Source organism: Myiozetetes cayanensis, unplaced genomic scaffold, assembly GCF_022539395.1.
Source record: "Myiozetetes cayanensis isolate MyiCay16 unplaced genomic scaffold, myiCay2020 scf1, whole genome shotgun sequence".
Classification (NCBI taxonomy): Eukaryota; Metazoa; Chordata; class Aves; order Passeriformes; family Tyrannidae; genus Myiozetetes; species Myiozetetes cayanensis.
The window spans coordinates 24,226,123-24,370,301 of NW_026086604.1; the positions used below are offsets into that span (position 1 = coordinate 24,226,123).

The 144,179-nt window shown below is 39.1% G+C and overlaps 3 protein-coding genes across 9 annotated transcripts in view; all 3 read right to left on the minus strand.

The window, feature by feature from the left end:
- Positions 1-17,198, minus strand: part of OSGIN2 (oxidative stress induced growth inhibitor family member 2) — a 20,379-nt gene extending 3,181 nt beyond the window's left edge. The window contains exons 1-6 of one of the 2 annotated variants that reach the window (XM_050317500.1): positions 17,012-17,198; positions 14,121-14,275; positions 9,502-9,638; positions 7,357-7,548; positions 6,566-6,657; positions 1-4,661 (exon numbers count right to left, since the gene is read on the minus strand). The exon at positions 1-4,661 is cut by the window's left edge and continues 3,181 nt beyond it. In XM_050317500.1, the coding sequence (XP_050173457.1) occupies positions 3,614-4,661; positions 6,566-6,657; positions 7,357-7,548; positions 9,502-9,638; positions 14,121-14,275; positions 17,012-17,055 (1,668 nt within the window). In that variant the 5' untranslated portion in view covers positions 17,056-17,198 and the 3' untranslated portion in view covers positions 1-3,613. Of the gene's footprint in view, positions 4,662-6,565; positions 6,658-7,356; positions 7,549-9,501; positions 9,639-14,120; positions 14,276-15,624; positions 15,761-17,011 lie in introns of those variants that run through there. The other variant, XM_050317509.1, reaches the window with a different exon arrangement.
- A 34,774-nt stretch (positions 17,199-51,972) lies between these two features.
- Positions 51,973-74,014, minus strand: LOC126641147 (Y+L amino acid transporter 2-like). Of its 6 annotated transcripts, none has more exons than XM_050317555.1 (11): positions 73,747-74,014; positions 72,829-72,870; positions 66,620-67,137; positions 63,719-63,844; positions 60,458-60,602; positions 59,448-59,571; positions 58,605-58,708; positions 58,200-58,296; positions 56,728-56,877; positions 54,783-54,966; positions 51,973-54,071 (listed from the first exon to the last, which is right to left on the minus strand). In XM_050317555.1, the coding sequence occupies exons 3-11, from the start codon at positions 67,119-67,121 to the stop codon at positions 53,980-53,982; spliced, it is 1,524 nt and encodes a 507-aa protein (XP_050173512.1). In that variant the 5' UTR covers positions 67,122-67,137; positions 72,829-72,870; positions 73,747-74,014; the 3' UTR covers positions 51,973-53,979. The 6 variants fall into 6 exon arrangements, with proteins under 6 accessions (XP_050173512.1, XP_050173537.1, XP_050173520.1 ...); XM_050317580.1 differs by lacking the exon at positions 73,747-74,014 and adding an exon at positions 73,600-73,654; XM_050317563.1 differs by lacking the exon at positions 72,829-72,870.
- Positions 74,015-78,394: 4,380 nt separating this feature from the next.
- Positions 78,395-98,130, minus strand: RIPK2 (receptor interacting serine/threonine kinase 2). The gene is made up of 11 exons (XM_050317522.1): positions 97,919-98,130; positions 94,915-95,068; positions 93,601-93,756; positions 91,146-91,303; positions 87,791-87,840; positions 87,366-87,527; positions 84,060-84,145; positions 83,790-83,879; positions 83,265-83,370; positions 80,120-80,299; positions 78,395-79,185 (listed from the first exon to the last, which is right to left on the minus strand). The coding sequence occupies exons 1-11, from the start codon at positions 98,107-98,109 to the stop codon at positions 78,854-78,856; spliced, it is 1,665 nt and encodes a 554-aa protein (XP_050173479.1). The 5' UTR covers positions 98,110-98,130; the 3' UTR covers positions 78,395-78,853.
- Between the last annotated feature and the right edge of the window lie 46,049 nt (positions 98,131-144,179).

Sequence of the window (144,179 nt, forward strand, 5' to 3'; positions counted from 1 at the left end):
TCATTCTTTCTCAAGAGCAGCTGGCCTAAAAGTGGCCTTTTCTTTTAACTGGATACGCATCTCAGGCCTACCTCTTAAGTTTGGGTCTTAATTTGATTTCCTCCATCTCTGAGAGTAAGTACTCTGCATTTCTAGCTCTAACCTTCTTTTTCACAGTTCTTGAGCTGTGAGAGAAGGAAGTTACAGCCACCTCCTCCAACAAAGGAGCTGAGGACTAGGGACCTAGAGCTGTGGGATGCCCTTTGGTGTCCCTTACTCGGTGTATAGCCATACAAGTTCCATGCATTCACTGGCCAGCCCAGGCTGCTGCTAGTCCAAAGCAATGCATTTTCCTGAGAGAAAAATCTGGTGTTACTGTCACCCCTCTCTGCATTAGTTGCAGAAAGGATTTCTGTGTTTACTCATCCAAGTGAAACTTAGCCTTACTCCTTCCTGGAAAATGTTTTAAGCAGAAATCAATCTGAAGAGGCACCAGAAAAGAGTCAGATTGTTAAGGAAATTTACTATGACAAATCTTAGTCCCAGTTCAACAACTGGGTACTACTTAAAATAATCTTAGCAATAATTTAACTATCAAACACAGTCACAGCATTAAGAACCAAATCCAAATGTAAGAGATGTTTTTCCACTAGCCTATTAGCAAATACACAGTATGGGTTAAGACACCTTTACAAATTCTCTAAATTCAAATTAAATTGTATTCTTCCTATCTGTATTTTATTAATAAAGCTTAAGTAGGAAGCATCCTTTTAAAATCCATGATGTTTAAAAGCTTATCTTTCTCACTGAAAGAAGAGCTGAAAGAAGCAATCATCTCCCTTCTGGGAACTGCTATAACAGGGAAAGTTCAAATGTTGGTGGTGGATTTTTTTAAATTGGAGAAACAAGGTGTTTCCCCAAAGACAATTACTTAGTGCCAACATCTAATTCACAATAAATGCAGCGCTTTAGGCAAAACTGTCTTAAGGCAAAGCTTGAAATTTTGCATCTCTTAGTCCCTCAAAATACTAAAGAGGAGAAAGACACAAATTTCTCTCAAAATCAAAAACACAAAAGTGAGAAATCTGGCTACAACTTTAAATCTAGGAATTCCTAGAAGAAAGAGGATGATCTTTTAGTAAAGCTTTGGTTGAGAAAAGTAGCTTTATAATGGCTTAATAAACATGAACACTGAGAAAATGTCTCTGCCCACCTAAGCAATCTCACATGCAACTTTTTATCTCAAAAATACTAAGACCGATAAAAAGAAAAAGGCAGTTAAACCTCAAGATGCTGTAAGACTGCAGTGAAAGATAATAATCTGTAATAATAGGTCACAGATCTCTGCTACAAATTTGCCACTACAACACACACAGCTTGTTCGCAGCTGCAGCCAGAAATCAGGCTATTTGAAGCTTTCTTCCCCTTTTTGCAAAATAATTGTTTAAGTAAATTCTTCCTTTGTTTTGCTGGCATTCTACATGTCTCATGACAAAGGAAGAAGCAGTAACATCACAGTATATGTTGTATTTGGACATTTATATTGACACAAAACTGAAGGAATTTAATCACAGTGCAGATGTAGTCCCAATAACTGCAATAAAGTTCTGTAATCAAGTATTTTGCACTTGTAACCAATTCTCAGTTAAAATTATTAGATATCACAGGTTTAAAATAGGTTTCTATATACAGTTTCTGCCAAAGAAGGCAAATTACAGAATCTCAATTGAATTATGGAGAAAATAAGCCTAGAATTTAGCATAATTAAAACCAGCTAAAATATCAGTATAAAAAAGTATCACAACTAGTATTGACAATGCATGATTAAACCCAACCATGTGGGCAATGCAGAAATTGATAGAAATGTTCCTTTGTGTTTATTTTAATGCTATTAAGTGGCTTTAAATTAAAATTATTATTAGTAGCATCATGTCATAAATTACTTTGGACTTCACTGAAAATAAGTAATTTTAATCCTTGCATACTTTACCTTTTCAATTTCTATGTCCAAAGTCTGAGTAAGTTACTCAGATGCATAAGGGCCTGCAGTAGGCACAGAACCCTGTCATTCCGTAGGCACAGAAAGCAGGCATGTATTGAATACAGGTATATACAACTTACGAAAGTTAAGACAGCTGGGAAACCAGCAAGCACTAGCAGTTTCACAAAGCCTAAGCCTAATTTCCTTTCTTAAATCTGTCCAGGCTCTAATATGAAGATTTGTAATCATGCAAACACAACACCTTAAACTAACATGACATTCTTTAAGACAAAAAAGCCCCAAACAGAAAAAACCACATCTATTCCATCACACTGGACCTGAATTAAAATGTAATAAATCAGTTAAACTCAATCACTGTTGTCTGTTGAGAATTCTGGAAGTTCACTTTTCTAACTAGCTGTTGGCTTAACCTCTCTATGGTTGAGCGTGTTTAGATAAACTAAATACTCTAAAACTCAGCAAATGAAATCTAAGTTTTACATTATGGAGCATAAAGGTTAAACTTGGATTCAGAGGTAGGTACAAGTTGTCTCTGCCTTTATGACAAGCTCTAAGATTTAAAGAAACTATGGCACATTTGTTTTGAGTTTGGTTTATTTTTTAGCTGGTTGTGAGATAATAACCCTTTTTTAAGTTTTGAAAAACTGCAGGCTAAAATATTTTACAATTATATGCTGCTTTAGCAAAAAAAAAAAAGAAAGAGAAAAAACCCCAATCCTTGGTCAAACAAGAGATGAGAGTATCTATCACCCACCCCACCTTCATCAGCCAAGTGATCCCTTCAGTCTTCCTGAGCTAGGAAGCAAAAAAATCTTTAGTTTTCTCATGTACTTAACTTTTGATAGTACACTAGATATTCACTATATTGACACTGTAATAAGAGCACTTACATCAGTACTTTATTATTGTTTCTGTTAATGTGTATTCTCAGAAATGTACATATCACTGTAGGGGAACATGTCATGGCAGTCTTTGTGCACTCACCAACTCTAGGCATAGTGTGAAGAAACATTAATGGATTGTGTCAAATCAGTGTTAAATATTAAATGGGAATGCTTATTCTTTTATTCCAATTATCAGGATAATTTATAACTGTTGAGGAATACTTGCTTACAGTAGAAACCATTTCACTAAGTGCTCATTCCAAGTATTACTGTGGCAAATAACCAGAATCCTTGTTTCAAGCAGAAGGCTCCAAATTTGCTTTGGGACCAAGAATCACCTTGTACTAAGCAAGCTTTCTGCTTTTAGAAGTTACTTTAATTTCATGGTAAGAGTACTTTTGTCACACTGGACACTAAAATGTAAAGCCATTCTCATAGGCATTGCTTTTCCCAGAGGAAGTCTGCTCTTTTAGCTGAGCAAGAGATGACAGGCAGGTCAATATAAGTTAGTCTAGTCTCATTTTCTGTTTATCTGGAAGTAATTCCAGTTGAAGTAAGTTGAAAAGCAGACCAAGTTTTTCTATTTTGAAAGGGTGAAGTATTGTAGTATCAGCATCCTTTACCAAGCAATACAAGCACAGGTTACTTGTACACAACAGAAATGTGACTGCTATCAACTTTCGCTGCCAGTGAGTGTTCTGTTAGACTACATCTGTAATCCTGGATGTGAAAGTTTCTAATGTGTCATTTATGGTACCCCATCACCTCCTCCATCCCCACTTTCAATCAATTCATGTTTCTTCTTTTGCCTTATTGCCAAGCATCGTGCAATGCCCAGTGCACCTCCTTTTAAAAACCGTACAAAGTTGTCTCCCACCAGAGGACCTAGAGCAAAGAGGTTGGCTTCTTTAGTGCATTCGTAAGTGTATGGATCAATCTCTATAGGATTCCCCTTGCATGTGATGGGCTGGTTAGAGTGATGACCTATGCTACGTCCTTGGTCCTTTAGAAAGAAAAGATTAGGGTGAGAACCTATCAGAACTAAGGCTACAGAAAACTTCAAAATTTTCTTCAGTCCAGAGGCACTCTGAAGAACACATTTCATTTCAGGCTTGAAGGAAAGTACATTGTGTTCAGGGAAACTAGTGTAAGCAGAATGTTGGTTAGAGTCCACAGTATGGGACTGAGTACACATCATATGATAGACCTTGTGGTATTCAGGGTAAAGCTTTTTAGGTAACTGTTTGAAAATTAGGCTTGTATCGGTAACTCTTCTACGAAACACATGGATTACTGGGATGTTGTTGTTATAGGCACAGAGTACTGCATCAGCTGCTGTAAGTCCAGCACCCACAATTAACACAGGGTCCGCCTTTCCACGTAACTTTCCTTTGCTGATTGCAGCTCCGAAGTCAGACATGGAATGGAGGACAAAAGGGAAGTCTTCTCCTTCAACCTGTAATCGGCCAGGAGAATCAAAGGTTCCTGTGGCAAGAGCCACATTCTCAGCAAAGAGGCAGAAGGGCACATGAGAACCATCTGTTGCTCGCTGATAACCTCTGACTTCCCAGTTTCTCTTTATAAGTGATTTCTGTCCATCGTCCATTTCCAAATGCTGCGTTGAAATATCTTCATTTCGTTGACTTCTATCTTCGTCATCCTTTCCTCGGTAAAGTCTGGATACTGATGTTATGTAAACGTTGTCTCTGAAATTCTTTTGGAGGCCCATGACTTTAACATAGTGCTTATAATAACAAGCTATTTCCTCTGGCATTACTCGATCACTCTTTATATTTCTGAAACAAAATTGAATGGTTCCAGTTAATAGACTGACCTTACTGGTAATCTGAATATCATATATGACACGCCACAAGACAAGTCAAATTTATGAGGATTGAATCTGCTCAGTGTAACTGACACTGAGTTCAGTATCTTTAAATGCATTTATTTGTTCTCTTCATTCCTGTTATACAACACAAGGTAGTGTTTTTTTATATAGTTATAAGTCTTTATACAATATAAAGTGCTGTGGTGATTAACAAATCAGGTATAACAAAGCTCTGCAGTATCGTGGTTGCTCCATATGGAAATGTTTTACAAAGACATTTTAACATCACAGCTATCAACAATACAATATTGGCTGAACCTGCACTCAGTGAGAATACACTTACTTATGATGTAATTAATTAAATATCATAGTTAAGTGCTAATTTTGAAACTCTACATTCAGTATCTCACTGGAGCCAAGTATTTTTCATTATAGTTTGCAAAAGACCTCTCCTTTGCTAAGGTCACTAAGTATCAAATGAAGTAGTTCCATATCACATGAATGAATAAAGCAAGTATGGCTCAGAGTGTTACTGCAACAATACAAACAGGACTGTGATGTTGAAGTGTCCAGTAAAAAAAACGTTTTTGCACTGCAACCCTGGTATTTCATCTATGCTTTTCTCATGTTTGTTGCATTCTCATTTATAGAAAAATAAGCTGACAGTATAATTATTTGGAACAGGTGCATGAATTTTTGATGCTTCTTTAGAAGTAAGCTCTAGGAAGAAAAAGTAAACAACAGTGAACATCAGGATTGTCACACTTAATCTTATTTATAAGTACTCAATTCTCATAGTTTAACAAGATATAGCATATATACTTTCAAATGCTCAGGTTACTACTGTGAAAACTCTTGTGAGGTATTTATTGAAGAGGATAACGTGACAGTGTGACATCTCCTACAAAGAAACTTAGGATACTACATGACTAGAAATTCTCACCAGCATCAATTCTTTTAAATATGTTTAACTGTAGTATAACAGGTCAGCATTTCTGGTTTTAGCACTGTCAAAAACCATAAAATATAAACAAATTAGCTTCTGATAATAAGCATCTTATGGGATTTCAGTTAGTTAGGAGGCAAGATTACTTGGTTATCTAAGAAAACAATTAAAGAACAAAGGTACAGTTTCTTCACTGTAACTAGCTGTTCTGAAATGAGTAACAGTCTGCCCTTAAAGACATATGCCTAAGTAAATCTACTTCTTTTCCCATACATGCTACAAGAAAAATTTATTTTTACAGAACAAAGTCAGAAAAATTAAAACTTTAGAAAAAGCTTACGTAGTGTTCATTTGCTGACACAGACCTTTACAAACTGTATAACCAAAGTAATTTTTCTTTTAATTTTTTTCAAGAAACTTACTACCAGAAAATAACACTGTGAAATACTGAATTATGATCTTAAAATTAATACATAACATTCAGATGCTGCAGCTTTGCCTGTAAAAGCAAATACTGAAACTTACAACTTCCTGAATTACAAGAAAGCCAGTGTGCATAGCCACTTGTTGCATCTGTGTTGAAAGAGAAACTTCCAATACTTCTGCAGATATGAAATTCCTTCCTCCATCTTCCCTCAACTCTGATCAGAACTGCTTTCAGTAACAGTGCCTCTTTGTGAACTGCTGCTAGTATGTATGCTTTCAGTGCACTCACAAGCAATTACTCTGCCTGACCATTGTCCAGTTTTTTCCCATCAAAGTACACACCACCAGAAGAATTTCCAGTGCCATGAGGCAATTCAATAAACAAAACAAGAAGTCCTCCTGTGAACAGTGAAGTCTGAATGTTTTCCAGTTCTTCAAATAATGTTATCTGGATTTTTATAGCAGCGAGGATTCCCAAACAGATGAAGCAATATCCCTACCTGCGTTTGCTAGCTGCCCACTCCTTAAAGCTGAGGCCAGGCAATTCCATCCAGTCTCCAAAACTGATGGTTAGCATAGAGCCTTCCATGGACTGTGGTGAAAAAATGAGGATGCGTGACCAGACACATTTAAAATGCATATATTTATGTAAAAACCAAAAAAGTTCTTCTCACTGTACTCATTTAGAGCAATAAAATACCAGAACACAACAGAAAACCAGGACATTACATGAAGCATTGATGAACTACTTTTGTGTTACAGTTAGATACTGTTTTAATGAGCAACTACATGAGGTAATAGAGAAGAAAGAAATAGCATGTGAAAGGGAAACTAAAAGCAAGTTATTTAAAATACAAAAGAGGAAGAAAAACATGAAACCAGAAGCACATAAAGACATCAAGATTTTATATAAAATCATCTGGGAACAATGCAGACAAGAGAATAAAGGTTAGAGAAAATACTCTTTATTACAATTTTATAATTCAATAAATTTAAACTAGTAAAAAACACAATAATATAAGACTGCAGTTATATGCCCAAATAAAGGACAATTTTTTTCCTTCCTTTCTTATTTCCACAACGTATTTGAACTTTGGTATACAAGCAGCTGAATGGCATTACCATCAGCTGAATGGTATTACACAGCTGAATGGCATTACCATCTAGAACAGAAAGTAAAAGACAGTAAAAAAAAAATAGATAGTAAAAAAAAAAAAATAGATAGTAAAAAAAAATCCCAAACCACAAAGTTATCAAGTTACCCCAGAAGTGAAATGAAATTTTTACTCACATGCCAAGCCCCCCCAGGTGGTCCTTTACCAAGCACTATATGGGGAATATAATTATGTTGTTCCAGCTTCCAGTGCAGAACAGGCGGGTAGTCATACCCAAAGTCAGCATCGGGATGAAGCAACGTGTCAAAAAGCACAGCAACCGGGTTTGAAGAGCGTCCCTCGAGCCCTTCAGACAGGTACTCCAGATCCTGGAGTATGGAAAAACGTGACATGTTCATGCAACTTTTACTCTTCATCATGCTGTTCTAGCATACAGAAGTTGAATTGAAATAGAAAGCACAACTAATCCAAGCTGCATCTTAAGTAAAGTATTTAATGTAGAGATTCAATCAAAACACTTTTCAGGAATAACTGCTATTATTCAGCTCTTCTGTAACTGAATAAGACATTTCACTCATTTAAAAATTACATATTAATAAACCAGTAACACTGGGGCAAGTCAGTATTTGAAATTCTTTTTAGAACAAGAAGTAATGGACAAATCTTGAGATCAGAGCAACTTAGTAACATCTATATTTATATATACCAGACTGGTTTTAACAAAGAATTGCTAAAATTTTTAGGACCCCATTTTTGATAAAGCGAAATTGGAATCTAAAAACATAAAGTTTTAAACATCAAGTAGAAAAGGTGCCTTTGGCAGCTCTTAGGTAGTTCCAACATTAACTTTACTATATTTTAAAATAATCGAGGTATTATAAGTATTATTTTTAAACATTAAAACTAGGATTATTTTACAAAGCAGGCAATGTTGAAAAAAGTTTATAGAACTTTGTAAAATATTCACGTCAGTATCTATTAACAAGCCATGTTCTAAAACATTAATGATGCAATAGTAAATATCTGAAGAGGGAATAGAAGAGATTTGAAGAAAGAATTGGCTGTAAGGCCAATTTTTGTTGACAAAGATGGGACAGTTTAGCTTCCTAATTAGGCAAAATATCAGGGGGTCAGGGGAGGATGAAGTACATTAAAGGTCTGTAGCCAAAAGCTTAGGCAACTTATTCTCCTGCCAAACAAAAAGACATTGAGACTTAAGGTAAACATTAAATGCAACCACCACAGCACTGAAACAAAAACACTCTCCAAAATCCAAAGCTAAACAACCCCCTACTTATTCCCTACAAACACAAATCCATGTTTGTATTTCAAATAAATTAGTCACAAAGGAGGCAATACAATTAGTGACAGCATTGTCAGTATCCATCAGGAGTACAGTGACATGAGTAGAAAACAATGACAACATGACAAGTGGAGTGAAAAATACTGGAGAAGATTTAACTATTATCAAATCAGGCAAAAAACTGGATGTATACAAGGGTTACAAATACAGAAGAAAAGCAACTGTGAGTACAACACAAACCCTGAAGGACGTATACGATTCCTAAAGGAAAAATACATAGTGTTTACAGAGAATAATATGCCCCTAACATTACTAAAATTGAAATCTTAATAAGAATTGGAGTATTTGGGAAGATTTTAACTTGAACTTTGTGTATTTGAAGTATGTTATCAGCATGTGTTCTTTGGTGACAGTGCCCAAAAACATCCCAGGACATGAAAGGTGGAATTCCTGCATCAGCCACTCACTGACCAAGTGGTAACTTTAGACACTCCTTGTCAAGCAGTACAAACACAACAAAGGGCAGACTGCAAAACCAAAAAACACCACAAAAACACCCACATGTCACAGGTTTGTATCCAATAGTCATGAGTTGATTATATTTCAATTAACAGAGTAACAAAATACCTTATTAATGCATTACAAATGTGACTAGGTAAATAGGCTGGTTCTTTATAATGGAATCTGCAGAATTTTTTTGGATAAGCCGTTCTTTTTATCTGCAGTTCTCTACATATAAATTGTTACAAGCCAGCAAGGAAGGTATATACTGCTCTTTCTTTTACAAGTAGGAAAAAAAAGAGGTCAAGAGACTTAAGTTTTTTGAGGCCACACAGTTACTGAGCTTTACTGTGGTCTAATTCTTTGAGGAGTAAGAATATTAAGCCTTTTCTTGTCTATGGCACTGCTTAATAAAGTTGCAAAAGCATTTTAAACAGGGTCATTAAAGAAAGCCCACTGTTTCATAACCCTGCTTGCAGTAGGAAAAGAGCCAGACAAGATGGCAACCAAAGCTTACTTGATCAACAATGGAAAGATGTCGAGCTTCTTCTAATTTCGTATGTAGAATGGGGTTTGGGTGTATAGCTTCAGGAGACAAATATGGCCTGTATCCAGAGAGCAGGTAAGAAAGACAAATTCCCGAAGGTCCATTTCCTATTAAAGAAAGAAGTTATGCTTTAGTAAAAATTTCAGAAATATACAGTTTGTAAGTCACAAAATATACAGCAACAAAATAACACTGAAGTAGTATAAAGCCATACTGTCCTGAGCCAAAGCATCTTATAAACCTGGCAGTAAAATAAAGCCTTACACAGGACTGTCTTTCAAGTAAACAGACTAAAGTCTTTTCCAGATAACAAAGAACAACATATGTATGACTGTTTATATCAAAAACAAAATGCATATAAAGGAGTTCCATAATTTAATATGTCAAATGCATTATTCTTGTGTGACAATGGCCCAAAGGATAATGGTCTGCCTGTCAATCACAGTGATATCTGAACATTATGGCCATCTTACAATCTCTACTCCCACAGGCACTGTACAACACAGAGCAGAAAGACAATCCAGAGCATATGCTCTTCAGGCCACAAAATAAAGGGAAGAAAGAGACAAGCAGAAAGCTGAAGACTGGAAGTCAGATGAGAAGTTACAGACATGGCAAAACAGCAACACAAAAGCTAAGTGAAGACAGATACAGTTGATAAATAGTAAAGTACAAGATACTCATGTAAGACCACATTCACTGTTCAGCAATAATATCAATTCACACATTTTTATCCTCTTTGTAGCATTTTATAATCTGTACGTGTGCACTGATGCAACTTTATTAGACACCTATTTTTAAAATATTACTAAAGGTATAAAATGGATAGGACCAAAACATTATCATAAAGTAAACATCTCTATCTATTTATCTAGTATTAAACAAAGTAGGGGACCATATTTATCACATGCAAATACAGAAGTAACACTCAGGTTCCAAAGTCAGATATTGAAAGCTATACAAAAGGAAACCCAGAAAAGTATGTGCTATGATAGAGAATTTAAATATTTGACTATGTATTGTTAATTCCGTAGCTCCTCTTCCTCATTAACTGAATGAAAAGCACAGTGTTCTTCTAATGAGGCACTCATCAATACTTTGTTTGCCTTCTAGAGTGGCACTCAAGGTATTTAGCACACACTATGCAAATTCTGGGCTTAAGTTACTAATTTATTCATGCTTTTTATAGCACTCAATTGTCAGACATTAGCTCTTACTTCCAACCATTTCAGCTCTTGATGTGAAGAGTTCACATGCCATTTCCTGTTCCCCAGCACCTTCGCACACACTGTTTTCATCACCTGTTAAAAATCTCACTTCTTCAATGCCTGTCTCTTCTGTCTTTTCTGATTCCTCAGTTCCTAAATCCCCCATCAGTTTGCTGAGACCCTGTTCATTCTCTTCATACATTGGATCTCTTTCCTCCTCCACCAGCCTAAACTCAATCTGGTCCCAGTGGCAGAATATCCCATGGTTTATTACGATGCAGTGCACACAGACTGGTCACAGCCATGGCCTACAAGGAAATCAAGCGGGCTCACTACAGATGAGTTCTTCAAAGGCTGAGACTGTTAAGTTACAAGAAATCTTCAATAAGCACATTTTCTGCAAAGGCCTAGAACCCAAGTGAGCATGTGAGAGTGCACAGTGGCTCCTATCAAACAATTTAGTTTTTGTATCCAAACATGGAGCCAAAAATAAGAGCATTACAGTGCCTGTGTACTGCAAAGGCCATCACCATCATCATCATCATCATCATCATCATCATGGCTAGGCTTCGCAAACTAAGATTTGAGAGGGGTTCTACCCACGCTTGCTACAAGCGTGCTGATGGCTAAAAAGGCCAATAAAGCACTGGAAAAAGACTGTCCAGGGAAGCTGTCAATTTCCATCATTGGATACTATAAGATAATTCAATCAAAAGTTTGTAATAGAAGGTCTAAATATTGGTGATCTTCCCTACATTATTTCCCAAACTACTTCAATTTCTATTTTGCTATATACAAAAAAGTCAGTAAAGAATCCAATGACTGATATAGGTCTTCCTTACTCTCACAATGTTCTGCCCTCCCACAAAAAGATCAGCTGGATATCCTTTAGTTCAAGAATTTAAAGCTTACAGCAGATGCAAACCCCTTACTTGCCACACGAGATGGAAGTGAGAGAACCTTAGCAATACAGTGAAACTATCCATAACAAAATCATATGAAATTATGAAAACACTGTAATCACAAAAATAGTCCGTAAGCATTCCCATGACTAAATTCTTAACTGTTTTTAGAATTATAAACTTGTGCACAGTAAAGAATTTTCTACCTTTTTACAAGTGCATAGCTAGCTTTTTTTTTTTTTCCTACTGGGGTGTAAACTAAGTGAGTCCACAATGGAAAAATATGTTCCATATCCAAGCATGTCATGCTAAAGATTATTCCTACTGGAGAAGACGAAAAAGAACCAAACAGATAAAAAGGTTGCAAAAACAAAGGCTGGCAAAAGACAAGGAAATTATTGAGGGTGGGATTATGTTAAGGTGAATTACTGTCACTGAGCTCCCCAGCAACTTCCCTGGGACCATCCAGAGAGGTGATCCAAATTCAGTTCCTATTCTTTGAGCAGACTGAGTCCAAGGTAAAGAAATTTCCTTGAGGTTACACTGTCAAGAACGCAAAAAATGAAGGTTCAGCTGCAAGGTGTGCAATTACGCACATGCTATGGTTTTCCCAGAAAATCCTTTGTGAAAACAAAAAAAAATCGTTTTGAAATGAGAAATTTGCATCCAAGGAGTCTGTTCTTTATTTACACACAGTGTCTCCAATAACAACTCTGACTACAGCTGAGAGGTATTACTATTATAAAAATTTTAGATATACAATCAAGATACCTTAAAACTCCATGGCCCTGTTCATTTAAGAAGCTTCTCCTGATCAACAGCAAACAACAGTGCAATCATCTTTACATTCTGTGTCGAAATTTAAAGTAAATAATGAACTTCAAGTATCGTAACAGCTTGTTATTTGGATGACAAGTGACAACACTGTGTTTACACAGTAATGACCAAAACTACCATAGAAGATGAAAGTGTATAGCATAGAACATGCTCCAAACTTAGAGCTCCAGCATTAAATTCTTCAATCCCAACTCATTCAAAAGGAATGGACCTTTTCTTCCCGAGAGACAGGTACTGCACAGAAGTTATTAAACCACTACGCACTGTGTTTGTATATGGGGGGCATGACAAGTCTATTTTCATTCTCTTCTACTACACTATCAAATCATTTCTACATCCCTTTGAAAGCTCTTTGGTGAGACAATGAATTAGTGACAATAGGCTGCCAGTGGAGAAGATCAGCTTGCGAAGTGGTTCAAATATATCTGTGAAAAAGCACTGGGGCAATGTGTTTGTTTTTCAAGAAGAGATAGTCAAGGCAGCTGTGTTTGGTGTCAGCACCTTGCAAGGCACTCTAGACAAAATATGCATTAAGCATAGGTATTTGCATAAAGCAGATCTGCAAACCTAAACCGTGAAAACTGAGTCACTGACCATATGGCAAACCTATACTAAGGTTGACAAAATGCCAGGAAACCGCTGCTCTTCAACTATGATGCAGAACTTATCAAGTGATTCACGTCTGTCACATCCACTTAAGTCTATTACATGGCCACTATTTTAAGATACCATGAAGAGAGCTTCCAGAACAGGCATTGTACAAACATCAGGCTTTCAAAGTTGTGGAAGCTTACTGTGAACACGATTATGTTGAAAACATCAATCTCCATAATCTCTGCTTGTTTGCAGGTCCTTGCTCTAGTCCCAACAGCTCTGGACTAGATTACTGAAAACCTTCTTTACTCCAGATCTTTTCTTTATCCCCTCATGAAGTCATGGTGATAAGGAGCTAGTGACCAGCTGTTGCTGAAAAACCTTGGTCCAATACACATCACCCTGGCACCCTGAATTAAGCTGTGTGCCTATGGAGTCTGCTTCCTCTGCTATGCTGCCATTCGGCAGCATTTGACAAGTACTAGCCTTTAAGTGTTTAATCAAGACTACAATTTATTGTTTTAAACTGGCTGAGTTGACTTGGGTTCATTTTGGAAAAGATGGGGAAATATTTAGACATTAGTGATGGATAAAATAAAGAAAAAGGCAATGAATGAGAGGGTAGCACCTGACTTACACACAGCACACACTTCACACAAAGCTTTTCACTGTCCTGTGACCCCAAAGATTTCTACTGGTGTACCATCAACAACCTCCATGCATCCTGAAGCAGACATATCACATTAATCAAACCCTATGTGATCAACACTAGAATCGATACAGTTACTCCATTAAGACTCCCATATCTGCTGCCAAATACTGCAGCTCATCTTGTCAAAGCACAATTTGAATTTAAATATACTCCCGGAAGTCCCTTAATGTAATTTTATGCTATTGTTGTTAATCACAACAACTGTATTACTCTAACAAACATCCTCACTGTAAGGATGCTCAGTATTACTTATTTAATGATAAATTATTTCATGCAGCAGGTCTATAAAGGCAATGGCAGTGACAGAGAATCTTTAAAGAAGTGAAAAAAACTCACCAATTATTACTACAGGCAGAGTAAGGAGGGAGTCTCCAGGCAGAACAGTTTCTTCAATTAAAGGCATTCTTTTAATCTTCCTTCCAAGGCTGTCTCCAAAATACTGGACAAAGGAATTCAAAAGCTGTCCTTCAGTTTCAGTGCTGCTGTACGTTCTAATTAAGAAGGACAGATGGGAGAAAACTAAAATGAAACAGTGAACTGTTGTCAGAACAGTCTCTTCAAAAACAAAGTTGCTTTTGATGTTGTACTTTAAGAGCTATGAAACTGGCAAAATCGAGACCAAAACAGATACATTTCACCCAATCCACAAAATTTTACTCTTCAGCACAGCTTTTCTAACAGAAGTTTTTTAAAAAGTCCACTTTCTCCTACCAAGTCTGCAGAAGGATAACAAAAAGGCACAGATGGCTCTGCAGAAATGCGTAGTTCTAATCGCAGTTTATACAAAGCCAAAGTATAACCACAAGCATTATTTTGATCCCACACACAGTAGAACTCATTCCTCATTATCCTTATCAAAGCAGGAGATACACACCGCCTAGCCAATTAACAACATTAAGGCCAGCCAAATCCTGAAGGAGCTGCTGAGGTATTCGTGTCCCTTCCCGCTGGCTGAGCCGCACACAGAACTTCGCCTCAACAAATTTCTATTCGGGGAGAAGTAAGGCTGGTTAAAGCTGGCGGTGATGTGACGATGGATCCTTGTGAAGCGATCCCTTTAAGCCCTAGACACAACCCATCCTACCACTGTTAAAGGAAAAGCCTTTACAAAAGGGATTGCCATGCAGTCAGGTCAGCTCCTGTGCAGCAGACTGCTTTCATCCCTAGCCATTTTCCTAGATTTCTCAGTTCTTTCTCTGAGAAACATCTGCTTGGGTTTTTCTCATAGCTTTTCACCATCTAAATGTCCTTCTAGACTTTGAAGACTTGTTTTATACTGTTTTCTGTTTCATTATTTAGGAGTCTCTTCCGAATCCTTTCCAGGACACTGAAGAAGAACACACAATCAGTTTAGCTAGAATAAAAGGTAAATTAAAAATAGTTGTCTTCCAAATAAAGGCAACAAATTTTTAATTAAAAATACCCAAATCAACAGTTCTAAACATTTTTCTCTTTGCAGTTTTAATTAATAACTAAAAGTACTCATCTATTTCCTAAGAATTTGCATATCTTAAAGCTATTCTAGTGTTTCAGGCATTATTTTCTACACAGGACTGAAATCGTAACACACTGATCTAATTCCCATGGCCTTCAAGAAGCCACGTAGGCTCCCAAGTGCCTCCCACGGCACTGAAGGTTCTGTTTCCTCAACGGGGAAGTCTGAAGTAAACTAGAGACAGAGACAGACAGTAACAACAGCAACAGTACACTCTGTAATACATCTCTCTGATGGCTATGTGTTAAAAAGGGTAGGGAGCTATTCTAAGGTTGCATTTATTTTGGAAAGTACTTGGTATCTGTATTTCCTGCAGTACAACAAAAAAGTTTGCAAAGTGCTTACTGTTTGAGTACAGCTGCACGTTAGCTCTTCAAGACGCCTAACATACAAACAGCATGAGTTAGATGCGGAGGAGAAGTCGAAAGTGAGGGGATATCTAATTATCATACTGATTTTTTCACTTCCGCTTTTAGATAGGCATAGACAGAAGAGTTTGTTTTCCATCCTTTGTTCAGAGTTAACTCAGGCAATAGTACCTGAAAGACAGGTTTAAAGGGAGCATGCATGTTTTAGTGTGGTTTTATGATGCGTGCTGTGCCAGAGAGAACATGAAACCAAAAGAAACAAGTCAAAACCTCTTTTGTGGTTATATGCACAATGATGTAGGCTACAAAAGAATCTTTTAACAATAAGAATGTTGCTTCTGTGTAGCTCAGTGCATCACAAATCACCAAACGGGTAATTTTGCACAGAAATATCCTTATACAACCTGCGGTTTCTCAGCTATGGTGCAAAGGACTGTTGTCAAGAGCACGTTTTTCCTTTGCAAGAGCATCGTATCAGAACCCAGCAAGATCTTAAGTTAGGGGCCACTATCTTCCTAACCTCTGAACAACACTGAAAGCCACCAAGTACCAGAAGTTTTAGCCTTGATAAACTCAATGGTGGACAGCTTTGCAGTGGTGGGGATTGGGTATAATTATCTATAACTGTAGTCCTGCAGAGACGCAAGTGGGCACAAGATGAGTCACTTCCAACGCTAGCGCTCAGTTTATCTTATGCTGGTCACACCAAATAACCTCGAGAATTACATTCGGTCAATCGCCTAGATTCTGAACATGTGCAAACGTGAATCCTTTTTTATGTCAAAACACAGGATACATATAACAGTTTTTCTCCCGTTTGAAAAAGGTAATAATAATTATTTGATAATACCTACTAATTAGATGCAGGTTATTGAGTGGTGCCTTTTTCAGATAGCAGTTTTGAAAGATCCTAGAATGCCCTACGTACTTTTAGGGGAAAGAAAAAAAAAAGAAACGGACTGTGATGGGCGGTTAGCAGAAAAACTCGTTATATAAACGGAATTTGAACCCGGTCTCGAGCTGACACTTCGGGAAGCGCATTTCACGCCGTCGGATGGCTGGGTTTTTTCCAGGTGCCCGGGGGCGCGGTGCCATCAGGGCCGGCATCCCCGGCGGTGCCGCCGCGCACCGGGCGGCGCGGGCAGACCCCGGCCCAGCCGCCCCCGGAGCTGCCCAAGGTCACGGCGAGCCCGCCCGGGCCCCGCCGCCGCCGCCATCCCCTCCCGCAGCGGAGGGGCCGTGCGGGGCCGGGCAACGCAGCAGCCCCGCGGAGGCCGCGGCATCGCTCCCCGCCCGCCGCCGTGCCCGTCCCGCTCCCCTGCGACAGCCCCGACCCCACCGCCCGCTCCCCGCCGCCGCCTCACCTGAAGTGACCGGCCAGGGAGCAGCGGCAGCACCACACGGGCATGGGGAGCGCCGGCGGGGCCCAGCGATGAGGCTGCGGGGGGACAGCGCGCCCCGGCTCCCTCTACCCCACCTCCGGCCGCCGCCGCCGCCACAGTGGGGCCCGCGCGGCGCCGTCCGCCCGCCCCGCTCCCGGGCGGCAGCGGGTCACAGCGGGAGGAGGAGCCGCCAGCACCGGCACGGAGGGAGGGAGGGAGGGAGGGAGGAGGGACGAGCTGGGTGAGGAGAGCAGAGGATGGGAGAGCGCCGCTTCCTCCTCCCGGCGCCGCCGCGGCCCCGCGCGCCCGCTCCCCGCAGCAGGATGCGGGATGCGCCGCCTCCCCCCGGGAAGGCGGGGAGGGACGGGAGCCCCGGCCTGGCGCGGTGGAAGGAGGAACGGGAAGGCGGAGCAGCGGCGGGAGACACCTCCTTGGGCCGGGGAGGGACCTGCGGTTCCTGAGGCGGCTTACACCGACCTGCGGTGGCCAGTTAAAAATTTTTGGTGCACCTTTTGGCCTATTCGGGAACAAAGCTTCATATATGATCAGTTAGTTGTTTTAAATTGTGACTTCTTATAAATATTTTGCAGGTTTTCTTATTTGGGATAAAGCATTCCTTACCCAGTCTTTCCCTGGTCATAGTGACTGCAGTCGGCAGGACCTCGGGAGGTCATCCAGTCCAGCCCTCTGCCCAGGAGTGTGGCCACTTGGGTTTTGAGTATGTCCAAGGCTGGAGACTTCGTGATATCCCTGAGCAACCTGCTCAGGGGTTTGACCACCCTCGCAATGAAATCGTGTTTCCTTATGTTCATGTGGAATTTCCTCTATTTCAGTTTGCACTCTTATCCTGTCCTAGAGAACCACTGAGTTCCCTCCCATCTTCTGATGAACTCTTCTTCATTCTCTCCCACCAAATGTTTATGCACATGGATTAAGATCCCTCTAACCCTTCTCTTCCACTGTCTGAAGTCCCAGCTTTCTCAGACTCTGCACATAGTAGTCAGCCTGCTGTGTGAGAACCTCATGTCTGGTTTTCTCTCTAAAAGTCTACCAAGCAATAAGGGCGAATACCAATAAAATCTATTACTATTTCTTAAACAATTGCAGCCTTTCACTCAGAGTTAAACTTGACAATTAGAAATGTCTTCTCTATGAATCTACTCCATAAATCCACAATAGCGGGATCTTAAAAGGCTGTAGAGTTAGTGTCTGAAAGTCACTATTGCTAGCTGACAGTCCAGTTCACCTCAAGGTTGTTCATTGAACAGACTGTCATATCTGTAGTCAACAAATAATTACTGCTTAATAGCCCTGCTCTGGTTCCACGAGAAAGGATGGCATTATATTTATTAGATATGTGCTCTATAAAAGCTTAAGGTGAAAGAACACAGAAGCTGATTTGTACCACTGAGGAAATACAGAATATTGACATAAAATTTCTATTTTCAAAGAATGAAACAAATTCAGTTAAACACACTGTTCTTCAAGTATACCCAGCACCAGGTCTCGTATATCTTTAGACCAGAATTTACAACCTGAAGCTGCATTTAGCTTGCTCTGTCCCCCAAAATATTGCCTTCAATTCAGGAAACTACATGAAAAATTTGTATATTGATCAGATAACTCATGCTACTTGAATATTCATGCTGTTTTACTCAAATTGCGTTCTCCTTTACAATGAGTTATGGAAAACTACAAAAGAAATTGAAAGGAAATCTAATTTTTTTTTTTCCCCCACATAATATCTTGCTCATAGTCAGGACAGCCTCCTGCCAGGTACAAACCTCCAGGTCTGTGGACCTCACACTTCAAGGAAATAATCAAGCAAAAGTTTTCCAGGTTCCACTAGCTATTTGGTGGCAGTGTCAGGTGACACTGACTTAAAAATTAACATATTAAGGACATATTTGGCTCAAAGTAGCACCTTTATTTCCTCCCATAAACAAATCTGGTTATCTGGAATATAACACAGAACCTCAGCTATACTGATTCTATTGATTAGTTTGTGCCCTTATCTTTATGGACATAAACTTGAGAAGAAAAACAATCATACCTGTGTCCACACCTATGATCGGGACATGTCTTTCCCCAGCATGCTTTTACATTTAAAATTGAAAAGGTTATACTGGACCTTAAGTCTGTGATATAAAAAGGCAGTTTGGAAAAAATAACGTATGAGACTTATCTGGAAATGACATTCTGCGTAGATATCCTGATATTCTGCATAGATGTCCTGGTTTACAATTAATTATATGTTTCTGCCAGAAGCAAAATTTTCTTTTCCTTTTAATTCTAGCCTGGGTTTTTCAAATGTCTTAGTTTTTCGGTTGGGATTTATTTCAAATCCATGTCTCACAATAAAATACATTTTCTTTAGATAGACCTTTTTATTAGTTATTTAACACTAAGGAAGAAAAAAATGGGAAGAGACTAAAACACACCAAGTGATAGCAAACATTCCTCCCATATACAGACACTAATCACATTTTAAAGGAATTTATATTTCCTATTGGGTTCATTTCTGTTAACAGATTCAGGCAGTTTTTGGCTGCTAGGATATATTCCAAATCCTTACATTTTAAATCATGCTAGCCAAATAGCTAATTAAAATCTTTCTTTCATTAACACTCATTATACTAATTTAGGTAATAAAATTGTGCATTTGTTCAAGAATTATCTTTTTTTTTTAATTGAATTTAAAAATATTTCATCCCCAAATATTCAGCAAGTCATTATCTCAACCAGTGATATTGGAATATACATTAGACAGATAGCTTTTGGTTAATCACAAATGTATTTTTAACAGTATTTGTAGCTTCTCCTGGTCAACTGACTGATAAATAAATATGTTTAGTACCAGTATTTGATGCTGTATCATTCTTAAAAGTCCTGCATAAGGTGAGAGCATCAGAGCAGGGGACTGTTGTCTCAAGCCATGATACACAGCGTGGAAAAAAAGGGCTTCATCCTCTTGGATAGAAGCGACATGATCAGTGAGTAACTGAAGGACGACACCAGCTGTGTGCTGAATGCAACCTGCACCTCGTAATACAGCATGGGAAACAAGGAAAAGCACTGCAGCGCTCTGGTAAGATTCCCATGCCTCCATCCACTGCAAACTAAGTAGAAAATAGACCTACAGGGCTTCAAATGTCACCACAGGAATATGATAACTCTGTCTGGATGAATAATGCAGTATCCCAGTGCTGGGGCTTGCCCAGGACAGATGTCTCTTCAATAATAAACTTGTTCCCTGTAACAGTAAATGACTCTGAAAGATGTATGAACTGCAAGGCCCAGCAAGTGACAACATAGTGAAACATTTTCTGAGATGAGCAAACAAAGTTTGCCACAAGCCTATGGCACTCAGCCTGAAGCACGAGGCGCTGAAGAAAGGCCAGGAGAGATTAGGAAGGCTTGAGTTTATTTGCTCAATACTGTTAAGCAAGATGGCAACTAGGAAATCTAGCTGCAAAACAACTTTCTGCCTGGCCAGGTTAAAAAAAAATAAAATTGTAAAGATGGGGGATCTCAATCAAGAAGTTCTGTTGCAGCTCTAACAGAACCTGACAGAAAGTCAAGGTAATTGTGAAGAGGGACAAAGAAAAGACAATTATGAAACAAGCTTAAAGGAGCAGGCCTGTCAGGTTCCTGGGATCTTTTCATCACCTGTGAATAAAATTCTTTTCAGCAGCTCTTTTCAGATGTTACTAAGTGCTAATGAAATAATACTTGCTTGGAAAATAAAGATGCAACTATTTCTGTTTCCAAGAATGATCTGAATGGTGTAGAAGTATTGACAGGAGGGTCCTTATGGGCCTTTTTCACTTCAGAGAGCAATTTACCTGAATATCCCAAAAGATGTCTATGTAGTATTCTGTAATGGTGGTGAAGAATTCTGCTGATGATTTAACCCAGCAGGAAACTAAACATGACACAGCCTCTTGCTCACTGCCCTGCAGTGGGGTGGAGAAGAGAACTGGAAAAGAGGTAAAGCTCATGAGTTAAGATAAATACAGTTTCATAGGACAGAAAAGGAGGAAAAATAACAATAATAATAACAACATACAAAAGTGATGGACAATGCAATTGCTCACCACCTGCTGTCCAGTGCATAGCCAGTTCTGAATCAGTGGCATGCCATCCCCTGGCCAAGTCCCCCAGTTTATATGCTGAACATGACATCATAGGGTATGGGATATATCCATGTGGTCATTTGGGGTCAGCTGTCCCAGCTATGTCCCCCGCAGCTTCTTGGGTACTCCCAACCTCCTTGCTGGTAGGGCAGTATGAGAAGCTGAAAAATCTTTGGTGTAGTGTAACTCCAGAACAACTAAAACGTCAGTGTGTTGTCAACATTATTTTCATCCTAAATTCAGAACATAGCACTGTACCAGCTACTATGCAGTAGCATCCCAGCCAAAACCAAGACAATAGGATTTGAGAAGAATTATGCCGATGCCAGGTCAAAATTCACAGCCAGTGGTAAACTACACAGCTGTGATAGCATCATTAGCATGTGGAAGGAATCAGCATTCCCTAGCACCGAACTGCACTGCTTCAACAGATGGATAAAATCAAATTGGAGAAAACCTGAAATATCGTGGCATGATAGATAGGTAGAGGCATAAATGATCTTTGGAAAACACATGGAAGTGTTTGACCACCTGAAGTTTGCTGATGATGTCAGTCTTCTAGACATATAAGATAGAAGTTTGTAGATCTAACTTTCCATGGGAGCAGCTAGTGTGTACTTCTGATTCAATCATGATTGTCATTTGCAAGGTAGAGGAACAGAATTCTAAACAGACGTTAGATGACGGTGAGGTAATTGGGATTTTGTGTTACCTGGCTCTTGAAGAAATAGGAGTGATGCCAAAACTTCTTGGAGTTCCTTGGCGGTCGTGGAGTGTCAGGACATCAGTTTCCAGAAGCATTTGAATATAAGTACTGATCTGCTAGTAGAGACACTTGTAAAAATCTCTTCAATGATAAAAAAAATTCCAGTTACAAATACCTAGAGAGAAGGATGGACAAAAATGCAGCAAGAGCACTTCATTTTTAATATAATTCCAATTACAGATGGTACAGCTTAGTCGGTCTCCTTTTGTGCTTACCAGAATGGCAGCTATTACCTTCTTCTCAAGCTACTGCTGAAATGCATAGGAGAAGCTGCCTGCCCTTGTACTGAGTGAGGCTGCTCCAGCCTGTCTAATCACCCACATTCAGGCCCTGCACTGGTTATCACAGAAAGCTGGATATTCTTTGTCATTGCTGAGCCTTCAAAGGGTTTTGTTGTTTTGACACAATGGGAAATAAACACTTAAAGTGTATTTGAAAGATGATGCTGCTGGAGAGAGAATAGTTAACCGGGCTATAGTTACCATTAAGAGAGACTGGGAAGGGGCAACCTGCCAGGAAAGAGGCTGTGAAGGAGCAAGCAGCTTCCCATGCTTGAAAGACTTGTGAGAAGTGGTAGGGCCAGAAGTTACAGATTCGGGGAGCTGGTGAACTTGATGGTTCCAACAAACTGTGAAGTCAATATGTTGTAAGGTAGGAAAAAACCATTTTAATATATTTTATATATTTTAATATATTTAATATAGTTCTTATCTTGTTTATTTAAAATTTAAAATCCCACGTAAGATCACTGATAATATGGATTCTAGTAACCAATAATGCTACTTTATATCATGTATAATTATTCAGATGCACACTAATTTTGGGGGAAGCGATTATGCAATTTTTAATTAGGAAAAGCATCCTATTACCTCAGAGTTTTTCTTCTGTAAAGACTTTAGCACGTGCATTTTTATTTATAAAAAGTATTTTTTATTTATAAAAAGTATTTTTAAAAAAGAAATAGAACTTTAAAAAGAATAGAACTTTCCCCTAGTCAGTACTGCCAGATCTTTACTTTTACTGAAGTCCAGCTCCTAGAGATAAATTATTATATAGGCTGCATCTAATCCTCTATCTGCTCAAAATCTGGAAAATATGTTTCAATCATACTTCTGATTGTGCAAAAACTTTGTCAAAAGTAACTCCTTAAATATAAATTAATTTCAATTCCATATAAGCCTGATTCATAATTTCTTCAATAGCTCTTTCATGTTGCTTTACTTTCTTTTAGGAGTAATACTATTAAGAGCATTTTTATGTAAATGTGAGAATATGCAGCTTGTTCTGCACAGTATCCAGTGGATGGTTTGTGCTGCCTTCTGAGGGTCAGCGGGGGCACACTGTGTAGAGGCTGAGAATTGTCACAGGAGATGTGGGTAAAAGAGTAACATAATTCTGAAGATGTCAAAATTGCAATTGACTTCATGTGAATTTCATGTTTCTCAGTTCTTCGGTTTTGAAACACAGATTGTTCCCAGCCACTGCCGAACCTGCCTGTTCTGAAAGTCACATTGTATCTCTTAGGGATAGGGCCAGATCCATGGGGAAGCTTTGTGTACTGGCACGGATGTTTGAAAAGGGTGAGGAGAAGATTGTGTGCAAAGCAGACTGGTCAAGGCTGGCATATATGAAGGCACAAGGGATTTGAAGAATAATATAAAGAATGATAACAATAGTTTTCAAAACAAGGACAAAACCCCAGGGGTCGAAAGAGCTGAAATTGTTCAGTTACAATAGGTTGCAGCTTATTGCACTCCAACCTACTGGGTTTTTCTGTTGTGGCTTCTGCGATCCTCCCTCCTTTAATCTATTCAAAATCCAGCTGTTATAAGCATCCTATTGTGTTTGCTACTTCACACGTTTCTTTGACTCACACTTATGTTGCATTGCTCAAGCAGGGAGTGAAGGAGAGTGCAGGAGAGAAACATCAAAACAAGGGCATCAAGTGGTGAAGGAGAATTCAAAAATAGCTCTTAAAGGTATTTAATTGAAAAGGAAAATAGAAGCTTTCATTCACTGAACTAGGCAAAGTAGGCAAAGTAATTACTTGTTTGGTCATAGAATAACAGCTGTTTCTTCTTTACTGTATTTCCTATTATCTGCCACATCTATTTGTAGCCTTTTATTTCTTATCCAGCTCTTAGGAGGGTGTTTTGTGTTTGGTTGGGCACTGCTTTCTTGGAACCTTGTTTCTGATTAGACCTTTTGACTTGTGTTGCAAACCAAACTCAGTAAGTGAGAATGAAAATAAAAGAAAAAAACTAGATGATCAAAATATTTTGGTGATGAGTACAGTTATTGCTGATGTGGCCTTTCACTAAACCTTATAACCATTTGTGTCACAGTCAGTTTCACTTTTGGTGTAGTTGAGACCATCAGTACTTTTTTGATTCTGCTGCAAGATGATCAAAATGGTAGTCTCTGTTTTTATTCTGACAGTCTCATTTCCTAAAGTTGACTGATAATAATTGAAAGTGACAAATACCGGATTCTTTTCATTTCTTGTCAGTGACTTGCAACTTTGTCACAGAATGGGAGATGCAGTTGCTGATAATTAAGGGAAGTCACTTTTCATAGTACCCATCATTTATCATATGCTTATTTCAAACCTTCTGCCTTTCCTTCCATTAGCGCCAAAAGAAACAAAACAACTGTCCCACAACACATTTTATGTCTTTAAATGTTATATTCTGTATTTTAAGAGCCCAGTACCCACTGACAACTTGGTTATAGCTGCACCTCCGTAGCAGCAACACTTTAATCACACTTTACAGTTGATATGAACGGTGCCTCATTATTTTAAGTCCAACTATTTTAATTGTCATATCTATTGACTGCTTCAGGTCTGTAAAAGGCATAAGACTGCACAAACCTTGGAATTTAAAGAGTGAAATAAGGTGTGATGAGCTGGTAATGAAATAAGTGGGTGGAAAGCAGAGGCTGCAAGTTACAGGAGAAGGAACCAAAAGGGTGTTCACATGATCTGTGTGCCTGTGTGTGTGCTTTAACTACGCACAGGTGGCCTAAAAGAACAACAACAGCCAGTCCATAAAACAAAACAGCCAATTAACAAGTATTTCAGAAACCTTCAGAAACAACAACAAAATCTTCTCTTCTGTACCAAATATTTTATCAAGCCTCTTATAAGCCTGCCTAACCATAACTTTCCTCACTCTTTTGTAACCCAGTCTTTTGGTTTGCGTCTTGTCTTGTTTCTCAGACCACAGGAGCAGCGTGCAGCTTGCACTTGGTTTTACATGTGTTGCAGGATAGAATGGGATTTGACTTGGGTGGTGACTTGGCAAACTTTTTGAGGCATTTCCTGGTAATAACTGTACTCATGGCTTCTTTGTTTTTCTAAAGAAAATATGTAGTACACTAGATGGGCATTTTTAAGGACCAGTTTGAGAAAGGTGTACCTAAAGGCACATAAATAAATAAGTACTGACTATGTGTTTTTCTGTCTGAGAGTAAATGGATTATTCCAAAATCTTTTTTTCCTTTTATTTTTTCTTTTTTTTTTTTTTTATCAAGTCTCTCTGATTTCCCTGTATATGGGCTAAAGGATTATTTGCCTATATATGATTATTCCTCTTGTTGTAAATGTAGTAGCAGTTTGCATAAAATGTGCTGTATTTAGTGAACTGCAATGCACTTGTTCCTCTTTACCTCATGTTAGAGAAATGCAGAATGTACTACAACTTCAAGGACACATTTTAAAAGTAAAGACAGACCTCTTGGTGTGAAATGCTAAGGAACACAATTTCTTTCATGCAGTTTTCCTCCTTGGGAGATATCAGAATTTTGATGTAAATATTGCTAGGTTCCCTTCTTAGATTTATATAGTAAAATTTTCCATCAGAATTTCTAAAAGAGAAGTGTATGTATATATATATATATATATATGCACTGAAGTAATGAGTACATCTGATGTGTTTTGGCATAAATATGTTTTTGAATTATTTTTTATTTGGGTTTTTATAATTCAGTTTTAAAATTTTATTCTAAAGCTTTCACATTTCAAAACAGTGCAAATTACATGCCCCAATGTTGTTATAATTTTTTTTACCAAAGGGCATTTAATATCAAAGGTGAGGAGTGGCAAATGAATTTAAAGTAGAGAATCCATAAGACAAATGCAAAATTATAGAATATACCGAGTTGAAAGGGACCCATCAGGATCACTGAGTCCAACTCCTGGACTATAATAGAATAGTAGGAAATATTTGCTAAGCTCACATGTTTCTGAAACAGAAGACTGACCATGTCACAGACCACCTGTAATATCTGTGATTAATTACATAAAGAAAGCTTAGTAAAAACTACTCATTAGATACTTTAGGGTTAGTATTATATAAGGACATTCATTCCTCCAAGAGCACTTCAGTCTGTCAAAATTAGGAGCTTCATCACTAGAAATCTTAATTTTTTTTTCCCAGCAAGCTGTAGAGCAAAGTTAAACATTTGGCTACCTCCTACTCATGTTTTGAGGCTGAAACCTGTTATTTCAATGGTGTACTTTTTATGGCTTTAGGGACTCTTCAACTGTAGAAGTGCAAATTGCTTTTGAAGAAGTGCAAGAGATATAAGCAACCCCACCCTGAATAGGCTATCTGATTTTTGCATTAAATCTGCATGACTAACAGAGAGAAGATGAAATTAGATAAGAAAATCAAAACCATCAAACTGAACTATGACGCATTACCTGTACCCAGCAGTAAGATTTGCTTTACCTTAGCTATGTCTGAAGGAAAAAAATAGCAAGTAGTTTGATGGAAAAAGTAGGGAAATAATATCTAAGAGATATTTAATAATAATGCTTTAAAATACTTTTGTCAAATGTTTCTATTTTTCTAGTGCTTACAGGATGATCTTTTCTGTTCTTTGTTTTGTCACTCCAGTACTGAGTTCTACAGAATTTGAGGGAAAAGTCTTGTTTTCTTCTTTGTTTCTACAGCATGTATACTGTAGTCTAGATTGTAATCACTGGGAATACTACAATATAAAGGCATAATTATAATTATATTTTAAATGAATAACCAGCGTTGAGTACCAGATAAAAGCAGATGTCACATCCCCAATGTATTTATTCCAGTAGTCAAATATACTTTCCTGGTGACCATGTATACTGATTTATATCTTCAAGGAGTATTTTTGTATGGCTGCATGTTGGGAATAGTCATCTAGCTACTCAGTGGTATTGCATGAAAATCTGTGGGGACAAGTTGCTGTGAACAACTGACACAGAAGCAGACAAGACTCTTAATTTTGCATGTTCTTAAATGGCTTAATGTTTCTGGTACGACTTTGTTTTGGGCTCAGCCTCAGTAACATGCATAGGTCTATGTGTTTGCTTAAAAAGCCCCATCCTATATTACTGAAACAACAGATGAGAGTCTCAATGATAATAGCATTTTTCAACCTTGCTGAAAATGATAAGTCTAGTAACAATAAAGGCTTAACTGTTCTACATGCTGGCCAACTGGCCTTTGCATATTACGGCAAACAATTGCAAGCATTTAGCATTTCAGTGCACATAAAGCCGAACTTGCTTGGGAATGCGGGCTCTGAATACATACCCTGATGCACCCACACTTCCAAATGGCAGAAATACACATTGTTGTAATCAATATTGGTGACCTCATCTTTAGAAAACTGCATGATGTATACTTTTCAGTTTTGTTGTCACATATTCAGATGAAAATGAAGAGATTATTTTAAATTTTCTGGAAGTCCAAGGACCCTTACACGAAATTTAAACTTGCTCATTTTACACTGACTGGCAGAGTAAGGAAGGCATGAGATTCTGCAGCTCCTATAACCCACCTGGTGGAGCCCCTGGTGGTCTAGTGGTAAAGGCGCGGCGCTGTCACCGCGGAGACCCGGGTTCGATTCCCGGTCAGGGCCACTCCCGGGCAGGTGGGGCTCGTTAGCCCTTAAAGGCAACCCACCTACGTCCTAAGGACCTCGCTGCCACCGTCCAAGCTCGCTTGGCCCCGGCAGATGAACCTTAGGATTAAAGGGTGGGCTCAGTTCCGCGCACACTGTGTCTCACCTAAAAAATCCAATGCGCAGGCTGGAAGGTGGAAAGACCTTCCCCGGATCTTCGCTCGCGAAGAGTGGCCATTATTATTATTATAACCCACCTGGTACTGCAATCAGGAGCAATTTCTAGCTGCTGCATGCAGAATCCAGTTAGGTGCAGTCTTTATCAGTGGAGCTGGAGCCAGTCAAGTCTGCTTGCCACTCGATTTAGTGAAAAGCGTCGTCTTTCCTACTGAGTGTTGCCTTATGGAGTTCTTCTGGGGTGCAAAGGCATTGGTAAATGAGCAAAGAATTTTTAGCAAATTGTGATGTAAATAGTGTAGAGTCTGTTATTTGCACTTGTTGTCATTTTGGGTCCTTGACCTGCTCATGCTTGTAAATTCTACATTTAAAAGCTGGTGTAAAGTAAATTAGAGACAGATGAAGGAGAAAAACAGCCCTTTATTTGTTTTGAGTTTCATTTTTGTGATTCTCATTTGCAAGTCACTGCAAATAAAATTATTCCGCTTCTTGATTTTAGTATGAAAACCTGATTTTTGGTTGCATTTAGTTTCTTGAATCCATGGTTATTATACAATTATGATATGATTTTTATTTTCCTAAAGTTGCCTGTTCTAATATGGACTAGTTTATTTTCACTCTCAAGTTATGTTCTTTATATAAAAAAATTCCACTCAGCCTCAGCTGTTCATGACTTTGGTTTAAATACTTGAAGATGCTTATGACACTGTTTTCATTTTAGATGTCAGATATACTTTCCTCCTCTTGCTTTGGAACTATTTTAATTTTTCCAATCCCTTTCTCCTGCCCTTCTTCCCTCAGGCTACCAGCACGTGAACTTCTGTGTTTGGGTTGCTTCTACTGAACTGTTGCTTTTCCTACAGGACTCTTCTTTGTGCTAATATCTTTTCTTTATTTGCTTTTATTGATTGTGATTTATCTAACATATGGTTTAGAAATGCTTCAATTGAGAACAACAAAATTCCATCACTTTAAGAAATTGTCTATCTTAGCAGAATGTATATAACTACAAATAATTTCAACTACAATAAAAACCTACAGGACTCTTTTGTGTTTGGACTCTTCTTGGGAAATATAAAATCAATCCTTGGAGATCCACTAGACAAAATTTTACCTTTTCTAGTGCAATATTACTGATGGCAGCTGTGAGTTAATGCTCTCAGTATGAAACAACAGAAAGCTCTCATCTCAGGAGTTGACAGATCATGACAGAGCTTTTTGAATGAAAAATTACCATAGCCTTTAATACATTAAAAGAAGTGTATTTTCATCATCTTCTCTCAGAAATTGCCGAGCTATGGTCTATGTGTCTTGTTCTGGCATTCACTGAAAAAATCTACTGACTTACTAGTTATAGACTAAGGTCCTGTATCCTTGACCATCTATTCTTTCCACAGTGCCTGATACCAGCCCCCTGAAAGTCAGAGCACCATGCTCATAGTACTCCTGGTATGTTCAGACTAGCAGTTCTGAAGTTATTTTAACAAGCTTTCAGTTGTGATGCAAGGATAATGTTATGCCAGCAAGTAGCTTGCATGGTTGCCTTTAGAATAATTTTTAAACTTGCAGTAGCAATCTCCTTTTGGATCATGTGTCTCTTTATTTTTTCCAAGTTATAAATGTTCTCTGCTGCATATTTAGGATACTAGTTTAAGGTCACTGGAGTTTTTTATTTGGCTTGATTTCTTTGCTTTTGCTTTAAAAAAACCCCAAGAGGACTTCTGTTACTGGCCTGTGTCGCTTTTCTGATTAAAAGCTTTCCATTATGTGAGAGAAAAAAGTATTGCAGATGCCCGGGCTAGATTCATCTAATCTCCTAGGAAAAATCACTCCATAGCTGTATCCCGAAGAGAAAGAATGCTTTGCTGGGATCACATGCCCTGTACTGCCAGTGTCCTAATCCAAGGCAAACTGAAATGTTTCATAGCATCTATGAAAGACATTACAGTGCTTGGGGCAATGGGGCATCCAGCCAATGCCTCTAGATCACTTTTTCTACTGCAATCTCTTTGTGTTAGAATGAAATCATTTCCATTTTTTAGAGGGATATGGCAATATTTTCAGAGATGTCCTTGTTAACTTTACTTTTGAAAAATTAGCTTCAAGCAGAAGCAGTAAGCCCACCAACAGTATTCCCTTAAATACTGCCACATATTTGTTGTGTTCGGGACACATCCTGAACAGCTCAGCTGCCTTGTCACATCAAATGATTGGAAGGCATTTTGACATCATTTAGCCTCTGACCTTAAATTTCACTCTCAATAAGCAGAAACTAAAACATACCCCACAAAACACTGAGAAAATAGAAACTGTGACTGTGTCATTCCAAAATGAATCCCTATCACTACAGATGAGACATTTCCCTGCTTTCACACAATAGATGCTTTTATTTATTACTATCAAGACTGGAGCCAAATCGAACAATCTCTCTTTGTATACAGATACTTCTTTTAATTTGTTAGTGAGTTGATCCTTTTAAAATTGCTAATTAGCTGAGCTGTTACTAATGTGACTCAAATAACTGGAAAATCTCATAGTCTTATGATCACAGAGCTATTCAACTGACTGGTCCACAAGTACCACTCATTCACCTTGTAAGTAAAGCAGTGCTTAGACCAGAAAGAAAAAAAAACAAAGTAATGCATACTGTTCAAATTGGCAATAAGAGGAGTGTCCTCAATACAGCATTTTAACAGTTCCCATACTTGATTAAATGTTCAACTAATTTCTTTAGCAAAAAAACCCTCCCAAACTTGCAAAAATAATAGATAATTTTAAAGCAGAAAAGACTTTTTTAATTTCCAAGGTTCTTGGGACATATTAAACCATCTTTCTTGCAGTGGAGTTGCAACTGTAGAACATACATCCTCATCAATGTTTAGTGTACTTTTTATTGCATTTTTAAGCCCTTAATTTCCCTGGTGTCATCACCACATGTGTGTTTTCAGCATGTAGACATTGTTATTAAATCTAGGTTCACATTAGGTATCGTCTGTGGTAATTTACAAATAAAGCAGAGCATACTTTGCTCAAACCACTACTCCTCTGTATCTTAAATCTCAGACATTCTTTGGAAGGCTTATGAGAAAAAAAATTGTATCATTCCTTTTCCTTTCTTTTCCCTCCTCTGGAGAACCCGGACAAACTGTTGATCCTACTTTAGTTGCCAGCTGGGGAGCAGGGATTTACGGGAATTCTTTCTTGCCCGTAAGTCAATTTGTTGTTTCATCCAAGTCAGCTGAGTTCAGCTTAAATTACCAGACCCAGAGTTGGTAGTAACTGGCATTTAGCAAACACTTTTTATTTTTCCTTGAATCCAGACCTTCTTTTGGTAGCAACAGTTGGAATTTGGTTGTTTTCTAAATATGCCATCTGCTCAGAAGAGCTATCAAATTGGAACAAAGAGCAATGGGAAAAAAATTACATTCAAGCTCAGTTTAGTGGAAAATTATAGCTTCATACCTACTACCACTAATGTATAAATTAAATTGTTTATTCAATCAGATTATAAGTGTACATGATACAAAGTGTGTGCTGAAAGTGAAAAAAGTCACTCTTGGTTAGGTGAAAAACATTGCCCGAACTTCTTTTATTTGTGCAAACCTGAGGTATGTTGTAAAAACTGTGTCCATATCAGATTTGCTGTTCTAAGTGATAAATCTTCATAATGATTCTCAGTCTTCTCAGCCTTATTGGCCTCTTGAGTCTTACTTTTTATTGTGCTTGCAAAAGATGTTCTTATTAAAGTTACTACAATATTACTTTACTGATTCTCCATTTAAATACTTTACCAAATACCTGGGGAAAAACAAACAAACAACAACAAACATGCATTTTACATAAGGCATCTCATGTCTCTGTAGAACAGTAAAATGGTATATCCAGAAAGGCAGCTGGCAACCTGTAATCCGTGGTGGTCAGATTTTAATTCTGCTCTGGTCTGAAAGCAGGACAGCTTTATAAATGAAATGCTTTGTCTAAGCACTGCTCTCCAGAAGACATTGTTAGCAGAAACACAGCAGTCCTCAAGTAAAAAAGTTACACACAGCTAAGTAGGAGCGAGATAACAATGAACTGCCTGTATCCATCAACACAGTCTAATCATAAGTTATATTTCAAATAAGAAATATAATCTAATTGGTGGATGCATCGTAGCAGAGTTTGCTCATGTTAAGAAACAGGAATGAGATGGCAACTGTGCAAATGCTAATACTTAAATGTGCTGTTGGTGCCAATGTTTTCAGATTTTAGTCCACAAGTCTTATTTTTGTAAGACCCCATACCAACAGATTCATCCAAATGAGAGTAGGAAGAGCTGTAACTTAGAAGTCTGTTCTGCAAGTATTACTAATAATTTATTTTATAACAGAAAGTGATGAATTTTGAGGTCAGGGTCATATTCCACTGCAGGATATTTTTTTTTTTTTTTTTTTTTTTCTTTTTTTTTTTTTTTTTTTTGTATAGCAGTACATTTCCATTGCAAATCACAGAATTAGTTGAACAGTCTTTTCATCAGGTACCACATTATGACTGTTTCAACAGACACTAGTTGCAAAAATATCCAAAAACCTTCATCTGCTTTTTGGTAAAGACAGGGCATTCATTATTGTAGCTTGGTTACCTGAGCATAGTAATCTTACTACAAACATGCATTTCAATAATTGCTTAAATGTATGCCAGTCAAGAAAGAACTCAGACATAAACAGATTTTAGCTAATAAAGGAGTTTAAAGGAACATATGTCATAGTTTAGAGATATAAATGATCATAAAAATAAATGTTGCACAGTACAAAGTTTATTATATTGGCAGAACTATAAAGATATTACTTTTATTTCCATAAATATTAAATTACAAGATCATTCTACATGTCAATAGATGTTCAGCATTAACATAGAAACATTAGAAAGCAAAAATATTGATATTTTATTTGCCTTTTTTTTTTTTTTCAGAGAGAACCTACAATAAAATCTTTGTAAAAAATTGTCTGAATTGGAATACAAAATTTCCCAAAATAGTTTTGTTATAAATTGACATCATACATTTGCAGTCAGACTTCCCGTTTCTCTAATAAGCTGATACGATTGCTGAATTCCAGAAGTAATTTTAAATACAAGGTTTTGGAATTTTAATACAGCATTTTTTAAGCTTGGTTGCTAAGTGGACATACTTCAGATTACAAATGAACTCAGGTGACACCTCATTCTTGAGAAGGAAAGCTGTTGTGCAAGTAATTCATTAATATGATTACATGAACTGAAAATGAAAAGCATGACCAGAAAATCCAGCAGGAATTCCTGTAGGAATACTCACATAAGATATATCAGTAGATAAATAGGCCACAAAGCAAGAAATAGCAGCATTATTTTAGGAAATTAGACATCTTTCTGTAACATAGTATCTTTAGCAACTGTTAAGCCTCTTGAGAAAAAACCTGAGGGATTTGTATTAACCTACTGGTGTAGTTAGCTCAGTTCTCTGTGTGGATTTGTGACACTTACTAATAAGCACAGAAAAAATGAATGTACATGCAGTAGGGTTTCAGCAGGCCCTCTGCTGATGATTATTGATGCCCCAGGGTAATAAAACTCAGGATTAGTAGTCATAGAGACTTCTGAAGCTTCACAAGGCGAGACTGTGGTTTTGTAAAACTTTGTGGTTTAATATTAACAACAATACCTGAAACGTTTAAAGTGAGATGTAAGAAGGAACAAGTTCAAAGACAAAGGTACCTGAAACAAAGAAAAGAAACCCCAACAGGTCAGCTGAGGAGCATTACCTTGCAGAGGAAAACTAATGCAGAAAATTTTGCTACCATACTATGTTCCCACTGGTCAGTTTAGTGCCTTTTTAAAAACATGCCACCTCCCTGCTGCTCAGACAGGACTGTTGTTTCCAATATCCTGAGATAAAGCACAAACTGGTATTTCAAATACAAGAGATAATGCACATCTCAAAGCTTTTGTTTAGAGTTCCATGTCTTTTTGGAGTGGAGCACTGTAACAGGCATTCTTGACTAATTCCTTATGACTAATCCTCTTTTTGTAACACTGACCACTGAATAAAATTGCACCTGGGTAGAAGATGATGCCCAACAGGGATACATGTTTGTGCTGGAATTCAGATATCTGGTGGTTATGACTGTCCTTTAGAGAAGGCTGAAGAATGAATGTGCATCTAAAACTCTGATGGATCCAAGCTGGAAGTCTGAAAATATGTGTGATCACCCCACGCCTTTCTTTAAATAGGCATTTTATTCAAGGAAATAGACACTTGGGAAACAGTTTGCTGTTACTCACTGAAAGAAATACAGTAGTCAATGAAAGAAGTTTGATGTGACAGTGTTGGCTTTACCTTTAGCAGATCAGGCATTTAATAAAGTAAAATGATATGAATATGTGAAACACTTATCAGGTCTAGAAACAAATGAGGTTCGTAATATCTTCTGAAGTAAGTTTGAGATTAAATTTTAACATTTTTTTAAACAGAAATTATGTAAAAACAGTGGATAAAAACCAGTTTCTTAAATTTCTGTTTCTGATACATGGTGAGTAAAACTATTATTTCTGTTTCTTTTTGCTGTGTGGTCTTGTAAGTAGGTTATGATACTGCCACAGGAATCATCTTCCTCTCTTGCTGATCAAGATGTGTCGTTCCCCTCTGTCTCTTTCACTAGGTCCTTTTGATCTACATCATGTTTCTAAGAGTCAGATTTTTTTTGCCTTTTTTTTTTTCCTTTTTGGACATCTAGTAAAAATATTTGCATGCCTTTATTTCCTCCCTTTTCCTATTTCCCCAGTGTGTACTTATGCAAACACTCCTGACAAGCTGCCTCTCTTGGCAGCCTTATTTTGCTTATGTCCTTTTTCACTCTGTGCTTGTATTCTCTCCTGTATTTGTTTGGCAAATTATCTCCTTCTCTTGTTACAGCTTTGTTTTCTCTTCTGTTTCTCCTCAAAAAGACATTTCTGGTGGATGTTAGCCTTTAAAAGGAGGAAAAAGAAACCTGGAAGCAAAAGTATTCAACCTCAATGTTTGATGAAGAATAATGTTCAGTTTAATTCAACATTATAGGTTTCCCACAAATTACAGTAAATTAATTAATGAGTTTATTTGTCATTTAGATGTCATTCGTTGAACACATCTCTCTGTTCTCACCTTACTTTGGGTCTGCATCTAAGTTTTTAGTTCAGGGGTTTGTATATGTCTTCTTAAACCGCAAGTTCACCCATCCCTGCCCCTTCACTTCCCACACATGCTTTCTGCCTGAATTATGGCTCTGCTGAATTATAGTTGGGGTACTATTTGTAGTACTCTCTCCTCCATCAGTCTACAGAAAAAATCCTGTGCCTGGTTTATTTTAGCTTTATGGCTCACTTATGGAAAGACAAAAAATAAAATATCTACTGATTGACTGTGTCACATGAAGAATAACGGTGGTGGTGCTCTTGTTATGACAGCCTAAAGACATAATCAAGACAGATTTTGTTGGTGGAAGCAGTATCTTTTATTAGACCAGCTTATATCAGTGGCAAAATTAGACAAGTTTTTGAGCATGTGAGTTCTTCTTCAGGTCTGAAATAGAAGCAGAAGGCTTCAGAGCTAAGTTGAGCACATTGTCTTATAGTTATCACATTAGCTGTGCCTCAGACCATCTCAGAGGAGAAGTAGCTGAGGTTTTTAAAGGAAGGAGAATGTTAGAGGAAGGAACAGAGAAAGGAAGAGGAGTCTGAGGAAGAGTGACATCAAGGGCATGGGGGGAGATTTTAATCTCACAAAAACACTGTCTGTGAATTCATGGGTTTTGGTATCCAGCAGATTTGTGAAAGGACCCAGTTTTTTCGTTTGGAAAGTGTCACAGGATTCCATGAGTCTCCAGCCTAAGATATTCAAAATGCAGTTATTATTTTCTGAGAAATACTTTCTCCTTGATAACTGGGAAATTTCTGTCCTTTACAGCTTGTGTATGTTTGTTCCTTTTTGTGCCCAATAGTTTTACCTGCATAGTTACCCTGAGAGCACTCAATGCACCTGATGAAAGATATTATGTCTCCAGAAGTACAGGCACAGGAGTTGATTGTTCTGTGTTAAGGCATCTTTATTGTGCTGATTGTGAAGAGATGTTGGTTAAGTTTTGTACTTGTGAAGGGCCAAAATACATTTAGTTTGTTTTGACCACAGGCAATTTACCTGTCATAGTGGGTTTAGTGAGGTTGGGGCCAGCGTAATTAGAAGGGTGGTTCTGGAGAGCCCTATTTCAAAACAGGGTTGTCTTCTGATAAATCTTTCAATGTTTGTATGTGTTTTCCAGTACATGAAATTGCACGTGGGAAGAATGTGCAAGGGCTTGATGATCTGCTACCTCTACACTATTTCAACATTGTGCATATCCAACTGTTTGTCTTGTTTGTCTGCTTGTAGCAGTCAGTTTGATAAAATATATTAATACATAGCAACAAAAAGAACATGCTCTTGCCTTTTAAAAACCAGGTTCTAACAGTAAGAAAATAGAATAAATGATGCTAAGATTAGCTTTTATATGGTCTGCGTCACCATGTGTCAAGTGTGTTGATTGCACTATAGTTAAAGTAACATTTATGCAACCATCTGAATCACTCTGTGGGGGAGGATTTGCTACTAGTATTGCATTTAACCTTCTCCCTAAATCTTTCTGTTTAGTTAGGAGCCCAACAGGATGATCAGTGTATGAGCATTGTTAACATTTGTTAACCTCATCTTCATCAACCTTTTTCACTTCTGCTACCAATGGTCCCTCTTGGTGACTTCTGGCAATGCTGAAATACAGTGTCAATACCATCTAACGTGACCAAGTTTTCCACAAGAGTGAAGTCTTTAGAGTTTCATCAAGTACATAGTATAGGTGGGTAATTTGCCTTTGTGATGCTTGTAACATCAGTATTGCAGTGATAAATATTAGCAATATTGTTTAGTGTTAAACCTCAGAAGATGTACTGAAGTGGTGCTATGAGAACTCATAATTCTTCGGGATTTGGAGATGACAGTGCTTTGTAGGAGAACTTCCACAAAGCGGTCATATTCCTTAGTGGAACACAAGAGAAAATAGCTAGTAGTTATTTTGAAAATGGCAGTGAAACTGATCTCAACCTGTCACATTTGAAAAAATGATCTCAGCGGTCTCTGGTTACTGATCCTGGAAGCTTCCAGTTTGGGCAGCACTTTTTCTGAGGGTTGTTTGGTTAAAAAGAGTGGTAACATCTGGGCAGACCATGGATTTTGAGAAGATAAAGATAACACTTCTCTGTGGGAAAATAAAATAATAGTAAAAAAGCAGCATGGGGAGTTGCAGTAGTTCTCAATCTCTAGGGCTTCCTGACCTTGAAGTTGTTTCACTTTCTACTTCTCACGATAAGCCAGTCACATCTAAAGCAATTCAAACTGTGGAACTTTTTTATCTCCAGCTGGAAAACGATATGTTCCCAAAATGTCTTTTTCTTTTTTTTTTTTTTTTTTTCCCCATCCTATAAAAACATAAGGACCATGGAAAAGCCTTTGGTATTTATAATGGCACTGTAGTGTACTGGTGTTCTCAGCATTTAGAGAATACTCATTTAAGAACAGAAGCTCTTGTGACCTGTACTTTATAGTCTGATTTCAAAATATTGAGCGGAAGTGTTTTATTTTAAAATTAGACCTTCTCTTGTGACAAAAATTCCCACAGTATTTTCTGTAACTTTCATCTGAGTCTACCAGAATCGTTCCATTCTTTCCAAGTAGAGACATATACATTGTGGAAATGCATTTGTAAGGCTAATGATGTATGTTTAATACAACATATAACATGAAATAAATTCATAGTGCTTTTTGGAAGACAAATTCTCTGGAAACAAGCAGTCACCAAGAATATACCTGCAGAGGCTCTCCCAGGGTGACACCTTTGAAGGTCCTCTCCTTCTCCTCACGCAGGACTCTGAGCTCAGGACCTGGGCTGATGCTGTGGGGGATTGCTCATCTGTCAGCCAGGACTCAGCCTCTCTGACAACCCTGGGATGATTGATGCATCTGTACTGCTGATTTTTATCTGGGCTTATGGGTAGAAAATACTCAGTAGGAAAAATAAAACAGAATGTAGGCATTTTTAATGCTACCATACAGCTTGTAAATGCTAATGTTGTCACTTAGAACTCTTGAAGTATTATATAAGGAAATACAAATATTTGACTGAAAAATATTTCAGTTGTTATTTTGAAAATAATTTATCTAATATATCATTTAAATGAGCACAAAACTACATATTCTATTTACTTAGGGTTTTTTTCTTCTGGTCTCTGAAATCATGATTCAGAATATGTCTGGGTGACTATATCCTACCTGAGATACAAAAAGATGATTTAATTCTGGATGACCCATATAAGTATTCAGATTTGTCATCTGGAAAAGAACTGTTTTCCCATGTTTACAGAACAACAGAAAACATGTTTTGTTATTTAGTTATGAGAGTACTATGCAATTCTTCTCCAATAAAGCAACAGTTGAAAAGTTATTTTCCATTAAAGGACAGTTTCCACTAGCACTTTCCCTTTATTACAAGAGGGAAGTGATAATAATTCTTAATTAGAAAATGAAGTATTAATGAGCAATGTTTAAAGATATGTTGTACATTATAGACAAATAATATTTAAAAAACAAGGGAAGATTTCTTCACTATTTCATTTTTTTGTGTTTGCAGCTGTGGACAGCACATATCCAAATGTGGGTGAAACAAACTGCAAAACATCATTGATGACAACAGGGTAAGGTTTTCACCACAGAAACAATTTTTTCGAATATTCTTAGACCCAGGTTAACCTTTGTTCATGAAAGAATGAGGACGTAGATGGCATAAAACTCTATATACCATTTCTGTTTTATGTAGCTACATTCAGTTTATTTAGCAGAGATTCATTTATTTCAAATCAGCATGAATCTTAGCAGCTGCATTTAGTATACATGGCTCAGAATAATCTCTTTAAAGGCAGAAATCCTGAAGTTCACTGCAGCAACACAACGCTGTGAACTGATTACCTGAAGAACACAAGGCTTTCAGGCCTTTAAAGACTTAGTAAGCCAAGGAAAACTAATTTGATTAGTGTGCTTTAGGGGAAACTGATGACTCAGTACTTGACTTACAGCAGTGCTCGTATATCATCCTGTTCACTTCTGTGTGCAAGTCCTCCACTCTGCCTTTTTAATTAAGCAAGTCTGTATTGCCTGCACAAAACAGTATTACTGCTAGGTACCTCAGTCATGGGTTTTTGAAGTGCTTTAACAACTTGTGTGTGTACAGCTTAAAGTCTGTTGCAACACAAAGTCATCTGGGTACTCACCCAGTCACCATGTTTATGCTTGCAAACCTCTCAGACATATGACTGAATACATAGAACCTTTTTGTCCGTCATCTGATTTTCCAAAGACTAGAAAATCAGCTTCTGCGTGTGTGACAAGTGGGAAGTTCTTGCCTTCACATTTACACCCTGGCAAAGAAAGTCAAACAGATTAACTGTCTTGTCAAGGACGTACCAGAAGACAGTGAGGTAGCTGGGAAGAGCTATTTTCTGCTACTGAGTCCCTGCTCCTTAACCCCCAGATCAGACAAATGAACGCAGGCAGAAGCCTGACCTGAAAATAGCAAATTTTCAGTTAAGATCACTAATGAGGATTTTAATTAGTTGAGTAAGCCAACATCAATAAAATCAGCAAGCTCCATGACCTAGCAGCCTACTTCTTTCTGAAGGAAACTGTACAGTAGACAAGTGGATATCAGGCCTTTCTCAGCCATTTTTTACCATTTTTTGGCACAAGTCTGGCTTTATTAATTTGTATTTTAATTAATTTTAAATTACATGGTCTTTCTTGGTTATAACAACAGTCAGGAATGTCTTTCAGCTGAAAGTTTGTGAATATGCAACAATATAGTGAACTTCTGAACTTGCAAATAGCTTAGGATGATTTTGTGCATTATAAACAACAGGCTTGCAACAATCACCAATAATCACAAATGCAATACACATCCCACAGTGCTTATAAACAAAACTGGGTGAAAGGGCAGAGGAAGGCTGAAATACAGCTGGATAGAGAATAATGTGACAGCTTGCAATCGTTAGGGCAACACTAAGGAGGAATTAGCAAACCAAGAAGGGAATGGACAGAGAAACAGGTAAAGAAGTTTCCTTTTTCCTTGCAAGCTCCATAGGGAGGGAGGGAAACAGCTGGATAGAAAAGTAACTGTGGAAGCGAGAAAAGAGTACTGCTTTGCTGGACTCTGCTGGATGAGTCACAAAATGTCCCTGTTATGTCTGCACTGAGAAGGCTGTACTAGCCTGAGAATACACTACATAAAATGGCCTTAGGGCAGACCTAGTGCTGGTTCACCAGTTCGATTAATTGCCTTTCTCAATAACAGTGTCTGAAATTTTTTCCACATCTTATTTAAATCTCCCTTCTGAAGAAAGAGTTAGTGCTATATTTGTAGTAGTGTAGTTCTTATTTATCTTTTTTTTTTGTAATTTTATATATTTTACATTGTGTTTTAATTTGATTAAAATGGAACAGGCTGCTGAGGGAAGTGGTTGAGTCTCCATCCCTGGAAGTATTTAAAAGATAATAGACATGGTGCTTAGGGACATGGTTTAGTGGTGGACTTGGCAGTGCTGGATCTTAAAGCTCTTTTCCAGCCTAAATGATTCTGTCATTCTAATCATTCTGTCAGTCCTTCCTAAGGAGGAAAAGCCCCATATGAATCAAGTCTGCACAGAACTAAGTAAGGGAAACCTGCTGCTGGAGACGATGTATTAGTGAGGGCTGCAGGAGGCCTTTGCAGCTCTCCATTCCATTGGCAAATCTGGATGTCATAAGAGTGAATACAGACAGAAATACAGAACACTCTCCGGAATGAGAATGCAGAGCAAAGTTGCCAGGCTGGGTCTGATAAGTCTAAAGGTCTGGAATTAAATCAAAGCAAAAAGTCTATAGACTTTTGACTTAAGTCAATAAAGATACCTTTTAAAACCTTTAAGCTGATTTCTAGGTGCTGTTGAGAATGAGATGGTAATGAACAAGACATACTACAAGCAATCAAAGACAAAAGTAAAAAAAATATAAATTAAATATAAATTAAATCCTTGTTTGGACTATTAAGTGGCAACAGAGCAATGTCAATTTGTATAAACTACTCCCATTTATACCAGATGAAAATGTGATTTTATTTTTACCTAGCATCAGTGATGTGCTGATAATTAAAAAATATCACAACTTAAAATAATTTTCTAATTCAGTAACTTTTCTTCTATCCTTTTACCCCAGTTTAGAGTGAATGAAGGAAAAAAAATCTCAAATGCTAACCAATTAAAACTTTAGTCAAGTTCTGTGAAGGTTAATATGAAGATTTTCATGTCTGAAACTTTTTACAGAAGCATGAATTTTTTGAAAAAGAAGTGAAAGTTTTAATGGTGTTTACCAACTAGCCTATTTTGACAGTTCTACAGCCTTCTTTCCCTTTTTTGTTCATCCTTGCTTCCTAGAGCAAACTCAGATTTATTGGTTTTGATTTTTTTCACCTTTGCAGAGCATTCCTATGAAATCACTAGTTCAGGTCTCAAATGGCTCTCTTCATTATATGGAACACTATAAGGAAATTAAGCTACAGAAATGAGGCCTGGACCATCCATCACTCATCTTTTCAGTGAAAAGGACTAGATTTACCAATGCAATGGCAAGGCAGAACTGCCTCTTGAAAATATATTGGGTCAAATTTTCAGCTTCAATAACTTTACCCCACAATCATTTATTTGATTTTTGGCCCATTTCTAATATGCTCAGAAGTATTGTTTTTCAAACTGTGGTCAAATTTTTACCATACCCAGATAGCACTCAGCAGATTCTCTTTTCAAAAATCAAAGACATTATATGAGAGCATTTGCATTTGAAAGACAAACATGTTTGTTGTTTGTTTTTTTTTTCTTAGGACAGTGTATCCTGTTTATTCCTAAAATTGAACTGTCTTAAATTCCTTGAGTGTAAAGCTATAATGAAAGCTAAAAGGGGGATAGCAGGTACCAATTATAATAATCAGTTTGCATAGGTACCAAATCTGCAATTATAATTCACAGGTTAAGTGATCACACCACAGAAAATCTGAGAACATAATAAAGAATTTGTTCAAACTTAATTAGGACAAGTTATTAAAGCAAAATCTTGAGGAGGAGAAAGAGGGGGGAAAGGAGGCAATGAGAATAAATCATTGTCCTGTTGTACAAAGTAAAGTCACTCTCAAGTGAATGGCAGTGAATTAGTAAAGGAAGGATAGGGGGGAAAAAGGCAAGGGAAAGAAACTGAAAAGAAGTAAACTCCTGGTATGTGAAGGAAGAAAAGAAAAACACCCGAGGTATATGGCATTCTGAAATCTTTGTGTGTTTTCTGCTAGCATGGCTGTTGCAGAAAGGTTGATGTTGTTCTTCCACATCAATTGCTGATTTCTTCCCTGGCTCGCTGGTTCTGCACTCTGAAATCTGTTAATTGCATTTCTCATTTTAAACTGTTCCATGTTTTTGGTTAAACCCTAACTTGAATCTTTTGATTCTGTAGTACTTTCTCCTTTAAAAACCAAAAAGTAACTAATAAAGGAACAAACCTACCCAAGCAAATACCCTTTTCATGCCTCATTATTGCAGAGAAAGGTTTGAAATGCTAGGGAAGAATAAACAGAGAAACTAAAAGTCCTGACATAAAATAATTCAACACTACTATTTTAGATCTCACGGGAGATTTTTAGGTTTATTAATTTGAGAACCTGAGTACCTAGAGCTGTCCTCCCTCGTCCTCCACAGGCACTGCTCAGCCATGCTGGCTCTCTCAGAGCTGAACAGCACAAACACATAGCTCACACCACTCAAGGACCATCAGCCTCCAGTCTATCAATGCGGGAGCTACTTAATTAGGATTATTTATATCCTGGTAGATGTCAGAATGTGAATATTCCTCTTCTGGCTGTAGGATGCTGAGTGTCTATCCCATTTGTGCAGAAAGCTACTTGTGCCCACCTTCATAACCTCAGCATAGTTATTTTCTGGTATACCCAGCTCTCTTCCTCAGCTGTGCTTAAGCCACTGTCATTTATCCTCAGATGTTCCTGCACCACAGGACTGCTTTTGTGCCTCTGATCAGCCAGAGCACAGCATTTCCCTGAGAGTGCCCTGTAGTGCACTTGGGGTGAGAAATATATATTCTGGCCTTACTTCCCACAGAGAAGTAATTCCCAGCTGATTATGTCCTGATCATGTGTGTGCTACAGCCTATTTCATTCTGCTAAAGCAATGCAGTAGAGCCATAGAACAACTGAAAAACTGTGTGGCTTGACCCTACGGTGTTGAAGTGACGAAGGTGACTCACTGCCACAAATCTTTGCCCTGTGTCCTTTTTCTAGGAACCTTATTTTGCAGAAGCACCCTGAACTATTAGCTGAAATGGATTGCCTGCACTGTATTCAGGAGGCTGTGTTACCCCTACCTTGGCCTGTGCTGATACATCTTCCCAGTCACACGAGGCTGAGATGCTGCCAGTTCATATCATTTCTCTAACCTGGAATTTATTATTATTACAGTGCCATGGATGTCAACAGGATGAAAAACATAAGAGTGTAGAAGATCAGAGTGCCCTGTGCTCCCCTCTGCACCTCCCCCACATCCCGCATTGCTCCTGCGCTCAGTCCTGGGCTCTCCTTCATGGTCCCAGCTCCACCATTGTCAGCACAGCATTGTGCCTTGGAGAAGCAGCCTTCTCCCCACGTCTTGTCCTGCATTGCCTGGGAAAGTGCTGTCAGAATGTCCACAAAAGCATAAAGGCTTTAGGTCTGGGACTGGTTTTTTTCAATGCTGTGTTCACGTCTGTACTGAGAAATATCTTTTCGCATCCTTCTCCATAGTGACAGCAGAGGCAGTATGAGTGCTGGAAGTGTGTGTACTGAATTATAGTTGCTTTTCTAGGTTCCCCAAATCTCATATTCCTTTTAGAAATACTCAGCAGTGTGAAAAAGGGCCTCTACTATTATAAAAACAAAGGGGAATGAACAGTCTTTCTATAATGCAGCAGACTGCGACTAGAAAAATTAATGCAAAGCTGTATCTTTAATATTATATGAAGTTTTAGAAAAGTCTGGATGATGTATTACAGACTATGCAGCTCTAAAAATAGTATGTATTAAAATCTTATTGTTGAAATATCTAGGCATCATCCAATCATTCGGGTATGGGCTTCAAAAATCTTGCCATGAAGCACTCCTCTTACCATAATTTTAAAGAGCTGAGACTTAGAAAGAAGCAGATAAATTGCTTTTCATTGCACAGGTTATGTCTCAAATACCCAAACATCAAAAACACTTCTGGTGGCTTAGGCATACTTGAGCTGGATGAAAATTCAGCCTTAACTTGAACATGGACCTTACAGGCAAAACTGGCTTAAACAAGAAAGGCAATATAGCTGTAGCAAAGAATCATAGACTCAGACTCCTAGAGTCATACAATAGTTTGGGTTGGATGGGATTTTCAAAGATCATCTAGTCCTACCACCCTGCCATGGTCAGGGACATCTTTAACTGGATCAGGTTGCTTAGAGCCTTGTGCAGCCTGATCTTGAGTGTTTCCAGGCTTTCTTTGATCTTCCTTTTCTGGATGACATATCTCCAGTGAACGCTGTATACTCTTTGTGCTCCTTGCCAAGTTCAGCTCCATCTGCACCTTGGCCTTCCTGACCTCGTCCCTACAAAACTGAGCAGCAGCATCACTGTACTCTTCCCAGGATACCTGTCCCTGCTTCCACTGCCTGTGCGTTTCCTTCTTGTCCTTTAGTTTAACCAACAGATCTCGATTCAGCCATTGCCTGATTTCTTACACCAGGGGAGTGAGAGCTGTTGCATTCTTTGGAAAGTATCCTTCAAGATCTACCAGTTCTGTTCTGTTCCTCTTTCCCTGAGGACTCTTTCCCAGGAGGGTCCTATTGATTTAGAAACTCATTGAAGAGCTGGAAGTTTGCTTTCCTTAAGTTCAGGGACCTAACTTTGCTCCTTACCCCAATTAGCTCACTTACTCTGGTGACCATCAGGTCCAGTATCATGTCTCCCCTGGTAGGGCTGTCTGTTACCTGGCTTAGGATGTTATCCTCCATAATTCCAACAGCTCATGTTGCTGCTTTCCCAGCAGGTGTTGGGGTGGTTGGAGTCCCCTAGCAGGACAAGAGCCTGGGAGTGCAATACCTCCTGCACGTGGAGCAAGAAGGCTTCATGATAGGCTCCTCTTGATGGCAGGTGGCCTGTAGTAGACACCAGCCACGAGGTTCCTTTTGTTGTCTCAGTCTCTGATTCTTACCCACAGGTTTTTAACTCATTCATGGCTGGTTTTCAGAAACAGCTCTTCATCAGTGTTTCTCTGCTGGCTCCTCTTACCTCAGGAGCTCCTATAAAGCTTCAAGTGTGTGCAGTGTACCCAGCACACCTCAGAGCAACAGGAGCCTTGCTAGCACCGTGTCCGTCTAACCTTGCATTGTCATCCCACAGCTTGTCACAGACAAGCCTGTTGTCCTCTCTCCCTTCAAGGCTTGTTTAAAACTCTGTCAATGAAGCTTGCTAACTTGTAAGCAAAGACCCCCTTCCTCCTTTGGTACAGGTGAATCCCATGATGTCAGCGTGGGGAAAATTGAATTGAAGTTAGTACCTGAGGCTGTGCTTATCCTTTCTGCATGATGTTTACAATGGAAGTATAATACATGCAATGTAAAGAGACAGGGCTTGAAGAGAACAGAAAGCAAAAAATATAACTGAAATTCAGGAACAATTTGTTTGTGGTGGACTGTACCTCCAACAGACTCCCACCTGAAAGTTTAACTTACTGGGTTTGGTTTCCAAGCATTTTGAGGGCTCTCCAAGTAAACTGTCATAAAACTGGCAAATTTCAGCATCTCCTCTGTGTTGTTTCTCTTCCCTTTCTGCTTCATGCTTCATTCTGCCCTGAAGGCAGAGTTATTATGTTCTGGGTTTTTTTTTTCCTTAAGTAAGACACAGCTTTCAGTGGTGTCTGGACCGTATATAAAATCAGACCAGCATCTGGAAGTGGGAATCTGTATATAATCTATATAAAAATAGATAAATCTATATAAAATAAATCTATATATAAAAATAGAAATTAAGCAGATTTGTTCCTGTATTTAACCTTTAAAATGTGACTTTGAATAGTTTTATGTGCTGAGCATTTACTGCTGGCTCAGATACTGTAAACTTTCACTTGCCTTTCTTTAGACTGATAATCACTGCAGTTCCCAGTGCACACGCACTGAGCTCTTCTTATGGAACTGTCAGGGCATCCAAGGCATACTGAAAAATTCGTAATTGTTTTCTTGGATAGTTTAGCAAGGACTCTTTGAGGAGCCACCAAAAGTCATTCAGTGCTGCAGTATGTAGATGTGTTTATATTAATTTCATGACTCTCTTTTAGATTCAGCTGTGCTCATTTGATTTCTGTGTAACACCACTTAGGGGTGGCAGTTCCCAGGAATTTCAGTATGATCAAGAGCTTGACTGGGGTCGATGGACTTTGCTGGAAACCTTCTCAGTCCATATTACTAGAAAATGAGGGGAACTAGCAAAAAAAAGGCCACCTCTTAAAAAGATCAAGTCACAAATGAACAAGATTTGGTCCACTTCCTTGAGACATCTGAAACATCAGAGAGCACCAGCCCTTTCACTCCAGATATGGTGGTAGGACTGCATCACTGGGGAGAGTGACAGAACAGTGACAGATTCACTCAGCCTGTACAAAAAAGCCAAGCTCTCTGAGGCAGACACTGGGCTGTTCTTTCTATTTTTAATATTGTCCATTGGAAATGAAATCAAAAAACACAGAAAGACTTAGGAGTAATGACCATATTGTTTGTAAATTAAAAAAAAAGGGAAAAGTTGGATAAATCTTCATGTAATCCTAATTACAAATCTTGCTATATTGATGTGTGAATGTATGTCAACACATTTCACCCCTAACCTAAAACAGCGTCACTTTGAGAATATGCATGGCTGAAGAAGGCTGTAATAATTCCAGTAAAGCCAGCATGGCTTTTAGCAATATTTATGCTGCTTATTTTCAGGTTACATCCAATACTATGGGGCTTACTAAACCAGACACTTCATGTAGTCAGCTCATGAAATGTCTTAAAAATAAATAGTTTCCTGGATTCTTTTCTCTGCCCAGACTCCCACAGTTTAAACCTGTTTTGGCAGGCATTTGCTACATGACTAGTCCCCAGACAGCAACTAGATTGCTTACGAAGCTGTTTGTAAAAGTAAATGTTTTCTACTTTCAAAGATTACCTAGTTTTTATTGGTAAATTGTAGGAGGCCAACTTGGTATAACAGAGGAGAGGGGATAAAATCACAGCCACATTTCTTCTTCCCTGGTCCTCTCCTGGGCATTTCCATCTTATTTAGCTTTTAGTGTCCTCTGTTTTGGAGAAATAAAAGTGCTCATCTGATTATCTTGGGTTAGCATTTTATTGTGGAAGAAAATAGTTACTGTTTACTGAATAAACATCTTCATTCTTTTTTTTCTGTAGAGTTTTTATCTCCTCACTTCTCATTCCATCCTGCTCCCAAGACCTCCAAAAGATGTTGTTTACGGCAACACCTGAGGCTGGTTAGACCCTGTGCTGGTCCGGTGATCTCCGAAAGTTTGTTGCACAGTCAAATTCTTACCTGCAACAAGAATCAGATTATATAGATTATATTGATTACTGAATAAACCTTTCTCTCCAGAAGGCCTCAAAGCCCTAAGAAAGAGCATTTCTCTTGGACTGAAATAATCATGAAGTCTGGTAATCTGCATTGTCCCAAAAAAGCAGAAACACCTTAAGTGACTTGCAGTTCTCAACTCAATATTTAGTATATCTGGGATTTGATCTATTAGTTACAATGAGTATTAGGAATAAAACTTTCTCACTGGCCTCTGTTGCTAAATAGGAGCCAACATGAAGTCAGGGCTGATGTGAAGTCAGGACAGCCAAGGCCATCCAGAAGGTGACGAGGTACATTTTGGGTCTACTGGAACTGTTTCAACTTCAATAACTTCCTCCTCAGATTCAGCAGGTCTAAACAGTGGTGCCTAAGTGTGTGTCCCACACGAGAAAGGCACAAGGCTCGTGCAGTGCAAGGATGTAAGGTGGTACAATGGTAAATGACCCAAGTGCCAACACTCTGTTAGCTGAGCCTAGCGAGCAACCCTGCAGAGCTCAGAAACTGCACAGCTGGGAAACGAGGGTATGAATGGAAAGTGGGAATGCTGTCAAGTCTGCTACTACTAAACATAATCTGGACAGTGAATAGTTGAGATATGTGGAGGGAGGTCAGTAGGCCATTATAAATCTCTTTACTGTCTGGATTTGTAGCAAGCACTACAGCTAATACAGATGCTCTACCTGAGAGAAAAATAAGCAAAATGCGAAAAGGAATATGAAATCTGCATACTCTTCTCCTCTTGGTACCTTTTGCTGTCAACTGCTTACAGATATCCTGCCTGCTCTGTACATATGATTCAGTTGCAGCTATTAATGGCAGCAGATAATTCAGAGTACCTTAATGTATCAAGAGAATTACTGGCAGTAGATGGATATCATAAGCTGAGATGAAAGGCAAGAATGTCTTGGTATTCCACTAAGTGGGCAGAGCTAGGTGATTGCTGTAGAAGGCAGTTAAAGCAGAAGTGAATTCAACAGAGTGGTATGAAAAAATAACAAATATATATAGAGGACAAAGACAATAGATATCCATGTATGGACATCATATTGGCAGGAGATCAACAGCAACTGATTTGACTTAGGCACTATATTTTCCAAAGAGTGTCTATAAACAGTTCCCTACCAAATAGCAGAGACTTTGATATTTCACAAGTTCTTTCTGAAAAAAGATAAAGAAGAAAAAAGGAGAGTATGAGGATGAAGAACTGATCAGACATTCAAGCAGAACAATTTTTTTCTTTTCTATAAAATAGCTAATTTATTATCTATTAACTATGATCAGCTTGTTTATTATTCATGCTTAATGTGAACTTCTGAAGAGGATGTTCTTGATCCTTTTCATTCATGCTCTTATATAGTGGAAACAGCCAGGATAGAAAAATCTGTCTGCTGCTGCAGACACCAAGGCAATCCTGCAAGGAAAGAGGAATGTTTGAACTTTAACCTGGTGCTCATTTGAATCTGCAGTAGGCTGTTGTACAGCATTATTCAGCATATGTAGCTGACACCTTTCACTGGAGTTAAGCCTACGCTTCTCAGGACTTTTGCTATGGGCAGGAATATACATACACATCGTTCTGGTTCTACTGCTACGAGCAGAAGGTCCCAAATCAGCAGGCTCCTTCTTTCCTCAGAGCATCAAGCAGAGTTCTCCCTCTTGTGGAGTCAAATGTAACTCCACTGGAAGTTTTAAATTCTTTTTCAGTGACCACAGACTCTCTGAGACAGACAGGACCTAACACCTAAGAGAAAGGTGAATTTAATTTGCAGATTTCCTTATGTGATGGCACGATATGAGCAAGAGCAATGGGTAATTGAAATAGGGCAATATCACAATAACGAGCTTATGCACACACTGTGCATTGCAGCCATTCAGAAATTCTTTTGTACTATTATAGAAGCATGTCAGGCATGTTGCTCAGCAGCTTGTCCTTGATCTTACAGTCATTTGCCTTTCTTCTGTTTCAAAATGACTCTTTGCTCTTCTATATAGAGGAAGGATTTATTACAGTTTTAAAAGAGTTCATGCTCCTTCCCCCCCCCGCCCCGTATCTGCATATAGGTAGAGTGTTCTTGAACATCAACAAGAAGGTTTTCTTCCAGTGTAAACTCCTTTTGCCTTCCCTCCCTCCAGCAGGTGTGGTTCACAGTTGTTTTTGGCTCTGTGAAATGAACATTTCTGAGCATTATGTAAATATATTGCTGAATTGATCTTTGTTCTCTTTGTATGCTGAACTGTATTCGGTTCTGTCACTTGACAGACAGCACATTTTGGATGAACAGCTCTTCAAACACCTACTAATTTCTACTATGGTTTTCTTATTGAATTGTAGCGTGAACCAATTCATTCTCATTTATTCTTCACAAGAAGAGTATTTGCTTTAATGTTGACCTCTCCTCTTTCAAATTCATGGTCATGTAACCGAAATTCCACTCCAATCCTTCGACTCTAATATTGACCTTTAAGGTAGCTAATAGCCAGACATGTCAGTAGTTCATCTTTCATGTTTTTAGTGACATCCATTACATTAAATATGTGTTCCTAAAGAAGTATTTACAATTTTTTGTGGTGATAGTCTAGGCTCTTGATGTAAAAGACAAAGAAATTAATTCTCCCCTTACTGTGTACCATCTTATTTAGGTTTGCATTTTATTTCCTGTATTCACTTATTTTTTAACTTTTTTTAGAGCTGTTGAGCCACTTGCAAAATACAGTTCATATAGTTGCTTGGCTGCTACTCCTCATAAGTAAAAAAATCAGTCCTGCAGAAAAAATGGGAATATTTGCAAAATTTGATAGCTTATCAGAACGGGGACTTGACAAATCTAGTACTATAATAATGGCCAGTCTTCGCGAGCGAAGATCTGGGGAAGGTCTTTACACCTTCCAGCCTGCGCATTGGTTTTTTAGGTGAGACACAGTGTGCGCGGAACTGAGCCCACCCTTTAATCCTAAGGTTCATCTGCCGGGGCCAAGCGAGCTTGGACGGTGGCAGCGAGGTCCTCAGGACGTAGATGGGTTGCCTTTAAGGGCTAACGAGCTCCATCTGCCCGGGAGTGGCCCTGACCGGGAATCAAACCCGGGCCTCCGCGGTGACAGCGCCGCGCCCTTAACCACTAGACCACCAGGGGCTACAGATTGAAAGACTGTGCAATAATACTTCTCAAGTTACACAGTGAACATAAAGTTCAATAAAAGGTATTTAGGAAATGTCTTCAGTTTCAAGTCTCACATGCACTGAAGACACTTCATCCTGTAACAGAGCTGCGACCTGTCCCAATGTCAGGTCTTGCATCTCTCAGGTTGCTTCACATTTCAATGTCCTCATCCTACTCGATGTAGGAAGGAATTTCCTTACCTCTGGATCCAGGGAACACACAACTGCCCTTACAGCTCTTCAGGCTCATGCAAAGCCCAGACATCTTCAGACTTGCAATGGTTCATAGTCTTTCCTCTATCAACAACAGCTTCTGTTTTCCTTTGTTGACACAGAAATTGAATCTGATACCAATTCTCATCTCCTGTTTTTATTCAAAGAACAGTGATTCTGCAAGAATCGTGTGTTTTCTCATTCCTAAAGAAGAGCTAGTATTACCCCCAAATACTGTATTGCCCCACCTTTTGCCCCTGAAAGACCCTTCCCTAGCTCTGCCTATGGGCTATTTGCCAGGGTCTCTTGTCCCTGCAGCCTGCCAACTCCTGTTATTCTTTGCAGTGCAGCCTTCACCTCGATGGGCTGCATCTTTCAGAGGCTTCCAGTGTTATCCATAGGCAAGTCCCTTCCACCACAGGCATGTCAGTAGGCAAACTAGATGTCCTGTATAATGTAACGATGAGATACTTAGCCTAGGTGCTAAGACTGTCTTTGAAAAAGTAAAAGTGTTTATTGTCTTTCTGCATAATTAAGCATCTGTGAATAATGTAAAAAAAGTGTCAACTCTTAGAGCAAGAAAGTGTTTGAATTGCTCATATGTCCCATCTGAAAGCAACTCGAAATTTTTCCTTCCATAAATGCTTATTTTATCGTGTTACAGAGAACATAAGAGTTTTAGTGTCTCACTGCTCTCCTGGCAACCCAACTTGAAAGATGTAAGGCAGGGCAAATTTCTTTCACAGCACTATTTTTATGCTTTAAAACCACACAACTATAGCATTTGCCAAGGCTCAAATGTTTATTTGGTTAAACACTTGTAACATCTATTACTTGCTTTAGATATTTGGCAATAACTTACATGTATTATTTGTAAGAAGTGAAAAATCAACAAACACATTAACATATCTGATATTTCAATGTCCATAGAGAATTTCAATAACTTTATTTACATTTATAACCTTGCATCTGACTACTGCTTTCCTTCTGTTCAGAAAGAAAGTGAAGGCTTGTGGGTCACACCCAGAAAGCTAACAGGCCATGGTGGGTTGACCTTGGCTAAATGCCAGCTGCCTAGCAAGTTGCTCTATCACTCCCCCTTCTCAGCTGGACAGGGGAGAGAAAATAAGATGGAAAATGACTTGAAGGTTGAGATAAAGCAGTTTGCTAAAGCAAATGTGCACAAGCAAAGAAGGAGAAAAATAAGTTTATTCTCTACTTCCCATCAGCAAGTGATGTCTGGCCACCTCCTGGGAAGCAGGAGTTCAGCACACATAGCGGTTGCTCTGGAAGGCAAACTTTGTAAGTAACTAATCCCCCCCTTTCCTGCTTCTTTTCTTAGCTTTTATAGCTGAGCTGATGTCATATGGTATGGAACATCCTTTTGGTCACTCTGGGTCAGCTATCGTAGCTGTGTCCACTGCCAGGATCCTGCCCACCCCCAGCCTACTGATGTGGGGTGGAATGCTGGGGAGACAGTGCTGTGCTCAGCAGTAGCCAAAACACTGGTGTGTTATCAACACGTTTCTAGCTGCTAATGCAAAGTACAGCACTCTGAGGGCTGCTATGGGGAAAATGAACTCTAGCTCAGCCACACAATACACGGATGCAAACAAAACCAGATTTTAGCAAAGAACAGACAACAAACAAGACAACCATTTCCAAAAGAAATGGTCTTAGTACCCTTATTACACTACCTGTAATGCTGCTATCTGTTCGCACCTGAGACATCACCTCAGGTGTCTTGGTGTGACGCATGGCTCAGCATCACGCGTGACTTTGAATTCCGTGGAGGCAAGACTGTTACATTTAGATTTGTACCAAATTGTAGGGTTTGTATTGTTTCTGTGCCCTGATGCAGTCTGGGACTGCAGCTCTGTCACTAACCAGGGCTTTGTAAGAGATGGAGTGAAACGCAATGTTTCCGTACAGCTGTAGAGCGGGATCACAGTGGTGCTATACTGTGACAGAGACATGAGCTGTGTGTGAAGAGTACATGGGCATATTCTGAGCTGCAGCTACAACCCAGGTCTTCTTTTCTCTTTCTGTTTTGTGGGTGTGACACCTAACTGATTTTAGTGCTCGAAAACAGTGGCTTCCAAAAAGCAAAACATGCATCTCTAATATCTTCATGTTTACCTTAATTAATTGCATTTTCATTGTTTGTGCTTTGTAGCGAAAGAAAACCTTGCCGAAAGGAAGCTGCCACTGCAGATGGCATTGAAATGCAAATACAAGATTTCATAGGAGCCCTATCAGCAAACACGATGTTGGAGATGCATGAAATTACAATACTGCAAGTGACTTTACAGTGTGGGATGGGAATGAAGAGAGGTTTAAGTAGCAACGATTGCTCTTTCTCTGAGCAGACAACAACAAAACACGGTAATTCTAGAAGTTACAGGGACTTGTATGAGATTAAACTACCTTAATTGGGGTTAATTGAAGAGGAATGATGAAATTCAAACTAGAAACAATGTAGGTTACATTCAAATATAAATACAGAAAGGAACTATGACTTGCCAACAAGGATTATGAATGATACTGCATATCAACAAACCATATTTGAGCTGGAGCATCTGTTTTTGTGGTCTCGGTTGCAAGGCTGATGGCTTTTTTTTTTTTTTTAACAACAGTTATTACTTTTTCCATTTCAGAAGACTGAATTAGTCTAATTTGCTAACAAGCAAAACTTAAATGACACCAAACTAATGCACAGGACAGTGATTAGTGCTTTAGTATGACCAAACACATGGGGAGAACTTCAGATGATAAAAATTGCTCCAGATAGGAGATGTCAGGGCCCAACTCTCCATGTCAAGGCAACTCTATTTACTCTTAGCTGCTGTAGGTTCCACATCAATGTCCAGGTCTGACAGAGCACAGTAGAAGAGCATCTGAAAATACTTTGTTGTTGTAGCTGCAATAGCAAAAATGAATGAGACAAAGTTATAATATATCTCAGACAAATAAACAGATTTTGAGGATTTGAAAGCATTACACTGATATTAGGAAAATCTTAAAACACCTTAATCAACTGAATTAATAATGTTATAGATAAATAAAAAAGTTCAATAATTAAACTGAAAGTCTTGTTTAATCAGGCTTTCATCAACATTTTTATGGAATTGTCAGATTGATAGCTGAATTCAAAGTGAATAAAAACATTAAGTTTTGCTTTTCAAGACTGCCTGAATTTGAGGAGTGGCAACTACCCTTCAGGTCAAAAATTAATTATGTAATTGTTTATGAAAATGTATGGACTCCTCTGACTTGGATGTTCCATTCCTTGGATAGAAAGGGAAGCAACAGTGTCCTGGTATGTCTTCCTTCCAGGGTATTAAAAAGCACTCATTTAGTATTCACAATCCTACATGGCTTTTATTGAACCAACATATTGAAATGGCTCAACACCACAGATATCAGATGACCATATAACATCTGCACATTGAGCCAATTTGTACAAGTATGCATGGTTTTGTTTTCAAGACCATGTGATGAAGCAGATGACATGCCGCATACAAAAGCATAGCAAAACTTTATGAAGAAAAAGGACTTCAGGAAAAATTATTCTTTCATTCTTCTGACCAAGGTTTTGTCACAGTGACTAGGATAAGGTGAGCTTGCTTACCAGAGAGCCACTGTAGCCATTTAGGTCGTTTTTCAACTGGCAGGTAGACTCCCACATAATATGCAGGAATGCCTGAGAGGGCAATACCAACACCAATAAGGGAATTGATTGTGTCACTGTAGAGAGGAACTAAGACCAGGAAAAGGGAACATAAACAGTATACTATAGGGAAGAAGAGGCTAAGCTGTGGAGACAAAAAAAAAATTAAAAGATGCAAATAAATACTCTATTGCAAAAGTGCCAAGCTTTGCAGATTAAAGTTAGACATGCCAATAATAAAAGTATGTACTGACTATTTTGACTGCTTACAGTCAGCACAACTTGCTAGCTTCTGTGAGCTAGCACAGAAGAGCACTGCTGAGAACCTCTTATACCACACCTGAGAATCTGACCATTTTATTTTTTTCAGGCCTGCACAAGCTCAGTTCCTTTCAATTAGTAAAAGGTCAACCTTTGAAAGCAGTGCTTTCAAACTGAGCAGTAATGGGTAGTTCTCCCTCTAATTTCAGTTGCAAAATTCTAAGTGTAATTTTGATTTGGAACTAACTCAGCTAGACTTTCAATGACCATTTTGGTGCTATAGAACTCATGGACTGATCTACAACCATTTTGTGTGGGCATTTAACAAATATTATACCACAAATAAGGAAAGTTGGGCCATGAAGTTAGTAAGAGAACTGGAGCACCTTCCCTACGAAGACAGGCTGAGAAAGTTGGGGCTGTTCAGCCTGGAGAAGAGAAGGTTGAGTGGAAACCTAATAGCAACCTTCCAGTATGTGAAGGGGGCCTACAGGGAAGCTGGAGAGGGACACTTTGTCAGCAACTGCAGCGATAGAACAAGGAGTAATGGGTACAAATGGGTACCAAATGAAAGTGGGGAACTTTAGTCTAGATATCAGGAAGAAATTCTTTACTGAAAGGGTGGTGAGACACTGGTACAGATGGCCCAGCAAGGTTGTGGATGACCCAACCCCAGTGTTCAAAGCCAGGTTTGATAAGCCCTTGAGCAACCTGGTCTAGTGGGGGGTGCACCTGCCCATGGTAGATGTTGTTGGGACTAGATGATCTTCAAGGTCCTTTTCAACCCTTAACATTCCCTATGATTCTATGAAAGTTGCAATAACCTCTTCATGAATGTATTTTTCATTAAATTTTTTTTTCACTGTCTGGGGTAGTGAACCTTCTCAAGAGTCCAGGAGTTGACATTTGAATACCAGCTGAAGCTTCTGAGAATTCACTGGTATAATTACTTCTTTTTGCTTATAAAGGTTAAAAATGTAAGTTGCTACATTTCAGAATAGGAATTGCCTCCTGGACAATCATTGGATTAAAACTAGAAACAAGTTCTAGACTGTTTCTGTGCAGTCTCCCTCTTGTAACTGATAGTTAAATGCTTTTCCAAGTCAGTCATTAAACTTGCATTTTGCTGTCTATGACCACTATGCAGTGGGAGGAAACAATCAAAATGTATTTGACTAATTAAGCTTTTGAACTTCTATGTGAGCTTTAGAACTTCTGCATGAGAATTGTGGACATTTATGGGCTTTGGAGGGATTTTACTGAGTTTGTTAAATGATGTAAATTTGATCAGAGTGTTAACCTTGCTGGAGCCTCCATCACTAGCTCTACTGAGGTCTGCTATTCTTCCAGAATGGGCTAAGAACATCAGACATTTATTTATTTCTTATTTATTTTGAAATAAAATTATTTATAAGTTTGAATGAAAAAAAAGGAAATGGTAAATATAACAGCAAAAGTATCAGAATGGATGTTCTTGTGGAAACTCAAATTGGTTTTGCTCCTTCATCTTCTATTTTGAAATAATTTCCATGGCTGATAAATAGCCTATGACATAACTGGTAATGTTGTGGTTGTGGTATTAAAGATCACATAAACACGTGCATTAGCTGGCTTTTAGGGCTTGTTTCCTCTCTTGTTTACTTACTTTAACAGGTCGTGGTCTATGTGGCTGAGTATATCTCAAATATATTAGTCCTGCAATAGACAGACCCACAAAGAGCCAGTAGTTGAAGCAGTAGTAATTAATGAGGAGGAACACATCTTCCACAAGGAGATAAAGCAAAGTCATTAAGCCCTAGAGATAATAAAAACAAAGAATATTTAATGGGAAAATCAAGAGAGAGTAAAATTATAAACTGGCCTGTTTCCAACATATTTATCTGGACTTAGGAGATCAGGTCCTTGCAAGGAGGATGTACTGAAACCTTTGAGAAATATGCAAATATGCTGTGTGAAACATGCTGGTATCTCTTCATTAAACATAGCAGTGAGACCAACACATTTGGCTGAAGAGGTGTCAAGTCTGTGAAGTTATGTTTCAGCACTGGCAGGCAACTCTCCCAAGAAGGCCAGGTGAGGAGCCCCAGATTCTGCTGTGGTATGGAGAAGGTTGCCAAAAAGCTCTCAGTATGTAGAGGCTTACTCTGCTGTCATGATTGGCTTCAGCTTGAAAGCAAACTTTTAATTTAGTTTTGACGTTGGAGGCTTCCACAATCCACACATAAATTGAGAGCATTCGAGTAAATTTTGTGGCCAGCAGGTGTGCTGTTCTGCCTGCATGGAAAGACCTGAGCCACTGGGAATATAATGTCTGTTTTAACAAATGGGCAGAAAAAACTTCCACTTTCCACATGAAAAAATGAATGGTGGTGTATTAAGAAAGTATAGTTCATTTTGCTAGTGCAAACAGAATCCCTATGAGAAAAGTGTTAATAATGAGATTATAACTTCTAGTAAATTATTTGATGCTAAACAGGACCATAAATGAGACCATAAATCATATGTAAAACAAGGCAAAGGCAGACACCAAACAAAATACACAGTTAAATACATAGATCATTTATGAAAGTGATTTGCACCAGTTCTATAACTTTTGGTTCCTCAATTTTGTGTCACAAGACTCATTTGTATAGTGACAGCAGGAAAAAGTCAATATGGCTAAGGGCATCCAATGCTAGATTTAATTTAATTTAATTTTAGGTGCTTTGTCACTTCTGTTATAACTAGAGCCATAGAATATCAGGCTATGGCAGGGTCTGGGAGATGTTCCTGCTGTATTCTCCTCCAGTGACCCTGAAAGCTCACATAAAGCCTTAATGACTTAAACAGCTCCTGTCTATACCATTACATATTTAGCCTTTTTTTTTTTCTCAGTAATGGTATTGTACTTCTCACTAATATTGTTTGGACAGCATATGAATGTGAATCAAGTAATTCTCTTTCCACTGCAAAACCCCCTATCAGGCAAAATAACACCATCCCCACCCCCTCAAAGACTTTTGGACATTTGCAGAAGATGTGTCCAGCAGAGGAGAAGCCTGTGAGAACATCGGGCAGAGGTGAGGTGTTTTACCCCTGGTCTGAACCCTGCCTGCTCGAGGCTGGGCTGTCACTTACGTTGAAGAGGAGAGCAGGGACTGGCGTGAAGCACTTTATATGAATCAAGCTCAGGCTGACAGGGAGGTGTCCTTCCCTGGCTCCAACATAAAAAAGCCTAAAAAACAAATAAGAAAACTTAACCAGACAGTGAGCTAAGCAATAGCTTGTTGCTTTCTGGCAAAACAAAAATAATTCTTTCATGACTCTGCTGTACCTGCTGCTGTCATCTCAAGTGGCTTTAGTTGATCAAATGGTGCTGATCATGAGAGGACATGTGGGACCGTAAGAACCCCTCCATCATAAATAAACAACTTGGCGTGGCAAAAATTAACTGTCTCACTTCTACCACGCAGTAGTAAATAATGCAGATCAATAACAAATTATTCCTTTTCAGTTATTTAAAATAAATTTGTTATTTCATACCGAGATGCTGCGATAATTGATGAGTTTAAGCCGCTATAGCAAGACATGGCCACTGCTATAGGAATTATCCACTTAGCATGACTGAGGGTTTCATTGCCAAATGTCTGTAACAGAAAACAATGGTGAGGTCCATTACATTAAGCATATGGACAATCCTGAGAAACTCATGAAAACACACCATCCCAAATGTCGTGTCATAGCCCATGCTTTCTTATGACACCCTATAATGACTTGGGAAACTAGAATTTGGAAAAGCTGATCAGTATCAAAATAAAAATGGTAGATATATTACAAAAAGATTAAAAAAAAATTTCTAAGTGTAGATCAAATCAATAAGGGAAAAGAAGATGTATTGGCTTTAATCTATTCTGACAAATCCCAACTGTAATAATCCATGAATTTTCATTTTACTTCTGTATAATATTAATAAGGTTTTAAAAAAGCATTTCAGTGAACATTTTTTTTGTTGAAAATATTGCTGTGGGTCTGCAGCATTAAACATCACACACTGCACATTAGAATGATAACAAAAAACCCTGGTTCTCCAACCACTCAGACTTTCTATAGCTTTTCTCTGCCTGATCCTGGCAAAAGCATCCTTCTAATGATGTACTGTTAAGAGCATGATTTATAGAGTATAGAAGTGGATTTTTCAAGAGCAGATTTATTGCATGCATTCTTGATATGCACTTTCTAATATACTGGTACTCTTACATGGAAAAAAAGGTGTTTTAACCAAAGCAGAAGCCTACGGCATGGAATTATTTCAACTGTTTGCCAAGAATTATGCTACCTGAGATTTTTATGCAGTGTCTTTGGTTTTAGTTATTTTTCCCAACTTACCACAGCCACTGCATCGCTTGTGAGCAGAGCTGACATGTCCAACACTACGTAGTACGCTATATTAGTCAACAAGTAAATAATAGCCACAATAGGCATTGAAATTGCAATAGAAAGAGGTAGATTCCTGCAAAAGGAAAACAGAAAAATTATTTCATATTCTTAAAATAAGAAATACTTAAATAGAAGATTGTTTCCAGATTCAGACATTTGTCAGTGGATACCTCCATCACAGCTGGTAATCCATCATTTTGTAATCACAGGGTTACAAAATAACGTGCAGCCATGTGTGGAACAATTCCATAAGCAGCTTAGTTTGTTGCTTGTGGGTCTGTCACAAGTTTTAGAGAAAAAGAAAATGTACATTCATACATGTAAATTTATTATACTGTCTTTTATAGTAAGCAATTTAAGAGAGCATCTAAACAATGAAACTTAAATTCACACTTAGATATTTTCTTGACTGTGGCATTTTTTCCTGACTTACAAGTCATGCATGTCTCAAGACCAGGTGGACTATATCAGCTTGAGTAGGTGACACACACAGTGCCCACAGGGCTGACTTCCCTACAGAGGGGAGGAGATGGTATTTGCCCATAAACAGTAGTGCTGAAGATTACTTTACAGAAGTCATAAACCTGACACAGTCTCACTTTACTGGTGGCAAAACCAGTCCTGGAAAAATAATTGTTCTGTCTAACTGAAAAGAAGTAGGGAATTTTAGAGGGCTATATGGACCCCTGCTTTTCCCTGCTTTTAACAGGGATTTGTTCTCCCCCTTTATAAATTCTAGTGTGAAGTGTATGGTGTAAAATATCTGCAGGCAAGTGATTTATTAGTGTGATACAACTGATGACCGAGCACAATAATCAAAAGAGTTCCCATTCCTTTGTTTGAAAAGAACACAGATTTTGCAGAGAAGATAGTTTGACTAATTTCCAATCAGAAACAAATACAGAGTGGCTTGCCCCGCCATCACCTGTCAGAGATTCAGAGCAAAAGCATGTGTTTACCTCTCGGGGTTCTGCATTTCCTCAGTGACGTAGTTGAGTGTGTCCCATCCTGAGTAGGAGAAGAGGGCAGAGTAGAGAGCCAGGGCGATCATCCCTGGGTTGGTTGCTGAGCCCTCGAACGGAGCTCTCAGGTTTTCTGTTTCCCCTGTACAAACGGCAGGCGCCAATTGCCTGTTACGTTTCAAGGATTATGACTTAGAGTGCATCAGGCAAAGCATCACCAGCCTGTCAAAGGAGGGGATTGTCCTGCTCTGCTCTGCACTGGGGCAGCTTCACTGTGAATACTATCTGCAGTTTTGGGCACCGCGATAGAAGAAAGATACTAAGCCATTAGAGAGAGTATCCATAGGAGGGCAACAAAGATGGTGAAGGGCCTTGAGGGGAAGCTGTAGGAGGAGCAGCTGAGGTCACTTGGTCTGTTCAGCCTGGAGGAGACTGAGGGGAGACCTCATTGCAGTTAAAACTTCCTCATAAGGGGAGGAGGAGGGACAGGCACTGATCTCTTCTCTGTGGTGACCAGCAACAGGATCCAAGGGAATGGCCTGAAGTTGTGTCAGAAGAGGTTTAGGTTGGATATTAGAAAAAAGTTCTTCACCCAGAGGGTAGTTGGGCAGTGGAACAGGCTCCCCAGGAAAGTGGTCAAAGCACCAAGCCTGAAAGAATTCAAGAAGCATTTGGATGATACTCTCAGGCACATGGTGTGGCTCTTGGGGCTGTCCTGTGCAGGGCCAGGAGCTGGACTCAATGATTATTGTGGGACCCTTCCAACTTAGCATATTCTGTGATTCTGTGATACACTGAAAGACCCAGCTAACCAAAAGGAAATAAAACCCCACTGCATCCAGGTTTTATTACTATATCTAAAAGTGCACAGCTTACATTTTTAATTGACAAACAGGAGAATTTCTGTCAGATATTCAGAGAAGTACACTTGTACAGGGAGAGAGTAGAACAGATTTTCCCATGTTTGTTATTTGGATGACTTATGTAATTCTACCAGAATTCACAGCGTCTTCATCTCATGGCATTACTGACAAGTCTACTGAAGGAGGGAACCGTACTGAGGGCATGCAGTACCCTGTCAGCCAGGCAGAGGTACTTGGGAAACCCAATTTCAGTTCCTGAATCTGTCTCACATTTCTTGCTAATACTTGTACTTTTGTTTTCACCAGATGAGTTAGTGGCCACTGGAGTGGGACCTCCTGGAAGCATGGTTCTCAGTGGGATACTCTACCCAGCAAAGATGTTCCTCAAAATGAGAGATGAGACTTAAAATATCTTTCCCATCAAAGTTACCCTCTAATTTAGCACAATCAGTTGAGGTGACAACCTGCAGAATGCTGCAAAATAGATGAAATGTTAATGAAACTGTGTGAGCCTTCACTGCCATTCTGAAAAGGGGAAGAAAGGCCTTACTCAGTTTACAGAAGGAAAGTCAACTACCTAATGCAAATGGAAGTGGGTTAAGTATTAAGGAAGACAGAAACATGTTGAAAACTCAAATAGGAAAGAAAGTAAGGCCTTTGTTGTAAAATTAAAGCACTTCATCCTCTGGCAAGTCAGTCCTTGAAGCAGTCACTACCAGGAGACTGTTTGAACCAAAGAAGGGAAGTTATGAGATGTACACACACTCAAGAAAAGTTTGGTTTCTTTTTCTTTTTTTTTTTTTCAAAGACAGCTGATATTGAAAATTAGATACATTAAGAGTCTTTTAGCCTAAGATGTGTATCCAAGCACTTCAGAAAGAAGGAATACAGCAGGGCTAAAACATCATTAAAACAGTTGCTGAGTTTAAAAGAGTCATTGACCTAATCACAGCTTCCTCCAGAAGTCTACATCATTCCTCCTCCCCATTCTTCCTGTGTCTAAGTGCTCAGTTCTGCTTAAACAAATCAGAGATGAGACCTTTACTGCCCCTAAAAGCTCTCAGCATTTTGTGTTCCTCACAATCATGTTTCCTTTCCACTTTTACCCTCCCTGACCCCTCAAAGCCATGCAGATGAAACAAAGGGGGCTATATGGATGTGGGATCAGAGGGAACAGTCCCTGAGCCAAAAAGCACACCACAGCAGGTTGGGAATTTTGAAGGAGGCGATTTGAGAGCAGTGGCAAAGCTGATACAGAGGTGACATCACAGACTCACAGATTTGTAAAACTGCAGCAGTTTTATGAGGGGAACTACTCCTCCATGCAACTGTGGCCCTTAAGCAATGTTTGTTCTCATTTTGATGTTCCTGCCCTTAGGACTGGGTTCAGTTTCCAGGTTTCTTTAGACTTGAACCAACCAGTGACAACTGGGATGCACAGATAATGACTAAACAGAAAAGCTTTCTTCAAGTCTGGCATAACTTTACAGTGGAACAGCTGATACAACTGCAGCCAAGAAAAGCCAGCCAACATGGAAAAGCAAGCATGCTCATTAGGTATATAAGCTGGTTTAGCAGGAGAAAAAGATATTTCCTAAACTGAGAAGGGGAAACCATCTTTATTTCAACAGCATAAAGATACAATTTAAGAATTTCAAAGGAAATTAAAATGAAGAAACCTTAGTAACCTAAGCAGCAGAGCTAGAATTCGAAGAGACTTCACTGTAGCACAGGCCCAAATTAATAAGATCAGATCTATTGTCATATACAAAGATCACATGTATTACCAGAATAAACTACTCTCCAGCTTTTCAGTGTGTTCAGTTCAGTCCAGTTACTGCAGATAGGAGGTGGCTCATCTGTCCTGTGATGCCTTACATTAACACAATACCACAGTGATTCACAGAACTGCACTGTTACAGTCTTCTCCCTTCCTGAACAACCATGCCCTCCCACAAATCCCACCAGTGATTTCCCCCTCCCTGGTCCTCTCCCCTGGCAGGGTGCTCTGGGGCAGGGCTGTGCGTGGGGGCTGGGGGAGTGTGGTGGTGGGGACAGGTGTGAGGAGCAATGCAAATTCTGTTGTGCTGTCCTGTCATAGGATAGGTAGCCATGCATGAGACACTGAGGCTGTCTTTAAGCTAGTTAGCAGTTGCTGTTTGCTCTTCAGACCAAGCAACACAGGACTTGGCTGTCAATGGATAGAAGAATAACTAACACCCTATTGCTTAACAAGCCATAAAAATCTTATGATCTTCCTATGGCAGACTTTTTTTTTCCCAGAATAAACAAGGCTCCATATGTAAGTCTTAAGAAGTCTGATTTCCCTGCCTGGATTTTGAAACTCATATATGGTTCATTTCACAGAATTCAAGTAAGTGAAAATTATTCTTACCTTTACCAATTTTGTAAAGGCCAACAGATATCACCAAGATAAGAGCCATAACTTTTGCATATGTGAAAACATCTTGCACACGGGTTCCCCACTTCACATTAACACAATTAATAAATGTTAAGGAACCTGCAGAGAAAAAGAATATGCATGAAAGGAGTACTGGATGTTTTACATCATTGAAGTTATATTTTAAATCCATCCTTCTAGACGCCACCCCACTTTCAAGGAGTAAAATTGACTCAAATTTCACCCCTTCACGACCACCTAGATTTGTTAAGATGAAATACCTGGTTTAAGATTTACACAATAGTTTTCTGAAGGATTCTGTTTTTACGACAGTAGGTAAGACAAAACACATTGGTTTTTGAATTTTAGGACTAATTCTTGCTACTTCCACAGAGTCGCTCACATGCTGTAAGGTGATAGAAAGGTCACACAAAAGGAGAAAAAAGCCTCCTGATGGCTTCCTGGAAAACCCCAGCACCTGGGGAGACATTCACAGAAACTGGTAAGAGAATTAAACTAAGAAAGGAGTGATATGGAGATAGCAGGCCTTTTTTCAGAAAGCATCCTGCCAGAGGGAAACACAGGAAAATTACCCTTGAGGCTATGTCATCTGTCTATCACCGCAAAATTAGTTTATTGACTACAGCCACTCAAACTGCCTAAAGAAAAAAGGTATAAAAAGAGATTGGACCTAAGCAAAAATGGGGGAGAAAATCCATCAACTCTGCAGACCTAACTGACAAGTTACCCTTTCTCCTTCCACTTCTGGGGACACCTGGAAGGTGAGATGTATCTTATGCATGCTAATTACTTGCTTCTAAATAACTAGACTTACTTTCTGCTTCATAGTATTTTTAGTTTCTGCTTTAAGTTTGTGAGTGGCTTTTGCTTTAGAGTTTCTGCTCAGGTTTTGCAGCATTAGTATTCAATGTAAGTTGTTTTACTTCTTTGTAAGCTGCTTTTGCTTTAGCGTGTGTGCCTATGCTTTTATTATTATTACTGTACAGTTTGTCTAATTTTTGCAGTTAGACCCTATTCCAGACACAGTGAACTCCATAAATTGTCACAAATTTGTATTAATAAACGTGTTATTTCATGAACTGTTAGAGAGAGTCCAGTTTTAGGTGCTGATGGTTTTGTCAACAGCGAAATAACTCATAGGAGAAACCTAACAGACTGTTTTGGACATTAAATCCTTTGATCTACTGGGGGAGATGCTGATAGACAAAAAATAAATTAAGACAGGTTGGACAGAAAATTATTCTTTTCTGCCCCTTTTAATGTGACACATACAAAAGGTAAAATTTCTTTATATCCTTTATATCACAAAGTTTTTTGTCTTTATTCTGGTAATAAAAAAACTTAATATAAAAGGTTCCTTGTGGCTGGTGTCTGCTACAGACCACCATCAAGGGGAGGCTATCATGAAGCCTTCTTGCTCCAGCTACAGGAGGCATTGTGCTCCCAGGCTCTTGTCCTGCTGGGGGACTTCAACTACCCCAACATCTGCCGGGCAAGCACCAATGTGAGCTGTAGGCAATTCTGGAGGCTCCTGGAATTCATGGAGGATAACATCCTAAGCCAGGTAACAGACAGCCCTACCAGGGGGGATGTGATACTGGAAGTGATGGTCACCAGTGATAGTGAGCTAATTGGGAACATCAAGATCGGAGGCAGCCTGGGCTGCAGTGATCATGCATTGGTGGAGTTTGCAGTCCTGAGGGATATGTGTCAGGTGAAGAGTTAAGTCAGGACCCTGAATTTTAGGAAAGCAACCTTTAATCGAGCTCTTTAAGCATTTAGTCAATAGGAGCAAAGTCCCTCCCACTGTTAGAGAAGATCAGATTCATGATCACCTGAGGAATCTGAACACACATAAGTCAGCTCAGAAACCAGAGGTACCAGAGAGCACACAGTTGATTCACATGAAGGCTACAGTAAGAATAACTAAGAAAAGTGAAGCCTTGAGAAATATCAACATTTGAAGACTATTCTTAAGTGTTAGGGTTTCATGAGGAGCACATAGAACACTGAGGAAAGACATTCTGATCTAATAAATAACTGCTTTCCTGTGCAAGTGGAGAATTTCAGCTGATAAAGTAATTTGGAACAGGGTTAGTTGCTCTTTAGACTGCTGAGTGGTCACGATGGTCTCAATACCATGGAGCCTTTTTCAGAGGTGAACTTCCTGTGCACCACACTGGTGAGTCAGGGCTACAGAGAAAACACCTTTTCAAAATTGTCAGTATACATTATATTATCTTAAATTAAAAATACTTTTTTGGAAGTTTTGTTGAGCTGTACAATTTCAAACCATTTTTAAAAGCTCAAGCTACAGCACAGCTTCAAAGGAACACACACCCTAGCTTGACATATCAGTGTTTATAAGAACAGAATTTGAGTACAGTCTATTTACTGGAGGATGCATTTACTTATCTCTGTGCTCACCCAAGACATACAGTCTAGACAAAATGGAGTGGAGCTTGTGGAGTGTCTGATTACACTACACAACTTCTCTACAGACAACACTGTGTTAGGCAGAGTATTTGTAATTCCATATGAATGTTCATTTTTTGTGATTTGCAAGAAACAGGAGAGAGAAAGCATGGACCAAATGTGGGCTGCCAATTAGGTCAGTGAACCATGGAGATACATCTACCTTTAATCAGCAGCCATAATTTCCCCCAGCCATATTGTTGTAATTCTCCTCTCCCCTCTAGTAATCCCAGCCCCAAATACAATATATCTGAATAAAAGATTATTAGTTCCTTACAACATGTTTTAGAGAGGTAATAATTATTTTTCACAGAAGGCAAAGAAACAGAAATTCAGAAAAACATCTCTGGGCACCTACAATTATAGCTCTTAACTTCCAACAATCACAACTTTACTTACATATACATGCAGCTGCAATCAACCTGACTGCATCATATGGCGGCTCACAGTGAGGAAAAATTGGTTGAACGATATAGTTTGCAAATGTGATTGCTATCACTGCCTGAGTTGTTGGTTCGATAATTAGCAAGGAAGACCAGAGTCTGATGAAGGCCACAACGGCACCAAATGCTTCCAGGATGTAGGCATAACTGCCTCCAGACTTCACAATGGATGTTCCCAGTTCAACGTAACACAAAGCTCCAAACAGCGAAAACAACCCACCAAGCGCCCAGATGACCAGCGAGAGTCCATAGGAAGCACTGTACATTAAAACACCTCTGGGTGATACAAATATCCCAGAGCCAATCATATTCCCTACAATTAAAGAAACTCCATTTAGTAATGTGATTTCTTTTTTCATCTGCATTTTTTCAGTCGTCTCTGCCATATTGTCCATTTCAGTTTTTCCATTCTTAGTTCCGGATTTTTTATTGCAGCACGTTTGCCAGGGGGCCGGCATCTTCAAGTCACATTACCTGAAAGCAAGAGGAGAGAACACCTTCTGTAATGCACACGACATCAGAGACATGGATAAGATAATTAGCATACAAGGAATAAACAGTACAAAGACCAACTATTTTGCCTGCTTTTATCTTGCAGTTCAGGAACACACAAATTGGTGAATCTTCTTAACTTTCACTGTTCCATACCTTTTTAATGGATAAATTTGAGCCCACTGTCCTTGATTACAGATCCTGAAGCTTTTGTTAACTCTCAGTTCACTTTTATTATTTGTCTTGAATTGTAATATTACATTATGTTATTGAAGATATTTCAGGGAAGAAGGAGACACTGTACTCCTGGGAACATGTTCTAATACAGCTGGAGTGTCCTCCACAGGAATACCTCTTCCTAAATTTTACTCTTACCCCAGAAAGAACCTTATTTCATTATTATTTGTTTCATCAAATCACATCCACTTGAAAACTATCTGCTGAGGAACACAAGAGAAAAGACAGAAAAAGATATTCAAAACCTCTAATGTCACAAGGTAAATGTTAATATGAACATAAAGAGAAGAGTTTTAGCTGCTCCTAGAGATGAGATTGCTGCTGCAGTGAATAATGTAGCTTGTTTAGTTATTAACCTCACTTGACTTCTCAGTAGAAGCCACTAGCATGCACATGGATTGAGTTTTGAACACCCTGTCCCTGGAACACTTCTGTATAAGAGAGTCCAACAAAACATGATGGTAAAAACATCCCACTCCGAGTGCTCACAGGGCAAGATCCAAGTATGCTGGGAGCTGGGATAAACGACCTTATTGCATAAATGCACTGATAATTGGCCTTATGCACACATTGCACTGCTTGGGTCTGAGTTCCTTGGGGATGAGGATGCCAGGACTCCAGTGACTGTCTCAATTCTTGTGTCCTGCTGACTTGTAATAATGCTTAGAACAATGGCTAATTTTTTGTGCCTGTCTCAAAAGAAATTTATTTCTCATTCCCTTCCTACCTCCACACACACTCTGAAACACTTCTAAAGAAAACTTTCTCAAACTCCTATGACCTAAAGCCAAGTTCTCTGAATAGAACAAAGCTCATTCATGCTACACTGGCAAAAAACATTTGATTACAAATGCTGAAACATTACATTTATACATTACATTTGATTCACAAATTTATGTTTTTAAAGTGTGGGTCAATGGCCAGTTTAAAACAACCTGCCCTCCCCAAACTTCCTGAAAGGTTTGCTTTCCTTTGTAAGGTATGTCTGTTTTAGCAGCCCTGAATATTTCATAATTCTATGTTCTTTCCCAGCTTTTTTGATGCAACTCGCTTTCCTAAATGATCAAATAACAAATGAGGCCTGATAAGTATTAAATATTAAAAGTTACCAAACTCTCTTTAAAGATTAAATGCTTTTCTCATCTGATTGGCACTTTTCCTAACTGCAGGAACACTGTGGGAACACTGGAATAAAGTTAAATATTAACTCTTGCCATAATTGTTCAAGCATGACTGCTTGAATCTCCCATGTTTTTCCTGACCTCCTTCTCTCACACAGAGGTGACTGCTCTTACTTTGTCCTTCTATGAATAAAAAACATCATCCTGGTTTGCAGGGAGGAATTTCAAGCATCAAAAACACCAGCCATGTATCTCCCTTAAAATTCCTGGTAAGCATTCCCAGTTTCCTTGTGCGTGACATAAAGGAGGAAAAAGTCACACTGCTGCCCCGAAATACGAGCCAATACTTCCAGAACCTCTGTGTCAGTACCTAGTCTCCATGTGTATGTGAAATGTTGGCAGAAAACCCTCCTGTGAGGGCAGCTGTCTAGAGAGCTCATCAGGACAGCAGCATGCTAGAAATCTGGGCAGAGCTCTGTATTAATACTTCTTTGTCAGCAGAGCTAGTTTAAAATCATCTTGTGCTTTTTATGCCTGATCTAGGATTTGATTGTAGAATTTTAAAAAAATAAATTAAATGTAAGCTCTGCCTGTGAGCCAAAATGTACAAATATTTAAGTGGGTACAGTTCAACACTGTGAGAATTTAAAATACAGTTGTTCCCCAGGTGATGTGAATGTGTAGCTATGCAAGTAGTGATCAAAAACAATGAATATCAATCTTCCTGAAATGAAGTCTCACTAATAAATAAGATAAAGTTATTTTCCTGTAAAAAAGGAAACATAAGTAACTGGTAGGTTGTCACTAGTACAGGTAACTTGTGTATGTGGTATCAAACTGAACTTTAAGGTCTAGTCCTGGTAGCTAAAGGGAATTTGAGCACTTAAACTGGCAATGCTACTAAAGCCTAGTAGCACTAATATGATCTGTAGCTTTCATAACAGCACAAAGGTAAAGATGAAATTATTTTCTTAAGTAACACAATGTTTTGTGTATTTTCCTCATATCTCTTGTGCTAACAAAAGACTATTTCAGATTGCTAAAAATGCATAACTAGAGCTGTGTAGGAAAATATTTTTATAAATAAGTGACTGTGGATGAAACAATTTAAAAATTCTGTACTTTGAGAGATGTCACATTAGCAAAACCTTTAAACATACCCTGAACCAAGTCCACAAATAGGTATAGCCTGAGAATCAAAGGATAAGAGATTCAGTTTCCATAACCAAAATCTGTGGCTTCATTTTAATTAAGCTATCCCAATTTATATCAGTTGAAAGTCTGAAAGTAGCAATTTTAGAACAAAATATTTTAAATAGCCTCTCTCTGTCCCTTCCTTCTCCCCCGCCCCCAACAGTATTCCCATTAGCTTTGACAGTACACTGATTTCATTCAGTGGCATCACAATGTTGCAGCTGTTATTGATTTCTTTATTTAGGACAATGTCTTCAGTAATTAAATGAGATGTGTCTGACTGAGGCAAGACTCATGCTAGCCTAGGACAAGTCTTCATGATAGGCTAGGTCTACCATGAAGTCATGACTTCAGTCCTAGGCTAAGGCTCTGCAAAGTCCTCATGCTGTCAAGAAAATTAGGAGAATACAGGAAATGGTCTCCTGTACAGATCTTCTTGTATAATAGCAAAAGAAGAATAATTTTTTGTCAAATGTGCTGCTACATCCAGGAAGCAATGAAAACAATTTGAGGATATGCCCAATGTCTGTTGCCATAGTCTCACTCTTTTATCTCATTTATAGCTTCTGCTATTTTGGTCCTACTAAACCTGGCCTGTAATCCTGCCCTACTGTCATCACTGTCACTTCATCCTCGTGCCACCAATCTCCCCTTTCTGGGATCATCACAGAATAAATTCAATTCACAGAATCCATTTGCTTGGAAAAGACCTCTGGGACCATCGAATCCAATCTATGAGCGGACACCATGGTCAACTAGACCATGGCTCCAAGTGCCACATTCAGTCTTTCCTTAACCACTGTTGCTTCTGTCTCTCATTGGTGCCAAAAAGCTTAAGCTGAGAAGCCCAGCTGTTCCAGAATGCTTCAATAGCTCTTCTCTATCATTTGGCCATTCATAGGTCACCTTGTAAGGATGCACATGATCTAAGTGAAAGCCAGTAAAAACTACAGTCTGGGAGAGCTAATTTGCTGGGGACAACAATCAGAGCTGTAACAAGTTGACTTCTTACAGGGGGATGGCCATTTTCAGTTGTTAAATCCTGTATTATAATAGATAACAAATCCTTACTATGAATCTGCTATCATTCAGAGGAGCTTCCTGAGAACAAAAAGATTTAATTTATGCACTAATAAAAAACCTGATGTCCTTTTCCTTCTGCTTTAACATGTTTGAGTGTTTAAGGGCTAACCCTACTGCGATAATAAAACTGTGGCATAAGAAATATAAGTACAGGTATTTTAGTAGCTTTTGAGTATGAAGGCTGAAGAGCAAGGCATAAAACCTTTTTGACATGAAGGAAGGTCCCTACCCTCTTGGTCCCCATGGACTGTGACAAGCAGTAAGAGCTACTGCTCTCTGGAAATCTGAGACTCAGGCAGGCATCAACGTGCCAATGTGGCTCAGAGGCCACAGCAGGCTAAATGAAACAGCTGCAAACACTTGCCTCTGCTTTGTGTCAGCAACTGATCTCTATTGCAGAACTGTAGAACCCTGTTTTCCTGCAGGTCGTGTTTTTCTTTAGGGGCTCCCTCAACAAATGGAGGGAAATTTTCCTCTCAGAGAAAGCACAATGCCTTGAGAGTACAGGCAGACCTAATGGCCCTGAATCTTTTGCATTTGTTTACCTCCCAAAGAGCAACAGAAAGGAACTTGTAGATTGACACCTGAGAGCTTAAAGAAAACAATAACACCACATACAACTAATCCTCAATACGTCATTTCTTAGTCGAGCCACTGCGAAAAGTCACACTGAAAAGTGAAGGAAGAAGGGACAGTTTGATAGTAGCTGAAAACCAGGGCTGAAATCAAAGACAGTTATTCCATAAGTTACTGCAGGGCCGGTTTGGCAGGGCAGGATTTTGTCAGACAATTCCCATTCTTCAGGAGCCTTCAGCCTCATGAATGATTGCCTCCTTCTTAAGGGGATAATTAACCTTGGCCAAATGATTCAGCAAGGCTTGGTCAGGGGTTATGGAGGTGCTTATGAACTCTCATAGGAACTTACAGACTTATGAAGCAGTCTTATGAACTGCTCTATAGACTTCCAGAGGGACTGAGGTGCCCCTGTTTGCTAGAATATTTTAAAATTCTCAGCTTTTCATTCAAGAAATATTAGTAAATCAATGAGTCTTTCAGAGATCCAATATTGCTGCCTTCAGTAGATTGTCTTGGAAGCTGAGGCATTTTAGAAAGTCATCTCTTATGAAAGATGTTGGAACATGCTAGACATCAAATTTATCCTTAATTTCATGGCCTTTTCTTTTGGTGATTTTTGTCTACCTCCACCTAATTTCTCAATAATGATGCCATCAATGAACCAGGCAAAGTTAAGCCATGTAAGAAAACTGACAGGCACCCAATATTTTCTATTTTCATTCAGAAAATTAGTGACATTAAGAAAACATTTAAAATTAAAATCTAGCACATTTTAATTATGTTTGTATTCTAAATCAATATATGTATAGAAAGGATTTTAAAAGTCATGAACAATTTCTTATTTTCTCAAAGTACATTCTGGGCAATTTTTTCCTGCCTGTAGCAGAGTGACCAAATATTAAAAAAAACCCCAACCATATAAGTTTATATTAATAACTACTGGAACACAAAATCAGATGACCTAGCAGTTTTCAACATGACCAAAAATATGTAGACCAAACTTCAAAATACTATTTTTGAGCATGAGCTTCAGCAGGTCTTAAAGGGAGTATTCATGGCAGATGATACTGTTGAACATTTTCCAATGAGAGAGGAAAGCAAACAAAACAAGATTATGTATTATGAGGAAACATTATAAAATACTCTTAGAAATAGTAATAACCCCCCCCCCAAACAACAAGAAGAAGAAGTCCACTTTGATCTCATCTGAAGAAAACATATCCCACTCAGTAGGAAACAAGTACATTTCCTTTTGGTTTTCAAATTTTATGTTTATAAAAATATTTAATGAATTATTGCTTCACATGCTCCAAATGCATAGACTGGTTTTCCCATAGGAGGGACTTGCTCTACCCCCAGCACACCCTTCCCACCCCAAAGGAAATCACAGAGGATATCTGAGAGAGAAGCTACTGTAGCCCGAATCTACGAAAGGTATTAAAAAGAGAAGGCAGCAGCTTACCAGAGAGTAGGTGATATGCTTGCTTCCCTTAGCAGAAGACTGCTGTAAGAGAACAGTGCTCTAAATAAACACGTCTGTTTGACCAGGATGGGTAAGTTAACACGCTCTAGCTGCTATTTTTATTACAGTAGCATGAATACTAAAATCAGTGAGGGCTTTCAAGAAAGACTCTCTTGTAATGTGTTTTCTCCAAACAGCCTCAGCTGAGGTCAGTAGCAGGCAGAAGCAGACAGCTGCTGCTCTCTATTCCTTAGGACGTTGTGATAGAATAAGACAAAAGGAAGGTTGGGAAAATAAAGTCCTTCATCTACATGTCACTGAAACCAAGCACAACACTTTGCCAGATGTTAATGTGAAACAAATGCTGTCTAATTCTTTCTTGTTGATTTAGAAAGTCACAGTGAGACTTTTATGAACACTACGTTTATTCTGGTATAACAACTTGCCAAATCAGAAAGACTTTCAGAGAGAAGACTAGCAAAGAGTGTACTTTAATGAAAATCATAGGTATTATTTCATTTCAAACAACCTAACATTTTTCTGTTTTTTAGTTTGTTCTTTTTTATAATATATTTTCTTTAAGTTTAATCTATGCAGTTAAATACTTATCAACTCAATTATTTATTGTAACTTCAGAATTATAGATCTGTGGCTTTTGTAATAATTTATGACATGATGCACAAGACACAAAATAGGCTGATCCGGTATTAAGATCTCATTTAATTAATTAAGCTTTAAAAGTATCTAAGATAAAGCAAGGAAAGAAATTACCCAACGTATTCAGCTTTGTCTTCCGAAAGAGTACGTTGCCTGGTCTATGACATACGTTTGCAAAGCCAGTACGGTATACGGCACAATATCTACGGAAACAAAGTCTTCTGGGCAGAGCAAAAAGTTAATGAATGCAAGAGCACTAACCTGGGATTTTTGTTTTCCGTGAAGAACACAGTAGTAAGGCAAAATATTTGCACTCAAATGCCAAAGGGCATCTGGAAGGCAGGTGAAAAGTCTTAAGTTGCTGGGGTTGAGGTACCAGAAAACAGGACTTCAGCAGAGCGGATCACTAATTCATACAGGAAAGTGAAATAATTGAATTCAAGCACAGAGGTCTCTTCTAGGAGCCTCAGCAGTCCAACAAGAAAACAAGCAGGAGCATTGCATCATATTGCACGTTCCATTCTGCAACCCATGGTGACCCAAAGGAGTAATAAAAACAACACAAATCTTTCTATCATAAGCCAGTGCTCCTCCTGTTTCTTCCTTTTAAAGTAACATCTTGTACAAACATGCTTTTTGTGACAGACCAAGACAGGTATACGGTTAATGTTTACACAGAAATGGCTGTGCTTTCTTAAAACCCTATTCAAAGCAGGTGTATGGCAAATATTTTGAATAAACAGCTTTCAATCTGCTGTATCTATGAAAGATGGGAGCTCTTTAAGTCTGCCAGAAAAGATTGCACAACTCCAGCTGCCTGCAAGTCTGTGGTTACATACATTATAGCAAGAAACATTTTGGCAACAGGATTGTTTTGCAGGAATGTTGTTCTTTCCTGGAAGAACAGAGGGGCTGAGTGCCATGTTCCTTAATTTGGGCCCCTCTCATCTTAAATTTTTTTTTGCCAGAGCAGTGTTAACAAACTACAGCCTAAACCCCAGAAAGCATATTTTCTAGAATGCATAATTACTTTCACTCTGAAATTTGAACTTGAGTTTGTCCTCTTTCTGATTTCGGGCAGCAAACTTGTTTTCTGATTGTGCATTATGCTGAGGGACTCTGTTATCATACCACCTTTATATTGTCCAGGTATCTCCCTCCTGAAGCAGCCTCAGCCCTTTAATTCTGTAGAAGCTGCCTGAAAAACAACATTTTCTGCATGAATGCATCCCATATTACTATTGGTGTGACCCTTGTGGATACATCCTACTGGACATTAGCCACAGATTTACAGGAACAGAACGTAAATCAACATTGAGCAATCATAAAGCATGCACTGTGTGAAAACCACTTTTTTCTTGCACATGTCTTCTGTGAACACAAAATCTAGTTCCTTTGCCAAGGAAGATTACACTTAATCTTGCATTTTAAGTAAGCAGGATGGATAACGCAAAGAAGTGAATGTGACTGCCTTTGTAACAAGTTTATTGATTTTTATAGTCTTGCAGGATTTAACAAGAACTTTTGAAGTGAGGCTTCTCCTGTACCAAATTACTGCTCATAGCAATTCTTCTGTGTGTTATAGTTACATATACACACACACTTGCTTATGGAACAACAAAGTGAGGTATGCTTGCCTGAATAAACCTGTGACACTTCCTGGTTTCTTGCCCACACTTCCATTACATTCTCAGGAAGGCTTTTCATACTCTGCACAAGTCTTGGAAGCAAGACTACTTAAAATTATTTCCAGATCCCTCTTCATTCTTACCATTGCCCAGCTGCAGCAAACAACTCAGCTGCACCTCTGCTAAGTCCTCTGCTTTCCCCAGTTCCTTACCTCTGCCTTAGCGCTCAGCCACCACCAGCTCCTGCAGTCCTCATCTACAACAGATGCACTTATGCTTAACCCCGATTGAAAACACACTGCCTAACACCATTAGCTGCAAGAGTCTGTATGACCAACAAAAGTAATCTTGGTAAAATCAGATCTTTACTTACTTTACCATGAAGTTGATGCGGGACAGAACATAGCTCACAGACCATGCCAAGAAACTTCTACCAACCATGTTAACTCCAGGTATGGGAGCAGAACATGAGGATCAGCCACTACTGAGTGACTAGGTGCTAAAGTGGCAAATGAAATCTAGTACTAACAAATGCAAAATAATATGTGCGGTCCTATGCTTCTATTTGTCCCCTTGTACCTGTAAAAAAGGCATTTCTACATGCATATTTTGAAAGGCTTTCAAAAAGCTGTTGTGACTCAGAGAAAAGCTTGTATTGTCAGTCTGAAACATCAGCAGCATTTTCCCCTGAGTGAAAAAGCTGAAAAACTGTTAGGAATTGCTATGAAGAAGTGAAGAGTGTACAAAATACTCTTAAAACAACTGTAAAACAACAGAAGCCTCAGACTTTGGCTCATGTTGACTCATACATCTATCTCCACACATTCTGTGTGTATCAGGTACACGACTTCCAACTCCCTTTCCCCATGCCTACCCCAAAGCATTCTCCTTATGTCTTCGTCTATATCCTTCAAATCCTGACTGTGGCTGCTTCCTCTCCCATTTCACTCAAGGAAATCTGTGTGTGCCTAACATGTTGGGGAGGGCAGGTTTAAGTTGCCCAAAGAGGTGGTATCTGATCCATGATCCCTGGAAACATTCAAGGTCAGGTTAGACAGGACTCCGAGCAACATGATCGAGTTGAAGATGTCTCTGACCATGGCAGAAGTGTTGGACTAGGTGACCTTTAGAGGTTGCCTACGGTCCAAATTATTCTATGATTCTACTCCCTCATGGAGTGATGCTCAGGGTCCAGGAAAAGAAGAGGGAGATTGGATGGAGTTTTTCAACTGAGTGGCCTCAGGGTTTCCTTGGAAGGCTGAGCTTTGGCTAGAACACTCATAGCCTTACAGATGTGGGCATTTTCAGGACTGGGGGTAGAAAATAACTTTTCCTGCAGCTGTGCCACCTCTGGGTGATGACACATGAAGGCAACCAGCCCACAGCAATTGCAGCAGCCTGACAGCACCATTCCTGAATGTGACTCTGTAGGCCATATTTATCCTTATAACTATTCAATGATTCTAAGCTAGTTTGTACCACCAAGCAAGTCAGTGGGGAGACTTTAGAAAGCAGCAGGATGCTCTTTGCCCTCACCCAGCTGTCTTACAGTTGGTCCTCATCTTTTACGTCCAACGCTTTCTCTCCACTATAATGAGACTGGTGGGTGGAAAACTACCACAGTTGGCAGCACCTGGCATAGCTTTGGAATCTATCCCACTTGTCCCCCAGGGCTCCCCCACCCATCCTTTCATGGCTTCTGGGTCAGAGCAGCTCACAGACTCCGGCAGAAAAGCAGCAGCAGGCTCACTGGCAGGTTGCAGAACAGACAGAGGCCAGTGACTGCAAAGGGGTTGCAGCAGCACTGAAAAGGTCACAAATTCAGACCAGTCTGCCAGCCTGTACACGGCATGTAGAGCTAGGAAGGATGGCATCTTGCTGTGACCAAGCTCTGTTTGCTCTAAAGCACAAGTTGCTTTCAGTGAGCTGGGAAATGGGAAGAAGGTGCAGATCCCCAGACATGAGATATCAGATGCCACCTGGCAGGCCAAGGCATTTTACACATAGCAGGAATGCTTTTACCTTCTTACACGTAGTGTAAAATAACAAATTATTAAGTTTGCAACTCATGCAGACCCTCTTACAAGAACAAGATATAATCTTTTAAAGACATACCCCTAGAGAACCCTCTGTTCTTATAGTTAATAAAACCACAGTTCAGGAAAGCTCTTAAAACATGGTGAATTTTGGACTCCCTGCTAGACATCATTAGGTTTGCTCTAGAAAAAAACAAAAAAAACACAGCTAGTCATTGCTTCATGATCCTGGTCTCAACTTTCCAGTTTGCATTTTCTAGCCTCCACAGAGAAGCAGGATAAAAGGCACATTCCAAGTTTATACCAAATACTTACTTTATTAAAAAGAATTTTAAACCACTCCTTTTCTGTGCAATACACTGAACTCTTGTGATTCAGTTCACAAAATTAATAAAGGTGTTGAAAAAGTAAGCTGTTGGCAATTAGTAATGACCACACCGAAGCTTGAATCAATGCAATGCGGCAGATCTCACATCTCTATAGGTTTTGAAACAGCCATCACTTACCGAATTTTATACAGTGTTAGCAGAAATTGAAATTATTTATTAGTGCTTGCAAAAATAATCTGCCTGTGCTGCATTCTGACAAATTAAAACCAGTAATTTTTTTACTTGTTTTGAAGTCACCTAGATAAAGTCACTAAGGTGTTCTGAAATGAGCTGAAAAAAATTCCACATACCTTTTTTTCTCAGGTGGCCCCATTTGTGCCTCAACCTGTTGGCATTATCCTTCAGAAAAAAAATGATGGCAGAGATGTTCTCCAGAGAAGGTTAAGGCAGGTCATGGCGGGAGAGACCCATGCACACCACTTCCAGCTTGGCAAGGCAGGGCAGTGCATGATTGTTCCTTGCACAGACCCAACTACTGCTCGTCATATAAATACTAAAAACACAATTTAATTAGAAGGTTGATCCAGCAACATGATTTTGTGGCAGATGACAAAGGTAAGGGAGGTATTAACCAAGGAAATGTAAAAGAGGTATTAACTGAGGATGCCCTTATATAACCTCTACCTGGATCTCATCCTGCTATGATTTCAAGAATAGTTTAAGCAGTTGCAACCAAATAATGCAAAAGGCTGTAGTTGCAGCCTTTCTAATGTATCAGTTCTGAGCAGAACAAAGATGACAAGCATAATATCTTCCTTGCCCTCAAGGCTTCTCTTTGGACTGACACTCTGCTTGTGCAGTGGTCTGAAGTGCTTGCTGTGGCAATAAAATGGTGAAAACAAAACAATAAAAAAAATCCTGTAAAAATGCAATGCAAACTTTATTACACACACAGCATAATAACCCCAGAATAGAGCACCTAGATTATTTCCCTCCTCTATGGCAAAGAGCAGATGGAGGGAGAAATACAAATACTGCACGTTGAGATGAGCTGTCTCAGTCCTGTGAGGCGAAAGGAAAGGCTATGTACAAACAGCATATATGTAAAATAGGGAACATTTAATGTTTTTCTTTGTCATGTATAAACAAAACAGTTCTAAAAAGTGAGTCAAAGAGTGTAAAATGTTCGGCTTTATGACTGCACTCCAACTGGTTAACCGGTCACTCACCAAATGCAGGCTAGATGAACTCAGCGTCATTTCTGAGACTACAAAGGCATAGTGAGGACAAAGCAACACATATATAAAACTACTATATAGAAACAAGAGTCATGTTGTAAGAAATATTCACATGGCTTCATATAGAGAGAATAAATTTAAGGATGCAGTTTTTGAGAATTAGATACAATGTCTGGATAAGGTTGAAGTCCTAGCTGTTTGTTATCTTTCAACTTTTGTACTACAATGATGGCAAACTCCTCTCCTTGGCTGTCTGAAGTATCAAGCAGTTGTCGTACTTTTGATGTCCTTGTAGGTTTGGTGCTTATAAGTTCATAATCTTCTTTCATGAGTAAAGATTTTGCTAGAAGAGCATCCAGTGATTGATTCAAACATGCTTCAGTCATCTGATCAACAATTTCTTCTCTTTTACTTTGGATCCATTGATGAGCTTCATTCTGCTGTCTGGTTTCCAATTCAGAATTTGAGACTGGAGAGGATTAAAAAAGCAGAAGGGATTGTAACTGTCTGTCAATAAATGTTGCCATAGAACAAAGAAGCAGCTAAGAAAGAGCTCCTAAAGGGTTCCAATTTGTCAAATTTGGTGGTGAGATTATCTTTTCTATCTGAATTACAGAATAATTTAGGTTGGAAGGAACCCTCAAGGAGGTCATCTGGTCTAATAGCCTGCTCAAAGCTGGGCCAACTTCAAGCATAACTAAGGTTGCTCAAGGCCTTGTCCAGCTGAATTTTGAGCATTTCCAAGTGATGGTACTCCTGCAGCCTCCACAAGCAACCTGTTCCAGTGTTCAACCTGACCTGGTACTAAAAAGAGAGAGGTGGTAAATTCACTTTCCAGGGGATTTTTATTGAAGTTTACTGAAAACATCCCTGTAGCTTCCTGGTATTTTCCTCAAGATAAGGATTCACACAGTGAAAAGGTGTCAGCTCTCCTATTTCCAGAAGAGGGATGATGCAACAGATCTTTATAAAATTGCATGTTATTGTGTGTTCCCTCAAAAAAATGTATTTCTGAATAAGTCATCATGCATTAAAATTTCTTTGTGTTAATTTTTTGGAAGCACATTTATAACATTATTTGATGGATAGGAATATAATGTAGTGGGCTCTTGACTAACACAGAGGATGTTAGTTGAGATTCTGTGTGAATGCTGACACAGCTGCTGCTTTCTCTTTGCCTCACCATTACTGAACAGAAGGCTGACAGGCCTAAAAAGTGAGAAGTGACAGGCAACAGAGATGACTACTTCAAGGTAAGTTTTTTCCCTGTTCTGCTGGACTGCAGCACTGCTCCAGCAGTGGAAAAGAGATGGAAAACAGTTCCAGTTTCCATTTCATACACACTTATATTTGATGTTAGAACACTTACTGTTGGTCTTGGAATTAAATAGTGTTTGCTGTACCTGAAGGAATCGGTGACGACTGCAGTATACATGATGCAGAATTTGAGGCATTTGAAATACTCCTTTCAAATGAGGGAACATTACTGTATGGATGCACAAGAAGTTTGGCACTCTGAGTTACAAAGATATTTTCATCCATGCTCTGGCTGTTGAGAGAGTGTAGACACCCAGAATTTCCATCTTAGAAAAACAAAAAAAGGAGAAAAAAAAAAAGAGCAAGATGTATTATTTCTATGTTCAAATAAAATAAAGCCATCAGAGACTATTTAGAGCAATTCCATAAAACAACTTATAAACAAACTACTTTCACACTATATACAACATGTTAGTCCTTATATTCAAGTTCTGAGTACATTTATATCCCTTATATTGTACCAGGGCTTGACCATGGGTTTGGGGGTCCTGTTTTATTTTAAAGAAGCATTGAGACTATAAATCTGGTAGATGTGAACTTTAATGAAAAAGCTCCGTCTGACAGAAATTTTTTGTCAGGGACTAGAAGAACAAAATAAATCCTTTGAGTATCTAGAGAAGTAACTAGAAGTCAACATGAAAGCAGACTTATTTATTTTTATGAAGTTTGGCAGCACAACGAAGGGGATAACATTAAAAGAAAGATTCAGGTGAAGGAAAAGGACATGTTAACATTCAGTAGGAGGCCAATGGAAGCTTTTTGCAGTCCATATAAACATGATATGACTTCAAGAAAGCTTCATGTAAACATTTGCAAATAAAGAAAAAAAGTATTTCTATCAGGTGGGAATCTTAATAGTTTCTAGTTTTAGGACTTCTTTATAGTAGAAAAGGATGATGGGTGTGAAAGCAGCAGTAGGAATGACTCAAGGAAGAGATGACAAACAGCTGATGAGAAATATAGTACAGGACATATGCCTTATTCTGTAAACAGTTTTCATTACCGACTTTCACAGTGTCACTTGATAAAGAGATGTTAACTAAGAACCAGAGAGATGCAGATATAAGAATTCAGATGAACATCTAAAGACAAAATGAGGTAGCCCCATGGACAACTCGGGATTACCTGTCCAATGGGGGAATCTGAAGGTGTATTCCCAGTTCACTGTGGACCTGTAGAAGAATATGTCTATAAGTACATGGAGCAGGAATAGGAAAATGAGGAAGAAATTACATTCTAAGTATTTTAAAAATAGTGGACTAGAACTCACAGTAACTAGTATTTTATTTCATGAACAAGAGAGAAAGGTGGGCAGAGGTATGTAGTGTGAAGCAGCAGATATTATCTACTGCATGAATGAGAAAGAATTAGACAACCACTGTGAATGAAAGATGATTTTAGAGAAGTGTTTTAAGCAGCTCTGCTGGGATAGATTGTTATAGATCCTTAGGCACACACGCTTAATTTAATAACATAAAGATAAAACTACTGGGAGTTTACTGATATGAATGACCTAGACCAGTGATCACAGCATAAAAAGTATAATCATAAAAACACAGAATCGTTTAGGTTGGAAAGAACTGAAGATCATAGAGCCCAGCCATTAACCCAGCACTGCCAAGTCCACCACTATACCATGTCCCTTAGTGTCACATCTATATGTCTTTTGAGTATCTTCAGGGTTGCTGACTCAACCATTTGCCTGGCCAGCCTGTTCCAATGCTTGACAACCCTTTTTGTGAATAAATTTTTCCTAATATTCAATCTAAACTTCTCATGGTGCAACACAAGGCCGTTTCCTCTCATCCTATTGCTTGTTAATATTGTTTGTTGTTTAAGAGACCAACCCTTACCCGACTCCAACCTCCTTTCAGGTAGTCGTAGGGAGCAATAAGGTCTCCCCTGAGCCTCCCTTTCTCCAGGCTAAACAACCCCAGCTCCCTCAATGCTAATGAGATTTATCCAGATGTCATTCACAAAAAAACCCCAAGTTAACACAAGTTATTTAGAAAGAACGTAGTTGACCTAGAAGACTGAAGTGATAGAAGTGGAAATTCAGAAGGAAAATATGAGATTTAAATTTTCTGCTTCAAGCAGGGCTAATTATTGGAAGCGAGATGAGGAAAAAAAACCCGAGGTAGACTGTTCTGTAAAAAAGGATCTTGTGAGAAAGGAAAAATACAATTCTAAGGTATACTGAGTAAAGGGATTTTTTAAGACAAAGAACCATTTGTCATAGTACTAAGTAGAGGTCTGGTACTCTTAGTTTAATCATTTAAGTTAGAATATGCATGAGGAGGACTAGAAGCATACCAGGAGAATAAAGAAATATATTTTACAAAGGGACTTCAGAAGTTCACCTAGCAAAACAGAGTATATTAAAAGATTACTCTCTAAACCAGAAACAAAATGGGAAGAGGGAAAAGAGCTATTCAAACTAAAAGAAATGCCCCAAAAAAGCTTGCTACGGAAGGGAAAAAAACCCCCTTAATTTATGTCCTTACTTCATAGCAGTGAAGTCAATTTTTTGCCTCCTTTCACATTACTGATCCCTGCAAAGCCAGAGGATACTCCATTCTTTTGCAATATGTTTGCATTCCATCAAGGGAATAAACTTAAATGGAGTTTTAGTTTCACAATATATTGCTATTCCACCTTGGTCCCATTGCATTTTCCTGGCTTCTCATGTCATAACTTCAAAACTGAGTTTTCTCAAGGGATTTTGCCAACTTTTATTTAGAAAAAGGGACAGCTACAAAAGGTCTGTGCAGATACTTTTGCAAGGCAATCTATTAAAGCCATTTTTATTAATTGAATTTAAAATGATCTAGAAGTTGAGCTGCACTGAAAACTTTGAGTTTACTCAGCTTCAAGAATGCCTCAAAATGTGTAGCCTTTTTATATTTAGAAGTAGTTCACAGATTAAAAAACAAAGAAAAAAAAGGTAGTTAACTAAGCCACCAGGAGTTTTAGGGACAAGTAAATGTCATCTCTGCACTAACAATCCAGAGCACAAAAACTGAAGCTGTGAGCTGTGGAGATTTCTCAAGTGACAGGAACAGAAAATCAGAGCTTAAAAACTCTAGTTTACTCAAAGCACTAAGTTTAAAAAACACATTATTTTCCGACATAAACAGAGACCCAATTTCCTACTAAGCAAATGCAATGTCATAGTGAGAGTGTAAAGCTGCAATGGTAACTTAAATTTACACAAAGTCAAGAGTATCTCACCTGATGAAAGGATATTACACTGTTGGACAGAGCTGAGCTTTGATGTATCTGGAGAGATGCTCCGAAGGGGAAGTGCACCACATTGTATGGAGCCAAAATATGTTTCCTGAAATAAATCCAGGTGTATATTGAACAGGCATGTAAAATAAATATGAAGCTGCAATTTTTTTTCAGAAAATTTCCCCATCACTGTGTTTCCCTGCTATCTAGATGCTCAATAGACAGCACAAATAAAATACAGTAAATCTGAAGAAATCATATAATCCTAATACTTGCATTTTTCCCAAGGTGACAGCAATTTTGTATACAAGTTTAAATACTAGTAAGAACCAAAAGCAGAAGCATTAAGGATCAAAATAGCCCTATATGGCTACACGCTTGTTACACTCCAGCTCAAGTGATGAATTTTATGCCTTTCCTGACTGCACAGGAAAATAAAGTGCAGAACAACTCCCTTTACTAAGTCAACCCTTCCTTAAGCTCACAGGATCCCAACATACCAAATGCCACATGTAAAATATTTACCTTTTGGGAATTCAGAGGTATATTTAGAGAAATCTGCTCCACATTTGCTTTCTTTCCACTCTTGTAAATACATTGTGATTCATATAGTGACTGGAAGAGACATTTACCTGTATTAAATTTCTGCTATAAGACAAGATGACAGCTCTGTACAAACACATGCTTCAACCAGAAACAAGATTAGATAAATGACAAATGATATCACATTTCTTTTAGCAAGCAAAAGTTACCAACTTATTTGACCAACTCACGACTGTAACAAAAGCTACTTACCTTTGATCTCTTTAACGCAATTACTGCTTCCAGCATAGCTGTTTCATCAAATGTCCGCAGAACTGGCTCAAGGTCTATTAAACATTCTGAACAAAGAAAGAGTACTTTGTGAATGGTTTGAAGTAGAAATCAACTTGTCAGTTTGCTAAAGCATCTTTCTTACATTTACACAAATAATGTGTCTATTGACATACATCAAATCACATGCTGCAAAACAGAAGTTTCCTGCTTCCACACGTTAAAACAGTTCACACCACTAAAAGAAACCCTGTCCTGATCTACCCACCTCATCACTCTGTAACAAAAGAGATCCAGGACGGTGCTGCAAGTCTTGCTTTCCTGGAATGGACAGATTGGTGAGTCTGCTGTGTTTCAAGGTAGACCCATCAAGCCTGATTAGCTGAATGGGACCAAACACCATGAGACCTCAGAGTGGGTTGCTGATTTCCCACTCCAGCAGAGGTGTTAAAAATTTATAATAATAATAATAATAATAATAATAATAATAATAATAATAATAATAATAATGGCCAGTCTTCATGAGTGAAGATCCGGGGAAAGTCTTTACACCTTCCAGCCTGCGCATTGGATTTTTTAGGTGAGACACAGTGTGTGCGGAACTGAGCCCACCCTTTAATCCTAAGGTTCATCTGCCGGGGCCAAGCGAGCTTGGATGGTGGCAGCGAGGTCCTTAGGACGTAGATGGGTTGCCTTTAAGGGCTAACGAGCCCCACCTGCCCGGGAGTGGCCCTGACCGGGAATCGAACCCGGGTCTCGGTGGTGACAGCGCCGCACCCTTAACCACTAGACCACCAGGGGCTCCCAAATATTATTATTATTATAAAAATTTATACAAGGAAAATAAACACACCCCCAACACAGCACTATCCACTACCTGCTCTGAGTCAGGGCCAGAGAGGATGGGATAGTCAAGGCACAGACTATCACATCCAGTGAAACCAAATGGTATTGTTCTCATTCTCATCAAATACAGCAAGTCAGAGAAGCTAAAACCATCTGCTCACAGAAGGAGGCACAGGACAATACAGTAAGGAAATGACCACCTTTGCTATGCTCCCTTGCTTCCAAAAGTTTACAATACTAAACACTGCAAATTTTGAGATGACTATATTATAAAAATATCTTTGAATCTGTGCTCAAATACAACAAAACCTCAGGAAAGGACGATAGGTATCAGAATTCTACTGCATTTCCATGAACTCACTGATTCAGCAGAACTCACTTATCATACTAACAATCCATCACACTGCACCCCTCTTAACATATTTTTACTTTTTACTATAATTTTACCATTCTTCTTCCCTATTAACTTTTACCCACTAGCATCTTCAAGACATACATTCAATATTGGGATTCTTATTTTCTTGTATCAGCTAAACCAGAGTTTTAAAGGCATATCATTTTCCACACTCAAATACTAGTATTGTTAATTTTTGTTGACTATAATTAAATTGTAGGTAAACACTCCAAGTATATACATAGAGATGGTGATAAGCAGTCTTTATCCTCTGTTTCTAAGAGGAACAGACAGGTTAGCTGAGCTTTTCTATTTAAAGTTTATTTAACAAAAAGGGGTTTTTGGTGTTTTTTTGTGTGTGTCTGTGTCCCTGTCCTGGTAACTGCAAAATTTCCCAATAGTGAGCTTTACTTCCCTTAATTTTGCAACAGTTTTGTAACTTCCTCTTTCTTTTTATGATAGTAGAGGAAAAGCAATGATATGTTTTTTTTCAAAGACCATCTTACTATAGACACGGCACTAATAACAGAACCCAAGTTTGGTCACACTGTAGTACATATCCCAGGTAACTATCCCTTCAGTTAATCCCCTTTTTGTTAATTGGTAGAGGAAAGTAAGAATGCATACAGAAATACTATTATGAGTCTATTTTTTTTTTATTTTAGAAAATACTGTAAATAGATACATTTCCTTGTATTTGCTTGAAAAAAAAATCCACAATTTACATACAAATCAGACTCACTCCAACATAACCTGACATTTCAAAATGTTCTTAAAGTAAAAATCAAAATGCCTTAAAAAAATCATGTAATTCATTTTGGACTGTAAACTCAACATGAAGATGCTGTATGTGTTTGGATGTTTCCCGTTTTGTCCTCTGCAAATGGATGCAAAACCCCAAAGTTATGAACACAACCAAACAAATATGCCCCCTCCCTCATCCCCATCAAATCAAATCAAACCCTAAAAGCACAAAGCACCAACTAAAAAACACTGGTATTTGAGTAACTGCATCTTTGAGCAAGAGATCTCTGTACTGTTCTACGTTTGAATACTTTCAGTAACTCTTTTACTCTACATTTTTGTCTCTCCAAGGTGACACAGCTTTTCACACTGAATTAGGACCACATTTTCTAAAGGAGCTGGAAGTTTGTGAAGCCCGTGCAAAGTAAACAAGCACAGCGAGGCAGCCGCAGAAACCACTGTTCACTTCACCACCCTGACATATGTGACCACAGCAACACTCACAAGAGCAAATTTCACAACAGAAAACAGGTAATTCCTCTCTGTTAATTTAGATGGAATTACCTTTATGCAAGTAAAGTGTGCTGGTTAGGTTCAAACAAAGGCTTTCAGAAATAAACCCAAAACTTTTCCAGTTCACACTATGCCACTCTAATCTCTACAAGCTCGCACTTCAGTCTTATTCTCTAAATTCTGCAATCTATTTTAAAAAAGGTTGAACGTAGCTGTATTTGGTTTCATGGACAAAAAGCTGAACATAGAAAAGATGAAAAGTTAACTTCTTGTTTGATAAAGGAGGTGGAACAATCAAAGGCAAAGCCTCAGTGAAATAGATTTATACTGAGATGCAAACACAAGATGAAGTTACCACGGTTTATCTGATGTGCAATGGTTTGTTGGTGTGTTCGCCAACTTGCTTGTAAATCCCACAGTACTCATTCTATACTCACTTCCCCCACCTTAAGAAACCAAAATCCTCTTCCAACAACGAACAAAAAAACCTCCAAACGCAAGTAGTTAAACAAAACATGCTGCTTTTTTACAGTGAAATTAAGAGATGGTAAATGCAAAAGACTTCAACAAACAACATGGTTTTATGGTACTCGTGTAATGCCATTCATAAAAGTGGTGGAATACACAAGGTGGAATCAGCCAAGCCCCTTATCCTAAGAAACAAGACTGAGCATGTACATCTCTTCACATCTTTACCACTTCCCTTTTGCTACTATAACCTTGGTCTGTAATTACCAGGTCCAGCAGAAATCTATTTAAAAATCTTTTCTCATTACGCAAGGTAAACTCACTTAAGAACGATGGTCTTTTATCTGGGTTTTGTGCCCATCCACTTTCCATCAGTCTTATGATGAGCATTCGATGAGGAATGTCCATTGATAAACTTTCTTCACTTAAGTCTAGTCGTTGTCCTTGTGACACGCTGAACATTATCTGCAAGGGGTCTATAACTTCTGTCAAAACAGACATCATGCAGTCATTAGAAATACACGCAATATAAATAGAAGGAATATATGCTATAGAAGGAATAATTCAGTTTGCAGATATAGTATTTACAGTTCATCAAAATAAGTTTATGCTTCTTTAAAAGAAAAGGTATTTTTAATTTATAAAACAACATTGTAATTAAAAAAACCTCAATGAAGTCCCCTGGTACCCAGACATCAGGTTTAACCTTTATATAAGGTGAGAGAAATAAAGGAAGATGTGGCCTTACCTTCAAATGGTCGTTTCCTTGACATCACTTCCCACATGATAATTGCATAACTGTTTAAAGTATAAAAAATATAGAAGACGTTATTTTAGATTACCAACACCTAACAACACAATGTGTTCAGCTTTACATTTTGTTTAAAACATTTTGGCAAATGGTCCTGTGAACACACATGGGACTGACTGTAGCTAACTACAATGATGGCTGAATATATGAAAACTAAGAGGAGTTTTAACCAGTGACTTCAACTAGAACTAGTTAATAAAATTAAGTACAGAAAAGGTTACATGGCACATAAACTCCTATTCCAAATCTGTATTAACTTTGCTCTAGTAATATGTTCTGAATTATGTACATGCAGTTTAAATCTCAGTACATAAATTAAAGTGAGTCCCAGAGCCCCAACTGCTCTGTCCTAATAGCGATACTGTGGCACCTCCCCAGTCCAGACTGACAGTCCCTGACATTCCTGAGGGAGGCTGGGTGTTAGCAGGGAGGATGGCTTTGATCCACACCAAAGGTATGAATTTCCACTCAGGATGCATACTCCAGCTTCCCCTCCCATATATATGCTTTCAACACATGCAATCTTCTCTACAGGAAGAGATATCAGTTCCACACAGCACTCATTTTCCAAAAGTGACTCCTGAGAACACCACTCTGAACTACTGCTAGGAGACTGAACACACATCTGCTGACTCAAACTGGTGACCTTTTCTTTCCATTCACATCAATATGAATGGGAAGTGGTTCAGTGAGTACAAGCTTGCTCCACCTTTAGTAGACTAGTCACTATTCAGCCATCAGGACATATTAGAAAACGTAACTTTAAACAACCTTTAATTTGAATAAGTTTAGATTATTTCATTTAAATAGAGCATGTAATTCCTGGTCCTTTTTTCAAATGCACATCACAAACAAATTTCATCAAAGCTATTACTACATTTTATGAAGCTCTCCAATTTTCTCTTGGCATATTCTGCCATATCTGAATGAAGCTCTAGTCCACGATTTTTCCCAAAAGTCCTAATACTAATGCCACCATTTTACTCAAGTATCTGGTCCCGCTACACAGATTTAGATAAAAAAAACCAGGCTAAAGCTTCTGTGCTTCCTTAACTTCAAAATAAATGTGAGGTGCTGACACATGTTTAGCTCCATGCTCCCAAGCCAAGTCTTTATAAGCATTATCACAGTATTGTTCCAGATAATAATCACCATGGTAAATTGCTCTCAAGGCTTGTTCCATACACTTGGTTCAAATGTAGTGAGCTACTTTTCTACATCACTAAGAAATACCAAATTTTGTGTACATGTAATTTCCTTTAAGCATCTGATGGCTACTAATTAAGAAGAATCAAAAAACTTAAGAAAGAAATAACTGGTGCTTAACATCAACCATATAAATTGAGTTTTTCTAACTATTTATTCTGTTCACATTTTAACATTAATCAATGATAAAATTTATTCATGTAACTTTTAATAAAAGCAGTCCTCCCTGTTAGAAAGCCTGCTTTTTGATGCATTTCTGATAAATTTATGCAGGCTGATTTTTTTGTTCCTTTTGTAAGAGTTAATGCTGCTTGATTGTTGTTTAAACAATTTGTTTCTTTAAGAAAGATCTTTCCTCACAAATTAGCTTAAATATCTCAACAACATTCAGCTGTGGTCAACTAGACATCCAGCCTTTCATTCAACTTGGAATCTCTCTACAATTCAAAATTATTTTCTCAGTTCTACAACGCTGAAGCATTTCCCTTTACACTGTTCCTTTTTTCTTTCTTATTTCTGCTTTATAGAATCTCCTTCTGATAGTGAGTTGTACTGGATTTGTGTGGCCAGGTGGGGGGATATAGGGGTGGCTTCTGTGAGAAGCTGCCAGAAGGTTCCTCCAAGTCTGGCAGAGACAATGCCAGACTACTCCAGGACAGACCCACTGCTGGCCAAGGCTGAGCCCATCAGGAATGACAGCAACGCCTCTCTGATAACATACGTAAGAGGGAAAAAAAGTTACTGCACAGATGAAATTGCAGCCAGAGAAAAGGTGAGAACATGCAAACAACAAGGTAGACACCAAGGTCAGTGCAGAAGGAGGGCAGGAGATGCTCCAAGCACCAGAGCTGAGGCCCTGCAGCCCATGGAGGTCCACAGGGGTGCAGAGATTGACCTGCAGCCCACGGAGGAGACCCACTCCAGAGCAGGTGGATGCCTAAAGGAGGCTGTGACCCCATAGGAGGCCCATGCTGGAGCAGGATGCTGGCAGGAACCTGCTGACCTGTGGGGAGAGGAGCCCATGCTGGAGCAGGTTTTCCTGGAAGGGCTTGTGGCCCTGTGGGGGACTCACACTGGAGCAGCCAGTGTCTGAAGGACTACACCCCACAGAGAAGTGACTCACATGGCAGCAGCTGGGGAAGAACAGTCTCCCATGGGAGGAACCCCATGGGGAGTAGGGGAGAGATAACTCTCCCTGAGCAGCAGCAGGAACAACCTGTTATGAACTAACCATAACCCCCATTCCTCATCTCCCTGTGCCGCTGCGGGGAAGGAGGTAGAACTTGGGAAAGAGGTGGGGGAAGGGAGAAAGTGTTTTAAAGATTTATTTTACTTCTCATTATCCTGCTCTGATTTTGTTAGTAATAAATTTAATTAATATCCCCACTATGAGTCTATTTTGCCTGTGATGATATTTGATGAATGATCTCTCCTGGTCCTTATCTCCACTTATGAACCCTTAATTACATTTTCTCTTCTCTCTCCAGTTGCAAAAGGGAGTGAGAGCACCTTTGCTGGGTACCTGGTGTCCAGCCAGGGTCAAACCACTACATGAGCACAGATCTTCCTATGTGGCCTTTCTGGAGGTGCTTCACTGTCTCTCCACCTTCATGTCTTCCTGCATGAACTGCCATCTTTCTTTCTGATGTTGTCTCAGTTTCTTTTCTTTCTTCTCACATAGTTTCTTTCCTTCCTAATCTATCAGTTTTCTACTCAGTCCTTCTGCTGATCTGTTCTCTCTTATTATCTCCCATTTGCTTGTTATTCCTCTGCATATATTTTTTTTCCTAACAAACGTCTGTCTTCCTAATCTCCACTCACTCACTAAGACACCAGTCATACTTTTTTTGCCCATAATATACCATTTTTCCTTTTTCAATGTTTTCCTAGTCTGTATTTTCTCATCAAAAGATGAGGAGAGCAGGCATGTTGCTATCTGTATTCTTTGGACAGGAACATCAAGAAACTTCATGTGCCCCTTAAGGGTAAGGGATAATTAACATAAACAGAATATGTTAAAATCTAGGTTCAGAAAATCAAATCTGAATTCAAATTTAAAAGCCCACTGGAGAACAGCTTGAGTTACCTGTAGATATCATGTTTCACACTTGCCCGGGTTTTCTGACTGGGGTTGTAGTCTTCAGGTGGCATGTAGATAATTGTCCCTCCTTCTGGCAAAGAGGATTCACTTCGAGATTGAGACATGGATATGACGCGCCATTTGGACATGCCAAAATCTGCAATCTGGAAAGGCCAAATCAGTCGTTCTTAGAAGAAAACCAGGATTCATCTGTTGACAGTTGTTAAAAATTCTTGAAGTATGCCCAGAAGAAGGGGTCACCCAAAGTCCTTAACCTGACACACAAAGAGTATGTGGTTTCTCTAGCAACAGGAAACATCAACTCCACTTCATAAAGCATTCCCAGATCATGACTCATGCTATCCCTCTAGCACTGCCCTATGATGTTCTTTTATGGAAGAACTCATATACTTCACGGCTGAGGAATCTCCTATAGAAATCTGTACCTTATGACAAAAATCACTTTCTTGTGTTGAAAAAAAGCAAATAAAAATCACTGACTACTTCTAGCTCCCTGGTTATGAAGAAAGTACAAGTTTAGTATAAATCATAATAGCTCTACGTAACTGAGCTTGCCAATATTCTGAGGCAGTTCCTCTCTCAGAAAAATTTTCAGGCACTTCGTCTCACTCATGAAGCTATGATATATTAATCCTGAATTAATAAATTTGATATTCTGAAATTCTGTTCTGCAAAAAGCTGCTGAATATTTTCTTTGATGTGCAACTTGGAGCCTGGTCCCTTTCTACAGGTTACAGTACATCTACATAAAGAATTAACTGACTTCAGTTTACATCCTCAGACATCCGTAAGCCAGCATGCAAGACATCAGACTAGGTTATGGATAGAGACACAGCCAGCAAAATACACCTGTTGGCTGAGCTGCAGAGTGTCTGGCATACAAGGGAGCATAAGCAGCCAGCTACCAGCTCTGCACTTGCCTGGTAATTGTGTAAGAGCAAAACCATATTCAATGAAGATGCCTGTGCAAGCACTGTGGCAGCTAAGATATAAAAAATAAGCTTTCTGAAGAGAGTACAGTCAAAATACCCAATGAAAAGTAACCTTTTTTCTCTACAACTCACTCTCATCAAGCCTTCCTCTCTGTAATTTGCCTTAATTCTTGCTCATTCAGTAGATGAGGGACAGTCAGTAGCGCTCAGTGAATGGTGTTACTTTGATACATATGCAATACTTCTTCTATTTGGCATACATGATAACCTTCCTTGCATTTCCTGTCAGCTGTCCTAATTCTAGAGAATCTTGCTTCACCTCTAAAAGACACCTAGAACCCTAAGGACACTCCTTACAGGAGGCAGGGCAAATGTGCAACAGTTAAGCATTTCCTTTCAACTGCTCCAGCAACACAATTGTTCAGATGCACTCAGGCAGAGCACCAGACCACACCGCTACTGTTAGGGATTAAAAACGGAGTGGATAAAAAAATAACCTGGACTAGTCCCCTGATCAGGTTTATCAGGAAGCTCGAGAAATACCAGCACAACTGAGTGGGAGGAGGTATGACCTGCTGAGGGTGTGAGCAGAGAAAAAGCCGCATGAGGCACTTTGAGGCCAAGAAAAATTTCTGTGCAACAGAGAAAGAAGAAATCAGCACTCGATCTTTGCTCACAGGACTCATAAAGAGATTCATCTCATAGTAAAAACTGAAAGATTCACCATTCAAGTATAAATTCAGTGCAAAGTATCTCTTACTTCCATTTACTTGAATAATATATTCTATCAATTATAAAAACAGAGAATCTTAAAAAAAAAACCAACAAGAAACAACACACTCAAATCTTGCAGTTATGGAAGCATGTAACGATTTTGTCAGAAGTACTTTTAATCTTTTTTTCACATCACGGCAGTGATATTTTAAAAGGCAGAATTAAAGTTTTAAACTACTGTTACTTCTCTGTGTATGTTTGCTTGTTTCAGTGTCACAAAAACCATCTTCCAACATGTTCCGATTTCACAGTTGTGTTTTACATGTTCTTATGCTACACTAAGAGAATGAATAAGCATATATTGCATGATAAATATTCAATGGGCTATTAACATTTGAATTTATTTGACCTACTGTCTTCCAGAAGTAACTTGTCTGAGCATCTCAGACAGGCAGACTTTCTATTTTCTTCTCAGAAAGGGCCAGACATAGCTACCCTTGGAAGGCTGACACACAAGAGCGTCACTACTGCTGAGTATCATCCACTGCTATAGCAGAAACAGCCCAAATTCTTTCTTTCTGGTCTTTTCAGATGGATAAAATCTACACTTGAGCAATGTAGTTTTCAAAAAATAAAAAATCTCAGAAGTTCTGTCTGCAAGGATAGAAGAAAAAGTCCAGCATACAATCACATCCTCTCTGTATGGCCAAAACCTCACTCTTCCTCCTCTAAATTAATTAATACAGTTTCACTCATTCTAGATGCTGAAGAACATAAGAATTAAATAACTCTACCTTGACATGAAACTCATCATCCAGCAAAATGTTCTGGGTTTTTAAGTCATGGTGCAGCAGTGGAGGATCCATGTTGTGCAAATAGTTTACTCCTAAGGCAATTTCGTAAAGAATGCGGAATCTCAGGCACCAGTGAACGTCAGGATATGCATCTTTCTGCCAAGATAAAACCACAAACCCGGAATATAATCCTCTGTTTTGATCTAACAGCACAACACAGACTTATTTTAGAAGAAAAAGAAAGTGACTTGGGCAAGCAGCAATCTTTTTAAAACATACATTACACAAACTCCTTAAAAAACTGCAATGGAGCATTAAGACTGATTAGTTGTTAAAATAAATGCATAAATAACACTGCATAAAAGTGTTATGTTTCCATCCCATGGCATTCACATAATAGTTCATGACTGCTATACATGATATAGAGCATTTACTACATTAATCATTCATGTGGAAATATGAATTAAAGATGAACTTCTGCATGAACCTTGCAACCCACAGATTATGAGTACTACACAAAGGAAGTCAAGAATTATATCTTCAACTGACACTGGGGGAAAAAAAAGCTTTGTTGAAACTAAGCACAAAAAAAACCTTTATAAATATTAACACACCTAAAAAAGGGAGTAAACCTCAACTGAAATCTTAAAATGTATATTGACAGTAATGCCTCTATGAAAAACCCACGAAAGAGCTCTCTAATGACATGAGATAGGTATTGATTAAAGGTACAGAAGAGGTGCTGTTGAGACAACTGCAGGAGCTTTACAGTAGGAACAGTGTATGTTCAGGTCAAGATAATGGGAGCTGCTGAAAGTTCAGTATAGGAGAACTTAGAGAATAAGATCTGGTAGGAATATTCACATCTCTTTAGATTAGCAACATTTAGCTTCTATAAACTAAAGTCAAAATCTTCAATTTATTTTTTAGAAATATCCAAATTTGGTAAAAACCCCTCAATATTTATACTGGCAGTAATTCTGAAACCCAGGCTGAAATACACGTAAGTATTTCAGCACCTAACTAGAGAACAACAGAGATTTTTAAAGTGACTCTATATAAATAATTCAACATAAAGCTAGAACAGGTCACAATGTTAAAGGAAAAAGCTCAATAAAACTTAAGTCTACTGAGTTTGGTTGTCTTTTTGAGATACAGAAAAGTCTATCAGAGCACCAAAAACTACTAATGATAATTATTGTCCTTCAATGTGAAATATTATTCATCATACACTTTACTATACTAATTAAGTATAGAAACTGCAATCTATTTGAAGCAGCCAGGTATCTATTTAAAGACTGTAAGTACACTTACCCCATGTAATAGCTGGTTTAATGACCCATTTGTCATGTATTCTGTTACTATTCCCAGAAATTCAGGCTCGTTGCAAATTCCCAAAACTGGCAGAATGTAACTAAATCTGGCTTTGTGTAATATCTCTGCTTCTTTTAGAAGGTGATTTCTATCACTTAGGAAAAAACAAGCAAACAAACAAAAACCATTACCATACCAATACTAGAAGACTCAAAACAAATGTTGGGTTCACTATATTCTCTGTCAATTCTCTGTCCCTGTGTGCAGCACCACCACCTTTCAGCATTTGATTTCTACCACAGTGTTTTGATAACAAAACAGCATAAGACAAATTAAAATCTTCAAATGCAAAGACAAGATAGCTTTCCCGGTTTTGTTGTACCACACAAATCCATTTCCATCACGTTTCATCCATGTTTTCAATAAACAAGGATGCAGTCAGAACTCCCAACTTCCACCATTCTTTGTAATAACCAGCTACATTTGTCCTATTTTACCTCAAAACTCCCCAAAAACTTGGATTTTATGCGTCTTTATGAACTCAGACCTTGCAGCACGTGGATTCGAGAAGCTCAAGTTTTATTTGTGTATGCTTCCTTCCCTAAAAATATTAACTCTTTGGTACGCCTTATATCTCTAATGGTCTTGAAAAAAATAGGTTTGTTGACAATGAGGATATTTGGGTCATAAAAGATATACTGAGGTAAAACATTTAGATCTCACACCAGTAGAGATTGGTACAGGTAGAAGTACGTGACTAGAATATCCAAATACAGGACACTTACAGCACATTTAAGACTGATCCTCTGGATGTGAACCAGTCTGATTCAGAAGCAATAGGGCTGTGCTGGGCCAAAGCAGTGTACAAGCCAGGGCTATGCCCATCACTGCTTCAGCACAGCTCCGTGTTAATGTGGCTACACAGCCCCGGGGAGTGAACCACTTCTGTCCATCAGGGCAGTCTGGACCCATAGATGTGGATCTAGCCCTCATAAAGAAAAGGGTGTCAGGGTACATGGAGAAAAGAGGAAGCCTGGAGAACTAAAGGTTGCTGCTTTTACAATAGGAAAACTTTGACTTTTGATGGATGTGAAATTGAGGTCCTTATCTATGTGACAGAAAAAAGACTTTTATTATAGGAAACTCTATAGGAACACAGCCTTTGAGAAAAGCATGCGACAGAAGATACAACTCTATCCCTTCCTCTCTCTCTCTCTCTCCAGAAAAGACTAGGTTTGAAGGAAGCTAGGGGTTTTCCCAGACAGAAAAGCACATTTGCATGGGATTCAGCTGTAGCTGGGAAACAAATTGCAACATACTGAAGTCTATTCCTGGGTCTATAAGTCACTTCATCTTTGTCTGCTCCTTATAGGAAGGGCACTGAGTAATGCCTAAATGAGTACATGCCCACAACAGCTTCCCAGCTGGCTTTGCTCTTTGGCTGGTCACACACCATATGCTGGGATGCATAGGACAGACTTCCTGTTTACGGAATTAACTGCACTATCAACTCTTCCCTTTTCTTCACAACACTTACAGGTTGGCATTTTATCCTACACAACCAACACATCACTTGCTGCAGAGACTCAAGTATAACAGATTTCTTACAGCTTTCAGTCTTCTGATTGCATTTCTGAGCTTTGCATGATATAAGGTTAGGTGACAGAATTATTTTGATTACCTTGCTTTCCCTTTTCATCATAATTTCACAGGTTAGATGTCACACTAATCCAAACTCTTGCAAGGCTAAAAATAGCACTGGTTGTTTTTCCCCAGCTAAGTTCTGAGGATAAACACCATATTTCTGATAAGCAGGGATTTAAGCAGACTTTTAAACTAAAAAAAACCCAAAAAAAAACCCCACAAAAAACACAACATGCCCTTCACCCCCAGCTTTTCAGAGAACACAACATAACTGAGATTTCAGGCAAGATTTCAGAGATAAAGCCCGTGTATACATACCTGGGTAATAAGAGGTGAAAGAGCTTAAAACAACTTGTCATAATCTAGTATATTGATTCACAAGACCAGCAGCCTTTTTGAGTGAAGTTACCCTGCCTAAAGGCATCGTACTAGATCAGAGAAACCTGAGGTAATAAAGCTGGAAGACACTGAGATAAGACTCAGGAGGCAGGTTTGCAGTCAGACAGGCTTCAGAGAGCCTAGAAGGGGCAAATTTGCACTGATATGGTAAAATCCCGGCACTGTAGGGATTGAATGAGACAGAGATGAATGAAAAATTACTACCTGCTGCCCCCTTACATGGATGACAGCTCCTGTAATAAGCATGCTGCTGCTTGGATCCCTGGAAATTAGGGACCATGACTGCAACACTGAAAATATCAGTTGTACATGAGGGCCTACAAGCCTAATATTTTAAATCAGCTTCTCTCAGTACTGTGAGATCTGGGGAAAAACTAATAATTGTGCATTGTGTCAGAGAAGCTACTTCTAGGAGCTAGAAGCAATCTTTTGTGCATATTCCCTATATTCTTTCTCTCTCTGTAAACTACAAATCTATTAGTAATCACCGTACTTAAATACCCTGCTGATACTTTAACAAAACGGTCAGTATCCAACAGGCTCCGAAAGAAGGCAAACTGTGCCAATCCCACCTTGCGGAGGAATCAAGGTGCACACTGCGTAATAAAAGCCTCCAAAAGAAACAACCTAATTTGTGTCTCGCTGACCGAAACCGAAACTACCCATTTCCAACAATCGAAACAGAGGAAGCTCCGGGGCTGGTACGTGCTTTCTCGTGGCTCAAGTGGCTGATTCACTCTTTATGGGAATCCCATTCCCACGGATTTAGTGCAACGCTGCCTACCAGAACACCAGGACCGATTCACCGACCTGAGAATCCCACGCCGGCATCTTCGCGACGGCACCTCGACCCCTTTCTGGCTGCTTAGGACCCCCTGCTTAGTTTAGGGAAAGGTGGGCTCAGCTCGGTCCTTGCCCCCAGCGATGCCCCATCCCGGCCGACCCTCTCCCACCCTGTTACCTGTCTAGCAGCGGCCCCTGCAGGCATTTGAGGGCCACCGGGACCCTCCAGTCGGCGTGGCGGGCGGCGGACACGGTCCCGTAAGCGCCCCGGCTGATGAAATGCAAGTCCGAGAGTTTGCTGGAGGGGATGGAGGGAAGAGCGTAGCTGATGGTACCCGCCCGGCCCTCACCGCCGCCCCCGCCGCTCATCCTCGCACTCCGCCGGGCGCCGGAGAGCAAAGAGCTCCGCTCCTGCCGCTCCCCTCGCCTCCCCGGCCCGCCTCCTCCCCAGTGCGCCGGCTGTCCGCTCCTCCTTCTGCCCCACCGAGCAGCCACTTCCTTTCACCACGGAAAGGGCCTCCCGCCGTTCCCGCGTGGGTGGGAGGAGCGAGCTGGGGGAGCGCAGAGCTGGTCCCGGCCGATCCCCGGGAGAGCCCTGCCGGGCGGGAGGCTCCTCATTCGGGAGCCGGAGGAGCGGTGCTGGCAGTCGTCCCTCGGCCGTGGATAGAACATCCCCCCACCCCATCTGGGGGGGCATTCCGCAGGCTGGTGAGGGGGAGAGAGCTTCCCTCTCCGTCCGGGAGGCGGCGGGGGATGTGTTAGTTCTGTTCCCGAAAGATGGTGCTGGATGCAGATCGCCGCACTGATTTGTTCACTCCGTAGAATCATGGAATGGTTTGAGTTGGAAGGCACCTTAAAGATCACCCAGTTCCAGCTCCCCTGTCATGGGCAGGAAACCTTCCACTGGACCAGGTTGCTCAATGCCCCATCCCATATATATTCATTGCTCAGGTGAAGTGAGAAGAGTGTTATGTTATGCACTTGCTTATCTCCTGTCTGTACGAGGAAGACTTTGAAGGATGGCGGCATTTCAAAAAGTTAATTTCGAAATTTCCAGTAAGTGTGAGTTCACCCTTGCCCCTGCTCAAAGCAAGCTGCCTGATACGCTGAGGTGTTTATGAGAGCTTCACGTGAGGGTTGCGCAGGATGGTTTTGTAAGGCCTGTTCACCAAGTCAAGTTCTCACAGACTAACAAAATGCTTTAATTTAGAGGTAGAGGTCTGTAGCTTTCCACAAGGAGTGACAGTTCCACAGGATGAAATAGAGGTAAACAGCAAACCTTTCCTTGGGGGTGGATCAGGGGCTAAGCATCTGTGGCTTTTCACCTCTCCTCTTTTCTCCCAGTAATGGATATGGACTGGAGAATTAGGGAAAGGAGCTAAGTTTTCAGACCGTAATATTGTTCAGTGTTTCACAGCACTCATTTTAAGTCATGGCAACTATTTTTCCGTTCTGTCTAAGTCCTAGTACTTTAGCAGCAGGGACTTGCTCTACTTTCAGTTTTCACTTTCACTTTCACCTGTGTCCTTTAGACCCACTCAGTCATTTGAGGCAATGTTTGCAATATGCAGGTTTGGGTATCTGATTATGCATATTCCTCTCTGTATTTATCATGTTGGTAGTACTGTTTGTCATACTGTTTCACCTTTGATAGATAAGAAGGATGTTGTTTCCTAAAGAAAATATTATGCAATGGACAATTACCATGAGCATGCACTACAAAACCACTGTGTAAATACATGCTTATGGTATTTCCCATTAAGATATTATGTCCCTATACTAAAAAATTGTGTTGATTTAATGTATGTTTATAGTTTTAAGTATACTAACTTAAACCCCAAGGGAGTTACTGTGGTTCTAAACCGTGGATGTAGAGGCAGCAGTGTTGGTGCAGTGCCGTGCTTCCCTTGGCATGCCTATTCCTGGCTCAGTGTTCCTGGAACTGTAGGCTTTGCACTTCCTAAGCTCTATCCCTAACAGCAGCTTGGGAGCAAGACTGAGGTCCTAAAGTAGATTAAACTTTTGATAAAACACAAGTTTTTGTTAAATACTGTTTCTAAATGATGGAAACAGTATTGAGATCATGTGGCAGATAAATAGAAGATAAATATTCCTAGTGGTTTGATTAGTGTTGTAATGAATATAATTCTCTTTCTTGAATTTAAAGTACAAAAAAGTAGTTCTGAAAGTGTGACAGCTACGTCCATAAGCTTAGTCTTCAGCTTGCAAAATCTAGAAGGGCGGCTACTATGCAATCAGTATATGATGATACAGACTTGTAAAATGCTTTTCTTTCCTTGTATCTCTTTAAAAGATCAAGTAAAATAACAACTGAAATTAAACACATTTTCCAGACTGGGGTGGTATTTGCTTTCTGAGACTCCTCCGTATGGGCAGCATAAGCTGTAACGAGCTTTCATACTTCTGCTGTAAACAGGTATTCACACAGATGTTTAGAAGCTATGACTGTGTGATGGTATGCAGGATGGATCTCAATCTGGAAGTGTTAACTATCTGTGACCAATTTGGAGAAGACCTGGAAAGAGATCTACCTGTGCATCATTTTCTTCTGCCTCATATTCTTCCACCTTAGCTGCCTTGTCTTCTAGTTCTGTACTTCCCATACAAAGTGACACAATATTCAGAGAGGACAGATACTAATAGCTCCCATGAAACTGTGGCACCTGGACTGTGATGATCAGAGTCTGTCCTGCCTCATAAGTGCAGCCTTACTGTGGCTCTGTCAGCAACATTCCCTTGTTTTGTCAAACTACTTTTCTGTTTTTGCTGCTTCTTTTTGGTGATATTTACAGGTATTTTGCAAGTAGGATCCTATTTATGACATGATTTAAAATAACAGGCTCAGCAAGATGGAGTTATTATCTTGCCCATAAAATTTGGGATGATTGTATAATAAGCTGTCATATTTTTAGCGAAAGTAGTGAAAAAAATGGTAAGTGATTAAAATCAAGTAGCAAAAATGGTTATGTCTCATAAAGATAATTGAACATTTACTTAAGTCACTAATTTCCTATGACCATTTAACATTTAATATCGATTATCAACATTTACTAGATATGACTACCTTGAAGACAGGAAATACTAATCTTAAATGCACCAATTTGTAATACTTAGATAAGCTACATGATCATATGAAGCAGTATAGAATCATGTCAGTAGTCAGAACATGGACTTAGGTACTTAGCCGTTATATATCTGCGCTGGTTTAAAGGCAAACCGGCAGGAGAAATGAACCCAACTCAAAAGAGGTTATAAGTCAGAATTACAATTTAATAAAAATAATACAAGAAATACAATTATACAGATGAACAATTGGTTTTAACCCACAAAACCCCAGATATATAACCTGGCACCCTGGGGCACAAACAGAATGGTGTTCGTTGGCCCCCGTGCTGAGCCCCACATGGGCCCCCTGAGTCCAAACGTAAAAGGAGAGGAAAAACCTGTTGGTGCAAGTGGTGGTCGCAGTTTGGTCGAGGTTCTGGTCTTCCTCTGGATCTCGCAAGTGGTACCAGAAGTCCCAAGACCCCAAGATTATATACACTCAGGTTTGGGCAGGGGTGCCCAGTACCTTCCCCAGGGTGGGGAGTTCCACAGTGGATGATTGGGACTTGGGGGTGTGAGGACAGGAACATCCTCCTATGTCACAGTCCTCTTAACACCCAGTTTATAACCTGAGGGGTCAGGTGTGCTCTGGGCAACTGCTGCAATTGGTCTATTGTTAACAGTTTCTGGGAAATGACATAGAGGGTTTAGAATACACAGTTTGGGTTACACCCACACAGTGATGAACTGGTCCCGGCTGCTCTAACTAGGACAATATCTCAGACAATTTTACTGTGTTTTTACTGTTGGATTTAAACACGACAGACCCTGTTACCTATTAAATATTCTGAAACATTTTGGGGAAAAGCATTATTTTTCTCTCATCTCTTGATAGTTCCTAAACTTCAGTTGTATCTCTACAGTTGTATAAAGGATCCTGTTTCAGAAAATGAGTTTTTATTTAGTAATCACAATGCCTTTGTCTTTGCTTTTTATTTTGTGGATTTTCTAAGCTTTTAAACAAAAAGAGAATGGGTTTATACTAGCCTTTTTAGAAGGAATATTTTGTCTGAATATTTTGTAGTATCCATATTGCAGGAATGGAAGAGTTTTGTAGCAATGTCTTCAATTGTGCGTCTTCTTACTAGTGTGAAATCATTTCCAGTCCTGATATTTGTCTGAAACAAAACATCAGGTGTTTAGATTCTGGCTGAGATCCTGTTTTGCCTGCTGTCACCCTGATGATGTAATGATACACTTGCTCAGATCTGTTAGAAACCAACACCCTCTGCGATCATGTGTGTAGTCTCCTATCAGCTTTAACCAAATCCTCCTTTGTCAGGTGAGCCATTCCTGAACATCTGAATTCTTTTGGAAGTTATTACCTATTGTTTTAGATGTCTGCTAACACAATTTTTTATTAAGAGGTCTACACGAAAGTACTTGTATCCAGCTATTACAACATGTTGACGCTACCCAGCTGACTGAATCAAGGGGCAGAGCTTCTGGGAGCTTTTCTAGTGTTTGGAGGGAGGGAGGAAGTGCTTGGGGTACGATGCTTCTGAGTCATCCTGGGTTTTATTTCCATACTGTGCTATTGCTGGTGCACATATGTGGTGACATATCATGAACATAATGTCAGGATAATGTCTCTGGTGTTCTTTTGAAGATAAATGGCATTTCCTTTCAGCATCAGCAGTTTAACAAAGCCACCCCACACTTGTGTAATTTCAATGTTTATTTGCTATTTTCACTGAGCTTCCGTGTTTCTCCTCTTCCTTGTGGGCCCTGGGCAACTTTAGGAAGCTAGTCCTCTTCCTAGCCACCAGCTTCTCACGAACCCAGCGAACCTCTCTGTGTGGAAGTAATGCAGAGAGGAAAGCTTAGCAGAGAAGGAGGAAGGAAAAGAGATTTTGAAGGGTTCTTCTTGGACACAATAACACTGTGGTACTCTGCTCTATCTTTCTCAACATGTGCTTGCTTGGATTCTTGGGGACCATGTGGAGTCCAGGTTTATCGTAGGTGCTGAATCCAGTAAACATGTGCTGGATCATTACTTAGCAACAAGGCCAGCTAGCACAGGATGACAGTCATCCATCAGAAACAGAGAATCTGTATCAGAAAAGCCTGTTATGGATAGTTCCTAGTTTTAATTCCTGAAGCATGGAGCTTGTTTAGAAGAGTGCTATTTCTTGTGAGCCAAAAGGGATTATTCTAATAGAATTCTAATTTCTGGCAGATGAGTACCTAGGAGCGTTCTCTGATGCTTCTGACACTTTACAAGGCAGGTAGTATAAGATATTCAGTGGTCTGCTATGTTCAGGATTAGGCTATGTTCATTTTTTTAGTCTGGGTATTTCCTCAGATTCTTCAGCTTCCCCTTTTACTTCTAGGTTTTAACCTTTCTATTGGTTTTCTAAAATGTCTAAAATGCTGATGTTCTTGGTGTTTCCCACAAAATTATTTCAGCTGAGAGAAAGCTGAAAATTTTTCTTTCAGCAGCGCATTAGAGCAAAATTTATTTTTCTTCCTTCTTTTTATCTTCTTAAATTTAAACTGTTATACAGGTGCAGCAGACTGATGCAAAGTCAGCAGATTGAGGGAGGTGATTCTCCTCGTCTACTCTGCTCTGATGGGGCCATGCCTGGAGTACTGTATCCAGCTCTGGAGTCCTCAGCACACAACAACAACAACCTGTTGGAGCAAATACAGAAGAGAACCACCAAGATTATTAGAGTGATGGAGCACCTCTGCTCCAGTTAAAGGCTGGGAGAATTGGAAGTGTTCAACCTGGAAAAGAGAAAGCTCAGGGGTGACCTAATTGCAGCCTTCCAGTACCTAACAGCAGCTTACAGGAAAGATATATGAGATGTACAAGAGACTGTAGTGACAGGACAAGGGAGAATGGATTCAAACTGAAAGTAGGATAAGACTAGATATTAGGAAAAAAAAAATCTTTACTTTGAAGGTGGTGAGGCACTGGAACAGGTTGCCAAGAGAAGCTGTGGATGCCCCATCCCTGGAAGTGTTCAAGTCCAGGCTTGATGGAGCTTTGAAAAACCTGGTCTAGATCCAACCCCCATTGCAGGAGGGTTGGAACTAGATGATTTTTAAGGCCCCTTCCAACCCAAACCATTCTATAATTCTATGATTCAAAGCACCTCCTAGAATGTTACAAATTTCCCTAAGGTCTATAATTACAGTTCCCAGAAGTATGTAATCTGTTGGATCTCTGTCCTGTGGCTTGAATAGCTACAATTCTTTCCAAAGACCTGTCAAGCTATCAGTCATGACGGAGTCATAAAGGATAACAACATTGGTTACTTAGCTACAAGACTGCATGGCGAGGTGTAGGTTATTGAATGGATGTGTAGAATCAGGTGGCCAAATCAAGGAGCTAGAAATGATAAACATTTGCATTTGCTTTTTGTTTTGTGGTTTGTATTGGCACTTCTGTAAGGGAAGAAAATGTCATGTTTATTTGACAACAGCTATGTGCCTTGAAATCAAATTAAGATGCAGCCAATCTGTAAGTGAAATGAGGAGCTAAGACTTATAGGAACTCAGCATACTTAGTATAAGGCTGAGTGCTCAACAGAAGCAATAGCTCGTTTCCAGGTTTGAAAACTTTCTTGTTTGAACACGATCAAATCTGGCCCAGGTTCTGTGATTCTGATAATCCAAGACTGAGTCACTTTGTTAGTAAGAGCATTTAATTCTTGTTCATTTAGGAACAGGTGATTACTGATGAATATTCTGCTGAAAGTCTATAATAATAATAATGGCCAGTCTTCGCGAGCGAAGATCCGGGGAAGGTCTTTACACCTTCCAGCCTGCGCATTGGATTTTTTTTAGGTGAGACACAGTGTGCGCGGAACTGAGCCCACCCTTTAATCCTAAGGTTCATCTGCCGGGGCCAAGCGAGCTTGGACGGTGGCAGCGAGGTCCTTAGGACGTAGGTGGGTTGCCTTTAAGGGCTAACGAGCCCCACCTGCCCGGGAGTGGCCCTGACCGGGAATCGAACCCGGGTCTCCACGGTGATAGCGCGGCGCCTTTACCCCTAGACCACCAGGGGCTCCTGAAAGTCTATAACTTTTAGCAATAGTACTTATGTTTCAAGGAATTTTTAGTAAGCCAAAATGAATCAACCCTGTTAATCATTTTTTTGGCCATAAACACATGGCCCTCTCTTCCTCTTTGTAAAAGTAATAAGCATGTGTCATCTGGGAATAACGTAATGCATATTTTCAGAACAAAAGTAACAGTTTGGGAGAGGGTAAATTCCAGAATATATCTTGAAAAAAAAAAGCGGAAACAAAAATGAAGTTGGAATATTTTCATGAACAATGTATATGCAAATCCTGTATCAAATGAGGGCTCCATTTGCTAGTCCATATGCCAGTACCACTCCTACAGGTTCAATTTGTCTGAATGCCCATTGGTTTTAGCTCTTCTGTGGATGTCTTTAATCAACTCATTGACACTCGGTCAATATATGAAGTGCCTGTAAAGATTTAACAGGCCTTGAGTTACCACAGCTCCCCATCATACAGGGGAGAGTAGCACAGACAGGCTGAGGTGGTAGTTGGGATGGGGCAGAGATGGGTTTTGGAATGTGTTTGAAGTGATCTGAGGAATGAAGTTGTTTCCCTGAGGTGCAGTTCAGAAAACTGGACACATCAACATGACGCAATCTTTGTTGTCGATGGCAAAAATGTAATGTTATCATCCTGGATAAAAGTGCGTGAAAAGAAGACACCCCAGCAAACAGCTCCTAGCAGCTAACATCCTTACAGCCTCAGAGTCCTTTAGGCATCCCAGTGGCATCTACTGAATCTGCTGAATTCAGAAGTGTGTGAGATAAGTGAAAAAATTTTCATTGTACTCAAACATCATTGTGAACAGGCTCAGACCTTCCATGGTGTAGCAAAACAGTACCAGATGCCATATTTTTCCATTTTAAAATATAGTTCAATGTTTACAAGGCTCTTAATTAAGTTTTCATAAAAAAGGAAGATTTAGCACACCACAGCTGAATGCAGGATGTTCATCTGGTTCTTATGGCTGTTGAATGGAAATCATGGAAGAAATTTTCTGAAGTTTACACTGATTTCTCTGTGGGTATCAAGGCCCAGTGTCTGTGTTAGAATGCCATTATATGCTTTTATATTAGAAAGAATAATCCCTCCTTGTTAATAAAAGGTTTGCATACCTTATTCCCTTTCCATTGCAAAGAGCTTGGACTGAAAAAGGCAAACCTCCCTCAAAAATTTAGGCTGCTTTTTAAAGCTGTTTGAGTGTTCAGGTAATGGTCATCTGGTAGAACTCTTATAGTCCCTTCTTTCATTTGTTGTATGTTTCACATGCCACCTTGTGGTCTTCAAGGAAAAAAAGAAATTTTGTCTGGTTTTGTAAACTGGAAATACGTTTCTATGTAAATATTTCCAAAAGAGAAAATCTCTAGTACAGGTGCATATATCAGCAAATTTATCAAAACCAAATGTTCAAAGTTTTTATATAGAGTGACTTTTAAGAGCATCAGATACAAAGCAGTTTAGAACATGACCCTCAAACTGAAGGTATTTTTGTGGCAGTAGTTGTGCTGTATTTATAGGCAAAATAAAGATAAAAGAGGAAGTATACAGGATGCAAATCCTTTTCTTCTCCAGCATAGAAGTATCAATATAAAGACAGTAGATGCTAGTCAAGGAAACAACTGTGATTTAGTCAGTTATACTGACATTCCAGGAACTGTTTTCATAAGAAATTAATTCTGGCAAATGTATCAAGATTTTATGATTGTAGAAGGTTTTCACTACCTGAAAAAGAGTTATCTTTTCAAATCAGAAAATGTTGCAGTTTCAAAATTAAGGAGTTTGTTCTGATATTGCTCCTTTCCTGAGTGACAAAATGGGAAGTTAATGCCATTTAAATTTTCCTTAAGTGAGAACCTCTGAGACAAGTTGAGATTGGAAATTTGAGTCTAACCTGCTTCTGTAAGTCTGGAAGAGTTTAAAATTCCTGTGGGGAAAATAATAATTTTTATTATTTCTTTAGGGCTTAGAGGTTTAAACTTGGGTTAGAAATATTTTTACTTAATACAAGCAAAACAAAAGATAGGTTCTCTTTTTTTAAATAGTGTCTAAATTGATCAAAGCTAATTAAAGAGTACAAGGAATAGATGGGAAAGAGGGAGAAAATAAGGAGGAAAAAGACGGGTAAGATTACATGGGTTTTATATAGCTGATATTTAAAAAAATCTTTCAGATTTCTGATTATTCATTTATTATGCAACTTTTAGCTGGCTAATTTTTTTTAATAAGACCACTGACTTAGGCTTAGGAAAGAGAGAGCAGCTTTAGGTTGGCTTATGGGAGATGTTAAACTCTCTGAAGACTTCTGTGTTTATGAACATGTCATCATACATTGCTTTTCTACAAGTGTCTGCTTTTTATGTGCTGTGTCTGCATGACAATTAAAAAAGAATTATGAACCTCTTCTGGTGTCCAAGTGTCCCATACTTCTTTGAAAAACACAGTAGAAGTTGAGATTTTATTTTTATTCTGTTATTGAGTGCTTCTAAGCACTAAGTGCCTTCTAAGCTTTTGGATACTTTTTCAGCAGTCTCATTTTGGTGTCAAGTAAAGCACAAATAATACAGATGATTTACTGGTCTATTGACATAAATGGCCAGGACACCTAGAAAGACACATAGAGAAAAAAAATTGGGCTGTAATTGGACTGTGTCCTTTCAGAAGCACCTTGGTGTAATGTTCCTAAAAGGAAGAGCTGACTTAGTGGTTTTGTTTCGTGTAAAGGTGTAGTGAGTTGACCTTGACTGTTCACCAAGTGCCCACCCAGCCACTCTGTCATTCCCCTTAGCAGGACCTGATATAAGAACATAAGATGAAAAAGAATTCCTTGAGATGAAGGCAGTTTAATTATCCCATCAGCAGGTGATGTCCAGACAATAATTGAGAAGTAGGTCCTTGGTATGCATAATGGATGCTCCAGAAGACAAACATCTTAATGATGAATGCCCCTCTTCCCTCTCCTCCTTTCTCTTAGTTTTATTGCTGACAGCTTGTGGTTTTAGCTAGCTCTCATAAACCAAGTGAAGAATTTTCTCCCTTCCCCCCTGGTTATCAAGATAAGCACTTCAGAATACAAAAAGACCTAGCCCCATGGTTGATGGCTGGACATTAGTCTCCTAGGAGACAAGGCAGATAAGGACTTGCACTTTACTTTTCTCTTGTCTCCTGGGTAGCGAAGTGGGAGGAATTGGGGAGGGGGCTACAGTGTGTGGCTGGGGCTGGGGACGGCAGGACACGTTGTCGGAGGAGAAGCTCGCTGCTGTCTCTTTTTGCCCTGAGCCATTGCCAGCTGCAGTTTTTGCCTGAGGTGGATTCTAACTAGTTGAAGATGGTGAGTTTTCTTCCATTGGGAGAACTTTCTGTTTTATTGCTGTTTTTTTTTTTTTTTTTTAATTTTATTTCCTTTCCCTTCCCCTAACCCACATGGTGGCAACCAGGGATCTCACAGCGCCGCCTGGTGACGGGCACCGGACATTACAAGTTCTGCTCCTCCAGTGATCCAACAGCGCCACCTGGTGACTACAATAGGACACTACAAATTTTTCATCTTCAGTGACCCGACAGCACCCTCTGCTGACTGTGGTTGGAATTGCACCAAAGGGTGCAAAAATGGAACTGTTTAATTTTCCTTTTGCTGGTTTATCGGTTTTGTTCTTGAAGGGGATTATTGGTGGGTATAGGAGTATTGCTTGGTTGTTTTACTTGTTTGTTTTTTTCCCCCCCCCATGTTTCTGTTAATACACACATACCTTTTAATAAAGGGCTGTTATTTTTCCCTTTTCCATAATTTGTTTTCCTTCAATTGGAGCCTCTTAATTTTGGATTTATAATTGCTTAGAAAGAGAAGTTTGGGTCTTTTCTCCTAACCCATCCTCAGCAAAAGACCCTTGTCTCATTTAAACTGGGACACAGCAATATCATTTAATATGAAATATCTCTTTGGTCAGCTTGGGTCAACTATCCTGGCTTTGTTCCTTCCCAGCCTCTTGCCTACCCCCAGCCTACTGGCCTTTTCGCCGAAATGTTGGATAGATTGGTGTTGGAGCTTTGATGCTACGGCAGCACTGCTCAACATTAGCCAAAATGCAGTGTCTCACCAACACCTTTCTGGATAAAAAGCACAACACCATGAGGGCTTCTGTGGGAAAGCTGACTCCATCTCAGTTAGACCCAATAGAATCTCCATGATTTATCCCATACCATTTGCATCCTGGTCATGTCCCACATAATTTAATGCAATGAAACATCTTCATCCTTTTGTATCTAATTCTCATTACTGAAATCCCTTCTTAGCAACAAAGATTATACTGCATACTTAAACCATCTTTATACCAAACGTACTGATTTATGCATTCTCATTAACTACTATCCTATGCCCCTTAACAGGTACTCATTTTTCTCCCGTTTCATGGACCTCCTCCACTCCTCCAAATGTTCCTAAAGACAGGCTATGTTTTAGGTCCATCTGCCAACCTTTTACATCACTGTACATTCTTTGGGAGCTTGAGAGCCATCTTACGTCTCCTGTACTGCTTTTCTTACAGAAATGCTACGGAAATAGTTTCTTTCCAATATAGTACATCAGAGAATAATGACTTGGGGACATCAGAATAAAACAATTATCAAATGAAACAGGACATTTTGTGCACACAGTGTGAATTTGAGAAAGGAGTTGGTTTTTCACATGGCCTGCTGTTACGATGATATAGAAAGATTTTCCTTTGCTGCACTAATTTCTCTTAAGTCTCACACCACGTGCAGAAGCTGTTGCATATCATACAGGTAAAATACCACTCCCTCCTTGAAATCTGAAGATCAAAGTCTTTGCATTGGACCCTCAGCATGTTCCCTCAGTATAGCTCTAGATACCTTCTATTAAAAGGCATGGCCTGCAGTTGCAGGGCATGATATGGAAGTATGTTTGAGCAGACAACATATTATTGAGATGTGCTCTGGATGAGAGCTACACGTCTGCACTCAAACCTGTGAAGAGTTCCAGTGATTTCCTATATCTTGTCACTACCAGAAGGTGCCTGCCCTCACAGCTAAGGCTACAGCTTTAATGTGTAAGCAGCAATGGCAGTAAGGAGGAAATGTTGCTTTTAAATATAGAAATGAAAGAAATCATTAAAAAAAAGAAGAAGTGAAAAGGATGGGGAATTTTAGGATAACTCCTGTCACACTGTGGCCATGAGCATTGTGAAGGGAGTGAAGAAAGAAACAACATATTAGGAACATAGGGTGGATTCAGAAAGCACCAAAAATAAGCACATGGGCATTCATTGCATTGCTGACAACTAAGTGATCCTTGTTCTCTTACTGTCCAGTGAAGTCCTTTCAACCATCCAAAAAGCCAAGCATATTGACTCCAGCCAGCTGAGCTCTTATGTGCATGATTAATTAAAGTCTTGGTGACTTCATCTGCTGCAGCAAGGTGGCTTCTGAGGCATGAGGGCACTTGCTTCTGTGCTGGTTCTCTGATTATCCAAGCAAGAGGACTGGTTGGAGGGTGTGCTTTGGCACCCATCCAGGCTTTACATACAAATAGTTTGCACAGGTATAAAGCACTCAAGGAGCAAGAACACACGGGCAGAGGTGGAATTCTCATAAGCACAGAGGCTGAGTAAGGGCCAGAGCCCGTACCAGGGCTAAGTGGTGTGGATGCATTTGTGGAGACAGAAATTAGCCACAGAAGTTGGTGCTACTCAAATGCCTGGCACTTTGTGTCAATGCTTGTATGGTTCAGACGATCCTCTTCAAGCTTTTGATGCCAGCCTTTTAAGGGTGCAGCCCATCCTGTGGTGGACGCTCTGCCTTTGTATTCTGCTCATACTTTTGTCAGTAGGTCGTGGGCTGTGCTGCATCATACATAGGGTTATATTTAAAATGTTCAACTTTGAATTTAAACTGCACGTTGACAATCTGTAATGAATTCACCTCTGGAGCTGCTGTACAAGCAGTGCTAGCTGATTAACCACTACTTGAGGTATACACATGGGCATTACCATCATAGCAGGGGTTTCATGACAATACACAGCAGTAATTGACAAGAATGACCACTTGATGTCACTATTGTAATTCAAATTCATATTTGAAAAGACTTTTTAGATGTGTTTTGATATTAGTGAGAGTGTGAATATGACATTTCAGATGAGCAGCAGGGCACATCTTTTCAAATAGCTGTATAAATAATTAGCTATATTAAAACACTCTTGAGGAAAGATATTTCTTCTGTGTGTTCCTCAAGCACTTGTAGAATATAAATATAATAAAATGTTGTGATCTGCATTTCTAATGGTTCATAGAATCCCTCTGAAAGATAGACAGGCTAATTTAATGTACCATCTATGTTAAGAATCTATGGGTAGTTTTTCCATGTTGGTACATTTTTAGTGATTATCCTTCATACACAAGAATATTTCAAGAGATCTTTCAGTATTTTTCTTTTTATAAAGCTGTTTATTTGATGCAGTTTTAAGTTTTCATGTATATCTTACAGTGCTAGAGGAGAACATGTGACTTTTTGGTAGAGCAGCTGGACAAGCTTATTATCAGCTTAGGTAACTATTTGCCCAAAATTGCTATTGATAATTGTATTTGAGTTAGAAGATGTGAAAAGTATTTTTAAATATTTGCTCCAATATTGTTTATCTTCTGGTATATTATCTAATTTGCATTTGAAAGGAATCAGAGTAAATGCTGATGGATGCAGCTTCCTCATTACTTGTTCATATTCTATATTTCTTAACTTCAGGCCAGCACGGAGGGCCTAAGAGGGCAGGAAAGAGATTGAAGAAAAGTCTGGTGTATTCATGTGTTCAAACCCAGGGAGGAAATGCCAGAAAGACAGAACCACTTAGGTAGGATTGTCTAAAGCCCTGAAGAAGCATGGACTACAAAGGGTGAAGAAATTACATACATACATACATTTCTCTAAGTCAGGTATTTCCTTTATGGCCTCTTCAGAAACTACATGAAGTCTTGAAGACAGATTGTTCTCTAGCAGCATAGCTTGAGTCCCTGGGAACCTTATTTAATTGTGGAAAAAACAGCTTTGTCCTTCTCTTTGCCTTAGTGCCAAAGTCTGTGTGAGAGAGTTTGTGCTGCCTTTGCCAAAGAAGCCATATCCTGAAGAGTGGAATATTTTCTCATGCATTTTCTATCTTATTTGATCACTGGCAGAACAGCTTGGAAGCCACAGAGGCTTGCAAAACAAGAACAACCACTGAGGGAAAGGTGTTAAGTACTGTGGCAGTTTGATGAAACACATCTCTTGAAGGACAAATCTTCCTGATGAGGCACATGGTAAAAATCAGTGTTCTGACTCTCCCGATGCCTGGAAAAAATGAATGCTTTAAGTTCAGAAGTCAAATGAGGACTCTTTGAAATTCAAGCAGAGCTGAGTCTTACAGTAGAGTACAGATGTTAGTGTTTGAGTTCTGTGTCTCTGCCTGCATTATTCTTGTATTACCTCCTCCTACACACATTGCATAGCCTCTGTAGTTGTCTAACAACAATCTTCACATAAGCAAGTATGCAGCTAACAGAACCTTTTCCTCTCCAACTCCATCTACCCAGGATGAACAAAGCAGGCTGAGGATCTTGTCCAAGGAATATCACATAGGTAGACTGTGATTAGGCAGTCCTGAAAAACTGAATTGTGTATCTTTTCTATTATAGAACTTACTTAGAATAAGGTTTTTAAATATCTTTGGGAGATATCTGGAGATATTCAGGAGATATCTGGAGATATTCAGGAGATATCTGCCTCTGCCTCTGAAGGCTTGCATATTATGTAGGTGACAGATGCAGTCCTGGAGCAGTGATTTCCTGCAGTTTGTTTCCACCAGATGAGCCACTCCTTCTCAGGAACAGGAGATGAGGTGCCATAAAACAGATCTAATACACAATTCCCTACTGTAGCAGAATTCTAGGAATTTGCCATAATTAATCTGTGCAGCAGGAAATACTTTTTTGAAAGTCTTGCTAAGATCAGAGATGAGGATAAGGTGATGTTTCACATTTTCTGAGTGAGTGTCAGCAGTTTGAGTCATACTGTTCTTCTTGGTAATAACTGTAGCAATTTGAAATGGAGTGCTAGGATTCTTTTCCTTGTAAGAACTGGCAGAAAAATAAATTTGATGGAGTAATGAGACTGTCACCATGAAATTTTGCTCAATTTGAGAGAATTTTCATAGATGAAAAATCTCTGTTTGCAGATAAGGCTTTTACTACAATTTTTTCTTTAAGATCATTAGGTCTCACTTGTGAAAACTCACTTCTTAGGAAAGATGTACATGCCTTTGCTTTGACTGCAGCTCCTAGCAAAAGTTTAATGTAACAAGTAGAGAATTATTAAATTTCTTGCTTGAAGCAGAGAGCATATAAATAACTGACCTTTAAAATACTTGAAGTTGAGCAGATAAGAAAAGTATTTGTATTACTGCGAGGGTTTTTGGATTGTGGGTTTTTTTTCTTTTTTTTATAGAGAAAACTTTGGGCAAACTAAATTTGTTTTCAGGTGAGAAAAGAGATTTTCAAAATTCGCATTAGACTGCACCCTGAAGCCATCAGAAAACTTACTTGAAGAGCCTTCTGAGCAATGTTGAACCAGTAGCAAATTACATATCAGAAACAAAATTGAGAAATGGTTTGTTAAAACACTGTGAGAAAAACTTAACCAGTGTTTGCATTTTGTGCATTTACTGTGTTTATGTTAATCTTTTGATGTTTTAATTGTGGAAGTCATGTTAGCCAACAGTTCAAAAAGTAGATTATCATTTTCACTATTTGGTCAATTATTTTTCTCCCTCTCTATTGCTGTGATGCTCACAAAATGTGACCCACTGAGCTTGGGTAGGTGTCTAGTATCTTTGACTTCAGCAAGTAACGGTACAACAGTATTGTGGTGGAAAAAAACACAAACCTTTTCACAGCTAGTGAAGTTTCGTGCTAGTAAAGCAAGATTACTAGGAAATTGATACACAAGTCAAAGGTGAAATCATTAAAATGATTGAATTAAATAAATATAAATCTTATACATATTTAGTGTCCTGATGTAATTTAACCTGTTAAGGAAATTTCTGTATCTGACCATCCAGTAGCCAGTCTGGCAGTCACACTCACACCACCTGGGCTGGGACCAAAGCCACTTCATAGCCACACACCCAACACTCACACATTCAGACCAGGTTTCCATACCAATTCCACCCCAGGTTTCCTATAGCAGACTCTCGATCATTAAAATAGTTTAAACTTAGTGCAATAACTAAATGACAAAGTAACAGCTTGAGTTGGTGCCTCTGAGGAGTGACCCTCAACAAAAGACACCCTGGGCTTTTATACCCTTAAAGTCTAAGAGAGTGAAAGTCTGGGGGTCAGAGTAAAAGTCTGGCTCCTGCATCACTCAGCTGGGCCACAGGTCCCAGGGCCCTTTGTTATGCAAAGAGTCAGCAGGTCACGGCCTCTTGCCTGGGGTGTCACCCAGAGCTCAGTCTGCAGTGGGCACTGCAGCTGCACCCTGAGCTACCTGCACTGAATGTATTCCTCAACAAACCAATCCAATCATGTGCTTATTCAGATACAGCTACTGTGTGTTTCAGTGCCCACATAATTTCTTTCCTAGAAATGTTGTTTGGCTTCTTCCTTCCCACCACCTCCAGGAACTTTAGTCAAATTTCAGCTAATCTTGACAGGTGTAGAGATGTCACAGTTACTTAAAGTCAAGACACACTGAAAATGGTTGTGTATGGGCGGTGAAGACACCCAGAGTGGTTTGTGCTGAGAGACAGGTGCAATTCTGTCCTGTATTGGGTTACTAACCAGTTGTTCGGGCATGTGTCTGGACAGTCATTCTGTGGTATTTGAGAGCTGTTACTCAACCCAGCCAAAGGAATAGCAGAATGCTGGGGACTGGCAAGATTTCTTGGCAGAGATGTGGCACCAGTTCATGAGAAAATAGTCTTTGATAGCCTTCCTGATCACAGACCAGTTTATTATTTGTTTGAACACAAAGCTTATTTACAAATAAATAAATAAATAGAGTGATCATAGAGGTGGCCTGATTTGAATGTGCTGTTATGTTTGCTTCTGTCTGAAAATCCACTTTTCTTCTAGATGGAATGATACTAAATAATGATGTTATATATATATTCATGTTTCCCATTTGAAATGACACAGGGAGGATGTTGTCTGCAGCTTGGGAAGATGGGAGGTGCTGCTGATAGGAAGAGTTACTTTTTTTACATGTACATATACAGCTTATACTGCTGCAGAACATGAAATAAAAGCATTACAACTCACGGAACACTTAGATTTGTACATTGGTATGTTTTCCTTAACTAGAAAAATTAAATAGAAGCAGATTACTGTTGTTTTCCTTTTTTACTCTTTGGGAGTCATTGTTTGGCATAACTGTTGTAGGTACCCCTTTTCAGAAGAATTTGTAATGGTAAAATTAGAGCTTGATTAAATGTTGCTTAAGGAGACTTTCTGCCTAAGAAGAAATCCCTTTTTCAAGGATAGGGGAAGTGTGTCTTTCCCTCCTGTGTCCCAGAGAGGAAAAGGCAGTCTCTCTGGTCTGAGGAGAGATAAACCCTCACAGTGTTACAGGCTATGCCTGCCTTGAGGCTGGAGGAGGGAGGCCAGAGAAGATAAGAAGCCTGGAAAACATCAGGAGGCATTACTTTCTCAGGCCCAGCACTCTCACTGCTGGTGCAGAATATTCTTTGTAAGTTTCTGGGTTCTTGCCTTCAAATAAACCTTTTGAATTCTTTCCACTGCCTCAGTATTTTGGGGGAATACCTGCGTGTATCTTACTTTACAACAGTATAAATGTATTTTGACTTCTAGTAGCAGCATTTGAGAGCTGTACAGGTCAGGACAGACACATTGTAGGACTGGATACTTGTTTGTCACATAGGAGGAGGAGCAATTCTTTTTTTGATAGGTGATGGTTGCATCTACAGTCATATAAATACCTTGTGTAATCACTGCCTGGATACACCATATGTTCTTCTCATCTTGTGACAGGGACTCCCTGAACATTGTTAATCTGAAAGGGTGCCTGGAGAAATTTGCCACGTAAAAGGACTGTTGCCACTTCCCTCATGCAGTAGATGCAGGTCCTCTTCTGTGATTGAGGTGCCTCTCGACAGTTCTCTCCAAGATTGCACCAGTACCAGCTATAACTAACTGCACTAGATTTTCTAAAGGACATAGATCTAATCTGTAGAAATGCTTTAGAATACAACCTAGATTAGGGTCTTGAAGGTGAGGTATTTTTATCCCTAATTTGGAAAAGTTTTAAATGTATAACTTGATAAATGTCATCTGTGGACAATAGGCATGGGATTAGATAATTTTAAACACCTACAAAGAATATTTCTTACCAGGTTGTAAATAGTTGTAGCATTAAATAAGTTAGGTATGAAATTGTGATCCATCTGTTGATAAGTAACTAGTGCTTCTGCTTTAATCTTGGGAATTGCAGTGTGCAGGGCCAGGAGTTGAACTCAAATGATCCTTGTGGGCCCCTTCCAACTTGGCATAATCCTGTGTGCTTCTGTGTGAACTTTTCTGTTGTTAGGCTGAAAATATTCACAGAGATAACCTTTGAGAACCTACCTATGAAAAGAACAAAATCATTCTAAGTAAAATAAAGGGTTTCATTATCTGGTAGAAAACAATACTGAGTGTAAAATTTCAGGTTGTCTCCCTAGGCACAATGCTTGTGCCTTGAGAGATACTGCATATTTTACAGTGAGGCACAAAATGGATGAAGATTTTGAACAATGCTGCCAAGAGATTAGAGAATCTTATAAAGAAAGAGGTACGTTTTTTAGCACCTAACATTGTAAGATTTGTCTCACTATTTGTGACCAACCATGCAAGACACAATTCTTTGCTCTCTCTTCTTTATTGCAAGATTGTAGTCCTTCAGGCTATGCTTCCTGTTACATCCATGTAATGCCAAAGGAGGGCTCTGTTCCTGGATGGAACAAAACACACCCAAGTGTAATGAAAAAGCAAAGATGCCATCAGCACCTGTGAATGCCAGTACACCCTGCTGTAATAGCAAGCTGCATTTTAGTCAGACTTTTTTGGAGAAGGTGTTTAAGTCACTGCTATGACCTGTGTTCCTGGTGGCTATGGAGTTCACGTATTGTGGCTGCTTGACATTATAAGACCTTGGCCTTGATGGTCCATCTGACTTTTAATGGCTCCTACGTAGCTACCTCTTGAAGTCCAAAATGTTGTACATGGCAGTTTCTGAGTACTCAACTAGGTTTTAGTTATATGAAACAGTGTTTGCCCCTTCCCTGCCAACATATATCTAATATCAAAATGACCTAATTAACTTGCAACTTTTCCTTTAGACATATGTAGGGAGATGGACAATGGTACTTGAGCTCTTGTGGTCATCTTCCTTGCAAGTCAAGTAAGATGAGGATGCTGCATTTTGAAGGAAGAACTGTTTTGGTCATGTTCTGGATTAAATTTTCTTGTATCTTTTTCTAGATAAGTCAGAAAAAAATTGCAAAAATAATGGAGACTCTACAAGAGTCATAGCAACAAATAGGAATGTTCAGTCTGTGTCCTCTGAGGATACTCCTATGGAAGAACATGAAAATGTACTTCAAGAATGACAGAAGAAATGGGACAGAAAATGAAAGAGAGTGAGTGATCCTTGTGGCTAAATCTCCTTCTGGAAAGAAGAGTGTCATGCTTCCTGAACATTCAGACCTAAGGGAGGAGAGGGAAATGCTGGATTGCCAAAGCGATGGAAGTTCTGAAAACAGAGGTTCAAATGGTAAGTGAAAGGTCAAACAAGTTGCTTAGCTCCCTTTTCTTCCTGAGGAGGGTTACACTATTTTTTAGGTTTTAGCCTTCTTGAATTCCATTCTGTTACTTCTGTTGTGTTGCTCTCAAGTCAGCACACAGTGTTTCTTGCATAATGGTGCTGCCCCTCTAGTTACACTGGCCAAACTCATGTTTTTCTCCAGCTGCTGTTTTTTTAATTCTGCTTTTTTTTTTTCAAACAGTGCCTAATTTCTTGTATAGTGTCTTCCCAGGAATAAGAAGCATAAATTAAAAAGCTGGGCATTAAGCAGTACAGATCCAGAGTCACATGTGGAATAGAATTATGTCCTAATGTTTGTGATGCAAGATGTGTTTCCTAACCATAATTATTTGGGCTTTAAATGTGCAGTGCTATAATGGCAACATGACTGTTTTACCCTGTGTTTTTTTCCCCAGTGTTTTTTTTGTGTGTCTGAGTTTTTAGTTTCTAGCAGTGACTTTGGACTGAAAGGAAGTAAAAATCAAGCATTTCTCTGTCTGGTAACTGTTCTCTGTTTGTTGTTGAAGAGGAGTACTCTGTTCCAGATGCAGGATACTTCACTGATACTGTATTCCAGATAAAGAGAAATCTTGACTTAAATCTGTTTCATTCCAGATTCATGGGTACACTATATTACTCATGCAAGATGTTCTCTGGTGGGTGAATAACTGTGAGTATGTGACAAGAAAGCAATGAAAATTTACACAGGGAGTGTTTGTGGATTACTCTGAGCTTAGAGTACGCTTAATTTGAATTTTCTTAATACCAAAGTAGGATATTTCTTGCTACCTGTACAATTGCAAATTAAGTTGGTTTTTAACCAATGTCAATTCAAACAATTTAAGGGAGGTATATATGAGAAGGTATATATGAGAAGACAGCTTGTGAAATAATTCAGCCTGCAGTGGACTATGAGTGTTGTTGCCACAGCTGCTGTAGATAGATGGTTGCTCTTGTCTTTGGTGTACTAAATTTTAGGAGATTGGATCCTCTTCCTAATTTTTAATGTAAAAGGCCTTGTTAGATTTTAAAATAACCCACTGACAACCTGCTAGTAATGTCAGTTATTACTGTCTTAGCAGTATCTGAAAGGTCTGTAGCCTGCCTTCCAAAGACATTTTCCAGGACTCTATATTGTATTTCCAATGAAATGCAACAGTGGCTTTGCTGTGGTAGCTACTCTATGACAAAAGGCATCCTGTGATTCCCTGCTGTTCTGGAAGCAGTTGGTTAGCAATTATGATTGCTGATGTCCTAGATTGATGAGTAAGAAAATATTGTTTGAAATTTAAACCTTCCTTTTCTCTGAAGTATGAAGAAAATATCTTGTTTTCTCCAGTTAAATCTTGTGAGATATTTAATCAGTTGTCTGAAGTGCTACTTTTATTTAACAATGTAAGACAGTAGGATGCATCTTGTGCTATTCTGAACTGTAGTTTCCATTTTCTCTTGGATACTTTGTGACAACTCTGCCATTAATGCACTTTGCCACCAGAAAAGTGCTGAGTAAGATTATGCTGCATCAATGTCTTATTGTTACACACTATTCTACATCTGTCAGGAAGAAGAACATAACTAAGCTACTGACAGAATGCTCAGGCAAGCAACTTTTACAAGTGAAGCACTCATGATGATTTAATAAGGACTTATATTCCTTGCATTGAAACTCTATCTTTGCATATCAAAATCACATTTAAATTATGTCATGCTCCTCCAGGTGAACATCAGAATGCCCCTTTGGAGGCCAATTCTTAAATGAGATCTCAAATCTTTTCTTTATCCTGTATGTCAATAAAGCAGCAGAATTCCCTCAATATTACTACTATTGTGCTATTGTGAGTTAAATGCTGAATCTACCATTTTGGAAACCATGTGTGACCTGATTTTAAATACATTGTTAATGGCAATAGATGAAAGTTTACTGTTGTTGATGAAAAACTACAATGGGGGAACTGCCCATACTATATGATTTTATGAGGTACCAGATTTTCTAAGGAGCCATAAAAGGTTTAATCATGCAAATCAGTTAAATTCCCTTTCACTGCAAAGGAAATATCTCTTATTCATAACAGAGACTTTCTTCCAGGGATTTTACAGCATCAAAGCCATTAATGTACTGGCAGTAGGCCCTGAAAAGTACTACTCTATGAAATGGTTCTTTTGGGAATCAGTATATGCTAATTGTATAATAAATTCAGGAGTATTTTTAGGAGCTGCTATCATGAGCGGTTATTGCCATGACAGCAGGTTCTTAAATACTTTTAAAATTTGCAGATTATAAAAATATTAATGATTTCTTATTATCTCTTCAGCAGCCAAACTGTCTTAAGAGGGTCAAATAAATTTGTACAGAGGGTAAGCTGGTATATAGCATAGATCTAGAATCTGGAGATAAGGATTTTTCAGTTCAGACTTTGTGGACAGCAAGCAATCAGCTTAATTTTTAAGTTTGTACGCAAAAGAATTTCATAGTAAGATAGATTCTCATATATAAAATAATATTTTGGCAAACCATATCATGTCACACAAAATACCTCTAGGCAGAAAACATTCATGTCATAAGAGTAAAGAACTGAAAGACTGGGAAAGACTGTTTCCTTTTTTTTTTTCCTCTTTTTCCTTTTTTCAGTAGTATGAAAATAGGTATTACTGAAAGGAAGATGATGGAACTTATCTAATTGCCAGTTTAGTGTCACTGCTACCTGAAGCAGGGGAGGGAAAGGCTGACGTGTTGGGGCACACCCGTGTGCTGGTGCATTTACAGGACTGGGCCAATGCAAGTGCTGCTGGGAGCCCAGCACAGCACTCTCCTCTTTCTGGCACAGCCACACTGCCAGCTGCCAACTCATCCTATCCATTAGCAAAGCAGCTGAGCCAGCAGTCAATATCCCTGTGACGAGCCTGTCAGACGAGGAAGAATTGGGCATGTTTCTAGCCTGGCAAGATTTGACTGCTGCAGCAAGTGGCAGGGCTGGGAGCTGCTTACCTTGCACTGGGCAAGCCTCAGCCCATCAGCTGTCCCTCTGCAGTGATGCGCCCAATTAGGCGGCGTTTCACTGCGGGTGTCTCATGCTGGAGTGAGTTCCTGCCGGTCAGCAAAGCTGCATAACCCAAAGTGACACTTCTGATGGAGCGCCATCCAGAATGGGAGTGCAGGTACACCCCAAAGGGAGAAGAGGAGTAAAGAGGTTTTGTGACAGCCATGAGCTCCATTATAAACTAAACTTTGTGGGTAATGGGATTTATAAATGCAGATTCGTAGACAGATTCACTCCTTTGCTAACATTTTATATTTCATTTTATACTTTCATATTGCTACATTTCGATGACACTAAGTATATCCTGCCAGAAAAAATGTGTGTGATTGATTAAAGCTATGAATATCTGGATTTATAGATAACCTCTTTAATTAAAACAAAATTTAGCAATTATAGCTCAAAGTTATTAGTCATAAGGTGTTCATAACAGAAAAAGTAGTGTGAGTAAACATACACAGACCTGCATACATGTGCTTTCTCAGAAGAAATGGCAATGACTACATGCCAGCTAAAAATTCTTAGAGATAACTTTTTAATCAACATAGAAATATATGATTAGAAAGAGAGCTTTTTCTGAGTTCCCCTCATGACTGAATAACACCACGGAGGGTCACAGATACAGGCATCTCCTTGCCTGCACGTGAACCTGATAGTACTGATCATGCCCCACCAGGGAAGCCCATGAAGTGATCCTGTGCCAGCTGGGAATATATTACTCTTTATACTATCCTTTTGAGAAAACCTGGTCTATTAAAACAGAAGGTACTTCATGCTACCAGTTTCTATTTTGTTTTGACTCCGAAGAAAACATTGTCTTCCACATCAATTTTAAATACTAACATCATCTGTACCTCAAATAAGTTGGGACAATACATTTTGTCTCAACATTTTTGTGAAATACTTCGAGCTCTTCATCAAAAGTGTCTTTTTCTTGGGCTTTATATTTTAAGTTTTGCACAACTACTCCCGTCTCCAGACTTTAATAGTCCTATGGAGTTTTTCCTTAACTCTTCAAGTATTACAATTTATTGCAAAGTTTTAGTACTGCACAGTGTTTTTTCTGATTAATATTTAGTTGACTGAGCTGCATATGTTAAATTTCACACATATTTTTTAATTGTTACTCTGAACCATAGGTACCTAGGAAAGCTGATTGCATACACTTTCATAATTTAGTCTCTTTCAAAGGATTTACACTTTGCTTTAAGTCCATCATTTCGTAAATGTGTTTTCCTTATTTATAGGCGTAATATCAAACTTCAGTTCATATGGTTTGTATCCAGCTGAAGATGGTTTTGGTCAGAAGTATCACAGGACCTCTAAAATTACAACTGCAATTAGAAAAAGAGCTAATGAATCTATCCCTCTCACTTCCTCAGTCTATCCTGAAGAAATGGTGGTTTGCTTTAGGTACATATACATAAATTCAGTGGTAAAGCTAAAAATGCAACAGTCAATGTAAAGTGTTATCAACAAAGTAAGAAACAAAAGCAAAGAAAGTTAAGCTAATAGAGGTTGGGAGCACTGGGGCCTTTGGCTTTGCTATTATATATTTTTCCACAATACAACACAGCAGAGAAAATGCAATATGTATTCAGAGCAGCTGTGCAAGGAATGAAGGCTGTGCCATGCTTTTTCTCAAAATGATATGATTTCTACCTGACTGATAGTCATGCTGTGAAGTTTAATTAAAGTTTATGAAGCACATCAAAATCTTTGGATAAAAGGTGTAGTACTATGAACTTGGAAATTTGTTATTTCCACCACTAGTGAAAGACTAAAATACAAATGCTTTTGTCTTGACATGCCACCTTTGGTTGGCATTAATTCTGCATGTGGATTTAACCACAAAGAAATGCATAGAGGCTTGTAAGTTTTGGTTTTATTAGCTTTCATGTGTGAGACAGTATTAGTAGTGGTCTGAAATACTGTAGTAACCTTCTCTTTCAGTTTAAAATATTAGTATTTTAATATTAATAGTTTTCTTATCCCCTTCAAAGTGTGTCCTTGAAATAAATAATCAGTATCAATATTCACCAAAAATTTATAATAGACTACAGCAAACTCTTAGGTGTAGTTTTTCCAGTCATTTTACATATTCCCATTTTCTTTTCTGGATATATTTTTCAAAGGCTTGTGCAGCAGGAAAGTTGTAAGAATTACACATGACTGTGACTGAAACCATATTGGGTTATGTATTTATTTATTTATTAATAAATCATACAATTCAGAATGTAAGACAGTAGTCCCATGTACATCATTCGGTGTATGGAAACACATATTAAAATGTTTAGTTTAATGCATGTACATCTTGATCAGGATGCTTCATGAGCATCCCCTAAAATCAGCTGGGCTCTACAGTGCTGCCAACTTTCATTTAAAGGATGGAAGCTTCATTCTTAATTTAATCCCATTATTAATTATACTGAAGTCAGGCATAACCATGAGAGATAGGGAAGTTCGTTTCTACCTCTCATGTTCATGTATTAAATTCACATTAGTAAGCTTTTCCATAAATATGTTGGTGTAGCTACTTCTAAGCCTTTTCAGTTTTGCTGTATCTTCCCTTGGTTCCATGTAAAGTCAGTGCACAGAGAGTGTCCAGTCAAGTGTGACTCAGAGCAGATGCCTGATGAAGGTGCCTTAGGTTAGGCTGAGTAAATAATGCTCTAAATTACAATTTTGTTTCCTCCCTAGACCTTGCCCTGTTAGCAGATGTCACCCTCAGAAGTTCTCTCACAGTAACAGAACCTCAAGGTGAGTTTCCTAAGTAATATAAATCAGAAGCTCATCTAACTACACTCATATATCTCAGCTGAGACTGTGGCCCTTCATCTTTATTTTTGTGCTCTCTTCTTTCTTCTTCCTTTATAATCAATAGGTGAGCTTGAAGAAATTTCTGCCTTGCTTAGCAAGTGTACTTTCTGAAAGTCATTAAGACTAATCAAGGTGTAAGTCAAAGTCTGAAGACTACATTTAAAACAAATGGTCAAAGATCTGAAAAAATTTCTGCAGTCCTGACAACAGCATCTGTTTGTACTTTTTATGACAGGAAACAAATAGAATATACTGAAGTTACACCACCATCACCACCACAACAAAAAAAAGGACAAAGTCAGAAAGTCATCAATGACAAATCTGATGCTTCTGATCAAGCCTCTAAGTGAATCTTTTGATCTGTTATTTTGTACTGTGGCTTAATTTGTCATCTTCCCTAAAGCTTTACTTGTTTCAATACTTTTGTCTTACCCTTTCAGGATCAATGATGCCATTAGTTCTGTATTTGTTTTCATTCCCTTATTTTATTGTGTTTTCTTCCCAGTATTTGTCTTCTTGTATTATTTGCCATTTCCAGCATTTGCCTTATTTTACTATCTGTCGCTTGGTAGGCAGCTCATATTTCCAGTACTTGTCATTTCCCTTTTCATTTAATTTCAATATTTGTGACATGCCTTTCTTTTCTTCCCATGACTCATAACTCACTTGCTCCCAGTGCTTCTCCAAATGGCTACAGGATAGATTCGTAGATAATGTGGAAGCTTGCAAAGTCCAGAGAGGTGGCTCTCATTAACATACGTCTTCTTGATTTTAACTGAAAGGCAGAGGGGAACAGACTAACTGAATGCATTAGACAAGGCAGCTTTCTGGCTTTGACTAGGATTAAATTATTGGCATTGGACAATATTTTTTGGTACATTTCTCAGTCATTTCAGAAATACCTAGTAAGTATTTGATATTTGAATATGCTCAGTGCTGCCTTTCAAAACACTCATATGCCATTATTAAGGAAAGGGCACTTTGGTAAGTACTTTCTTCATTGTGCATATTTCCACATAGAATTCAGCTAAAGTATACAAGATTTTCTGTTTGTCTGAAAAATAAAATGAGGGGATCCTTATGTATAAATAACTTTTGACTGTATTACTATATATTGAGTTGCTTCAAAGGCATGTTTAGCAATCCTTCACAAGTGTAGTATGTGTTATGTGCTTTTCCTTATGAATTTACAGTTAAACCCAAAAAGAAAAAAAACATGGAAGGAGAAAATTTACAATTAAAAATACCTATATGAGTATCTTATAAAAATCCTTAGTTCTTATATAGCATTTTCTTAAGCATCCACTATCTATTTGAAAGGTAGAGGCAGAACAGGGATTATGTTAGTGAAGAGCAGGAAGATGTAGACGTCCCCAGTGTTGTGGATCCAACCTTCTGGAGGGTACAGGCAGTAATTAACTGTACACCATGTGAAGAAAGCAGGGATGGGGTCTGGGTGCCTGTAGGATTTCAGTTTCTTAGCTTACTGCTGTGCTGGTTTCACTGTACTGGTGCTTCATTTCCGTGTCTCAGAGAGGGAGGTATCTGGCAGTTCAAACCATTACCCTTCTGTTACTTCTGCCAGCATGGCTGCTTCTATAGACCCCTCCATATTCTTGAATTCTTCCCTCCCTTGCAGTTTTTTCCTTTCTTTTGTTCACTTTCAAATAGAAAGGGATCAATGATGTGCTTCTTATGTATTGGGTGATCTAGTTCCTTTGCTTTTTAAAACACTTGAGTTTGCACTCTCTCCACTTGAAGCATTTTATTCTTACATCAAGAAAGACGAGCAAGCCTGAAGTCCTTGGGAGGATACATGCTGGAACTCTGGAACACCTGCTTTTTTCTGCTCTCCTACTCAGAAGTAAAATGTCAAACTGCTGGCCCCCATACCTAGTGTCATTTTGACATATTTATTCTTACTTCATATCCAGAAAATTTTCTGAGTACCAGTAGATGTCACTGCAGTCAAAAGAAAGTTCCTAGGAGATTTTACTATGAGTAAAATTGCTTTCCTAACAAAATACAAATGATAAAACATTGTTATTTCTAGTACCACTGTCAAATTTTTTTATTTGGCAGATCAAACCCTTGAAAGGATGAAGTATGCTTCAGGAAGGAATTCAGGATTTAGGTTCAGGTTATTAACTTATTCTGAAAGTCAAGTGGTTAGAAATGTCTCACCAAAATGTGTTTTCATTGGAAAGAAAAAAGTGATTCATTGAAATAGTTTGTTGAAGTGTGATGCTTTAATGAAAAAGTTGTTACAAAAAATTACACCATAATTTCTCTAGAGTACAGTAGAGTCTGTTCAACATTGAGAAAGGAGATCCAAGGCCAAAATACTTCAAACTCCTTTGATTAGGAATATGCTTTAAATACAGAGGACTGGACAATCGGAGTAATTCTCCCTTCCCTTACAGACAGTACTTGAACCTATCTCATTGAACAGGAGAAAAGGAGAAACCTCAGGATAGATGAGGTGAAAAAGCATCTTTCCCTTCAACTCTGACTGTGATACCATTGGAAGGGAGAACACTTTATGGAAAAGGATAATGTCATAGGTAAGGCTGAGGGCTGTATGTTTATGTTCCCTTTGCAGTTCTGCCAATGAATTTTTATTTGGTATGGAGAACCTGTTAACTCAATACTACATTTTTCTCACAATGTCTACCTCAAGAAATCCATGAAGATGAATTTATTAACTTTTTAAAAGGAATATTCTACCTCAAGAAATCCATGAAGATGAATTTATTAACTTTTTAAAAGGAATGTGAGTTCTCAAAGGATCACGTGAGGGCAAAGCATTACTGATTTTTCCACTCCTTTGTTACAGACTGTTGCATTAAGCTCAGAAAAAAAAAATCTTTTCCATTTTTCTTGGTGATCTTTTTTGCTCAGATCTGATGTTTTGGTGTGTATGTGTGTATATTATACACTTAAATAACATTAGGACTTTTCAAAGTTGGTAGTAAAAAAGGTAGACATGTCTGTTCCATATTATATACTATCTCGACAACAAACATGCTAAAAATCTAGAACCCTGTTAAAGTCTTTGTTCTGTCCAAATATGTCAAAGGATTTGAACTGTCTTTCTTGCTGTCTACATTTCACCTGATGTTTTTATCCTTCTGTAGGCTGTTGCTGAAACAGATATTTGAACCCTGGAATGGTAGATTTTAATCAAATGCCTGAATCATGTTATTGAGTAAATCAGTCTTGCCTATTGCAGATACTCCACTTCACATGGATAATCTGTTTGGAAAGAGCATAAGGAAAGATGACTTAATAGTCCAGAAAGCAGAAAACCTGCTGGGTATGTGGGTGTGTGAGTTTCAGATCCATGGACTGAAATACACAAAGCAAGAACGTCATGGTTGGATTCATACTCCCACGTACCTGCATGGAACTCTTTTAAGGTCAGTGAACATCTGTCTTCCATCTGAATTTGACCAGTTAAGTTTTGTCCTTTTAAAAGTAGAGTGAGTGCTTCTCAGCAGTACTTTTCTATTTGGACACATCAATAGTTTCTGACAAACAATTATTTAATCACAAAAATATCTGCCAGTTTTACTTCAAACAAACTTGTTTTGCAGTACAAAAGTGCAGTGGTAGAACACGTCAGGAATGACTTGCTGAACAAGAAGAACATTTGTCTAACTAATTCTTTCAGTTGCCCAACATCATCTAGGTTAGGAGTTCCTGCTGTGTGGGCTGAGGGTCATCATGGAATCACATTAAACATTAAAACCAAGGAATGCATCATTTTTACCTGACACTGTATTTTCATGCACAGCAGACACTTTCCTCTAGGGACCTCGTTTTCAGTTAGAGGAAATGAACCATACCCGTTGCAGCACAGAAACTGCTGAATGAAAAGGGATATGTTCCATGGACAGGGATGTGGGTTTTGCTGGCTGTACTTTACTGTGCTACATGCCTCACGATGAGTGGTGTAAGAATATAGTCACAGAGGGAGGAAAAGCATTAGGCAGACCAACACAAAGCATGGAACAATTGTGGTTTTCATACAGGTGAATATTTGAGTATTTCTTAATTGTAAATAGTATTTGTACTGGCTGTGATATTCCACTGTTGTCAGTCTTGGGCTAATAGAGGAAAAAGGGCAAAATAAAATACATTCAGTTATGGCAAAAGTGAAAAAAAAGGTGTTACTGCAGAAAGAAATAGATGTAAAACCGATACAGTGCTTAGGGTCAGACTTTGCTTCAACAGCTGCCATGGTGTTGGTGTTGGAAGGAAAAGCTCTGGAACTACAGTAGCCGTAGTTGGCTCTATACCATCTCCTGTCTTCTCAGCAGGAGGAATCTCTGCCCCTGTCAATAGGTCCTGCACTGGTTCCGAGACAAAACATCACTACTGAATAACAATCAAATTCACTTAAAAACCCAACTCAAAGCAACTGAGTGAACAGTTTACCTGGAGGCTGTTCCACAATTACTTGAAGGTACCAGAAAGACTTTCACAGAATTCAGTAGGTGTTCAATCAGGCCCTTAGCAGAAAGGAAGGTATGACTCTGTTTTATGGGTTACCATAAAAGCAGAGCAAAAGAATATAAGAGCTGTTGGGTTATAATACCTTAATGATGGCATATTTGCAGTGAAGGAGACTGGGAATGTAGTCTCACATATGTGAATGCCCTGAAGATACAGCTGGTTAGACGCTGTAAGTATAAGGCAGACACATCTATGGACCATATTGTTCTAGTTTGGATGAGGAGCAAGTTTGTAAATTCCCTCAGAGTCTTTTGCTAAATCTTTAGCTGAATGGGCTTCTGAAATGAGAATAATCTTTGCAGCATTACCACTCCCTGATCTGAATGCGGCTTTAGAGGAGGTGACTTACCTGATATTGAATCCAGTGTCTCTTACACTTTTAAAAGAGTGCAGGAATATCAGATGCTCATATGCTAAGCTGGGATTGCTTCAACAAGCCTGAGTAATGTTCTCTACCTGCTGTTCTGCTCCTGAGAGCTGTGAGCAGGAACAGACAGTGACTCAACAGCCTTTTCAAGATACTGTTTTCAGTAACTCTGCATGCCATAAGAAAACAGTCTATGCACTCCAATCTTCCTACACACAGTTCAGCACTGTCCAGCTGTCAGTGAAACACAACTGTCTTCTTCAGACTTCCTCTGCCCTACCTCTGTATCAGAGGAAGTTGCAATAGTTTTGTGACTGAACTTTAGCCCTAGATTCAGTCATCAGCAAACCTGCTGACATGCTAAATTTGTATCCAAATTCACTGGTTGAAATTAATGATCTCAGAGGTCTTTTTCAACCCAATTGATTCTGTGATTCTGTGATTTGTACCTGTATACACTGGTTTCAGCTCCAGCAGCCTCTATTGCCAATGACAGGGCAATAAACTAAAATATAAGGAGTGATACATAGTGTAATTCCTGCTTCCTTTAATATATTCCTACATTCTGTGATTGTAACTAACCTGTTGATTTTGGCCTGATTCATATGGAGTCATCTACCAGGTCTCAGGTGGCAACTGTGACTAATGACTGAGATACTGGAAAGAATAACTAAAGCTCTCTGCACCATGATCCTGATCTGCTTTCTGCTGTCCAGGGGAAGGAGGATGCTGGATCAGCATCATGGCTTATGTGCTGGCTCACTTTCCCTGGTGAACCCACACCCATCCTAACCTGGGGTATTTCCTGTCAGAATACTCTCACTCAGCATTGCATTCCTGTAACAACTCGGATTCTCATTCAGCCTCCTCCTGAAGCAGCTTATGTCTCTGGAGGTAGTTTTGCCATTTTTCTCCCAAAGTCTCTCCCAAGAGGGCTTTTGATTATGAAGACTGCGATCTTGAGACACCAGTTTTCACTTTCTTGGGAGAAAGTAGTCAGTTATACATATTTCCATTAATCTCCCACATACTGTGTTGAAGTTTTTTTGGTAGTGCTGTGGTTTGGTGTTGGTATTTTTGGTGTTGTGGTTTTGGTTTTGGTGGGTTTTTTACAGCCTCATTGTATATCTAAATGCTTTATTTCTTGCTTTTTATTTCTACCTGGCCATTTATGCTTATCTCCTCATAACCACATAAGCAGCCTCTGGTAAAATAACTGGATACTCAGATGGCACATACAGTTCTCTCAGCTTAATATAGTGTAGGTTACATTCTCTGTGGATAGTGCTGTTTTATACTTACAGTTGTGTGGATACTTTCAAATATAAAATCGGGGCAACACACCTTCCTGAGATTTTTTTCTGGTATATCCAATATGTATGTGACTTTTATTAAAAAAAAAAATTAAAAATCCTTCACATTGAGATGTTTCCTGAGAAGAGCCAGACTACAGCAAAGACACTGAACATCTAAAATAAAATAGCATCTCTTTATTCTGACACATGGGAAAAGATGTCCAGGAGCTAGGAAATCAGTATATAAACACATTCTGCTGGGGTTCACAGAAAATTCAGGACAGACAGTAAGTTCTTCCAGCATTCAGAATTGATTATTATGCTAATATGGACATAAAAATTGAAGCATATGGAAGAGACAGTCTAGGTCATGATCTGTAGACAGTCTGGTTCATCTAGGTTAGAACACCCAGAGCTGTGGGTAACCAAGGAAAAATCTCCAGTTCCAAAGGCAGTAGAAACTCCACAAGTAACTAATACCCTAGACTGCAAAACATCTCCATCACCCTGTACTGAATTTATAATTTTACATAGGCTGTCACAGCTGTGCCATGGGAAGCATGAATGAGAAACAGAACATCTCCAGGCTCTGTACTAGCACAGTATATGTTAAACAAAACTCACTCAAAGCCTGACTACTTTCATCTCTATACAGAAAGAGCAAAAAGACCTTTTAGGTCAAACTTGGGAGAAAAAAACCTCTCTTGATCAATAGCTTCTTTAACCCTCAGCATCAGCTTGAATATATAATGCACTATGACCCTCAAATATATCGCTTTAACTTCCTCCCTGCAGTTATGATGAATATCTTTTAGCTTCAAAACTAAAAGAAAAACCTGCCTCCCCTAGAAACTATAGCATTCACCTGGGGAAATTCTCTCTGACCTCCAAATGTGACAAGTAAGAAGTCTTGAGAACACTTTATAAATTCAATACAAGCTCATAAAGGTCCAGGTCCTTAGGATATGTTTCTGCCTACATAGCATATGACATACCTAAGTCTGATTGCCCATGCTCACAGCCTGACTCAGAAGCTTAAACATGATCAACTCATGCCATCTGCCATGCTATAACTTAGCTGAAAAATCTACACAGGCCTGGCAAATACTACCCAGATCCTGTAGAATAACTTTTCTGGACTGGGAGCTGGAGGCCAGGAGCAGTGTCTAAGGACATGGCACTAGTTTCTGCCCTCTAGGGGACTGAAGTGAGCCAGCAACTTACTAGTCCCAGACTAGTACTTTCGTACTCTGTTACACACCTCTCCCTATAAATCTACTAAGTTAATCTTAAAACAAATTTAGGTTTCCTTTCTCCTATAGCCTATGTGTATGTCCTTAAAATTTTGCTCTTCAGTTATTAAGAATTTACAGAATAGGTTTAGTCACCATCAGTTTACAGTAATTTGATTTTATATTAGTGCGTGTGTTCAGCTTGAGCCATTCTATTCCTCCAAAGACATATTTCTAGAGTCCTCATATCCTCTTCCATCTCTTTTTTTGCTTGGCTAAAATAAAATATTTAAGTTGCAATTTCTGTAGACCTAGGAAGGTCGATGCAGGATTTTTATGCAGGCAGGAAGTTTAACATGGACTGTTTCTTTTGTGTTTTGTCACTTCTCCATTTCCTCATATGCTGCCAAAGAGAATTTCCATCAGCATTTTGCCATTTCACTGTAAACAGCCTTTGATTCTTCAGGTTCTCTGTACAGCAGTAATCGAGGTCTTTTTTTACCATTGTTTTTTTTGTTAGTAAGAAAGTTTATCTTCATAATGTATTTTTTATACTTTATCTAAAGTCAACATAATTTGCTTGTACGTGTCTCGTATAGGTCAATTGCCTAAAGGCACTGATGTCAAGGTCTAAGGCCATTATCAAGCTACTAGCAGACTCTAAAGAAAAAAGCTGTCACAGTATGCCATAAACCTACGTGAGTTTAAATGATGCATTCATACATGATATGTGATTTATATTAAAATGTGACAGAGACAGAAATCCTGCTTTGCAAAATGTAATCAAAATACCTACCTCACTTATGAAAACACAGTGCTTCACTCAGGACTGCCAGGAAATAAAGTTTATCTTTATGAAACAGAGATGTCCATACTTAAGGAATGTTATAACTGAAATTTTAAACTCAATTAAGAAGACTGATGAGGAGAGGAATATATACAAACTCTTTCCTGTCACTAAATGCTTGTGAAATCACAACCCATCATCTGAACTGCAAAAGGCTTACTTCTTACACTATCTGCATTTAGGTCCTGGAATGTGAAATGATTTTGCATTTCAAGTTAAATAAGCTACTTGCAGAGTGGAAAAAGCAGGAATAAGTTCAAGCTAGTATAAACTGGTGTCACCTATCTTTCAAAGCGCACAAATATGAAGCAGAGGAAAACAGGGAGGAATGCTAAATAGGAAATGTAGGCAAACTCATTATCAGTGTTACTGTGCTCCCTTCCCAGTGTGGGCATCACTGTTTTGCAGAAAATATTGGTGAAAGCTTTTGCCCTTTTCTCCTGCTTTGCTTCTGTAGATATCCACATTCCCTAGTGCCCCATTCCATGCCTACAAACTCTATTAATTTTACTCTTTCTTTATTGGCAATGCTCTTTTTCTAGCCTCAGTTATCTTATTTTCTTGACCAGCTCTGCAGAGTATTTCATTATCATCTTACCACCTTAACACCACCTTAACCTGTGTGAAACTTTCCTGGGGTAAGAACACCTAAAGGGGCTTTACTTTCTATATATCTTACCTCTCACTTGCATAACATAGGAATATACAAGGAGACTCCTTTTTTTCTGCATAGGTAAAGGCAGAACTTCAGAAGAAGTAATATTTATGCTACTTGCGTTACAGTGATGAACCTCAGCTTCTCTTTTAAACAGAAAGTGTGAATATTTCTGTGGGAGTGAAGAATCTGCTATTCAGCCCAAGAAATGAAACAGTAAAGCCACTACTAACAAAACTGTTTTGTGCTAGTGACACAGAACAGGAGCAACCCATGAATAATACATTTTTGTGGACCTGGTAATCAAGATACTGACAAAATGTCTCCAGTATTGCTGTCCCCTAACAGTGTCCTTAGACTGAATTCAGTTAGAGATTTCGTCACCTCCCATGGAAGTGCAAGGGGCTGAAGCATATTTTCCCCATTCCCTAATAGCTTCTTCTGACATCCTTTTGGAGGTACTCAAAAACCTTCTTTACTGTACTTGGCTATTATAAGACTTGTCTGTGGATGCATAACATTCACCTCAACCCCTGACCCCTGTGAATTTGGCTCCCGGCTGGAATCCTGGCAGACAGTGACCTGTCAGCAATTTAATGGAAGAATCCTGCCATCATCTGTTTCAAGCTCTCTGAACAGGAAAACGAGATGAGGGTTTCGTATTTCAAAGAACAATACAGCTCAGGGATGGTTTTTTAAATTGAAATTCTGGCTGTGAGAGTCATTAAATATAGTTCTGCTTCTCTTCTATACTGTAAGATCAAACAGCACAAGCAATAGAAGGAATATTTGCTGACTTACAGTACATATACAATTTTTGCAGATTGGTTGGCTTCATTCTGCAACTTACTATAAAAAGGACATAAAAATATCTTTTACATGTCTGGTTTTGTACTGAAAAAATCCTATGCTAAAATTTTTTTCACAAAATGTTTCTGAACATTTTCTTCATTGATATTTGGGCTCTAAAACTTGTTTTTCTGGAGACTGTTGATAGGTGATTGGAGAGACTGTATGATTTGAAAATTATCTCAGTTTTGACTTAGTGAACAGTATTTGATTTGAAGGATGTGGTATGAAAATTATTAATTTTCTCCATAATCCAGTTTTGTAGTGGTGAAAATCCCATAAAAAGTTATGCATAATCTAGGAGTATCCAAGATCATAATCCAGAAATCTTGACTTCTTGCTCACTACAAAAGAGCAAAATTTTCACTAAATTCATTAGGGCATCATTTTTCACCTTACTATAGAAATCTCATTACAAAAAACCCCCTACCCTACTCCTGGCCTATAAAGGGCAGACAGTTTATATCCAGTTTATCACGTTAGCTTCACAAAACCCAACCCAACCCCAGCTTGTTCCAGTGTCTCACCACATTAATTGTTAAGAATTTATTCCTTATATGCTTATATATACCCTCTTTCAGTTTGCAGCTGTTGTGCCTTATCCTGCCATTTCAGGACCTGGTAAAAATTCTTTCTCCATCTTTTTTATAAGCCTCCTATAAATATTGAAAAGCTGCAATAAGGTCTCCCTGGAGACTTCTTTTCTTCAGGATAAACCTAGAAGCTCAAATATCCTCTAAAAACATAAAAAAAAGTTCTACTACTATATTTCAGCAAAGACATGATGGAAAAAGCTGGCTTGCTGCAATGCGCAGAACTGTGGGAAGAACGTCCTAGGAATCACACAAACATACATGACCAAGGGCAGCAGTTCCGAATCACTTGAAGCTCAGATGAGTCCTTGCAGCATGACTCACTCAAGGTTAGGCTAAGTGTAGCAGAGCAATTCAAGCGAGGAGTTAAGCCTCTGCAATGGAAATGTACATGTAGAAGAAACCTTTCTAAAGGAAATGGCAATATCATAGCTGGGGAGTCAAATGATTTTAAGGAGTACATGTAAGCAAATCAGTATTTCTACAGTGTCAGAGTTTTCTGTTAAAAATTTAGAGCTTAATAAATCCTAAGCCTGGTTTCTGATGTTGAGCCCTCACATTCTTTAGGCTTAAGGTCCACTTTGCCCTGAACCATTTCTGTAGCTAAATTGAGTTTTGTCACCTCTAGGGCTTTAAAAATGGGTTTTTAAAAATGCTGAACCACCTGCTAAGGAGTAGTAGCTAGGTACTATTTTCCTTTGTAGAACTTTGTAACTAATGTATAATAAAAGTTTTTTCTGAGATTGTGTGTAGCAGCTGGATAGAAGATCAGAGCTGCTACTGGAGAACTGCCATTTATACAGGGTGAGAAAGTAGACTTGGCAAAGAGCTCTGTCTGTACCAAGTAGGTCCCACTGCAGATGAAACTTTAGCAAGCTGTCTGAGTTATCTTATTATGCATCTGCTCCTCATAGTTTATCAAGGCACTCAGGGCATTGGTTAGTCTGACAGAACTGTGAGATTCAAGTTAAATTACACTGCATGCCAGCACTGTATATTCTGAAATAATAGTTGTTCTTCTCCTATTATGGAATTATTATGAGATTTGAATTCATGCAATTTGCTTTTCAGATAATGCTGCTGTTTTAATGGGTTCACTGAATAGTTTTTATGTAAGTTCTAGTCTCAAACTTTCTATACAGCATAAACAATAAGAATGGCATTGATAATGAAAGCCTTGCAGTAATTACTGTCCAAAAATGTTTACATTTTGAGAAGGTCCTGCTTCTAGTGAAATTTTCACAGTGTTTTTTTTTCTTTCTAATGTCCTTGCTGCATTTTAAAGCTTAATAGGTTTATTTTCTGAATCAATAATCCACTTCCTTGTGAGGCTGGGTGCTAAGTAAACCTATTTGTATTAAAGGTGGTGACATTTTAACAAAGTTTGGCTACAAGATTTGTTCAGTACTTTTGCCAAGCGGGAGTGTGCATCACTTAAAGAGTTCTTAAGAATGCTTTGTAAAATTTTAATTTTGGTACCATGGACACCTCTCCAGCTGTTCTTTCCACTGTTCTCTTGCAGAGTGGAACAACTCTATTGGTTTGTAGCCTTGACTCACTTACTTGGAGAAATCAAGGTATCTTTGAAGGTATAGAATGGTTATAGAAGTGAAGTTTGCATGCCTGGCCACTGCTACCCCTCCTAGCAGCCTAATTCTTCATCAGAGCAAGTATATCCTTCCACATAAATTATAGAGCACGTAAACTTGCTCAGTCCATCTAAAGAAATAGCTTTGCTGTGTCCCCTCAGACCTTGAAACCTCTGGTGTTTATCCTTCCTAAATGAGTGGCTCCAGTCATTCCAGTGCCCCTCACCATATGGGCCAATGTGCAGTCCATTTTCAAAGCATCAACTCGTGCAGGTTGCATGGGGTTTAAAACAGTCAAGAGTCAATTCACTGCTGGATGCTCTGTATATTGCTTTGGCTGTGGCCAAGATAATTTCTGGCCTCACTGTTTTCTGGGAGTGAGACAGGTTGACCAATATGCATGTCAGATGAGCTGCCAAAAGAATGTTAACTGGTGTTGAAGTGGTGCCAGGGAGCATGGAAATGAGCAAGGGGGCAGCTGGCAAGTACTGGACCCTCCATGTAAAAAGAATAAAAACTTCTGTGTTTGCAAGCCCAAAAAGAGAGTGAAGAGGTGAAGGAGACATTTATCAAACCAAGAACAGGTGACAGTGCTCAGGGAAAATGGCATTGACCAAAGGGAGCAGTGCTTACTAAGGTGAAGTTTTTTGTTAGAGAGGCCAGGAAGCAGCTATTGGCTGAAAAGGAATGGGTCCCCTCCATCATAACACTGATGCATGGCAGGGTGTGCATGCAAAGAAGTCATAGTGTTGTGGGTATCCAAGGGTGGTTAATATGACCTCTTCCCCTGACATGACCTAAGTTAATATGACCTATTAAAATGTGAGTAGTAACTTATTTCCCAGAGGTTATCAGGAAAATGAGTCAGCTGCTTTTGGGCATGATGAATTTTCCTTTGGGTGCAGATAGGATGTGTAGGGATAGAAAGAGCTCTCTTTGATGACATGAATTAATCATTAAAATTTATGGATTTTTGACAGGACATTGAAACTGTAAGTTACATTAATTTGATACTTGAAAGATAAAATGTATAGAAAAGGAGAGTTCCAAACTTTTTTAAACATGAGGGGAGATATTGTTTGTTAATTTCTTAGAGAAGATTAATTTAATCACAGAATCACAGAACAAAATTTGGAACTCTCCTTTTCTGTATATTTGATGTTTCAAGTATCAATGACTGTACAACAGACTTCAGTTATGGGTCTGTGGACCCTTCCTTGAACAGTGACAGTCATGAGATCTGTCTGGAAGTAGCGAAGAGGCCAGGCTAGATGGGGTGAATATTATTAGGTAAGTCACCTAATACTAGGGCAAGTGGGCAATGCAAAGAAGCTGCATTGGTGGAAGATGGTGGAAGATGAGCTGTCTGGGTGATAGAGCGTTAGATGGTATTGTGTCCCTTGTTTGCTTGTGTGGCCAGAAGTTCTCCAGACTGCGTAAGTATCATGGTGGTTGGTGTCTGGGGTGTGAATGAGCATGTTAAGATTTGTGAAGTCAGTTGCATTGAAAAGATCAAGGACTAACAACTGGCAGCTTGAAATCTTATTGTGTAAAAACCAATTTATATTCTGAACTCTAAGGGGAAATTTCAGGATGGGACGCTGGATCCCACTGGATGAATAAAAACCACAAAGCAAATCACAGGAGTAAGTAGACACCCTACTAGGAACAGGAAAAAGTCCCACTCAGCAATGCAATTATGTTTAGGAGATCAAGAAGTATGGAGGTAATGTGAGACATGCCAAAAGCCAGTCTGAGCCAGACTTTGTAAAGGAAATTAAACAAATAGCAAAAGATTATTCAGCTGTATAAATAAAAAGAACACAGGAAAGCATAAGTGAGTCCACTATACAATAATGACAGAACAGAAATTAAAGATAATCTTGCCATGTCCCCAAAAGTAAATGAACACAAAGTACAAACTGATGCCCGTGGAGTCTTAATAAGAGCAATTTCTTCTGTAGGCTGATGTTCATTAGCTGTCACTGGTAGAAGAGTAAAAAAACCTGATGTTTTTGTTAACACGAGTCTTGCATGGACCCCAGTGAGATGTTTATCAGTCATTAGTAACTCTAATTTGTTATCAGCATCGGTGTAGAGCTGAGTAATATTGACATGAAGAGTCATCATTAGCTTGACAGATAAGTGGCTCAGTTGCAGTTGTGTAAAAAGAAGCAAAACAGTTGGATTGAGGGGTACTGGCTACATGTGTATTTGGCAAAATCTTACAAACTACAGCTATTTTGGCAGTGAATTAATAAATAACCACTAACAATGTAAATAATATGTACATACTGAACTTGGATATCTCTTTTCACCTCTGGTTGCCCTTGTTTGACAATGTTGTTGTTGCATGGCAGATAGAGATGTGAGACTAGACAGAGTGTTCTTATTTACTGAGTTTGCAAAATTTTCAGAGTAGGACAGCACTGACTTTTCCAAGTCAAACCCAGAGTCAAATACATCTAAAGTATTATATATTTCACTCAGGCAGTGCTTGCTAATTACCTCCTGCAGTTTTTCTCTTGCGTAGATACTGAACTGACACAAACAAGTTTGCCTTCTTATAGCATGCTTTGTATAGCAGCAGAAGTCAATGCTGAATCAAGTCCCTTTCGTGCAGATAGTTTGAACGAGAGCATTGCTAAAACTGATGTGGTGGTTCCTGTTACTTGGACATAGTGAAATAGTCATATTGAAGAAGGATAAAGAATACTTTGAAAAAGTTTTTATACCTCTTTGTGAAGATGGTTTACTGTCCTCAACGCATGAGCTCCTACACATCAAATCAATATACAGGGTCTGAATGTACTGGACTGTTGTCTCACACACAAGAGCCAGTGTCACCAAACCTGACCTTAAAACTGCTGAAATGCTCTAGAAAATGTCTTCCATTTACACCAGCTGACTTTGTGGTTTTTCTAGAGATTGGAACAGGTGAGGCATGTAAAATGTGGGGAAGATAAATTAGAATTTCCAGTTTTCAGATGGAGTTAGTGGGATATAAGAGGTTAAATATTTGTCTGGGGCTTTCCTATTAGGTTTGTTACACTGAGATGACTTTGTGTCCAGTCTAGGATCCTATGCCCACAAGCACATCTCTTCACTCAAATAACATGGTGTTTTTAATTCAAAATAGTTGACTGTTTAGTAGTATAGGCTAATCACAAATGAAGCACTAACACAGGGACTGAAATGCCACTTTAATGCCTCTACTGTTCCATCAGCATCCAATAGTTCCTAAAGGAGATTATAGGAAGCACAAACAAGGACACTAGTAATTCTTTGGAAAACAAGTCCTAGAGTACTTCAGCTTAATACTGTGCAAAGGTACTACCTCAGTGCAATAGAAATGAAGATGATTTCAGTGATGTCACAGTAGGTCAAGTATTATTTCAAAACCTGGATAGCTGTCATTTGAGGAAGTCTATACTGAAACCAGCAAACTGAATAACTATGATAATTAAGATCTATCCTCTGGAGAAACTGAGAATTGAACTCAGATATTCAGAGATTCAACTGCAATGTTTTATCCACAAGAAACAGCTCTTTCTTTTCAGGAACAGAAAATTCTAGTCTTGGATAGGAAAGGACTTACATAATAAGATGTCTAGCTGAGTATTAATAGAGGAAAGTTCTGTTTATCAAACCTAATTTCCTTCTATGATAAGGTAACCCACCTAGTTGATAAGGGGAAACCAGTTGATGTCTTTTTGGATTTCAGTAAAGATTTCAATACTGTCTCTCACAGGATCCTTCTGGACAAACTGTCCAGCACACAGCTGGACAAACACATCATGTGGTGGGTGAGCAACTGGCTCACGGGTCGAGCACAGAGGGTAAAAGTGAATGTGATAACATCAGGCTGGTGACCTGTCAGGTTTCCTGTGGTGACCTGACTAGATTCCACAGGTCTCCATCTTGGGCCCTGTGCCCTTCAACATCTTCATAAATGACTTGTGTGCAGGATTGGAAGGGGTACTAAGCAAGTTTGCAGATGACACAAAGCTTGGAGGAGCTGTTGACTCCCTTGAAAACAGAGAGGCCCTGAAGAGAGATCTTGATTGTTGGCTGGACACTGGCACTTGATAAATTAGAGGACTGGGCAATCTCCAACCATATGAAGTTCAACAAGAGCAAGTGCCGGATTATGCACCAGGGTGGGGTAACCTGGGATGTTTGTACAGACCGGGGAATGAGATGCTGCCAAGCAGTGCTGTGGAAAGGGACCTGGGGTCTTGGTCACTGGCAAGTCGAATATGAGTCAACAGTGCCCTGGCAGCCAGGAGGTCCAACCCTGTCCTTGGGGGGCATCAGGCAAAGCATCGCCAGCCAGTCAAGGGAGGGGATTGTCCTGCTCTGCTCTGCACTGGTGTGGCCTCACTTGGAATATTGTGGCAATTTTGGACACCACAATGTAAGAAAGGTATTAAGCTGTTAGAAAGTGTCGAAAGGAGGGCAAAGAAGATCGTGAAGGGCCTTGAGGGGAAACCGCATGAGGAGCATCTGAAGTCACTTGGTCTGTTCAGCCTGGAGAAGAGGAGACTGAGGGAAGACCTCATTGCAGTTACCACTTCCTTGTGAGGGGAAGAGGAGGGGCAGGTACTGATCTCTTCTCTGTGGTGACCTGTGACAGGATCCTAGGGAATGGCCTGAAGTTGTGTCAGGAGAGGTTTCGGTTGAATATCAGAAAGAGGTTCTTCACCCAGAGGGTGGCTGGGTGCTGGAACAGGCTCCCCAGGGAAGTGGTCAGAGCACCAAGCCTGAAGGAGTTCAATATTTATGAGGGCCATTTTATACTGCTTCTTCATGCAGCTTGTTCCTCCTTAGCTAAATGATCTCTTTTCACTTGTGACTTTTTGAGGGTTAGCAGGGCTTACACAGAGTCAAATCCTTTACTGCTTCTCACACCACCCCACCAGTGAGGAGGCTGAGGGTGCGCAAGGAGTTGGGTGGGGACACAGCCGGGGCAGCTGACCCCAGCTGACCAAATGGACCAGATGGTGTCAAGCTCAGTCAAAGCTGGTGAAGAAGAAGGAAGGATGAAACATTTGGAGTGATGACGTTTGTCTTCCAAAATCACCATTACATGTGACAGAGCCCTGCTTTCCTAGAGATGGCTGAACACCTGCCTGCCCATGGCAAGTGATGAATGAATTAATTGTTTTGCTCTGCTTTACCTAGTAAACTGTATTTATCTCAATCTACAAGTTTTCTCCCTTTTACTCTTCCAATTCACGCCCTCATCTCACTACAGAGGAAGTGAGCAAGTGGATGGGTGGTGCCTAGTTGCTGGCTGGGGTTAAACCATGACAATCCTCTTGGTGCCCAACATGGGGCTTGAAGGTTTTGAGATAACAAGAGATTTGATTGGAATAAGCTAGATCAAATTTATAGCTGTTATTGCTATTTAGCTATGAATTAACAGGCTTTTATGCTTGCTATGGGACTTGCTTGCCTATATATTAGTCTAGTGCTTCCTGGTGGCTGCTTTTTTACTTTTGCTACTTGCTGTAGTTCTGTGCTGTCTATCACCTTACTCTGCTATGCCTAGGAACATTTTGATAACAGCAATAGTGATGCACCCTGTCTGGCCAGTGAGCAGGACATCACTCTGTTTCTGTTCTGCTGTATTGGACAGGCCGAAACTCCAGTGTGAACCTAAGCCAAAGGATCTGTGATCTGCAAATGAGTCCATGTGGGAGCAGGACACCCTGAAGTGTCTCTGGGCATGAATAAGCCCACTGCAGAGGAGGTATGTCTCTGTGCTTGCATCCATACCACAGTAGGTGTAATTGTAAGAGACTGTGGTCCAAGGATAAATCCACATTTGAGAATGTTCACCTTGAAGCCTCTGTAGCAGTGAATAAATCCATCAGGTGCATCAGGTATATCCCTGAAGAGACTGTGTCTCATAGATAGGGCTCTACTTAGAGCAAGTACAATCCTAAGGGACTACACTCTACGAATAAAGCCCAAGCTGGAGCAGGGGCAGGGACAGGAGTTCACTGCAATGCTAAACCCTAGGGTCTGGTCTAAAGGGACCAGCAGTGGAGATTGTAATGGAAATACATTTAAACTGTGATAAATAGTGATTTGAGTTGCATGTTATAGGGATTACTGTAGCAGGAACTACCTGAATCAATGGAGGACAAGTCTTACACGAAGCAGTGCAAGTGCAGCTGTGGTCTGACCTGAGCTACTCTGGTGCCCAATAACCACACAACACACCACCTCTACCACCTTGAGTGACTACCAAAGATATATTTAATGGAATAAAATTAATTCCTTATTTAGGGCAGTGTAAACAGAGAGAACTTTCACAAACTGTATTTCACTTAAAAAAAAAAAAGAAAAAGATTAATGACATATCTGAAACTACAAAAAGAAAACCTCAAACCATACTACAAACAAATGCACAATAAAATGCTCGTCTACTTATTATGGTCCTCCTTAGTTCTTTGATACGTTTCCTATCTTACACTTTTTTTGTTTAAAAGTCAAGAACAGTGTAAGGACAAATATTTGTAAGTCAAAAATAAAGTTGTGTTGGTTAAAAATTGTAGCTGCTATTTCATTTGTAGAAGAATGGGCCTGCTGAAATCCACAGCAGCATATGGTAATGTCTGCGTTTCATCTTGTGCTTTTAGTGCAGAGCCAGTGGCAAAGACAGGTTTGCCTCTGCTTTCTTTCATAGAAAACCCCATTAGAGTCTGTGTTTTCAGACAGTGAGTCATCCCTGGCCATGTGAAACCACAACCTTCTTTCTTTCTGTTAAACGTTGACCTGTCCACATTGTGACAGATGAACCGCACCTACCTCATAGCTTGTATAACTTTCTGTCCCTTTTTATCTTACTTCAGCAAATACCACACCTGTGCTCCTGTGTTATACTTTCTAGTCCAGCATGTACTGAGTGTAACAGAACCATTACAGGGACTTAAAGTGTGAAAAGTTTGCGGAGAGTGGTAACATCAAATTTTCCATTCCTCAGCAATGAATGGGAAGAGGTTGAACACAAGTAATGTTGTATAATGTAAGGCACCTGTTAGCAGCTGCTGTTCTGCATTGATTCTCCAGCTTTGCTGATGAATTACCATTTTGTGTTGCTTGATGTCCATCAAGTTGCTGCAACTAGCTGTACTTCAGGCACTCTGTATTTACACTGAGAAATATTTCAGCACCTGCATGTTAGAAATAAAGAGACACATTCCTCTTGGTTTTGGGATGTGATTGCCTTTTGTGTTAAGAAATCAAACACCTATAGCTGTGTTTCAAGGAGAGGAATCATAAGTACCTTTCCAAAGTACAACTAACTCTCATACTTATCTTGCTTTCATTATTTTCTATTAGTGTACAGACAAGCAGTGCTTCAATGAAGTGATACATCTGCTGAAGTATAATACCCTGTATAGATAAAATTTCTCCTCTAAGTTATTGTCTGCAGGTAGATTCCCAGAGTGAGGGCATGTATTCAGTGCTGGGGAGGTCTACATTTTACCCCAACCACAGTATGGTGGCATTCCTTACCCCCTTCTGCTCACTCCCTGCACATTTTTGCATAGTCTTAACTCCTCTCAGCCACTTGTTACTTGGGGCACTGCTCAAACCTTTCTGTGGTGTAGTTTAAGAGTTTTGTACTTGTTTTGTTTATTCTATTTTTATTCTTTAGCATTTAAATTTACTTCCTTTTCTAGGACTCTCTATTTTTACTCACATTTCTACAGCTATACCATCTGGCTTAATGTCATTTTTCACCTGAGACATCAGTCTTGGTAGAAGAAAAATGCTTCAAAACTTCATCTTGGCAAGGTTCTGTGCTAGAAATTTGAATTCAAGTGCTTAGATTTTAACTTTGTCTCTACAGCCTTCTAAGAACTCATTGAACTTGTGATCACGAGGCTTGTTGGGTTTTCATAGCCAAGTTTTGGTAGCAGGGACCTGCAGGGGTAACTTCTGTGAGAAACTGCTAGAAGCTTCTCCCATGTTCAATAGAGCCAATGCCAGAGAGTTCCAAGATGGATCTGCTGCTAGCAAGGCTGAGCCCATCAGTGACTGTGGTAGTACCTCTGGGATAACGTATTTAAGAAGAGGAAAATACCTGCACAGTGGCAGCCAAAAGAAAACAGTCAGAATGTGTGAGAGCAACAACTATGCAGACACCAAGGCCACCGAAGAAAGAGGGGAAGGAGGTGCTCCAGGCCCTGGAGCAGAGATTCCCCTGAAGACCCTGGTGGGGCAGCTGTTCCCATCCAGCCCATGGAGGTCCATGATGGAGCAGAGATCCAGCAGCAGCCTGTGGAGGATCCCATGCTGGAACAGGTAGATGCCTAAAGGAGGCTGTGACCCCCTGTAAAGTCCATGCTGGAGTAAGCTCCTGGTAGGGCCTGTGGCTCTGTGAAGAGAGGAGCTGGCACTAGAGCAGGTTTGCTGGCAGGACCTGTGACCCTGCAGGGAACCTCTGCCGGAGCAGCCTATTCCTGAGGACTGCACTCCAAAGAATGGACCCATACTGAAGCCTGTGGGAAGGACTCACACTGGACAAGTTCATGGAAGACTTAACTTCTGTTGGAGGGACCCAAAGCTGAAGCAGGAGTAGAGTTAGAAGAGTCCTCCCCCTGAGGAGGAAGAAGTGGCA

Bases quoted from the DNA above. Each gene is read 5' to 3' on its own strand.
- LOC126641147 (XM_050317563.1), bottom strand. From the start codon at position 67,121: ATGCCGGCCCCCTGGCAAACGTGCTGCAATAAAAAATCCGGAACTAAG. The intron at 59,572-60,457 runs GTAAACACATGC...TTCCTTTTGCAG, and splicing joins GAAATGCAGAACCCCGAGAG to GAATCTACCTCTTTCTATTG. The intron at 58,297-58,604 runs GTATGAAATAAC...TTTGTTTTTTAG, and splicing joins TCAATTATCGCAGCATCTCG to GCTTTTTTATGTTGGAGCCA.
- RIPK2 (XM_050317522.1), bottom strand. From the start codon at position 98,109: ATGAGCGGCGGGGGCGGCGGTGAGGGCCGGGCGGGTACCATCAGCTAC. The intron at 95,069-97,918 runs GTAACAGGGTGG...TTTTTTCCTAAG, and splicing joins CAGGGGCCGCTGCTAGACAG to TGATAGAAATCACCTTCTAA. The intron at 79,186-80,119 runs GTACAGCAAACA...AATCCTCTCCAG, and splicing joins GTCGTCACCGATTCCTTCAG to TCTCAAATTCTGAATTGGAA.